This window comes from Dreissena polymorpha, chromosome 4 (genome assembly GCF_020536995.1).
Source record: "Dreissena polymorpha isolate Duluth1 chromosome 4, UMN_Dpol_1.0, whole genome shotgun sequence".
In the NCBI taxonomy this organism is placed as follows: Eukaryota; Metazoa; Mollusca; class Bivalvia; order Myida; family Dreissenidae; genus Dreissena; species Dreissena polymorpha.
Genome location: NC_068358.1, coordinates 32,749,269 through 32,888,367, shown reverse-complemented (window position 1 = coordinate 32,888,367; position 139,099 = coordinate 32,749,269). Strand labels below are relative to the sequence as shown.

Sequence of the window (139,099 nt, the reverse complement as noted above, 5' to 3'; positions counted from 1 at the left end):
TAGTTTAGATTGACCATTTTGTCATAAAAGAAGTTCAGTATTAATTTGAAGTGAATTGGTGTAGAAATGAAGAAATTATAGTAAAATGCAATTTTTGGTTTGCGTGGCCTATGTGGGCGGGGGGCCCCAGGGTTGGTAATGAGGCCATGCATAGTTGTGATTGACCGTATTGTCATAAGAGAGGTTCAGTATCGATTTGAAGACAACCGGTGTAGAAATGAAGAAATTATGGTAAAATAACCTAAAAAAATGAGTACAAATCTCTGACCCGGCCCCACCCCAACCCCAATAATTTTTGACCCAGGGGTCAGATCAAAATTCCAAATAGTGCAGGGTCACTCATATGCTCATAGCTACCATGTGTGTAAGTTTCAAGGTTCTAGTGCTAATAGTGTAGGAGATAATGGCCAGGACAGACGGACGGACAGACAGACGGCGGAGATTACCACGCGTGGGGATAATAAATTGCTATATGGGACTAATCCCTGCATTGTCGACTTTATATAGCCATATTTCAATAAATCCTGAATATTAATAACCAGGATTTTTCTAACATACATGATAATACCTCCTTTGCATACACCAAAATATATTTTAATTCAAAAATGCCTTTAAACAATTATAGAACTGGATTTACTTCCCTATCGAAATTCATCGAAATTAATTGGCAACTTCTCCTAGCACATCAACTTCTCACAGCATATCGGGTTTCCGGGGGGTGAAGGAAGGTCTTAAATTATACTTTTGTATGGGACTACAAATACGTGACATCTAAGTGGTAAATGATTAATATAACTAAAGGGAAGTAAGTCTTGTTTCCCCGACAGAATACAATACAAGGATGATCTACCTCTCTGTTCGCCTCATGTGCAATATAATTTATAAGTTCAAACTTAAACTCATTTCACATGCCCAAACAAGTGGAACAAGTTACTTTTCAAGAAATATTAAATTTAAAAAATCAAAGTCTGTATTGCATTGTTATTTTATTGAACAAATTATAATGATTTACTATATGAAATATTACACAAATGCACTGTTCAAGTGTATGCACTATATGAAATATTACACAAATGCACTCTTCAAGTGTATGCACTATATGAAATATTACACAAATGCACTGTTATAGTGTATGATACATGTATCATACTACTTGGTATTGTTAACTTAATTTATCATATCACCGAGTGGATGGAACACAATCTCATATTATCAACTTATGCATTAAACCTCTCGCTGGAACATCAAGTGCATCCCACATTCCACATTTATGGGATACATCTTACCACATTTTGTAGCTTAACGACCGCTAGTAATAATTTGTTATGGCATTTTCATTGAGCAACAACAGCACTTGTTTTTGGTTTTAATACCATGCATTGCCATATAGATAGACTTAATGGTGATCTCTGTAAGTAGTAAATAAGCCTTGTTCTGTGAAAACTGGTCGTAACGCATGTGCGTAAAGTGTCGTCCCAGATTAGCCTGTGCAGTTCGCATAGGCTAATCAAGGATAACAATTTCGGGCTTAACGTGAATTTCATATAGAAGAGACTTCCTGTAGAGAGAAATTCCATAGAAGCAGAAAATGTTGTCACTGATAAGCGTGTATGGACTGCACAGGCTGATCTGGGACGACACTTTATGCACATGCATTTAGCCCTGTTTTCCCAGAATGAGTCTCAAATAATTCAGTGACTGGTCTGTTGTGTTTGCAGGCACTACCGTCGTGAGTTGCTGAAGCAGTTAAACAAGGACCTCAGAGAGGAGTTGACCTACATCTCCAAGATCATCACACAGCATCCCAAGAACTACCAAGTCTGGTACGTACGATAGCATGTTGAGAAAAATAGCCTTCAGTTTATTTTTATGCCCCCCCTTCGAAGAAGAGGGGGTATATTGTTTGCACATGTCGGTCTGTCTGTCCGTCGGTCCGTCAGTCCGTCCACCGAATGGTTTCCGGATGATAACTCGAGAACGCTTAAGCCTAGGATCATGAAACTTCATAGGTACATTGATCATGACGCGCAGATGACCCCTATTGATTTTCAGATCACTAGGTTAAAGGTCAAGGTCACAGTGACAAAAAACGTATTCACACAATGGCTGCCACTATAATGGACAGCCCATATGGATGCATGCATGTTTTACAAACAGCCCTTGTTGACTTTGTTGTTAATAATAATATTATCTTGCCAGAGTTAAGGTTTGCACTCAACCATGGTGTTTTGTGTTCTGCATTATGTCAAGGGTATCATTTGCTACTTTTATATCTTAATATAAACAAATTTCTGATATGGGTGAGTGAATAATATTTGTTGTCACAATGCAGGATTTCCCAACACTATATTTATATACCACACTCTGCAAAATTGAGGTTTAATGCATGTGTGTAAAGTGTCATCCAAGCGTATGCGGTCTGCATATGGTTGAGTGTTCAGTATGATATATAGAGAATATTATGTGAGTTTTGGATAAAGTTCAATTTAATCTTGCGAGACTTAAAACCATGGTAGTGCGAGGCTTGCAAATTATTGTAAATTATCCTATTATTTCGTCCCTTTTGCCATTAATAATAATAAAATATTGCATTTTTTACGATTTTATCTTCCTGTAGTTGACAAAAACATATTCTCCAATTTTTGGAAAAACCCAAATCTGATCTAAAAATAGCGATAGTACAAAGCTAAAGTTTATACGATCTTTGTATTACTATCTATTAATCATCTGGTAATAGGATAAATTTGTTTTCATAATCCATGATTTCCCTACAGGCACCACAGACGTGTGATCATTGAACGTCTCCAGGACGCCTCCCAGGAGCTCGACTTCACGAGCGCCGTCCTGAAGGGGGATGCCAAGAACTACCACGCGTGGCAGCACCGTCAGTGGGTGGTGAGAGAGTTTGACCAATGGGACGGCGAGCTGGAGTACGTGGACAGACTCCTGCGGGAAGACTTCAGGAACAACTCCGCCTGGAATCAGCGATACTTTGTCATCAACCACACTAGTGGCTTTACAGATGATGTAATTGACAGAGAAATCAAGTGCGTATGCGGTTAGGATAATCTTTTCTTTCGTTTTTAATGGGTATTAATGGACTGTTGATTCAGTGATCATCGTAACATGCTTCTGTGTGATCTTTCATAGACAAAGAATAAAATTATCAGTGTTTCACTACCCAATAAACAGCATAAAGTTTTAGGTCATTATGGTTTATTTCAATGTTCCAAAACACTGTTAATGGGAAAATATAATAATGTAATTCTTAATTTATTGGAAGTCTTTTTGCATGTAGTGATGTGCATTTTTGCATCATGCATCATAGTTGAATGTCCCTTGTCACATGAACTTGGCTATAGAGACTATTTCTTATGCCAGCCCTGCTGTATACTGACAACAATGGTTTTTATTGTTTTCAATTCATGAAACATAATAGTAAAAACCTTTTTATGCTCCCCTAAAATTTATTTGGGGGGGAGCATATAGTCGCTGCTTCGTCTGTCTGTGTTTGTGTGTCTGTCCGTCCGTGCACAATTTTTGTCTGGGCTATTTCTCAGCAACTAATGACCGGAATTCAATGAAACTTTATGGGAAGCTTCACTACCAAGAGGAGATGTGCATATTATCAGCGGATTCTGGTCGGATGATTTTTCACAGAGTTATGGCCCTTTTTGAAATTTTCCATTAACTGTACATATAGTGCAATTCTTGTCTGGGCTATTTCTCAGCAACTAATGACCAGAATTCACTGAAACTTTATGGAAAGCTTCACTACCAAGAGGACATGTGCATATTATCAGCCGGGTTTGGTCGGATGATTTTTCACAGAGTTATGGCCCTTTGAAATTTTCTATTAACTGTACATATAGTGCAATTCTTGTCCGGGCTATTTATCAGCATCTAATGACCGGAATTCAATGAAACTTTATGGGAAGCTTCACTACCAAAAGGAGATGTGCATATTACATGTATCAGCCGGTTCTGGTCGGATGATTTTTCAAAGAATTATGGCCCTTTGAAATTTTCCATTAACTGTACATATAGTGCAATTCTTGTCCGGGCTATTTCTCAGCAACTAATGACCGGAATTCAATGAAACTTAATGGGAAGCTTCACTACCAAGAGGACATGTGCATATTATCAGCCGGTTCTGGTCGGATGATTTTTCACAGGGTTATGGCTCTTTGAAATTTTCCATTAACTGTACATATAGTGCAATTCTTGTCCGAGCTACTTCTCAGCAACTTATCACGGGAATTCAATGAAACTTTATGAGAAGCTTCACTACCAACAGGATATGTGCATATTATCAGCCGGTTATGGTCGGATGGTTTTTCACAGAGTTATGGCCCTTTGAAATTTTTCAAAACTGTACATATAGTGCAATTCTTGTCCGGGCTATTTCTCCCTAACTACTAATTGGACTTCAATGAAGCTATATGGGAAGCTTAACTACCTTGAAGAGATGTGCATGTTATTTGTGGGTTCTGGTTAGATGATTTATTCAGAGAGTTATGGCCCTTTGAAATTTTTAAGTTGCTAAACCATCCATCGTATTATTTTGTCCAAAGTTATGCCCCTCAAGACGTTTCCTTTTATCTGAATATATAGTGCAATATTGTGACAAAAAAAACTTTGGGGAGCATCACCCGTCTCTGACGGTTTCTTGTTTTTTATGATATTGCCATTTTCAATATTTGTTCTGAAGTTTAATTTAAGTAAAACTATTTGCCTGTCATTAAGATGGGCTGTTATCATGAACATGTCGTATATGGGACTTTTCTTTCAGATTTACTCAGGACTATATTAGGAAAGCACCCAACAATGAAAGTGCATGGAATTACCTGAAAGGGTAAAACTATATACATGTAATACACATGAATATACATGCTTTGGACTTTACAAAGTTCATAAAAAAATCTTTTCTTTTTTCTCATTAAGTACATGTTAATTTACAATGACACTTTTCAATGCAATAATTTAATACAACTTTGAATATAAAATGAAATATTGTATTTATGAAAACATTTTTTTTTGTTATGGTCATTAACTTTTACACTGTATTGTTAGCTCAAACTGAGCACAGCCTGCTCATGGTGAGCTTTTGTGATCTCAATTTGTCCCTCGTCAATTGTGCGTCAGCAATCTTTAATTTGTGAACATGCAATCATATTTCAGCCGTGTTTGAAATCATGAACTAGGTCTGTGGGTGAAATTATACATCATGTAACTTGCTCAGTATATTTGTTCTAATGATATCTTGCCCTTGTTCTTAAATGGTTCTTTAAACATTACAAAAGGTGATGGTACAGCTTAATTCCTTTGAGCCTCAGTTGAGCAAAACAACCTGGGACCTTTGGCCCTCTTATAATAATAAGAACATCAGTTTTCATGGGATATTTTCACACATTTTTAACAATTTGCATAATAGGAAAATATCATTTAAACATGGAATGATGGCGGAATGTGCAATGTTGATTTTTTTGTCATGTTCACTATTTTTGCACGTACTACTTAAAACATATTCTTTTAAGCTATTTATTCTTTGAAGTATTTGTAAAGATTAACAGCACATCAAAGTCAATGTCTCAAATACTGGGACCAAACTTGTATTCACAGGGTGTTGATGGACCGTCAGCTGCAGAACTACCCGGCAGTGTTGGCGTTCTGCCAGGGTCTGTACGATGATCGCTACCGGTCGCCGTACCTGATTGCATACATGATCGACACGTACGAGGAGATGTTAGAGCAGGGATGTGACAACCAGGCGGACACACTGAAGAAGGCGGGAGAGGTATGGGCAGAGGCTGCAGTCTTTGGTGTCCATTTAAGTACTTGATTCATGATTTGCGAAAGAGCCAAAGCCATTAATGGCAAAAATGCATATATCTATTTATCTTTTGAATCCTTTATCGGCAATGTCATAGATTCATAACTGTCCAATATCCCATATCCATTGCTGTTCACAGGCCCAAATCCATTACTGTCAAAATCCAAAATCCATTACTGTCAAAATCCCAAATCCATGATTGTCAAAATTCCAAATCCATTACTGTCAAAAGTCCCAAATTTATTACTGTGAACAACTCCAAAGCTGTTGAAAAGTCTAATATCTATTATTGTACAAAGTCCCAAATCCAATTCTAGTCCAAAATCTCATATCCATTACAGGCACAACTTCCAAATCCATTAGTGTTATACCCATTACTTTTGAAAGTTTCCAATTCATAAGTGTCAAAAGTCCCATATCTGTACATGTAGAAAGTCCCAAATCCATTACTGTCGGAAGTCCCTAATCTATTAATATAAAACATCCATAATCCGTTACTGTCAGAAGTCTCTTATATGTTAGTATCAAACGTCCCTAATCCTAAACTGTCAGAAGTCCCTAATCTATAAGTATCAAACGTCCCTAATCCTTAACTGTCAGAAGTCCTTAATCTATTAGTATCAAAAGTCCCTAAAACTTAACTGTCAGAAGTCCCTAATCTATTAGTATCAAAAGTCCCTAATCCATTTGTATAGAATGTGCCAAATGAAATGTCTGGTAATCTTTGCTAATTTCACAATTTACTAGCTAGTAGAAAAATAACCATACATGTATACTTGACCAGTATATTTCAACACACCACGAGGAATCAGATTCTGGTATTTTCCCTGGATCTTGTGCAGTTCAAAGGGCGTTATCCCAGATCTGACAGACATAGAGAAGGCAGTATTTGGCCTCAAATGGACACAGTCACAGTTGTCAGTTGTGAGGCTTTAGGAAACAAAACTTTAAAGAAGTTATTGTGGCTATTATGAAACTTAAAACATGTGTCAGTCAGCAGAAAGGGATATTTAGTTGGTTTTCAATTGATTGTTTCTTTCTTGGAGCAGTTATAAACACGTTCAGAAACACATAGCTCCCTGCCTTGAATGTTTCTTCAATTTTAAATTATGTATTTTGTATTAAATTTGTGTGTTGAATTTGAAAAATTTGATGATTGTACTGTACAATGAATTAAACTCTTGTTTTTATGTCCCCGGTAGGATGGCATATAGCAGTTGAACTGTCCGTCAGTCAGTATGTCAGTCTGTCCGTCCGTCCGCAAAAAACTTTAACATTGGCCATAAATTTTTCAATATTTAAGTTAGCAACTTGATATTTGGCATGCATGTGAATCTCATGAAGCTGCACATTTTGAGTGTTGGAAGTTCAAGGTCAATGTCATCCTTCAAGGTCAAAGGTCAAAAAGAAAAAAAATATTTTCAAAGCGGCATTCTCATGAAGCTGCACATTTTGAGTTGTGGAAGTTCAGGGTCAAGTTCATCCTTCAAGGTCAAAGGTCAACAAAAAAATCAAAGCGGCGCAATAGGGGGCATTGTGTTTCTGATGAACACATCTCTTGTCAATATCAAATATGACGAAGGTAGTGTATTTCGTATTGAATTCTTGTTTTCTTTGCAAATTTGACAATTTTAAAGTATTTTATATTCAATTTTTGTTTTCTTTTGGAAAATTAATCGCTTCCTACATTTACAGCTGTGCGAATCCCTGGCCAATGAGTACGACCAGATACGAGGCGAGTACTGGAATTACGTGTCACGCTCATTGAACTCCAGGTTCGGACTCGAAAACAAGACACAACAGGCCCAGGCTGCCTCATAACTGTCATCTTCCTACCATCTCTGTGGCAACCAGCCTCAACGCTGCGCTTTACAGTCTGATTCTTTTCGATCCGTTTTTGTGGATCATCATGTAAAATATTGAGACTGCAGACTGTTGGTTTTCGCTCTCCATGTTCAGTGAATATTGTTTTTATGGGCTTTAACAGCTGTAATCTTTTTTATTGGGATGGTAGGGATTTCAATATAAGTTATCCTTTTTGGTTTATTACAAATGTTTTAATTTGTTATATATTGTAAATGTAACAATGTTTTATTGTACCTGAGAGCTTTCTTTCTTTAAAATGTACATGTCCAAAACATAAAAAACTATTCATGTCCCCGATGTTTTTATTTCAAGTAGGTTTATTGTTTTCACACATCACATTTATACTACACTAGATCTTCAAGTGATTATTCTTAAAGTATGCATTAAAATTTACTTCATTGTCTTCATTATTGACTGATATACAAGATGTAATAATATTCTTACCCTGTAAATGGATTGTGTAAGAGATATATTGAGATGTGCTTAAAATCCCTAAATGGAAATGTTAATTTTCATTTTGAACTTGAATAGAAATATTTGATTACCTGTGGTTGCGGCTGTTCTTTGGTATCATCCTGGTACACCCCACACATGTTTGCATGTTGTTTTTGTATAAATATCCCAGCGTTTATTCAGCAATAAATTACACTGAATTACGTCTGAAGGGAGAAAGCCATTATGTGCATTTCCTAACATTGTCACAGAGTGCTAAATACTTCGAGTATTTAAATGTCACATTTCTCAGAATGTTTTTCTATTTATATTTGTGTAACTCGAAATGTTTCTGTTATCCTGTAAAATATGAGAAAATCAGCTAGAAAAACGCAGTTGTATGCGTGATATTTATTTCAAATTAAGTTATGCATTCATATTTGTATGCCTCTGGATCGAAAGATCGGGGGAATATTGTTTTTGGCCTGACTGTCCGTCATTCATTCATTCATTGTGTGTGTCCCAAAACTTTAACCTTAGTTAAAGTTTGGTTATAACTTTTTGAATATTGAAGGTAGCAACTTGATATTTGGCATGCATGTGTATCTTATGAAGCTGCACATTTTGAGTGGTGAAAGGTCAAGGTCATCCTTCAAGGTCAAAAGTCAAAATACAATCCAAGGGAAGTAATAAGCTTTAAAAGGGAGATAATTTCTAAACCTGCCAAATGATATATTGAATTTTTATTTCAAAGCGGCCCAATAGGGGGCATTGTGTTTGTAGTGGATTCGTGGTCTAGTGGTAACACACTGGCTTCACAATCCAGAGATCGCTGGTGCGATCCCACGCTGCACCTAACCTACTAACTCGTCTTTCGCATGAGACGTTAAACCGAGGTGCAGTGTACTAGGTGCTATACACCGGGCACTAAAAGACCCAGGGTCACCTCTGGAACGGGTAGTCTCCTGTAAATTGCACTATCCCCCGTAACCAACTAACACGTCTTTTTGGGGGCGATGGCCATATTGGAGACAATCCTGGTGCACTCGATAAAAAATAATGAAGAAGTAGAAGAATTGTCATTGTGTTTCTGACGAACATATCTCTTGTTTTATTTTAAAATGAAAATATTGTTAAATAGGAATATTAATAGAGAGGCAGCTATTGTTAAGAGTATATTTTGTTACATCCAACTAGATGCGTAGGGCGCTTACCCATGTTGAACATTTTGTGGTTATTCTGTTATGAAATCTGTTGTTCGATAACCAGATACATGCAGTTTTTTTTTTTTTTACATAGCTGCTACAAAAAGGGCAATTATAACACAAGTTCTATGATCTGTTTGCATTTAAATCATCAAATCTTGTGTAGCTTAAGAAATGGCATATCAATTGCCAAGGGCTCAGTTAGACTTTGTCGGTCACAGCCACGGAGAAGGCAGTTTTAGGCTCAGGTTTTTGTCCCCATCATTTTATAGGAATGGGGCCAGGGCCTATTTCGGACTGAGAATAATCACATCATGTTGACTAAAATTTCGATTCTGAAGTTGATTTTGCTTAGGAATTACATTATATTGAAAATAAAAGTGTTGTTTACAATTTATTAGCTAGGGTTCAATTCATAAGAGCTTGATAGGGATATGGAAGTATTTTTATTTTTTGTTTTACTTTGCATTGGGATTTTTGGGGAGTCTTTTTGGAAATAATGTTTACTTTTGTTGATTTGGAATGGAGTCAGATTTACGCCTAAATTTTGAAGGAAAATGACCGCTGGAGCTATATTTCAAATATGACTTTCTAGGATTCACACACAACAGTACAAATTATCGGTTTTGATGTGCTATAATATTATTTACCCTACTTTATTAACATTTGTATGAGAATTTTTTACAAAATTCATGAGTGTAATACTACATAGGATTTTGATGCTTATAATTGTGTATGTGTAAGATGATTTAGGTGAGTAATGCAATGATCAAAATTACCCTGCACAGGTTATCGTTTAACTGGGCTGTCAATGTCCAAAAGGTGCATGATACTACATCCCAGCCTCAGAATGCTGTTTGTTAAATTGCAATTGCTATACAATGGGATGTTAGGACAATGCATAATTAATAATTTGGTTATAACATTCAGGGTAACATTAGTTATTGTTATTGGCAAATATTGAAAATAAAACACATTTTTATCATGATAAAAACACCTCATTCACATTTAAAAGTATTCATAACTTATAGCTTTTTATTTTAGAGTTTTATTGGCATCAGGATATTTACTTATTCACTCTCAAATCATTCCTTACATTATTTTGAATCAATTAAATAATATGGTCAGTCTCTTTTGACCATTTGATTGACATTGCATGTGCATTAGATTAAATATCGGATTACAGGTTTCTGTTTCAAAACTTAGTGATCACTCTCAATCACTAAATGTTATTGTACTGTGCATTTCATGTAATTTATTGATTTAATCTGCCTAAAATATATCTTAAGTTCACATTGTTAATAAGTGAACTTTCTTAGAAGATATAAGCAAAATCTGCTGTATTATGTGTAAGAATATGTGTCATATACTCAAATGAAAGCATGAGAAAATTCATGTTTACATGTTTTCTCTGATAGTTTAATCATGCTTACGGGAATTTTCTTATTACAGTAGTAACTACTTGTTATTACAGGTATGAGTACTATGTTCCTAAGTTACCTTTTGTTATTTAACCACTATTTACTCCATGTTATATTACCTATAAGTGCTTTTTTGCTAAGAAAGTTTGTGTTATTTTATCATGTAAAATTTCTGGTATCAAGTTTTCATATATTAATTTTGTATTTGTACTTGTGTGCTTATCTTTTTTGTTTCAGTTGATTCACTACCTTTGTTTGAAGTTTCTATGTTTGGAAAAACAACATAAATTTGTTTCAACTTGTATAATATGTTGTGTTTGCATTGCACATTCAGGGGAAGCCCAACTTGGCAACAGTCAAGATATGGGAGCCCAACCATATTCTGACGGTTTTCGTGCATATTCTTTGAACAGTTTCTGACGAGTTTCGTGAAATCTCTCAATTGTATTTTAAATAGAGGAACTTTGTTGGTTTTTGAGGATTATCAATTATATTTCATGAGGAATCAGAGAAACTAACAGGAGATTTTTGTGAGAATAATAATGTTACGATGTCAAAAATCTATGTCATTTCAAAGCAAAACTTTTTTCTATGTTATACAATCACTGATATTTCTATATAAAACACAGAAATAACAGTTTTAAATGTTATTGAGAAATTCTTAAGTACTGGAATGTTGTACATGATGTGTGTTGAAGTAAATTTATTCAATGCAGGATATAATTGAGGCCCATATAAGGCAGGATATAATTGAGGTCCATATAAGGAATGTACATTACAAACAATTGATAAGTATACACAGTAAACAAATGTATGTCTATTTCACGTAAGCTTCCCTGAATGGTAAGCTTTTGAGATTGCCATTTGTGTATCATGAGTTGTTCGTAGCCCAATCACGTCTACCTACTTACCTTTAGAAGCCAAGTTTATTTTCCAAGTCTTCTTGCGAGTTGGTCTAAACATTTGTCCAAATGTAATCTCCGCCAAGTTAGAAACTGGGTCACGTGAGGTCAAAAACTAAGACAATAGATGAAACTTAAGAAAAAGCTTGTTTCATCTATAACATCATGTACATTGTAAGTGGAAACCTCATGAAACTCTAAACAGTTATTCTAATAATATCTTTGTTAATTTCTAATGGTTCTGTTGTTTTTAGCTCACCTGTCACGAAGTGACATGGTGAGCTTATGTGACCTTGTGATGTCCGGCGTCCGTATGTGCTAGCGTGTGTCCGTCCGTCAACAGTTTGTTTGTGTAGACAGTAGAGGTCACAGTTTTCATCCAATCTTAATGAAATTTGGTCAGAATGTTTATCTTGATGAAATCTGGGTTGGGATTGTATTTGGGTCATCTGGGGTCAAAAACTAGGTCACTAGGTCAAAAACTAGGTCAAATAATTGAAAAATCTCGTGTAGACTATAGAGGTCACAGTTTTCATCCAATCTTTATCAAATTTGGTCAGAATGTTTATCTTGATGAAATCTGGGTTGGGATTGTATTTGGGTCATCTGAGGTCAAAAACTAGGTCACTAGGTCAAAAACAAGGTCAAATAATAGAAAAACCTTGTGTAGACAGTAGAGGTCGCAGTTTTCATCCAATCTTTATGAAATTTGGTCAGAATTTTTATCTTGATGGAATCTGGGTTTGGATTGTATTTGGGTCATCTGGGGTCAAAAACTAGGTCACTAGGTCAAATAATAGAAAAACCTTGTATAGGCAATAGAGGTCACAGTTTTCATCCAATCTTTATGAAATTTGGTCAGAATCTTTATCTTGATGAAATTTGGGTTGGGATTGTATTTGGGTCATCTGGGGTCAAAAACTAGGTAAAAAACTAGGTCAAATAATAGAAAAACCTTGTGTAGACAATAGAGGTCGCAGTTTTCATCCAATCTTTATGAAATTTGGTGGGATTGTTTATCTTGATAAAATCTGGGTTGGAATTGTATTTGGGTCATCTGAGGTAAAAAACTAGGTCACTAGGTCAAATAATAGAAAAACCGTCAACAATTTGTTAGTGTAGACAGTAGAGGTCACAGTTTTCATCCAATCTTTATGAAATTTGGTCAGAATGTTTATCTTGATAAAAACTGGGTTGGGATTGTATTTGGGTCATCTGGGGTCAAAAACTAGGTCACTAGGTCAAAAACTAGGTCCCTAGGTCAAATAATAGAAAACCTTGTGTAGACAATAGAGGTCATATTTTTTGCATATAAACTATTATTGTTTACTTTTTCTTAAAGTACAACATCAGCCGTGGGATAATCTATTTATAAAACGGATTGACCTACTTGCAATCCTTAATAAGAAATTTCGTCCAATCAGCGCCATCGTTGTGCATTAAGTGCATTAACCAATAAAAACGCCGCTTTTTAACAGCGTTAGGCATTGTAAAGTACTGCGTCTTTTTAACGCTTCTTATAAAGGTTAGATATTTTTAAACCAATAGATTTTTATTAAGGCACCGCACCAACAGTTTACTATTTATATCAATGGTACAGCCCAGTAAAATCGGGCTGTCCATTTTATGGCCGTTCTCGGCTTTTTTATGCAGAGTTTTATGTTAAGCAGTGTGCTCGGGAAATGGTTTATAACCGAAGTCCCGAGGGTAAACAATCCCATTAGTCAGACAATAGAGGTCACAGTTTTCATCCAATCTTTATGACATTTGGTCACAATGTTTATCTTGATGAAATCTTGGTTGGGATTGTATTTGGTTAGTCAGGTGAGCGATTCAGGGCCATCATGGCCCTCTTGTTTTAAACATGTTTGTCTGGTTGTATGCATTTTTCCTTCTATGGCTACAGGGAATCCTTGTTGACACTGCAGAAGTCACACTATTTAGGGACCTTTGTCAGAACATTTGTTCATGATTTCTGGTCCGAGTTTGCAAATAAGACTAGTCTATTGGAGAACATGGCTGCCAAGGGCTGGGGCAGTTTTCCTTATATGGCTTTAGTGAGACCTTGTTAACACTCTTTGGTCCACATTTATCACCCAATCTTCATGAAACTTTGTCGGAACAATGATATCTCAGACATAAATCTCGACCGGTTGAAAAATAGTTCTGGTCTTTTTGTTAACACTTGTTAGAAGTCACATTTTTGGTCCAATCATCAAGAAACGTGCAAACAACATTTGTTGTCCCCTACCGGTGAAACTGGAGGGGACTTATGGTTTGTGCTCTGTCTGTCTGCCTGTCAGTCTGTCCGTCACACTTTTCTGGATCCTGCGATAACTTTAAAAGTTCTTCATATTTTTCCATGAAACTTGAAACATGGATAGATGGCAATATTGAGATTATGCTCGTCATTTCATTTTGTTCGTATGTCAAGAATCCTGGTTGCTATGGCAGCAAATAAAAAAAAATGACTGGTGGAGTTTCACCGGTAGGGGACCATATTGCTTGGCAATACTTGTTATAATAATGTTTTGGTTGTGTTTTGAAATAGTTCTTGTTCGTTGAAAACCATGGCAATCCGTTGGACGGGCCAGGTTTCCTTTTATGGCTGTAGTGAAAATTGAGTAACACTCTAGAGTTCATGTTTGCTTGATCTTTATGATACTTGCTCAAGTCAATTTATTCTAATGATATCTCGAATAAGTTTGAAAATCTTCCATTTGGATGCATCATGCCCATACAAGGAAGTTCACGTCTAAACTCCGTAATGCCAGGAGACTGTATCACTGCTTTCCCTTTTTACATGTTTATAACTTTAATGAAGTACAGCTCTAGACTCCATCATATCCAGATAATGTTACAGAGGTTGCCCCCTTCCTAGATTTATTTGTAATTTCAGCTCTAACCTCCATCAGGTCTATAGACTGTTACACAGGGTGTCATTTGAGTTTGAAGTTAACCATGTCTAGAGACTGTTACACAGGGTGTTATTTTAGTTTGAATACCACCATGTTCAGAGACTGTTACACTGGGTGTCATTTTAGTTTAACTATGTGGAAGTGCAGCTCAAAACTTCACCATCTCTAGAGACTGTTACACTGGATGTCTTTTAAGTTATACTATGTGGAAGTGCAGCTCAAAACTTCACCATGTCTAGAGACTGTTAGACAGGGTGTCATTTTAGTTATACTATGTGGAAGTGCAGCTCAAAACTCCACCATGTCCAGAGATTGTTACACTTGGTGTCATTTTAGTTATACTATGTGGAAATGCAGCTCAAAACTCCACCATGACCAGAGACTGTTACACTGGGTATCATTTAAGTTATATTATGTGGAAGTGCAGCTCAAAACTCCACCATGACCAGAGACTGTTACACTGGGTGACATTTTAGTTTAACTATGTGGAATTGCAGCTGTAAACTCCACCATGTCCAGAACCTGTTACAATGGATGTTATTTTAGTTATACTATATGGAAGTGCAGCTCAAAACTCCACCATGTCCAGAGACTGTTACACTGGGTGTCATTTTAGTAATACTATGTGGAAATGCAGCTCTAAACTCCACCATGACCAGAGACTGTTACATTGGGTGTCACTTTATTTTAACAATGTGGAAGTGCAGCTCGTAACCCCACCATGTCTAGAGACTGTTACACTGGGTGTCATTTTAGTTTAACTATGTGGAAGTGTAGCTCAAAACTCCACCATGTCCAGAGACTGTTACACTAGGTGTCATTTTAGTTTATGTGGAAGTGCAGCTCAAAACTCCCACCATGACCAGAGACTGTTGCACTGGGTGTCATTTTAGTTTAACTATGTGGAAGTGCAGCTGAATATTTCACTATGTCCAGAGACTGTTACACTGGGTGTTATTTTTAGTTTAACTATGTGGATGTGTAGCTCAAAATTCCATTATGTCCAGAGACTGTTACACTGGGTGTCATTTTAGTTTAACTATGTAGAAGTGCAGCACAAAATTCCACTATGTCCAGAGACTGTTACACTGGGTGTCATTTTAGTTAAACTATGTGGAAGTGCAAATCAAAACTTCACCATGTCCAGAGACTGTTACACTGGGTGTCATTTTAGTTTAACTATATGGAAGTGCAGCTCAAAACTCCACCATGACCAGAGACTGTTACACTGGGTGACATTTTAGTTTAACTATGTGGAAGTGCAGCTCTAAACTTCACCATGACCAGAGACTGTTACACTGGGTGACATTTTAGTTTAACTATGTTGAAGTGAAGCTCAAAACTCCACTATGTCCAGAGACTGTTACACTGGGTGTCATTTTAGTTTAACTATCTGGAAGTGTAGCTCAAAACTCCACCATGACCAGAGACTGTTACACTGGGTGACATTTTAGTTTAACTATGTGGAAGTGTAGCTCAAAACTCCACCATGACCAGAGACTGTTGCACTGGGTGACATTTTAGTTTAACTATGTGGAAGTGCAGCTCAACACTCCACCATGACCAGAGACTGTTACACTGGGTGACATTTTAGTTTAACTATGTGGAAGTGCAGCTCAAAACTCCACCATGACCAGAGACTGTTACACTGGGTGACATTTTAGTTTAACTATGTGGAAGTGCAGCTCTAAACTTCACCATGACCAGAGACTGTTACACTGGGTGACATTTTAGTTTAACTATGTTGGAAGTGAAGCTCAAAACTCCACTATGTCCAGAGACTGTTACACTGGGTGTCATTTTAGTTCAACTATCTGGAAGTGTAGCTCAAAACTCCACCATGACCAGAGACTTTTACACTGGGTGACATTTTAGTTTAACTATGTAGAAGTGCAGCTCAACACTCCACCATGACCAGAGACTGTTACACTGGGTGACATTTTAGTTTAACTATGTGGAAGTGCAGCTCAAAACTCCACCATGACCAGAGACTGTTACACTGGGTGACATTTTAGTTTAACTATGTGGAAGTGCAGCTCAAAACTACACCATGACCAGAGACTGTTACACTGGGTGTCATTTTAGTTTAACTATGTGGAAGTGTAGCTCAAAACTCCACCATGTCCAATGACTGTTACACTAGGTGTCATTTTAGTTTATGTGGAAGTGCAGCTCAACACTCCACCATGACCAGAGACTGTTACACTGGGTGACATTTTAGTTTAACTATGTGGAAGTGCAGCTCAAAACTACACCATGACCAGAGACTGTTACACTGGGTGACATTTTAGTTTAACTATGTGGAAGTGCAGCTCAAAACTACACCATGACCAGAGACTGTTACACTGGGTGACATTTTAGTTTAACTATGTGGAAGTGCAGCTCTAAACTTCATCATGACCAGAGACTGTTACACTGGGTGTCATTTTAGTTTAACTATGTGGAAGTGCAGCTCAAAACTTCACCATAACCAGAGACTGTTACACTGGGTGACATTTTAGTTTAACTATGTGGAAGTGCAGCTCAACACTCCACCATGTCCAGAGACTGTTACACTGGGTGACATATTAGTTTAACAATGTGGAAGTGTAGCTCAAAATTCCACCATGACCAGAGACTTACACTGGGTGTCATTTTAGTTTAACTATATGGAAGTGCAGCTCAAAACTTCACCATAACCAGAGACTGTTACACTGGGTGTCATTTTAGTTTAACTATGTAGAAGTGCAGCTCTAAATAACACCATGTCCAGAGACTGTTACACTGGGTGTCATTTTAGTTAAACTATGTGGAAGTGCAGCTCAAAACTTCACCATAACCAGAGACTGTTACACTGGGTGTCATTTTAGTTTATTTATGTGGAAGTGCAGCTCTAAATTCACTCATTACAAGAGACTGTTACACTTTTTGCCCTTCTATGCAAGTATATCTTATGCAACGAATTTTGCTACTTGATAGATTAAATGCAGTGAAATATCGGAACATCAAGAGCTAAAGGTACATCATTTTTCTTCATCAAATTCACCAGTTTCATGCTAACCATTGATTTTTAATTTAATCAATTATAATTAAATGGGAAAACAACATTTCAACTGTTGCGGATTTTATTAAAATCTTGAAAAGGAAAAAATATAACAAAATAACAAATAAATTATGCAAGTCTAAAATAAATTTGTTCCTAAGTTTATAATGAAATGCATAAACATTCACAAAACAGGATTGATGGAAAATCAAGCAAACATAATATAAAATAATCAACTTATATGACGAAATCAAAAGCATGATCCAATAATCACCTATGGATGCTCAGCTTTAAGTAAATCTTTGCAACTATTCTATTTACTACAAGAAGTGCCACAGGTCTTCTAATAAATCTGTACAATACTTGGTTAACATTACATTTGCACATGATTCTCTTATGTGAAATACTAAAATATCAAGACAATAACTATGTATATCATGTCAAATGGGTTTTTTCAGGAACTTTCATTGAATTTTACAGCAAATTAATGCACAGTTTGTAAATGTGGTTTCAAAACTTAAAGCAGGATCATGCAGTCTGGTAGAGGAACTAAATATATAAATAATTCACTTGATTATATGCTGAATATAACATTCCAAATAGGGAACAACATGAAATGTAAAGCACTTAATAAACTTAACCCATTTATGCCCAGCGTCTAGAAAAAAGGCCTTGGCAAACAGCGTAGACCCAGATGAGACGCCGCATAATGCGGCGTCTCATCAGGGTCTAGGCTATTTGCTAAAAGGAATTTATGTAAGAAATATTCTAAATATATAAATAAATATACTAGACATCCCAAATTTTGGAAATAAATTGATCCAATTTTAAAGGATGGGAGAGTCCACTAGGCATAAATGGGTTAAAGTCTGTAGGTATTGCTTAAGACTTTCGATCTGAAGCATAGTAGACTCATGCCTGATATTGACATCTTTAAGAGAATACATTAATGTCAACAATAACTCTTGCATTGTTCAATTTCAATAAAGGCAGCTATATCAATAAATGCTGAACAAAAGACAAAATTCATTGAAAAGTTTGACACTTAAACCCAATGTGGAAATCATTTCGATATTACAAACATAACAGGAATAATTGTTATTGTAATAATTAGCATGATTTTACTTTACATAAATAACCATTTTTAACACAGAACATGGATTACAATCTGTACTCCAGCAGCGTAGCATATCGATCCTCATCCCCGCCATAGTTTGCGGCCAGGATCACTTTCGTATCAGTACCATAAAACTTGGATAGATTTATATTCCCCTCCCACTGGACGGGACCTAGTGATTTTAACGCTATGGGATTATGGTCCAAGATGATCACAACCTGTTTGGCCTTCGGTACGTGCGTTCTGAACTTCACCTCGTCCTGTTTCATGTCAGAGTGCAGGATGAGCGGCTCAAACATGTAGCAGCCCTCCTTCCAGTGGCCGAGCTGACGTGGGTATGGATACACCTTCTCCGAGACTTTCCTGCACTCGATCAGGTAGTTGAAAAGACCCAGGGAAGTGTGGGTCTGGTCCTCAGCAATGTTGCCGTGGATCTGCAGCTTGTAGAAGCCGGTAGAGGGAATGTTCACCAGGAATGTCACGATGGAGGGCTGTGTCTGTATGAAGATAAAGTCAGAAGCGTCTTGGCCGGAATCTGCCTGCAGGAGTTGGGCGTTGAACTTCATGTCGCGGCTCGTGCCCAGCTGAATTTCTATATGGTTCTCTGATCTAAGTTCAATAAGTGGGTCGTGTTCGTTCAGGGTGCGCAGGCCAAATTCTGTGAACTTTGGTTGAGGTCCAAGAAAGCCCGGTGGAACCTTTGGTAAAGATATATTTGAAACTGTTTCATTGCATTCTATGAGGTATTGGGCCACTTGACGGAATCGCATGTCTTCAGTGTCTTGCGTGTCAGGGTCCCTAGCATAAATCTCGAGACCATATCTACCTTTTTCCGTGGCAACGACAGTGAAAGATGCCATGTTTTCTACAATCTTGTACACCACCAATGGTAAGTCTTGACTCGCTGAAACCTGGCTCAGTTTTACTTGTGACCGCAGCTGTATAGCTTTCACCATTTTGATGCGCACTTCTGCCTTTCCACCCTTGGTCTGCACAATGGCCCTACTGTTCCCAGGCGTGAGCCCAAGCTGGTAGAAACCTGGCCCAGGGCCCCACATTAGGGAGGAACAGGGTGGATAGGGGCACACTACTTTCTGGGGGTCCTTTTCCTGGTGCAATTCATACTCACACACCTGCGAGAATGAGATGTCTTTGCCACTGGGTGTGTCCTCTTTCCCAAAAATATGCAGAGCGTACAGGCCCTTTTTTGGAAGACTGACACGAACAAATGCTGAATGAGGAAGACACTCAACCATACCGAACGCGTTCAGTTTAATCCCGTTAAACTCGTCAACCTTCTGATCGGCAATAAGACTGAACACAAACTTCAGTCCGGTACGCTTCGATGGGAAGCCAAGTTGGATTTCTGTCTCATCTTTGGTGTATATAACCCCGACCTTGTGCGACATTGTTTGCAGACCAAACTGCAGGAAATGCGGCGTGATCTTTGGCTGGAAGCAGAACTCGTCCAGTGTGACCACATCATTAAGAAGCTGCCACTGAGGTTCGTCTGGGAAGTGAGTGAAAATGAGCTTCTTTGGATCTATGAGAAAGAAGTTCTCGTTAAAACTGTACTTCAGTTCCCCTGACCCAGTCTTGTTGACTAGGGGAATGGTTGCTAGGTAACTGTCCACAAAACACCACTTGCCGTACACGTACACAGCATTCCACCAGTGCTGATACTCCTCTGGAGTCATTGACTGCCCTATCTTGCAGTTAGTCCCCTTGGTCAGGCCGGATATCACTTTACAGTGAAGGCCAGCAAAACTGAAACAAAGTGTGGAAAAGATTAATCAGTTTCACACTTATTTATCACTTATTTGTCATTTTATCCAACAGCTAATCGATTTTATATAAGGCAACTCTGGGTGTCGGTTACAATTGTGATAAGATGTTATAATTTTGGTGCATTGACTTTACGAGCGAAATCGACATTGAACAGTTATTTCTTTTAAGAATAGGCCCCTAATTTGTTACTCAATCAAAAGATGTATATCCATGAGTACTTGCATGCTTAGACCAACTGTTCTAAAATGGTAAAGGAAAATGGCAGAGAACATAATGCATCTTGTGTGTGCAGATTTTCAACTCATTATGGAAGTAGAGAAAGAAAACAAAAACAAAAAAGACTTTGAGAAGAGTTGTTTATAGACAAAATTAACAATATCGGTGGCAATTTATGTTGCATCATGCTTGACCCAGGGGTACACATTTTGTACGTTGAAAATGGTAGTCATCTTGGTTTTGGTCTTTAGATTTTGTGAAATAAGAATTTAAGTTTGAACAAAACTGTCATAGTTCTCCTTAAGTGTGTTACATTTGAATTGTAGTCTATAGCAATATTTTGTCTTGTTTCTCTGCTTTTGTATGAAATTATTGAATACTTTATTCGCATTGCGTAACTGGTTAAGATCACAAATAATTTTGATATTACAATGTTACAAGGTTAGATTCAGTTGTTTCAATCAAGACTGTTTTTTCAATTGTTTTTTAACAATTAAACGCTTACATGTCGTTTATCTAGCTAAAGATTTTTTTAAAAATATAGGATAAATAAAATATTATGTAAGTGTCTTTGAATTCATCCAACTTGTGACAGAAAGGCCTATACGGTTTGGCAAGCTGTGAGTGTGGGAGGACACTACACAATTGTACTTAAGACCCTAAAATGATCACTTATGGCAGAGACGCCCATACCAGCACATGGTATAGAAGACATGAGCATGTGAGGAGCGTCCAGTCTTCAGCCAGACAAGGATCTCCTCTGGACTGTCCTTCTCCACGGACAGAAAGTTGATGTCCTCCATCTTCTTGATGGTCAGCCAGCGAAATATCAGCCTTAAAGTAACATTGAAAATATGGGCCTCGATCAGGGAAAACGGGGTATAATTCATGTCTGTTAAGTGTCATACCAGATTAGCCTGTGAGTATCGAGGCTTATCCTGGACAACACTTTCCGCTTTTATGGTATTTTTTGGTTTAATGGACGTCTCCTCTTAGCTAAACGACGTCTCTTCTTAGCTAAAATCCAGTTAAGGAAGAAAGTGTTGTCCCTGATTAGCCTGTTTGGCCTGCACAGGCTAATCTGAGACGACACTTTACACAAACTGCATTTAACTCCAATTTTCACAGCATGAGACTTAAAAACTCAACTACACGCACAAAACATGGTTGTCAGCATACCTGGCCTTGGCAAGCTCATTGGTGACATGTCTGGAGAAGATCAGATCCCACATGAGGTCCCGGAAACTGTCATGATGGCTCTGGGACACCTGCAACACACAAACCATAATTTGAAATATAGGAAAAATGGAACTCTTAAATCATCATCACAACTGAAATGTGTAAAAACTTAAAACAGGTTATATAACAAAACAAGAAACATTACAATTATTTAATTTGTTGTCACTGAGACAATAGGCACAGGCAAAACATTGAAGGTTAAAACACCAGTTTAAAGACTAGCCTAACCTCACAGCCAATACTTAATTATAAACCATATGTAGATAAGCTATCATTGATCTAAAAAAGAACTAACAAGAAATGTGTTTGTCAGAAACACAATGCCCCCTAATGCACAGCTTTTTTTTAGCCTTTGACCTTGAAGAATTACCTTGACCTTTCACCACTCAAAATGTGCAGCTCCATGAGATACACATGCATGCCAAATATCAAGTTGCTATGTTCAATATTTCAAAAGTTATTGCAAAACTTTACTGTAAGGTTAAAGTTTTGGGACAGAATGACTGAATGACAGACCGACAGGCAAAAAACAATATGCCCCTGATCATTCGATCTGGGGGCATAAAAAGTTATGAAAATTTATGTTTGTTATTTTTTTACCTTGAAGGTTGACCTTGACCTTTTACCACTCAAAATATGCAGCTCCACGAGAAGTAAGTAAGAGATTGAATGGAGAAATGAATTTTTTTTTTTTTTTTTTGACCTTTGACCTTGAAGGATGAACTTGACTTTTCACCGCTCAAAATGAGCAGCTCCACGAGATACACATGCATGCTAAATATGAAGTTGCTATGTTCAATATTAAAAAAGTTATGAAAATTTATGTTTTTTATATTTTGAACTTTGACCTTGAAGGTTGACCTTTACCTTGACCTTTCACCACTCAAAATGTGCAGCTCCACGAGAAGTAAGTACGAGATTGAATGGAGAAATGAATTTTTTAAATTATTTTTTTTACCTTTGACCTTGAAGGATGAACTTGACCTTGACCTTCACCGCTCAAAATGTGCAGCTCCACGAGATACCCATGCATGCCAAATATGAAGTTGCTTTGTTCAATATTAAAAAAGTTATGATAAAACTTTAACGAAGGTTTAAGTTTTAGGAAAGAAAAATACAATGATCTTTGACCTTGAAGGATGACCTTGACCTTGACTTTTCACCACTCAAAATGAGCAGCTCCATGAGATACACATGCATTGTAAATATCAAGTTGGTATGTTAAATTTTGCAAAAGTTATCAATTTTTAACCAAGGTTAAAGTTTTGGACAGAATGACAGACAGACAGACAGACAGGACAAAAACAATAACCCCCGATCTATCATCCAGGGGCATAAAAATGCCACACTAGAAATCTTGGTTGCATGTATTTAACATTTTTACTGAATACTTGTTCATCCAGAATGTTCAATACCGCTCCAAATGATCTCAATAATAATATTCTAAATGACTAACTATCTAGCTGTTATTATCACTAACCTTTCTTAAAAATGTTATATGCGTTTGCTGTTTGAGATTATTTAAAGAAAACAATCAGGGCTTGATGCTGTCTGAAGTCTTCAAAAATGTGAGCACTTTCTCACAAAAAACTTTTTAATCTAGTTTAATTTAACTTTTAATCTTTATTATACCTCAATTTAAATGAGATGGTCGTATTTTTTGACGCCACATGCTATTTCCTTCATAAATACAGCTTACACGCTGACGGTCTTTGCATATTGATATGAAGGAAAACGGGCAATAACTTTTCAGCTTGTGTGTACCGGTAGATAATTTTACTATTATTCTAAATCTTTAATTGACAGTGAGAATGCAAAATAAAAATCATGTCTCAAGAGACACAAAACCTGCTTCTCATTACATTAACCCTTTTCCCCATAAGAAAGAAAAGTAAAAACGGCTATGTGCAAACAGCATAAAACCAGAACAGCCTGCAAGTAACTCGCAGTCTGTTCAGGTTTTATGCTCTTTGCTGCTCATCAGTATCTAAGGGTTGGAAATGAAGCCTTTAAAACTTGAATCTAGTAAGAAAGGTCTTTCATTAAATTTAACTTTCTAAGCGACTACAAATGCATCAAAATACATATGAGCCATGCTCTGTGAAAAGGGGGTTTAATGCATGTGCGTAAAGTGTCGTCCCAGATAAGCCTGTGCAGTCTGCACAGTCTAAATAGGGACAACACTGTCCCCCCAAACTGGAATTGTGCTAAGAAGACACTTTCTTTAAACAGAAAATATCATAAAAGCGGGAAGTGTCATCACTAATTAGCCTTTGCAGATTGCACAGGCTAATCTGGGACAACAGTTTACGCACATGCATCAAACCCCCTTTTCACAGAGCAGGGCTCATGTCTAAGTGGTAAAGAATTAAATAACAAATAGTCCTTAAAAAATATCCCAGCTCATGAGCACGTGAAATGGAAAATTTTAATTTAAGCTCACTCAGCTTTTTATGTCCCCCACTATAGTAGTGGGGGACATATTGTTTTTGCCCTGTCTGTTGGTTGGTCTGTTGGTTGGTTGGTCTGTTGGTTGGTTGGTTTGCGCCAACTTTAACATTTTGCAATAACTTTTGCTATATTGAATATAGCAACTTGATATTTGGCATGCATGTGTATCTCATGGAGCTGCACATTTTGAGTGGTGAAGGGTCAAGGTCAAGGTCATCCTTCAAGGTCAAACTTCATTTAGGGGGACATTGTGTTTCACAAACGCATCTTGTTTATACTAGTAGGTGGGAATTGTAAAAATCTTTCTAAAACAAAAAAACATTTTAGGCTTGCATGGCAAATTTCACTATTGGAGCATTTTCTCAAAAAATAATACAAATAATAAAGGCTTGCATGCCCCATTTCACCAGGTATCAAACTGACCTCTTCAGCATGTGTGTCGAGTGACTCTATTACGAGTCGGTCAGTGAAGTCGAAGAACGATACCATGCTACCCAGGTTGGACGGTGTTGGCTTCGGGGCCTCGCTCATCATGGGCAGCAGTTCAAAATCTGTCGCCACCTTGGGTGGACCTCTCCGCTCCTGAATCTCTAGGGTTTCAATTGCGGGTATGTTCCATGCTGCAAGTTTCTGAAATTACAATTCACAATCACAATTGAAAATTTGAACCTTTGATAAAATTAAGATTAATTTTCCCAGAGATACTATCTGAGAATAAGAATAAACTATGGTAAATATTTTTCATCCTGCACAACTTTTAAAATACGCAGCCTTATCATTTATTGTCTTCAGTCTATATACATATACAGAGCCTGTTTCCAGTCCAACGTTACAGATGAGCTCTCCAGGTTTAAGGTGCGCAATGTGTCAACCCAGATTAGCCTGTGCAGACTGCAGGGACGACACTTTCAGCCTAAACTATACTTCTGTTAAGAACAGACTTTCTGTAAACAAAAAATACAATAAAAGCGGAAAGTGCTGTCTTTGCTTAGCTTGTTTCATCAGACACCGACTAATAAGGGAGGACACTTTCAGCTTTTATGAGTTTTTTGGTTTCAAGGACGTCTCTTATACGCAGATTCCAGTTTAGGACTTATAAGCGAAATTCCAGTTAAGGACTTATAAGTGAAATTAAAGTTAAGGACTTATAAGCGAAATTCCAGTTTAGGAATTTAGTTGAAAAATGTCTTCTTTTATTAGCACAGCCCATGACTGCACAAGCTAATCAGGTACAACATTTTACGCACATACATTAAGCCCCGTATTCCCATATCCAGGCTCAAACACACATTTACCTCTTTCTCATCACTCTCAAATATGGCTGCATCCACCTCGTCAGCGCTATGGCCTCTCGAGATCTCGCTCACAAACATCGTCTTCTCATCATCGGAGAGATATATCACGAGGTACTGGCATGCGTGTGTATACAGCCGCTTGTTGTTGGGCTGACTCACCAGTATGTTCACGCCGTATTCCCCGGGCTCCGGAAGGCTCAGTGCTATTGTGATCTAGAATTTACCCTTTGCTACTGAGATACCAATTTTTAACCATTTGTAGTTCATCATTTAATTTAATTAGGTGATCTAGAATTAAAGATGTCATATTATATAATGCTTGCCTGTGGTCATGATATTAAGAAGTGTCATTTCCAAAGTAGATATTCGTTGTTTGGATTATTGTAAAAAATTAAAGCCCTCATTTTCATAAAAATCATACTTACACAGTATTTGTAACTGATTTCGGGATTAAGCAAACCAATGGTTTCATTATTTTACTTCTCAGATTAATTTAAATTTTTACATCGGCATGCTAAAACTTTCATACAAACAAATAAGAAAGTCATCCATTTGTAATTCTGCAATAATTATGGGCCCTGACACATTCCAAGCAAGTGCTTTATAAAAAATATTTAAGCTGATAAATTTAACCCCAATGTGAAAATCACATGTTTTTATCACTGAGTCACATGTGTAAATTATCTGTTAACAAATGCAATGGTCGATCTACTCAGGTCTGCTTAATTCCAGAACAGTAAATACAACATTGACAAATTAAATCCAAATTATGAGAGGTCCATTAAAACATGTGGAGTGTTTCCTGCCACTATTTAAGAGATATATTTAAAGCCTTGATACCATCAAAATAATATGTCTTGTAGGTAATACATAGTTGTTTCAAAGTTTAGATGCATGTTATCGGTTCATGATTTAACCCCAACACATTTTAATCTTCTGGTCATGGTTTAATTTTGACAACAAACACTGACCTACAAGTATTATTTTGTGACCCTTAACCAGTTAGCAACGCACTTTGTAGCCCCTTAGAAACATTGAATTGGGATGTGCTCTGTGAAAAGGGGAGTTTTGATGCATGAGTGTAAAGTGTGGTCCCAGATTAGCCAGTGCAGTCTGCACAGGCTTCTAAGGACAACACTTTCCTCTTTTATTATATTTTCTTTTAAAGAAAATCTCTTCATTGCAAAAATCCAGTTCAGGTGGAAAGTGTTGTCCCTGATTAGCCTGTGAAGACTGCACTAGCCTGTGAGGTCTGCACTAGCCTGTAAGGACTGCACTAGCCTGTGAGGACTGCACTAGCCTGTGAGGACTGCACTAGCCTGTGTGGACTGCACTAGCCTGTGAGGACTGCACTAGCCTGTGAGGATTGCACAAGCCTGTGAGGACTGCACTAGCCTGTGAGGATTGCACTAGCCTGTGAGGACTGCACTAGCCTGTGAGGACTGCACTAGACTGTGAGGACTGCACTAGCCTGTGCGGACTTTACTAGCCTGTGAGGACTGCACTAGACTGTGAGGACTGCACTAGCCTGTGAGGACTGCACTTGCCTGTGAGGACTGCACTAGCCTGTGAGGACTGCACTAGCCTGTGAGGACTGCACTAGCCTGTGAGGATTGCACTAGCCTGTAAGGACTGCACTAGTCTGTGAGGACTGCACTAGCCTGTGAGGACTGCACTAGCCTGTGAGGACTGCACCAGCCTGTGAGGACTGCACTAGCCTGTGAGGACTGTGCTAGCCTGTGAGGACTGCACTAGCCTGTGAGGACTGCACTAGTCTGTGAGGACTGCACTAGCCTGTGAGGACTGCACTAGCCTGTGAGGACTGCGCTAGCCTGTGAGGACTGCACTAGCCTGTGAGGACTGCACAGGCTAATTTGGACGACACTTTACGAGCATGCATTAAACCCCCCTTTTTCACAGAGCACAGCTCAATTAATGTAAGCGGTTTCTTTCTAGTTTCAAGTTTTAAAGGCTTTATTTCAAACCCTAGAGAATGATAAGCGGCAAACAGCTTTAAACCTGAGCAGACTGCAAGTTATTTGAAGGCTGTTCTGGTTTAATGCTAGTTGCATATCGCCATTTTCACTTTTGCTTCTGAGCAGGAAAAGATGAAACCACATTACCTTATCATGGTTGCTGACATGGATGCACCGCTGCAGGATAGTGTCGTCCACGTCATGACGTCGCAGCTTGCACATGACTCGCATCGACCTCGTCTTCTGAAACTTCAACTCCACTTGGGGCTCAAACGACGTGACAACACCTGACTTAGTGTCCGCTTTCAAACCAAGCTGCAAAAAATATCATACAGTCTATTGAATGTCATGTCCAGTTCTGACTTTAGTGGGTTCTTTATTTGTATTTATGTGCAAAGATTTTTGTCCTTTTTTTTCAAATCTAATGTCACCTAGATGAACATGTGTTTAGTGTTCTCTGGAAGATATATTTCAGCAAATATTATGTAAGTCACATCTAAACGTATTGAAACAAAAGTATTTTCGAGTGCTGACTGTGTTAAGTTTATTGTAATAAGAACAGAACAGAATAGTATACCATAATTACTCAAGTTTTCGGACCCTCTAAGTGTTCAGACACCCTCTTTTTTAGAAAAAATAATTATTATTCGTGACTCTTAATTTTCGGACATACGGGTTTTCGTCCATAATTAATTTCTCTTAATTTTCGTACATTATATTTTACCGCGCTTTTCTACAGACTTTGGTCTTGTTTTCGCTTATCTTGTGACACTTCGATCATGGATTTTTACAACGGAATTAAGGTAATAAAGGGCAATGGACCATTACATTAGCGTAATTGGGTAAATAACCATGTAAACCAGTAGAAAATAATGGATTTACCCAAAAAGTTGTTTTGATTTGTTTAAGCAGATAAAGAAGAGTTCACAAGTAACTTATTGTACATTGATTTATTGCATTTATTTCAATATAATTATAATGTTCGGACACCTTCATTTTTGTCTCTAAATTTTCGGACACCTGTAATTTTTGAATATTTTTGGTATCTAAATTTTCGTACACAAAAAATGTTAATTATTTTAAGTGTCCGAAAACAAAGAGTAATTACGGTACATTGTATTTTGACTTTAACATAAAAGCTTATTATCATTAACACACATATACAATAGCAACATGCATTTGAAGTAAATAAACAAGAGCTGTGTTTGTGAAACACAATGCCCCCTACTGCGCCGCTTTGAAGCCATATATTTGACCTTTGACCTTGAAGGATGACTTTGACCTTGACCTTTCACCACTCAAAATGTGCAGCTCCATGAGATACACATGCATGCAAAATATCAAGTTGCTTCAAAATGTGCAGCTCCATGAGATACACATGCATGCAAAATATCAAGTTGCTATCTTCAATATTGCAAAAGTTATCGCTAAGGTTAAAGTTTTGGGACAGAATAACAGACAGACAGACAGGCCAAAAACAATATACCACCAATCATTCGATCCGGGGGCATAAAAACACACATCATTTCAAAGAAATATCAGTTAACATAAACAAGAAATAAACAAGTTTTCATGAGAATGTGACATGGATGAGGTAAATAAATAGTGACCACATAATGTCAAACAGAGTTTAATAATGGCAACAATTGATACATTATTCTGTACCTTGTTTCTTGAGTGAAAAAATATATTTTACTCACTATGAAAAAAAAGAATCAATAAGAATATGACATTCACCTTCCTGGACTTGTCCCCTGGTCCCCAAACCGTGTCACTACAGGGGGGAAGTGGGGCTGCGTCAGGCGCTGGTTCCCTCACCTCCACCAGGTACTCAACAATCTCAGTAAGATTCTTGTTGGCATCAGACGGCTCCAGGCTCTTAGCATAGATTTTAACTGTGTACAAACCAACCCTCGGGGCACGGAAAACAAACTTTGTCTCGTCCACTTTGCTTTCTTGGTACATGCAAGTTTTTAAATCGGGGCACTTATTTCTCAGACTGTTGTTGTTATTATTAGTATTGTCAAGCGTAACCTTGTAGCCGAATTTCAGAGGCTTTGGGTTTTTTAAAGTCCACGTGACCACGCCATGGGCAGACCTAATGATAGGCTTCTCAGTCCAGCCAAGCTGGACGCCGGTCTTGAAGTAGAAGGGTTTGACGAAGGGCAGCTCCTCAAACTCACTAAGAGAGTACTTCCTTGGCAGGAACTGCCACTCGGTCTGGTGGGGCCAGTGGCTATAGATGAACTGCTCTGGGTCTGTCAGGAAGTAGAAGTCATCCTCCACACTGACCTGCCAGGAAGATATTGTACATGAACCACACTCTAGCAAAAAGGAGCTTAACCATTTCCCAGCCACAAGCAAAGTGAAAATGGCTATATGCAACCAGCATAAAACCAGTAACTCAAAGTCTGCTCAGGTTTTATGCTGTTTGCTGCTCATCAGTTTCAAAGGGTTGAAACTGAAACCCTTAAAACTTTAAATTTAACCTTCTAAGAGACTAAAAATGCGTGAAAATACGTATCTAAGTGGTAAAGGGTCAATGCATTTATGCTGTTCCAGATTAGCCTGTGTAAAGCACACAGTCATGCTATTCTGGGACAACGCTTTTAGCCTTAGTGTGTTTTTTTTTCTCAAAGGAAGTTCCTTTTTTCAGAATGAAGTTTGAGTGGAAAGTGTAGTCCCATAACAAACTAATAACATTAATTGTTTGCCTACTTAATTATGATAATTTTTGTATGCTACCATAATAATATGCTATAAATAATTGAAAAGCTGTGTCCCTGACTTGCTACTTACAGTGCTGTTGTTGTTACAACGCATCATGGCGGCCCACTTGGTGTCCACGAGGTGCCAGTTGTCGTCGATGTACACTGCATTCCAGCTGTGGTTGGACTCGCCCTGGAACGAGTCACCCGGCCGGAACTCCTTCCCCTTGGCATAGCCCGTCAACACCACGCAGTACAGGCTTGCGTACCTGGGGAATAGAGGGAATGTTGTATGCATAGCCTGTCAGCGTGTACCACGCATTACAGGCTTGCGTACCTGGGGAATAGTGGGAATATTGTATACATAGCCCGTCAGCACCACACAGTACAGGCTTGCATACCTGGGGAATAGAGGGAATATGGTATGCATTTACCAGCGTACAGCTCCATTCTATACTCTGACCACTTAGTTTAAACCTATTTACCAGCGTACAGCTCCATTCTATACTCTGACCACTTAGTTTAAACCTATTTACCAGCGTACAGCTCCAGTCTATACTCTGACCACTTAGTTTAAACCTTTTTACCAGCGTACAGCTCCAGTCTATACTCTGACCACTTAGTTTAAACCTATTTACCAGCGTACAGCTCCAGTCTATACTCTGACCACTTAGTTTAAACCTATTTACCAGCGTACAGCTCCAGTCTATACTCTGACCACTTAGTTTAAACCTATTTACCAGCGTACAGCTCCAGTCTATACTCTGACCACTTAGTTTAAACCTATTTACCAGCGTACAGCTCCAGTCTATACTCTGACCACTTAGTTTAAACCTATTTACTTTAGCACAATTGTATCAAAAGCCTAAGGCTTATTAAGACACTTTCGAGTCAATTTTTTGGCTGACTTCAAAAGAATGCTCCCCTAATGGGTATTGACCCCGTGACCTCCCAGTTGCTAGGCAAAACTTCTTTCGCTTGCCATATCTCATCAGAACCATACAGTACAGGCTGGCATAGCTAGAAAATAGTGGGAATATCATGAGCATTAACCGGCATGCATTTATTTCCGTTTTTCGATAGCGAGGTTAGGATATCACATGTTAAGCAGTTAAACTATTTCATACAAAAGAGCAGGTCCATTATGTTTGTGCAATTGAAATGAGTGGGCAATTTTCGTAATTTTTGATGAATAGAAATAATCCTTTCAAAATATTTTTGGGAAGAATGTAAACGATTCATGGCACAACCCAGACACTTGTAATTCTGTTGGCCACTGAGGTTTGATAGCATTATATCACTCACAAATGCCTAACACTTTGACGTCAAAACAATATCTCTTAAAAGTAAACATAAATAATAAGCAATATTGTCTCACCCACAGATGACGGCAAACACTTTGGCGTAGGTTGTCTCCTTCTTCTGCAGGAACTTGAAGAGCTCCTCGGCGGATCCCGGTGGATACTTGTCAAACTGCAGCGTCTGAAGGTTCTTAGTGGTCATCCACTTGAATATCACTCTGAAATACAAACACACACAGATGACAGGGGGCGAGGGTTGAGTCATGAAACAAAGAATGCGTTGAGTGACAAGAAAAACATGTTATAATTTATTTTTTTTAAGGGGCCATCACTCCTGTTTTGTTGCAAACATCTGAACCAAAAAATGAAGTTCAAAAACTCACATGCAGGTTGATATGTTTGCAAAGTTTCATCCCTCTAGCACCAATAATGCTTGAGTTATGCACAAGTGAAAAATGGGACGGAATGACAGACCAGATGGACAAGGGCAAATCATATGGCCCTACCACTCATAATGTGAGGCATTGAAAATGCAATTTAAACTATTACATTTAAATAATATCAATTGTCCATTGACTGTCCTTTCAGCATGGTGTTCACATGTGTCACTTCTCAACTGACCTGTTTATTTGCGGTGTATGATGGTAAGAACTATTTTTAATTTGTTCAAACTTGTGTATTAGATGCTTCCATTAAACATTTGCAAAACCCCGCAGTATGGGGAATAGATTTAAGTAACTTTGTACAGACCCTCAATTTGTGCATCATTTACTCATTTTTAACATGCTAGTACATCAGATTTGTCATACATGCCATAAATTTTCAGACCAATTGCGCGAAATTGAGCTAAATTTTACGGGACATGTATACATTATATTGAGACATATAAAGACATGATATATGCATTTTTGGTACGCATTTTTTTCACATCATTAATTGCTAAGTTCGAAAGCCTACAGTATCCGAAATACACTAGATCAATTAACGTCAAATTAAACATTACTACTTCCGTTACAAAATACAAGCCATGTGTTTTTTGTGTTAGAAAAGAGCACCAAATTGCTATTGTCTACATATCACAGCATCTGCAGGAAGAAAAACTAAGTTAAAGGGGCCTTTTCACAGATTTTGGCATATATTGAAGCTTGTCATTAAATGCTTTATATTGATAAATTTAAACATTGGACCTAAAAATCTTCATTAAAAAAAACAAGAATACAATTAAAACAAGAGGGCCAAGATCTCCCTAGTTCACCCACCTGAGAGGAGTCGGTTCATTCAATCTTTACCAAACGTCAAACTTGACCTAGATATTGTCCAGACAAACATCCTGGTCAAGTTTCATATTATTGAACCAAAACTCTTGCATATGGAGTGTTTTTGTTTTTGTAAGATTTGACCTGGTGACCTATATTTTGAGGTGACCCCCCTTACCAAAAATCAAACTTTGCTTACAAAAATGAATATTATGACCAAAATTCATAAAATCTGAAACAAAATTGTGACCTCCAGAGTGTTTACAAGGATTTTGTATAATATAATGAAAATTTGGACAATCTAAAGGCAATAATTATGGCATTAATTATGTGATATATATAAAACCAATCTTTTCCCCAAGTTTCATGATGATTGGGCAAAAAATGTGACTTCTAGAGTGTTCACAAGCTTTTTTTATTAAATAAATATGAGAAAACTGCCCCCCATCAGCCATGTCATTCAGCTGACCGGAACCATTTTCAAACTCAACTCTAATATCAAGGAAACAAATGTTCTCACCAAATTTAATGAAAATTGGGCCAAAAATGTGACTTTTAGAGTGTTCACATGTTTTCACTATATACATATAGAGAAAAATGCCCCGCCCACTGGCAGCCATGATTTTTCACCGATCTGGACCATTTTCAAACTTGTCCGAGATATCAATCAAATCAATGTTTTGACCAACTTTCATGACGATTGGGCAAAAATTGTGACCTCTAGAGTGTTTACAAGGTTTCTCTATAGCCAAATAAGGAAAACGTCCCCGCCCACTGGCAGCCATGTTTTTCAACGGACCTGAACCACTTTTGAACTCAATTAACATATCATTAAGACAAACATATTGACAAAGTTACATGAACATTGGGCATGAAATGTGACTTCTACAGTGTTTACAATTTTTTTCTTTTTTTTGACCTAGTGACCTAGTTTTTGACCCGGCACGACCCAGTTTCGAACTCGACCGAGATTTCATTAGGACAAAGCTTCTGACCAAGTTTCATGAAGATCGGACAATTAATGTGGCCTCTAGAGTGTTTACGAACATCCGAGCCATTACTATGAGAGGATGTTTTTTTTTATTTATATGAGCAATCCTCGTAGTTTCCCAAAATATAACCACAATGAAAAGGCCCCTTTAAAAGTATAATTTTCAAAGATACATTTAGGGTGTCCGAAAAGTAAGAGCGTCCGAAAATCTATTGCAACTTCTTTGTCGGTAAAACGTGCGAACATAACCTGCTTTTAATTTTTTACTCAACAATGTTGGACTTCAGATGTGGGAACAACTCCTTTGCCCTTACGCAGAGGTAAATTATAACGTAGTATATAAAAGCCAATTAACAACCTCATTAAAAAATGCCACCTTTTCGGTTTGACTGCGGACGTGAGACAATCGATATGATAACAGGACCCCTGTTAATTGATCGATTTTGACACGTAGCATAGTCACCTTTTCGGGCAGGCATTGCCATGGAGACGCTGCGGATTAGTGGGAGCACAGATTTGCGGTGTAGTTAAGCCTAAGATAAGGTACATGTATATAATGGATTTTGTAAAATCCGGGACATTTTACAGATTTTCGGGACTGCAGGACACGTTCTACATTTCCGGGACAATCCCGGACAATCAGGGATGTATGGCATGTATGGATTTGTTTACTTATGTATTCATATCAATTTGTATACTTGAATACATAATTGGAAGACAAGGTAGACAATTTTTACTGAATAAACATTGATAATCTCACTATTTAGAGGGTTTTGAAGAAAATATCATTTATAAAGGTATCATGTTTTTATACAAATTTTACATTAATAATAATGTTCATTTAATCCACCCCAGCTTTATCTTAGGGTATGCATATTAAACCTAAAATTGTGTGTGATAATAAATTTCTAGTATAGCGGTCAGGCAATAACAGTGATGTCACACCTCTTTGAGTAGCATGGTCCTTTCAGTTTACATACAATCTGATGGAAATTTGACAGGCTGATCGAACACAGCAACATTAAAATCCAAAATAGTCAATTAGCAGGTTTCAAAAAGTACTTCAGGTGTTCCAACTTAGGCAGTTAACAAAATACTGATATATTTTTATGTGCTTGTTATTTTGAATATTCTTTCAGTCCCTTTCATTACAACATTTGAAATGCGCACAATTTACAGATATTGTTACACATAAATTTGACAGGCTGATCGAACACAGCAACATTAAAATCCAAAATAGTCCATTAGCAGGTTTCAAAAAGTACTTCATTTCAGGTGTTCCAACTTAGGCAGTTAACAAAATACTGATATATTTTTATTTGCTTGTTATTTTGAATATTCTTTCATTCCCTTTCATTACAGCATTTGAAATGCGCACAATTTACAGATATTGTTACATTTAAAAAACTTCATGAACACACAATCATAACATTTTCTATAAAATTTGACAATCTTAGATAACTCAGAGACTTTCTGATCATGCATGGGATTCATTGATGTACAAATCAATTCAGTTTAAGAAGGCTGATTTATGTTTCAATACAAAATTTTGAGAAATGCAAATATTCCCTCAAAAGTTAATCACGAGTGATGGTATGTTATTTCCAGAACTTAATCAAAACCTTTCTCACAGACCCAACCAATTTCGGTTGCATTTTAATCTACTGGAAAAGCACATCCCACATCTATCCTCAAATGTATCAGCAAATGAAGTAATTGTATGGAATGGTGGAGTAATGGCAGCCAAGTTAGTACAGTAATAACAATAACAACAACTATTTAACCCTTTGCCTCTCTGAGGCAAAGTGAAAATGGCTATGTGCAAACAGCATAAAACCTGAACAGCCTGAGAGTAACTGGCTGTCTGTTCAGGTTTTATGCTGTTTGCTGCTCATCAGTATCTAAGAGTTGGAAATGAAGCCTTTAAAACTTTAATTTAGTAAGCAAAGTGAAAATGGCTATGTGCAAACAGCATAAAACCTGAACAGCCTGAGAGTAACTGGCAGTCTGTTCAGGTCTTATGCTGTTTGTTGCTCATCAGTATCTAAGAGATGGAAATGAAGCCTTTAAAATTTTAATTTAGTAAGAAAGGCCTTTAATTAACCTTAACTTTCTAAGGAACTATATGTCCAAATATGTGTCTAAGTGGTAAACGGTTATTGAAGTAATAACAATAACAAACACTATTTCATCTAATTTATCAAAAGAATGGTTTATACCTTGTCATGATTTTGAGAGCAAATATTTCATCATAACCTTCACCATTTAAATGGTTTGCAAACAAAGGCATACTGCATTATTGGCCAAGCAAAGCCAAAGTATTCAGCAAACAAACACCATCTGTTTAAGTCCTCTGAAGAGAGTCCTGCCAATAGCTACAGTTCAGGTACCTGGCTTGGCATGCTTTGAAATCATTAGCCCTGTCTAGGATCTTTTGATCTTCCCTCGGATGTGAGAGAGACTAAGATGATATTGCTATGTCAGACACATGCATTTACATATCAAGTACTGGTGGTTTGGTTATTGGGGATGTAGAAATTATAACGTTATGATGACCATACATAAAACTTCAATAAATACATTTGAGACTCTATCTAGGAAAATGTAGTTAATTGAATGTACATAAACTGGATTTTTGTTACAAAGAGGCTTCCTTAAAGTCCTCCAAGGAAAAACACAATTAAAGTGGAAAACTTCATACCTGCTTAGCCTGAACAGAAGGCACAGGCAAATCTGGGACAACACTTTACACACATGCATAAAGCCACATTTTGCCAGAACGCAGCTGATTGACATATATATTTGGCCAGGACATGGACCAGTATTTCCATGTTTCGGTGCAGTTTGTGGAGTTGTGACCTCTGCACATCTGCACCCAATGCCAGCCTAACTGATTACAGGGCTTGTGCCTATATTGGTCTCTCATGCAATTAAAGTATTCAGTGTTTTTTTTCCAATTAAAATTAATCTTTTTTTTCCAAATGGAACCTACAAATTACCAATCAAAGGTTTCTAAAGAAATATCTAATTTTTTTTAAGATCTCAACATTTAGTTCCCATCCAGCTCTACAAGTTGAACCTAAGTAAATACAATTTTGAAAATACTTCTATTCTCAATTTAAAAGCATTTGTTAGCAAAACAACAAAAACTCTAATTTTCGAATTTTTGTCAAAATGCTGCGATTTTTACCAATCCAAAGGGACCCGACCCCATTACCAAAATGGTGAAAAAACCACTGGTATTTAAATATTCTTTGCACTTCATCATGCAATCATCATTATAAGAAAGGCTACCACATGCATGACAATCATCATCAAGTCTGCGTGCAAAATCCCTTAGGAAGGCAAGTCTGAGATTGGTATGGTAAATCTGGACACCTGAGACCGCCAGCATACAGTCACGTTGTCGTGGTGGCCTCAACAGCTTGCAGATCCTATATGTTTTAACCCTTTCAGTGCGGGAACCGAATTTTAAAGGCCTTTGCAAACAGTTTGGATCCAGATGAGACGCCACAAAACGTGGCGTCTCATCAGGATCCAAACTGTTTGCTATTCTGATAGTATTCTTTGAAAAAAAATCGAACAAAATGCTAATTTTAGAAATTCAGCAGATGACATTTTAGCATACGACAAATTTCCCAGCATACAAAGGGTTAAATGTTCCATGCCCAGAAGCAAATTGAAAATGGCTATGTGCAAACAGCATAAAACCAGAACAGCCTGAGAGTTACTCCTAGTCTGTTCAGGTTTTATGCTGTTTGCTACTCATCAGTATGGGTTGCCAATGAAGCCTCTAAAACTTGAAGCTTGTAGGAAAGGTCTTAAATTTAATTAAACGTTCTAAGGGACTACAAATGCGTAGAAATATGTATCTAAGTGGTAAATGGTTAAATGTTCCATGCTAACAATGTATGCATCATCTTCTCTTCAATGCATTTGCATATTGGCTCTGTCGCTTTGCATACTACTTTATGTTTCATGATTGCTATTGTACCAATATCTGTAAATTTTGAGACCAATGACAGAGTGACTCCAAAATACCACCCCACTGCAGGGATGGACCTTGTCAACATAAACATCAAATTAGATGTCGGACTGATATAAATGGATCAAGAATGGTAATAAGCCATAAATGTTTAAGGGTGAAAGTGTAATAAACATGTTTGGTGGTAGACAAACATTCATATCAAGTTAACCTGGCTTTACCACTCAGAAATGCACTTTGATGCATCAAAGTCCTTAAGAAAATCTAATTAAATTAAATACCTTTCTTAATAAATTCAAGTTTAAAAGGCTTCATTTCCAATCCTAAGATTCTGATGAGTAGCAAACAGCATAAAACCTTCTGGTTTTATTCTGTTTGCCATTTTCACTTTGCTACTAGTGGGAAAGGGTTAACGACATACTGACAGATGGATAGAAAGACCAATCACTGACAGATGGATAGACAGACCAATCACTGTATGACTCCAGATTATTGGGCCTCACATTCACATGGCCACATGACTATTAAATTCCTCGCCAGTAATTCAAGACATGCATGGAGAATGCAATACGATATGGCAGACTATGTATGAGTTATTTCCTTAAGAAAACATGAGGAAATAGGCAATCATGGCAAGACTTTCTATATGGTGACATTTCCAATAAGAAGTTGCCTAACAAGATTTTGTCTGGCTAAACCGATCAGAGGAAGTTTTACAGTCTGATGAAAGTGGCTGGTTATAGCTATCCCGACAATAACAAAGACAGTCAATGAGTACTAACCCTTTCCCACTTAGCAGAAAAGTGAAAATGGCTAGGTGCAAACAGCATAAACAAGAAACCGTCGGAGACGGGTGATGCTCCCCAAAGTTTTTTTTTGTCACAATATTGCAATATATATTCAGATAAAAGGAAACGTCTTGAGGGCACAGTAGTTGGGGGGACAAGAATTTTTTTATAGAAAATTTTAAAGGGCCATTACTCTGTGAAAAATCGTCCGACCAGAACCCGCTGATAATATGCACATCTCCTCTTGGTAGTGAAGCTTCCCATAAAGTTTCATTGAATTCCGGTCATTAGTTGCTGAGAAATCACCAGACAAGAATTGCACTATATGTACAGTTAATGGAAAATTTCAAAGGGCCATAACTCTGTGAAAAATCATCCGACCGGAACCAGCTGATAATATGCAAATCTCCTCTTGGTAGTAAAGCTTCCCATAAAGTTTCATTGAATTGTGGTCATTAATTGCTGAGAAATAGCCCAGACAAAAATTGTGCACGGACGGACTGACACACGGACGGACAAATGAAGCGGCGACTATATGCTCCCCCAATTTTTTTGGGGAGAGCATAATAAAACCAGAACATCCTGCGAGTGACTCGCAGTCTGTTCAGGTTTTATGCTGTTAGCTGCTTTAATATCAGTATCTAAGGATTTGAAATGAAGCCTTTAAAATGTGAATCTAGTCAGAAAGGTCTTTAATTAAATTTAACCCATTTATGCCTAGCGTCTAGAAAAAAGGCCTTGGCAAACAGCGTAGACCCAGATGAGACGCTGCATGATGCGGCGTCTCATCAGGGTCTGTGCTGTTTGCTTAAAGGAATTTCTGTAAAAAATATTCTAAATATAGAAATAAATATACTAGACATCCCTAATTTTGGAAATAAATTGATCCAATTTAGAAGGATGGGACAGTCCACTAAGCATAAATGGGTTAATTAAATTTAATTTTCTGAGGGACTACACAGGCATGAAAGTATTATCTAAGAGGTAAAGGGTTAACTTTATTGGCTGCAAGACATTATTAGGTATGCAAAAACAAGCAGGTCTGAAAGGAATTACGGGTAACAAATATTGCAGCAAACAATATTTACATTATACAGTCAAAACAAACATTTTGTCTACAAACATTTATTTTTTATCTTATTTTCTGTCATATATTTAAGTTCTTTCTGTAAATAACTTTAGGTAATTCACTTCCTGCAAGACAATAATTGGACCCTGAAATCACCACAGGCAGATTTAGAAGGGGGGGGGGGGGGGGGGGGGGGGTAGGGGGGCGGAGACAGAAAAAGGCTTACCCTACCCCCCCCCCTCCTAAAATTTGACAAGGTTATTTGATTATTTTCCATCATGTTTATTAAACAAGTGAGCAGGCAAGTACTGTTAGGCTGCTATACCATCTGTCCGTATCCGCAGCTGCATATCGCATCCGCAAAAAAAAGAACCAGTTGAAATGCACTGCGCTTATTCCATTCATCCGCATCCGTATCCGCATCAGCATCCGCAAAAGAACGCTCAAGTGAGCATTCTAATGCGGATGCGGACGAGATACGGACGGCATGTAGCACGATGAGAGTAGCTGTCATCTCAAAAATCAACCGAAAAACTTATCGAATTGGTGAAAAATTACCCGCAACTATACAATCAACGCAGTTCTTCATATCGTGACTCAGATTTTACCTCAAATGTTTGGAAAAGTATAGCAAAGGCGCTTGAAGAAGATGTTTCAGGTATTTACCATTTGTATTCTTTTACAGACAGAATGATGATTTGTACCTTACATCTACTTAAATTCACGCTTGTCCTTCACAACAAATATCTCAATTATAATTTTCAGTTTTATCCATATTATGAAAAGTGCCAAGCAGTTGTCCAAAGAAAGGCAATCATGGCTCCAGTTACAGATTTCTATAGACTTGTATAACACGGAGTCAAACGGTATTTTGTCACGGCCTACATATCCTACAGGTCTAAACAATTACAGCCAGCCTGTACATGAGCATAGATTACAACAATCGTTATTGTCATCTGTAAAGAGCATGGTTTCCATCATATGTCCACAGCAAGTTATGTGGCCTACCCTGTGGCACAGGCACAGGACAATCAGACCGGCGGACAACAAACAGGACTAAACATTTTGAGCGCTGCTATAGAAACCTTACAGTAAAACGAGAGATTGTCCACAATTTTGTGACAAATTAAAGTGACATATTTTCCTTGTTCGTTTAATGTCTCAAGTACAGTGAAACACAGGTCTTTTCGAGAACATTTTATTTCTAAATACATTATATGCATCATTTGATATTGTTTTATGCTTATGATTGTTGATTAAGTTTACGTTGCCAAAATGTAAGTACATTAAAGTTGAATAAACGTATATAAAATTCAAATTATTGACTCAAACAAAATATTTATAGTTACCGCAAGCAAATAGCTAGGCGTTGTTTGGCTCCAATGGTCTGTCTTGTAACCGATTTCTTTGAAATAAACTCTTCAACTTGAGAGAACGTATCCAAATTGTTGTTTGTTTAGTCTAAAGTAACCTTTAAACTCCTCATCAGCAAGTTCAAGTTCTTTAACTAAATGGTTGTAAGTTCCAAATGTTTGGCGATTTCTTACTATGCACGTGCCCATTACCTGTGCTTTCTTTTACGTTTACACTTCTTTGCCTGAGCAACAGCAGCACCAATTTACAAAAAATGGGAAAACTCTTTTTCTGCATAAATGTTTTCAATTCAGAAGTTTTTCCAAAAAAGAAAAATACGTTCGACGGATAAATGGAATATTGCGTCCGTATTATGATTTTGCGGATACGGATGCGGATACGGACAGATGGAATAGTAGCCTTAACCAAATAACCCTGTCCCGCTATGAAGCAAAGTGATAAGGGCTATGTGCAAACAGCATAAAACCAGAACGGAGCCTGCAACTCCACACATTATGAAGCCTTTGGCTTGAAAAGGACCTCATAAACTTCAGAATACACACACACACACACACACACACTAGGTCCAGTCATTTCAGTCTATCATTATTGTATGTAGCCAGTAATTGTTAAAAGCATAACTGTCACATAGTTGCAACTTTTCAAACCCATTCATCACCACGTTAAATGTTCTTCACCTCAGACTACTTCAGTGACATCATAATCCTGTATTAAGGCCTGAATATATTTTTTTTTAGCTTTAATTGGTAAAAGTGAATGTACCATATACCTATCATATGGGCATAGACACGGCACAGAAATTACCTTAAAACCAACTGGAAAACTGTTGGGGTCAATGCCTGATATGTTAAATATACAAGTAATCAGCTGTCAGACAGAATTATGATAAAAAGGTAAGGTCTGCTATCAATCATAGACTAGCAAAAATATTGTGGGGGTAGGGGGTCAAACTATGATATATTTGATACAGTCTGATTACAGCAAGCTTTTAGCATGATGTAGATGGAGATAAAAGGATCAGCAAAGGTGAACTAGTACAAGGGAGCAGGATGTGTGCAAGGGTGCATGCATATGTGAGTGCCTTTGGAAGTTGATGAGATCTGTCCACTTCTGAGGCTACATTATGTGAGGACCCGCAATGTGTCCTCCTACCTAATTCAAGTACTAGAATCATGAAAGTTGGGGGGAAGTAGTGGGAACAATGGTGTAGTAGTAGGAAACTGTTTGTTTTTATTGTTGTTGTTGTTTTTGATCATCGGTCTTAATCAGCTGAATTATGCTGTACAATTAAATTTGAAACAAAAATGTAAGAGCCTACTTTAAGATGCTTCTAAAGTTTTAAATGATTTGTTTTTCATGTCACTTGATACATCACATTAAAATTCCCTCAATTTGCTGCCATGTTCAGAGATGCAATTTCCTACGAGGACACAACAGGAAATAGCTCATTATTTTTCTATTAGGAGTTTGTTTGGATTTCAATGAATGTTCTGGCTGAAAATGGTTGGCAACCCACGACAATTCATCATGATCAGACTGGACAGGCATTGAGATATGAGGAAGAAACAATAGAAAGATTGAACAGAACAATGAACAAAGAGCTCATCACTAGCATACACATAACACATTTGTAAGTGAATATTCCTAATCCCAGTTTTTGTACATTAGAATAGAAGAAAATCATTTATTTGTGATTCTTTCATATTTTTGCCAGGATATTTCACATGATACTTTAAAGTTAAATTATATATTAGGTGTAACTTTAAAAATACTCACTAGAATTTGTTACATAAGAGAAGAACATCCCCAGAAGCCGCTTGTCTTAACATGAAAAATGATGTTATAGAAAATTTAAGTTGAAACAGGGGAATAACTTTGGTATCTTTTAAAGAAGGACAATAAAACAAGCATATGCACAAACCATAAGGAACAATGCCTGAAAGTAAATATGCTGTATGTTACAAAGTGTCAGAGAAAGACTGTGGACAAGTTTGTCTATACCGAAAGACAGACGGACGGAAGGCAAAATTTGAAACAATTATTGTACACCTGGATAATTTTTGCTCAAACATAACAAGAGTTCTGGAGTAGGAGACATAGTCCCCCAGGGCTTTGACCTCATGACCCCAATTTCAATAGGGGTCATACTCTGTCCAAGGCCACATGTGATGTACTATCAAGCCCATCAGTCAATGTGTTGACGAGTTATTGATCGGAAATGATTATCAAACTAATTTTGACCTTGACCATTGAAATAATTACCTCAATTTCAATTAGGGTCATCTACTGTCCAAGGCCAATGCACATGGGAAGTATCAAGCCAATGAGTCGATTTGTTGATGAGTTATTGATCAGAAACGATTTTCCCACTTATTGTTACAGTGACCATGACCTTTGACCTAGTGACCCAAATTTCAATAAGGGTCATCTACTGTCCAAGTCCAATGCACATGGGAAGTATCAAGCCAATTGGTTAATTTTTTTGACGAGTTATTGATCAGAAACCATTTTCAGCCTTATTGTGACCTTGACCTTTGACCTAGTGTCCCCAATTTCAATTGTTTCAAGCCAATCAGTGTATTCGTTGATCAGTCATGGTCGGAAACAATTTTTACACTTATTGTGATAGCGACCTTGACCTATGACCTAGTTACCCCAATTTCAATATGGGTCATCTACTGTCCAAGGACAATCCACATATGAAGTATCAATCCAATCGGTCAATTTGTTGAAGAGTTATTGATCAGAAATGATTTTCACACTTATTGTGATAGTGACCTTGACCTTTGACCTAGTGACCCCAATTTTAATAGAGGTCATCTACTGTCCAAGGCCAATGCACATATGAAGTATCAAGCCAATTGGTCATTTTGTTCACGAGTTATCGATCGGAACAAACTGGTCTACTGACAGACAGACAGGCTGTCAATCAATATAAACCCTCTTCTTCAAAGGGGGGCATAAAAATGAAGTTCAATAGTAAATGATGCAGTATTTAAGTCATATTTTTAAGGAAGCTGTCAGCTGTTGCCTTGTTTGTTTTGACAAAAAAGTTACCACAAATCAAATACAAGAGTTCCGCGGTCGGAGATGACCGCATTGAAGCCGGATTTTTAATTTAAATGACAGGAAAGTACCTTTCGTGTTTTTGTCAATACAATACTTAAATTACTGAAATATTGTTCAAAGGTCAAAATGAAATGTAAGTACTTTTCAAGGCATGAGCAAACCTTGTGTTATGTTTAGAATGCATATAAAAATTTTAACATTTTAACATTGAAGGTCACAGTGACCTTGACCTTCAAATGAATGACATTGAAATGAGCAGTGGTGATCTTCTAGTACTGGCCAACCTTTATGTCAAGTTTGAAGACTCTAGGTACAAGCATACCAAAGTTATAACATGGAATAAGAACTTTAACATTTTTACCTACCAAAGTTATAAGAACTTTAACATTTTTACATTCAAGGTCACAGTGACCTTGACCTTAGAATGAATGACCTTGAAATGACCAGTGGTCATCTAAGTGTGCTTGCAAACCTTCATGTCAAGTTTGAAGACTCTATGTCCAAGCATACCAAAGTTATAACAATTTTAACATTTTAACATTTAAGGTCACAGTGACCTTGACCTTCAAATGAATGACATTGAAATGACCAGTGGTCATCTTCTAGTACTGGCCAATCTTTATTTCAAGTTTGAAGACTCTAGGTACAAGCATACCAAAGTTATAACATGAAATAAGAACTTTAACATTTTTACATTCAAGGTCACAGTGACCTTGACCTTCAAATGAATGACCTTGAAATGTCCAGTGGTTACTTACTAGTTCTGGCCAACCTTCATGTCAAGTTTCAAGACTCTAACTCTAGGTCCACGCATACCAAAGTTATAACAACTTTAACATTTTTACATTCAAGGTCACAGTGACCTTGACCTTCAAATGAATGACCTTGAAATGTCCAGTGGTTACTTACTAGTTCTGGCCAACCTTCATGTCAAGTTTCAAGACTCTAGGTCCAAGCATACCAAAGTTATAACAACTTTAACATTTTTATATTGAAGGTCACAGTGACCTTCACCTTCAAATGAATGACCTTGAAATGACCAGTGGTCATCTGTTAATCCTGGCCAACCTTCATGTCAAGTTTGAAGACTCTAGGTCCAAGCATACCAAAGTTATACCATGAAATAAGAACTTTAACATTTTTACATTCAAGGTCACAGTGACCTTGACCTTCAAATGAATGACCTTGAAATGACCAGTGGTTACTAACTAGTTATGGCCAACCTTCATGTCAAGTTTCAAGACTCTAGGTCCAAGCATACCAAAGTTATAACAACTTTAACATTTTTTATATTGAAGGTCACAGTGACCTTGACCTTCAAATGAATGACCTTGAAATGACCAGTGGTCATCTGTTAATCCTGGCCAACCTTCATGTCAAGTTTGAAGACTCTAGGTCCAAGCATACCAAAGTTATACCATGAAATAAGAACTTTAACATTTTCGAGCACGCCGCCCGCCCCCCCCGCCCCGCCCCCCCCGCCCCCCCGCCCGCCCGACAACATCAATCTATAAGCCGAGATTTTTTCGAAAAAAATCCGGCTAAAAATTCTTAAAATTAAATGAAATGTGATAGAATCAGACAGTTACCTCAATTTGCTTGCCTATGAGTACACATTTCTGTTCACAGGGATGCTCAAGACAAATTTTTCTTTATTTGTGGTGTTTTTGCATCAACGAAACCAGGAAACTAGATTAAGTACAAAAACATCTGTTAGAGCAATAGACCTGGTTCTGATGTGTTTAGAGTGCAGATTTCTACAAAATAATCAAAACAGCTGCAACAAGAGTCTGTATTCCCCACCCCCTGCAAGCAAGGACTCTGCAGAGCTTTGCAGTTCCAATAGATAACATAGTATATACACAGGTATTGGCATATCATATGAGGCTAAGAACCTGTTCTTGACCTTACTTCAATCTCAACCAAATTAACCCTTTCCCCTATTATAAGAAGAAAAGTTAAAATGGCTTTTGCAAACAGCATAAAACCAGAACAGCCTGCGTCAGAAACATGCAATCTGTTCCGGTCCGCACAGGCTAATCAGGGACGACACTTTCGGCCTAAATTGGATTTTTGCTAAGAAGAGACCTCATTTAAACCAAAAATGTCATAAAAGCAGAAAGTGTCGTTTCTGATTAGCCTGTGCGGACAACAGAGGCTAATCTGGGACGACACTTTTTGCACATGCATTATGCCAAGTTTTCTCAGAACACAGCTCAATTTATCAACACTATCCAATTAGCATTAGCTCTTTCAGTGCTGGATTCGAATTTTGAAGGCCTTTGCAAACAGTTTGGATCCAGATGAGACGCAGAAAAGAATGTGGCGTCTCATCAGGATCCAAACTGTTTGCTATTTTTATAGCATTCTTTAAAAAAAAAATTAAAAAATGCTAATTTTAGAAATTCAGCGACATTTTAGCAGAGGACAAATTTCCCAGCATGCAAAGGGTTAGAGCCTCACTCTGGGACAATCTGGCGCAATGCACAGTGTACAGTGTTGTCTGAGTCTTTGTGTACAGTGTTGTCTGAGTCTGTGTGTACAGTGTTGTCTGAGTCTTTGTGTACAGTGTTTTCTGAGTCTTTGTGTTTAGTGTTGTCTGAGTCTTTGTGTTTAGTGTTGTCTGAGTCTTTGTGTTTAGTGTTGTCTGAGTCTTTGTGTACAGTGTTGTCTGAGTCTTTGTGTACAGTGTTGTCTGAGTCTTTGTGTACAGTGTTGTCTGAGTCTTTGTGTACAGTGTTGTCTGAGTCTTTGTGTACAGTGTTTTCTGAGTCTTTGTGTTTAGTGTTGTCTGAGTCTTTGTGTACAGTGTTGTCTGAGTCTTTGTGTACAGTGTTTTCTGAGTCTTTGTGTTTAGTGTTGTCTGAGTCTTTGTGTACAGTGTTGTCTGAGTCTTTGTGTTTAGTGTTGTCTGAGTCTTTGTGTACAGTGTTGTCTGAGCCTTTGCGTACAGTGTTGTCTGAGTCTGTGTGTACAGTGTTGTCTGAGTCTGTGTGTACAGTGTTGTCTGAGTCTTTGTGTACAGTGTTGTCTGAGTCTTTGTGTACAGTGTTGTCTGAGTCTTTGTGTACAGTGTTTTCTGAGTCTTTGTGTTTAGTGTTGTCTGAGTCTTTGTGTACAGTGTTGTCTGAGCCTTTGCGTACAGTGTTGTCTGAGTCTGTGTGTACAGTGTTGTCTGAGTATTTGTGTACAGTGTTGTCTGAGTCTTTGTGTACAGTGTTGTCTGAGTCTTTGTGTACAGTGTTGTCTGAGTCTTTGTGTACAGTGTTGTCTGAGTCTTTGTGTACAGTGTTGTCTGAGTCTTTGTGTACAGTGTTGTCTGAGTCTTTGTGTACAGTGTTGTCTGAGTCTTTGTGTACAGTGTTGTCTGAGTCTTTGTGTACAGTGTTGTCTGAGTCTTTGCACTGTGAGGCTAATCAGGGCAATGCTTTCAGCTTAAACTGGATTTTCACTAAGTGTCACTTTTTTAAACACAAAATACCATACAAGCAGAAAGTGTAGTCCCTTATTAGCCTGTGCAGACTGCACAGGCTAATCTGGGACTATGTACATAAATAAAGCCCTGTTTTTACAGAGTGAAGCTTAGAAGCAATCAATGGCTGGGATTGGATCATTATCACCTACAATGCCAAGATCTCATTTCAAACAACACGATTTTCAATTAACAGGTAAGATCAAATGCCTGGTAAAGTTGATGCAGAGTTCATTACTGGCATAAAAACACCACACAAAATTGGCATCAAGATTTGGATGTTTCTGTGATGTATCTTCAAGAGTTGGAGGTTTTCATGCATGATTGTTTCTGTATTTTTGTATTTGTATGTTTCTTATGAACCCAATAATAAAAAATACTTGAATATTATAATGCCAAATATTACAGAGCAGGCATAATCTTACTAAAGATATCCTTACATTATGTGATTAACAACTAATTGAATGAGCTCCAGAGATATCCTCTACATATCCCAGCTGCTAACCATAAGTACAAAATATCAACTTTCATTACCCCATCCACTTGGTTTCTTTAATAAACCATATATTTGCTTTAACCACTAGGTGCCATAATGAAAAACACTCATTATAGCAACCACTAGGTTTTTCAGTCGAAAACCACTATCATTGCTCCAACCAATTGGTTTCTAAAATGAAAATCACTATCATTATTTTAAACACTAGGTTTCTATGTTGAAAATCCCTCTTCATACTTCAACCACTAGGTTTCTAAAATTAAAATCACTATTGCTACTTGAACCACTAGGTTTCTACTTTGAAAATCACTATTATTACTACAACCACTAGCTTTCTAAAATTAAAACCACTATCATAACTTCAACTGCTAAGTTTCTAAGTTGAAAACTTCATACAAGGTTTCAAAGTTGAAAACCACTATCATTACTGGATAGTACCCCTTCTATCATTAGCAATGCCTCATATGTACTACAGAACTCTACATGTAAAAGAAAAAGAATACTGCTACTATAAAGATAACACAATAAACGCACAATGAAGCTTGCATTTTTGTTTTTGTTATCATATCCATCAAGACATTAGTGGATTTACTTCTAAACCCTCAAGCCTCAATTATTCAAATGAAAGCAAATAACCAATAAAATGTACCTCAAGTGTACAACAAACAACCCTAGCTTAACCCTTTGCATGCTGGGTAATTTGTCGTCTGCTAAAATGTCGTCTGCTGAATTTCTAAAATTAGCATTTTCTTTGATTTTTTTTCAAAGAATACTATCAGAATAGCAAACAGTTTGGATCCAGATGAGACGCCACGTTCTGTGGCGTCTCATCTGGATCCAAACTGTTTGCAAAGGCCTTTAAAATTCAGCTCCAGCGCTTTAAGGGTTAAACAGCATCTGGTAGATGTCTTACCTTTGGGTCTTGCCAATTAAACAGGATCATTTCAAGTAATTGTGGGGGATTATTCCTTGCCATTACAATCTGTTTTATTCCACACTGGAACAATCAGTTCCACTAGGAAATGTTTCTGTTACAAATGTGTTCAAATTGGAAGCATTCTTACTGGATGGGTGGCAGAACAATCAACAATATGAACATTTTGCTGATCTTTACCAGCGCAGGAAATTGGGAGGTTGAGGCTTTTATATGGATTATGGATTAAATCAGAAGAGAAAAATGTTTAAAACAAAACTTATGATCAAAGCTAATTTTTGAAAGAATGTGAACAAGATAACTAATCTTATTGTCCTCTGGTTAAATGAACATTTGCAACATGAAGATTGTTCTAGCCAGATAATGTTTTTGTAAATAGGACTATTTGTCAGTTCACTTTTGGTGAATAAGCAAAAATCCTTGCCCTAAAAAATAAAGCAGCAAGAATATAACAGAAAAACAAGTGTAAAATAAAACCAATAATGTACAGTAGGTTTACATGTTTCCCTAACATTGATTTACAACAGCTTTACAACTAAACCTAACAAAAATTGAGAGCAGTTTTACAACTACACCAACTAGAGCTTTGTCACAGACGTGAAGAATACCCCCACATTCCGCATTGACACAGAATATTTTGCATGTTGTCTTCACAAAAAACAACTGACATTATGCTTAATGTTTAAAACGCACTAAGTGACCCCTTGACCTAGTTTTTGACCCGGCATGGCCCATGTTCGAACTTGACCTACACATCATCTAAATACAACTTGTGACCAAGTTTGGTGAAGCTCTGATAAAAACTACTTGAATTAGAGAGCGGACACCATGCTCAATGTTTAAAACGCTCTAAGTGACCCCGTGACCTAGTTTTTGACCCAGCATGGTCCATGTTCTAACTTGACCTACACATCATCTAGATACAATTTCTGACCAAGTTTGGTGAAGCTCTGATGAAAACTACTTGAATTAGAGAGCGGACACCATGCTCAATGTTTAAAACGCAGTAAGTGACCCCGTGACCTCATTTTTGACCCGGCATGACCCATATTCCAACTTGACCTAGACATCATCTAGATACAACATCTGACCAAGTTTGGTGAAGATCGGATGAAAACAACTTGAATTAGAGAGCGGACACTTAATATGGACCGACCGACAGACTGACCGACAGACAAGCTCACTCCTATATACCCCCCTAAACTTTGTTTGTGGGGGTATAACTATGGTTCTAACCATATCTTACAACAGCTTCCTGTAGGTAATTACAATTAACATCATAAATTAAAACATGTAATTACAACATGTTCATACCTAACTAATACAAAGGTTTACATGTAATCCTTACAAGAGAATGCAGCTGAACACACAATTATAGCCCTTAAACAGGTTTACAGCTGCTCCTACCGAGGGATAACAGAAGGTTTACAGGTGACCATTGCAATAACTAATTCAAACAGAATGGGTACTTATTACATTCCCAATCCATCTATTTATTTCAGCATTTGCTGATAATTCCATCATTTCCTTACAAATGTCATTCTCGAATTCTCATTTATAACATAAATGGGCCCGCTTATCTGTCAAGAGCTTAGAAACTTAAGGAATGATTGACACTGATAAAAGGCCTTCAATGTGGTCTGTGTCATGGAAATGCATATTTTACCCAGATTTTTGTCATTTTGCTGGAAAAACAATCAGTGTCCAACAGGAGCTCTTTTGGGAAATATAAAGTTAAATAAAAGCAGACATTTGTAAGACCATCATAAAAGTGAAATAAAGAACTCAATTTGTGCCTAACAGATTTACAGAAGTCCAACAGATTTAATTAATGGGAAAATTCATTGAATAAATGACGTTGGCTTCTATTGGGAAGTCCTAGCGTTCTCATTGTGAAAAGCATGAAAACATGAAAAAAATAACATAATTATTGATGTGTTTTCCTTTGGTCTGTACCATTCCTCAGCATAAACCAAACAATATTGTATGCAATCAATACCAATCACAACCAATCACTACAAGACTTACAGGAGTGTATCACTGCTATTTCAAATTCATATTGACAAACATTTTGAAAAAAAAATAATTCCTATTTTAATCAATATTTTGTGAGATGCAACAAAATAAATTGAATAATAATGAATAATAATAATAACAAGAAATGTGTTTGTCAGAAACACTATGTCCCCTTCTGCGCCGCTTTGATTTAGTTTTTTTGACCTTTGACCTTGAAGGATGACCTTGACCTTGACCTTTTACCACTCAAAATGTGCAGCTCCATGAGATACACATGCATGCCAAATATGAAGTTGCTATCTTCAATATAGCAAAAGTTATTGCAAAATATTTAAGTTGGCGCAAACAGTCACAAACAGACCAACAGACAGGGCAAAAACAATATGTCCCCCCACTATAGTGGTGGGGGACGTAAAAATATCCCTGCCGAGTCACAATCTGCCCCTTTATTTAAAACTTTCCCACACAACGCACAGTTTTTCAATATAATCCTTGTTGTGACAGTATTTTATTTCTTATAATGTACATCATGTCTACTTAAACCTCTATATGCCCATGCATATCAAAGTATCATGAACTTCAAACAAAGTATTATTATGTCTGTCATCTGTTTGGCAAATGTAGGCCTTCCTATGTAGACAATCCTGTTTCTTTAATACTGGCTTGGAGTGAAATTATTACATGTACCTGAATTACCAACCTGCCCTTGAAGAACAAGCCCATGCAAAAGCTGGCATGAGGTGCAAGTGTCAACACTTCATTTAACTGCCAAGAAAAAACACCCTCATAGAATGTGGAATAAATAACAACCTTCCTGGACATGAAATATACTTCATTCCCAAGTTAATAAACTCAGCACTTTCATTATCACCTTTTCCACCTGAATGAGATTGAGGCATTAAGTCAGGGCAATAAAGCAACATTATATGATGTTTTCATTAGCCAATTTCCATTTGTTTTTTATGTACAGATTCCCGGGAATCACACATGTCTCTAACACAACAGAAATGCAGCCATAGAATGGTTTTGATGTCTCTTGGAAGTTTCATTACCATGTTGAGAGCAAGGCTTTGCCTGTTGATGAAAATAAATGTGTACATGCCAAGACTTTGTTGCTGGGACATACAGTTATATGATAGATGTGTCCATACCATGCACACTCACAAAAGAAATGATTTCATATCAGTACAGTACCTTACAATATTTTATAGCAACTAAAACAGGCTTATCCTTTAAATGTGATTGAATAGGGGAGTAAAATATTTGTTTTATTTGATGACGTGATATAAATACTGTGCAGCAAGTACATGTAGGGTAATGCTAAATCGGAAAAATAGCGAGGTAGCAAAACACAGAATCTGCCAACATGTCTTTCAACTATTGATAAAGAATGTACTTTGTGATTATTTTAGACAAGTATATAATAAATATAATATTAAATTGAAGGGTTCAATTTAGATTTCCTTCTTTTAATGACCAATAAAACCACGTGCTTCTATAGAATAGAGATTCTTTTAAACTGGTGGCACTTATCTTGAATAAGTTGCAAACCATTATTATGTATCCCTCTAATTCCAGATAATAAGTTATTCACATTTACCACGATATATTACTCATCATTGTAATGCATGCATTGAAAATTGTTATGAAGCATGCGGTGAGTGAAATGGAAGATATTCTGTTGAGGGCATAACTTGTGTCTAAAAACATACTGCACATTCTAGGTTTAAAAGGTAAGATAATTTGGGATGTACAATTATTATCCTATTTTTTGGCCAGTCATGAGGCATAACCATAACCCTTATGCATGTGTGCACAGTGTCAACAAGTGTAGTTGTAACCCAGCCAGAAAAACCCCAACCACCATAGGGATCGAACCCGGTACCTCCCGGTTCCAAATCAGGCAGACACTCTACCCCGGCGCTACTAAAGCTTGCTGTTATAGCAAGGCAGTATAAGTTCTTCTTATACCGAACCCTACTACATAGTCTTTATGGGATCATCCAGATCAATCAGACCCCCTTGGAAAAGAAAATGGCAGAAACACAGAATGTTCAACCCTCAACCAGACACAGAATGTTCAACCCTCAACCAGACACAGAATGTTCAACTCTCAACCAGACACAGAATGTTCAACCCTCAACCAGACAGACTTATCAGATAGACAGCACTTAAATGCATGTGCATTTATCTCAGCATTCCACACCCACCTACCGTATACATATGAGCTGTGCTCTGTGAAAAGGGGGTTTAATGCATGTGCATAAAGTGTCATCTGAGATAAGCTTGTGCAGTCTGCGCAGGCTTACTAGGGACAAAACTTTTGGCTTTCGACTGTTTTGATGTTTTTTGTTTCAAGAAAGTTTCTTCTTAGCTAAAGTTAAGTTTAGGCGGAAAGTGCTGTCCCTGATTAGCCTGTGTAAACTGCACAGGCTAATCTGGAAGGACACTTTACGCACATGCATTAAACCCCCTTTTCACAGAGCATGGTCGTTTCTTTCTTTTCTTACAATGCTCCATTTCCTTCAACATAATTTCTAGCAAAATTTCTCTGCACGCACTGTGCTCTGTTGTCCACGGACACAGCTCGCAAATTTTAACTCTTAACTGTTCTCAGTTTTTCCAGGAAAGAACACATATAGTTTTCCCCACATTGTACTGACCTGGCCTTGTCGAGGTCTGAGAAGAAGTTCCTGCTGTACACCAGGTGCCACAAGAGGTCCTTGAAGCATGTGTGATTATGGGCTGCCACCTGCATCAGGCATAAAGAACAGATCAGAATGGAAATAATTAAATAAAAAAAACTTAATAAGCTTACATTAACCCTTTCAAGCAAACAGCATAAAACCCGAACAGCCTGTGAGTAACTCACAGTCTATTCAGGTTTTATGCTGTTTGCTGCTCATTAGTATCTAAGGGTTAAAAATGAAGCTTTTAACATTTGAATCTAGTAAGAAAGGTCTTTAGTCTAACTTAACTTTCTAAGGGACTACAAATGCTTCTAAATACGTATCTAAGTGGTAAAGGGTTAACACAAACATGCAGTCTGGTCAGGAGCTACCCAGTCTGGTATAACGTCATCCAAAATTTTAAGGTATCGTTAGCAGACAGAGTAGCTCCTGACCAGACTGCTCCAATGTGCAAGCTGGTCTGGAGCTACTCTGGCCGTAAATGGCTTAAGACTCATCTTAGCATAACACGGTTCATAATATCTCATGCACATTTGGCCAAAAAATTACCAGCATTGACATTGTTGGACTTAACAAGCTTCTGAACAGCAATCAATCCAGCCGGGCAACTAAGCCTAATAAATCAAAACAGGCCAATGTCAATGTGGCACCTGTATGTTGTCAGAACACTTCCATGTAAACATGAATGTTGTCACAATACTTCCATTTCAACATCATTTCTGAGAGTGGTTTGTCCTTAACTTGTGTCTGATATTGCTTAATGTATCAATGCTGTCATGTCCATTACAGTGGTACATGTTAACATCACAATTTATGAACAACCAAGAGCCACTGACTGAATGATGAATGTCCCACACATAAGGTTATGTGACCAGACATATTTAATGTTCACAAATTTATATACACAATTTTCTTATAAACTGAATGTCCAAGTATAACATATAGTTTCATAAAACTGGAAAGCAGAACTGGTTGCAAGAGGTTTGGTAAAAACTGATATATAACAATAGGCCTATCAATTGTTTCACCTTTCTATCATATACTTTAAAAAACTCTCTATTGACTTTTGTTTATTTTCAACCACTTTGGTTTTTACCATGGTTAAAGCATAATCAACTTCACATAATGCTAAAATTAAAATTAATTAACCCTTTCCCACTCAGAAGCAAAGTGAAACTTGCTATATGAAACCAGCATAAAACCAGAACAGCATGTGAGTAACTCGAAGTCTGTTTAGGTTTTATGCTGTTTGCTGCTCATCAGAATCTAAGGGTTGGAAATGAAACCTTTAAAACTGGAATCTAGTAATAGACGTCTTCAATTAAATTTAACTTTCAAAGAGACTACGAAAGCGTCAAAATACGTACTTAAGTGGTAAAGGGTTAATTAATAAGGCTCTGCTCTTATTGGTTAGTCCACTCTTTTATTTATTAATGAATACATATTGTTTGATAGCTGCCATAGTCAATCTTTTAACCCATTTATGCCCAGTGGACTCTCCCATCCTTCTAAATTGGATCAATTAATTTCCAAAATTAGGGGTGTCAAGTATATTTATTTCTATATTTAGAATATTTCATAAAGAAATTCATTTAAGCAAACAGCGCAGACCCAGATGAGACGCCGCATTATGCGGCGTCTCATCTGGGTCTACGCTGTTTGCAATGTCCTTTTTTCAGGACGCTAGGCATAAATGGGTTAATTACATACAACAATTCAATGGCACTGACTATCTGACTTGGCTAACAAGTCTTCATTCTACAGCCAAACATCTTTTACAACTGCATTTTGAGCATTTGATTAACTTGCTCTTCAATTTTGTTTTCATAAATGCAATCAAAGGATGCATCCCATCTGAACATTTGTATCTGACATTGCACGCCATATCTTAATTAACAGCACTCTATAAACCATAAACAAACTGGCTAACTGGCTGCAAACAAATGCCTCCAGTTGTTTTTAATTGGTCCATGCTCATTTATTATCAGTTCCTAGTTATAGAAAACACAGGGACTTATTTCATCCCCATTTTTGTTAGTGGAGGTACAGCTCTGTCAATGATGGTGGTTCGGGAATTGATTTGTTTGTTTCAAACTTGTATTTGTGAATGGAAGGAAGGTTCTCTCACAGAAATAATTAATTAATGGCCACAGTTCTTTGTTTATTCAATGATGTCCTATGGGCCTATGTCCTATGTTGGTGACTGTGTTTTTTCAAAACAGGAATGTGAAATAATTACTGTCATGTAGCACAGTGTAGGCTTTCAAATAATTGTAAATAAAAGATAGAAAAATGGTTTTTATAACAGAGGCTAATATGGGACAACACTTTAAGCACATGAATAAAGCTTGGTTTTCCCAGCATTGCTTGAAAAAGGGCTAAAGATTCTTGGCAAGAAGACAATATTTCAGAAAGAATGACACAGATAATTTGTATGAACTAGTACAGGCATTGTTAAATGACAAGGGTTTTGTAATAGCATGTTAGTAAGTCATTTTCATTCAGTCCAAATTGTTGCTGCCGATTTTATCTATGTAAATTTTAACCACAATCATGAGTTTCAAGCTGATAAATACACATAAATTACTGTGAACAAACAGATTTTATCACGGCCTAAAGGGATCTAGTGTTGTGTCAACAATTGACATGTAACTTACGACACAAACATAAGTCACTCAACAGTTTTAATCGCTGAAAAGCAAATGATATATGCAACAATATTACTAACTATGGTCCTGATACCAAGGCGTGTAAATTATGCTAATGATAGTTACATGTAGCATATGATTGCATACAATAATCATGAAATAAATCGCCTGAAGGGAAAACTACAATGTAAAGTATTATTTACAATGTAAAATATAAACTACAATCTAATGCATTAAATTCAATGTATTATATGATTTATAACTAATAAATTATAATCACAAATTTACAAGTAGTAATAATTACTTTACACAATCAAAAAGACTCGTATGTTATGATATGTTGCAGAAATCTTCCAACAGATTCAAGTATCACACTATTAAAGTATAAGCACAAAAACATTTTCAATAATTAACATTTACTTAATAGGTGGTTACTTCATGATTGCTTGTTTCAAGGCATCAGTGAACAAGTAATGCAGGGATAAAAGTTATGAATGAACATGTACAGCTTGTTGAGTAAAGGTCAACATAAGTCCACCAGGTTTTGGTACATCAACTTCAAAACTTTGCTTAAAGCTCCACTAATGCATTAATAACCTTCACCCAGTTGGTGGGTTCAAATTGTCCTGAGCAAGGTCTTAAGGGTTGCCTTTTTAACCATGACTTAATTGTGTACTCTTAAAAGTTCAGTAAAATTTTATCTCAAATGCCATAAATATTCATTTAACAGGTGTTGAATTCTTCATGGCTTTTTTTCGATTTCTTCAAGATTTGTTACACAAGTCAAAGGGAATCAGTGGGGAAAATTACAGTTTAGATGATTGCAAGATTTGTTATCTACAACTAATAACCATCTGACTAAGATCACATGTGGAGGAAAGATATGTACAAGAATATGTCAAGGGATGCATGTGAAACCATTGTATCTGCTTACCATTTCTATATTAGATACAATAGTTGAACATTCAACCAATTCTCTGTTCACTCTATCAGAATCATAAGAGGGTACAGCTGATGATATATTAAAGAAGTTTGACACTTTATTTACCTGCTAAGACATATTATATAATTATAATATCGTAAAAGTGTAATTGAAGAATTGATTCAATTCAACAACAAAATGCCATAATAGATCTCAAAAATATAGTAAACTATTTTGAACCAAGCCAAATAGCACATGCGGGAAAGAAAAGTGATCATGGCTTTTCTTTTAACACTGAACAACTCCATAAAATGCGATTAAAATTTGCTACTATATTTGCACATTAACATGATTAAAGAAGGGGTCATAAACTACATAATAGCAGGTTCAGAAAAATCTTTGAACAAGGCTAATCAAAAGAAATAAGCTGCACTCTGGGAAAACCGGGCTTTAAACGCATGTGCGTAAAGTTTCATTCAAGATAAGTTAGTGATTTATGCACTGGCTAATTACAGATGACACTTTCGGACTTTATTGTAATATTCATTTAAAGGAAAACACTTCTTAGTGAAAATCCAGTTAAAAGGAAGGTGTTTTCACTAATAAGCATTTGCGGACTGCACAGGCTAATATGGGACGACAGTTTTTGCACATTCATTTAACCCTTTCAGTGCTGGAACCGAATTGTGAAGGCCTTTGCAAACAATTTGGATCCAGATGAGACGCCACAGAATGTGGCGTCTCATCAGGATCCAAACTGTTTGCTATTTTGATATTATTCTTTGAAAAAAATCAAAGAAAATGCTAATTTGAGAAATTCAGCAGACAACATTTTTGCAGACGACAAATTTCCCAGCATGCAAAGGGTTAACTTCATTTTCCCAGAGCAAGGTTCAAATAAACTTGAAATGCCATGACATGTACCTGTATGGCATGTTCATCAATGGAGTTAAGATGAGTGAGATCACCATACAGGTCAGTTTTAGTGTAGCCTAGCCTTATTGGTGGAGGGAAGCCTCGTGTGGTCTTTAGAATGTTGATGGGATGGAACGTGTCTGGGGCCTCCATTCCAGTTATGTAGTCTTACACTGCTGCTGTCCGAGAATTGACACCCTGAAACAGACATCAATGGGTTTTCTTTGGTCAAATTTGAGTTCAATTTTTCAGCAAGAGCTTGTCACAGTAGTGCCAAATCCACGCCGAGATGAGTTTGCTTGTATGACATTTGTTTTAGAGGGTAGAATAATATTTGTAAAACAAATAAAGGAAGATAATTCAAAAACTATGGCTGAAAGAGTTATGGTTCATGTTCACTGCAATTCTCCTGGTTGCCATCCTGTTTATATTTCTAGTTACAAGTAAATCCCTTCAGTAGATTTAGAGTTATGCTCCGGACAAAATTTACTTTGCAATTAAAAAAGGGAGATAATTAAAAAAAATAAGGTAGATAGTGTTATGGTTCTTAGTTGCTGCACTTCTCCTACTTGCCATCTGTTTATATTTAAAGTAAATCCCTTCAGTAGATTTAGAGTTATGCTCCGAACAAAAATTTACTTTGTAATTAAAAAAGGGAGATAATTCAAAGACTAAGGTAGATAGTGTTATGGTTCTTAGTCACTGCACTTCTCCTACTTGCCATCTGTTTATATTTAAAGTTTCAAGTAAATCCCTTCAGTAGATTTAGAGATATGCTCCGGACAAAAATTTTACTTTGAAATTATATAAAAGGGGAGATAATTAAAAAAACTAAGGTAGATAGAGTTATGGTTCTTAGTCACTCCACTTCTCCTACTTGTCATCTGTTTATATTTCAAGTTTCAAGTAAATCCCTTTAGTAGATTTTGAGTTATGCTCCTGACAAAAATGTTCTTTGAAATTATATAAAAGTGAAGATACTTCAAAAACTAAGGTAGATAGAGTTATGGCTCTTGGTCACTGCACTTCTCCTAATTGCCATCTGTTTATATTTCAAGTTTCAAGCAAATCCCTTCAGTAGATTTAGAGTTATACTCCGGAAAAAAAATAACTTTAAAGTTATATAAAAGGGGAGATAATTCAAAAACTAAGGTAGATAGAGTTATGGTTTTTGGTCACTGCATTTCTCCTAGTTGCCATCTGTTTATATTCTAAGTTTAAAGAAAATCCATTTAATAGATCTGGAGTTATGCTCCAGACAAAGTTTCGGACGGATGGACAGACGGACCGGACCAATTACTATATAATAAAAAAAATCAATATCTTCCCCAAAATTGACTGCCTAAAATCCCAATTGAATATTTAATTTAATTTATTTTTTTTTTTATAAAAAAATCATTTTCATATTCAGCTCTGTAAGGCAAATGCACCTAAGAAAAACATTTTTGTTCTAAATTTATAACAACACCCATTTCGTGTTCTAAAGTGACGCAATTTTTCCAAATCCTAAAGGGCACCGGCCCCATTCCCAAAACTGTGCAAAGATACACTGGACACACAGGTGGAAGTAACGTTCCCTGGATAGTATATTCAAATAAATATATAAAATCATGTTTAATGAGAGAAAAAATGAAAAAAAAAACGAAAAAAAAATCCCCATCCTCATATGCAACCAATTACCCCTAAAACTAATTCCAAAAGTTTATATTTTACTTGCAATAACTGTTTTAAGTCTAAATTTGATTTACTTGAAAACGAAAGTAGCCATCGCTCTTGAACCCGGCTTACCAGTGAATTACACTGACAGAGCCAGGCACAGAAATATCCAATCAACAACAACAACGACGTTTTAATAAATGTAAATAAATTAAAAATACTTATCATTCTAATTGTATTGGAATAAGTTTTTAGGGGTAAGTGGTTGCATATGCATGCATTATGTGACATGCCTCCTTGTTTGAAAGGAATAGGACGCGAACTATCAATTAAAACTCAAAAATATTGTGTGAACGTCTGTCCCACATTTATTCTTGTAGACCGTTTGGCTTGAAATATTGCGTGGTTATCGACCGACTGTGAGTAAACGGCTGGACGGATTTCTTTGAAGTAAACTTCTTTTGAAAGGTTGTCCAATTGCCCATAAGAGGACCAAGGGATGCTTTGGATTATTATTATTATTTGACATTTTTGCGGCCCGCTAAGAAAGGCCTATGAAAATTCTAGATAATAACCTTTTTATGATTTTAATATCAGAGGGTGGGGATTTTTTTTTCGCTTTTTTTCCATTTTTTCTGTCATTAAACATGATTTTATATATTTATTTGAATATACTATCCAGGGTACGTTACTTCCACCTGTGACTGGACATTGAAAACTTGTAAAGATACATGTACATGTAGTCACATCTTTTCATCACACACACAGAAAACAAAGAAAAGCATGTGAATGCGTTACTGTTGAGCACAAAATGTCAGAGGAGCACATTTTTGTATTATTTAAGGAAATCTAAAATACAGTAAAAATCTGTCAACCACTAAAATAGCAATTTAATAACAGTGATCGAGTTATACAGTGTCCTATTATTTTATTGCAGCCAAAAAAACACTGTTTCTTTGATTAATTATTTTCCCATTACAAGCTATGACTTTCCAAAGCATCTTACTTATCACTATCAATTTATCAAAAATTTTATTCAGATTTTCTTTCTTTAAAAAAACAAGTCCATAAAATATACTACATGTATTCTTATTTTTGACATAAAAGTCTTGAATGGTTAGAATAATGGCTAATCATCCAACCCATTTAGTACATTGCCTTCTTTTTATACTGTGATTTACATATTTTATCAACAATTTTATATTAATGTTTTCTTGTTAAATAAAGTTTTTTAATAATGTAATAGTTCCATTTTCTTATAATGTGGTTTAATAAAGACTAAAATAATTTTAAATTACTTAAAACTGTTTACGGATCTTCTACATGGAAGTGTTATGTATGTATTTTTTTTCCAATAAAATGACAAAAAGTTAAAACAACATATCATAAACTTCAAACTATCTATACAATTAATATTATACAATTAACAAGAACTAATATTGACTTACAAAGCATTAATATACATGCAAATCTTCCAAATGCAAAACATTTTACCTGATAGCAAAAATCCTTCCTACCACATTTCCCGAGTACTACTCACACAGTTATGTAATGAAGTAAGAAGCCGAGGAAACCACTAGTTTGCTCACAGTGTGTGCAGCCCTATCCCTTGCCCAGATTAACTGTAGCTGATTTGTCAGTCCCAGTGCTAATGCTGCTTTGACAGCAAGATTGGGCCACAAAATCATTTTCGAAGATAGAAGATATTTTGGTAGAAAAGTGTATTGGATGATTGTGCCTAGAATATATTGTAAGATCGAGCCCGTCCGAGTTGCTAAACTCAGACTGTATATCCAATGTCAATTCCAGATTTTCCCCCAATTTGTGTTGCTTGCTTGCCAACAATAACAGCGATTTTTTTTGTCCAATTGGGAAAAGTACCTGAACCGGTCCAATTGGGAAAAATTGAGTCGTGAAAACCTGAAAATTGGGAAAAATTGAGTCGTGAAAACCTCAAATTGGGAAATTGATGTATTTGATTTTATGCTCCCAAATACTTTAAAATTGATAACTAAGTGTTTTCAAGCTGTCAATATTATATTTACCTAGGTTAAAGCCATAGGGCTGCATAGGGAAACTAACTAAATGTTGCATTTTTTGTTTAGCTTAAATTGGGAATTTTTTGGACAGCAATTGGGAAATTTGTAGTTTTTTTTGGGAAAGTGCTGTTTACCAGTACTTTATAAAGAAGGAAAAAAATCACTGAATAAATAATATTACTGCCAAAGTTGGAGCTTCAAAGTACTACAAAACAATAGTTTTCACACTTACCAGCTTTCACAAAGGTAGCTCCTTGCCTTTGTGAGTAAAACTCCTTTAAAGGAATTAGTTAAAAAAACTAAATAAAGTTTGAACAATATGTTTTAATAGCAAAATGAACACAAACATTAAAAAAATTCTGGGTTTTACAAAAATTATCTGACATCTATTTCTGCAAGTTTCTAAACCCTCTTTTCACATTAGAAATCCTTTCTATACACACAAAATGCATTATATCAACAACGGAGTCCAAGATTTGATTGAAGTGCAATAAACAGACTGGCAGATAGATCACCATGACATGTGGTCACTAACTTTGTCTTTGACATGTTCACAATAATAATTATTGTTTTCATTAACTAAGTTTAGCATGACTGAAATATAAAAAGCATTTATTAAAACAAGGAGATGATCTATAAGTCTGTGACCAACCATGTCATTTCAAGGTCATTACTCAATGTAAGTTTTAAAACAGGTACATTATGGTCTGCATGCTTGTTTCTTAAGGTGAAAATAAATAACAAAACTATATACAAGAGGGCCTGAAAGGCCCAAAGTCGCTCACCTGAAATAACAAGATATTATTGGGACAAATCTTCTGTCCAAGTTTCACGAAGATCGAAAAATAAATGTGGCCTCTAGAGTGATAACAAGGTTTTACTATAGCCATATAAGGAAAAATGCCCCGCCCCCTGGCAGCCATGTTTTTCAACCAACCGGCATCATTTTTGAAATCATTCAAGATATTATCGGGATGAATCTTCTGACCAAGTTTCATGAAGATCGGACAGTAAATGTGGCCTCTAGAGTGTTAACAAGATTTTACTATAGCCATATAAGGAAAAATGCCCCTCCCCTTGGAAGCCATTTTTTTCAAGCTGAAACACAATTATTTTCAACTCATCCAAGATATCATTGAGACCAATCTTCTGACCAAATTTCATGAAGATTGGACAATAAATGTGGCCTCGAGAGTGTTAACAAGGTTTTACTATAGCCATATATAGCCATATAAGGAAACATGCCCCGACCCTGGTGGCCATGTTTTTAAAGCAACCAAAACCATTCTCGAACTCAACCAAGATATCATTGGGACAAATCTTCTGACCAAGTTTAATGATGAGCGGAAAATAAATGCGACCTCTAGAGTGTTAACAAGGTTTTTCTATAGCCATATAAGGAAAATAGCCCCGCCCCCGTGGTGGCCATGTTTTTCAACCAACCGGCATCATTTTTGAACTCATCAAAGATATTATTGGGATGAATCTTCTGACCGTTTCATGAAGATCGGACTATAAATGTGGCCTCTATAGTGTTAACAAGATTATACTCTAGCCGTACATTACATGTATATAGCCATATACGGAAAAATGCCTCGCCCCTTGGCGGCCATGTTATTCAAGCAAACGTTACCATTTTCGAACTAATCCAAGATATCATTGAGACCAATCTTCTGACCAAATTTCATCAAGATTGGACAATAAAATGTGGCCTCTAGAGTGTTAACAAGGTTTTACTATAGCCATAAAAGAAAAAATGCGCCGCCCCATGGGCCATGTTTTTCAACCAACCGGCATCATTTTCGATCTCGTCCAAGATATTATTGGGATGAATCTTCTGACCAAGGTTCATTAAGATTGGACAATAAATGTGGCCTCTAGAGTGTTAACAAGATTTTACTATAGCCATATAAGGAAGAATGCCCCGCCCCTTGGCAGCCATGCTTTTCAAGCAAAGGTTACCATTTTTGATCTCATTAAAGATATCAGTGGGACAAATCTTCTGAGCAAGTTTCATGAAGATCGGAAAATAAATGTGGCCTCTAGAGTGTTAACAAGGTTTTACTATAGCCATATAAGGAAAAATGCCCCGCCCCCTGGCGGCACTGTTTTTCAACCAACCGGCATCATTTTCGAACTCATCCTAGATATTATTGGGATGAATCTTCTGACCAAGTTTCATAAAGATCAGACAATAAATGTGGCCTCAAGAGTGTAAACAAGATTTTACTATAGCCATATATAACCATATAAGGAAAAATGCCCCGCCCCTTGGCAGCCATGTATTTCAAGCAAACGTAACCATTTTCGAACTCAACCAAGATATCATTGCAACCAATCTTCTGACCAGATTTCATGAAGATCAGACAATAAATGTTGCCTCTAGAGAGTGAACAAGGCAAATGTTGAAGTCGCACAACGGACAACACACGACGGACGACGGACAAAAGGTGATCACAAAAGCTCACCATGAGCACAACACATGAGCACGTTGTGCTCAGGTGAGCTAAAAATTAAGGAGAAAATCCCACCATGTGAAACAACATTTCCATGTTTTTCAAACGACTGGAACCATTTTCTAACCCTGTGAAGATATCAATAGAAAAATATTCTAAGATAGTTCCGTGATGATAAAAAGGAAATTCTATACTGATCACACGGTTTCACTTCATATATAGCCATATTAGGCAGACTGCCCGACTTCTTGCAGCCATGTTTTTGAATGGAACCATTTTTCAAATTCAGCAGATCATTGGGACAAACAGTCTTAGCAAGTTTTATTCAGATTAGGCAATCAATGTGACCTCTTGACTGTTCACCTTGGACATACTCGAGCCATTTAAGGAAAACTTCCCAGCCATGAAATATACACCCTCACCGCCATGTTTCCCGACAGACTGGAACCATTTTCGAACTCGGACAACCCTGGATTACAAAAAAATGTTCAGAGTGAGTTTCATGATGATTGGGCAAAACATGCAAATACTTGAGTTGTCAAAAGCTTTTTCTTCAAGCTAACCTAATGACCTAAATACCCCCAGGTGAACCGTTTTCAAAATCCTTCGAGATATCATTGGCAATTGTCCTGGCAAAGGTAAATGAAGATTGGGCAGTAAATTAATCCTCTGCAATTGTCACAAGCTAACATTTGAAGATAAATGACACACAAGGACATTTTTACAGACTACTGAACCACAAACAACAGACTTCTGAAACAACAGATTACTGAACAACAAACAACAGATTACTGAACAACAAACAATAGACTTCTGAACAACAGACTACTGAACAACAAACAACAGACTACTGAACAACATACTATTGAACAACAAGCAACAGACTACAGAACAACAGACTGCTGAACAAGAAACCGTCTGAGACGGGTGATGCTCCCCAAAAGGTTTTTTTTGTCACAATATTGCACTATATTTCAGATAAAAGGAAACGTCTTGAGGGCACAGTAGTTGGGGCGACAAGAATTTTTTATAGAAAATTTCAAAGGGCCATAACTCTGTGAAAAATCATCCGACCAGAACCCGCTGATAATATGCACATCTGCTCTTGGTAGTGAAGCTTCCCATAAAGTTTCATTGATTTCCGGTAATTAGTTGCTGAGAAATAGCACGGACAAAAATTGTGCTTGGACGGACGGACCAAGCGGCGACTATATGCTCCCCCCAAAATAAATTTTGGGGGAGCATAACAACAGACTACTGAACAACAAACAGGAGACTACTGAACAACAAACAATAGACTACAGAACAACAGACTGCTGAACAACAAACAACAGACTACATAATAACAGACTGCTGAACAACAAACAGCAGACTACTGAACAACAGACTACTGAACAGCAAACAACAGACTACTGAACAACAAACAATAAACTACAGAACAACAGACTGTTGAACAACAAACAACAGACTACATAATAACAGACTGCTGAACAACAAACAACAGACTACAAGCTCAAAATGAGATGATCAGGTTGTGCTAAAGTGAGCTTAAAGTCCAAACTTGCTCAAACAAGTGGAGTTACTGTTACATAACAGAAACAGTTACAATTAGTGCAAATGTGGTGAATCCAGATATTGGATCCAAATAGCCACCACTGGAACAGTTAATGGTGGCAGAGAGGTAATGAGTTCTTAATGATAACTACATGCCCCCTCACCAACACATCATCAAGTTCTCATCAGGTTTTGACAGCTATTTGATCTATGAGCATACAAAATCTGATTATTATTCTGATAATAAATCATTTGCATAATGTTGGGAGGGTCTGCAGAAAAGTCGTTATTGTTATATGATTGCTTAAAGTTTAAATCTGTAAGCACCAAATAACTCTCCGTCAAGTGAAATTTTCACTAACAACTTGAGTTAATTTTTTTGAAATCAGAAATGCTATTTGATAATTCTTTATATGTCTTTCATTTTGCTGTAGAAGGTAGAATTGATGATATTGCCATGACATATCTGTCTATTTACACCGGAGAGAAGTTACACAACAAAAAGCATGAAAAAGCATCATACAATACCAGATTAATAAAGTTTTCTGATATTTAAAGGGATCTTTTCACGCTTTGGTAAATTGACAAAATTGAAAAAAGTTGTTTCAGATTCGTAAGTTTTCGTTTTAGTTATGATATTTGTGAGGAAACAGTAATACTGAACATTAACCATGCTCTAATATAGCCATTATATGCATCTTTTGACGATTTTAAAACCTAAAAATTATAAAGCGTTGCAACGCGAAACGATTGAATAATTTGGAGAGTTCTGTTTTTGTCGTTAAATTTTGTGAAACTACGAAGATTGCTTATATAAGGTATAAAATACGTCATGAATGTGTACTCGGCGGAATAGCTCAGTAGGCTAAAGCGTTTTTACTTCAGGACTCTGGCAGGACTCCAGGGGTCACTGGTTCGAAACCTGCTCCGGGCAATGTTCTTTTCCTTTTTTAATTTTTTTTCTTGATTTTTTACTGGAGCTTTTACGATCCAATGTTAACATTTATCAATATAAAGCATTTAATGAATAAGTTAAAAAAATGCCAAAATCTGTGAAAAGGCCCCTTTAAATACCACACCAGTCTTAACTAATATTTTAATAAAAATGTTTGATTAAGAGGTTCCGAAACAAAAGTAAGCATTATGCTGCAAATAACAAAGCATTTTACCCTGTTATCCATAGAATGTTACAGTAGATTTGTGACCCAATTAAAATTGGTTCGACATAAAAAAAAAATTACCAAATGGACAGTTCCAAGGTGGTGACCCCAGACATGGCCATTTTCTGTGTTTCATAGGGTTTGTTTTCCACGATGTAAGCTGTGTTCATTTGCCATTTATTTCAGTAAATAATTCTGCTCATTGTGCAAATATGGTTTAATGCCTCATATGTATTGAATTGACGTTAAATTGGAAGGCAGTGACCCAAGTTTTATGGATCACAATGACACTTGCAGGGTTTTCTTACCCTTAAGTTTTATGCATAGCATGGACCCTTGTAAGGTGGTGACCCAAGTTTTATGCCTTGCATTGACACTTGCAAGGTAGTCAGATCCCAGTTTTATGCATTGCAATGATTTTAAGGCAGTGACCTTTGCTGACCCTTGCAAGGTGGTGACCTAAGTTGTATGCAATTCCTTGACCCTTTTAAGGCAATGACCCAAGTTTTATGCATGGCAATAAAACTTGCATTGAAATGACAATTAAAATGCAGTGAACTTAATTTATTATATTGAATGCGAGTTACTCGCAGGCTGTTCTGGTTTTATACTGTTTGCACATATCCATTTTCACTTTGCTTCTAAGTGGGAAAGGGTTAAAACACAGAATTTAGTAACTTAAAATTCTGTAGTGCAAAAAAAGACAAAGGGCCATAATTTCATCGTGCTGAATCCAAAATTCCTCATCTACACATTAAGTTCATTCAACTGTGATAGTGATCAAGATCAACCCAGTACCGGTACCTAAAGAGGACTGCTGCAAACGCAAGCTTTGGATCCTACGGACATATTAACAAACAGACAGAGGGATTATATGCCTCCCATTCCATGGGGGCATAAAACATAATTAATACATTCCCATAAAATGTAAATAATATTGTAGCTTATAAGCTCATTAAATTGACATGTTGTGATATATCAGTTATACTTTTGAATAAGACACAAAAGAATAATTAATAAAAACTGTTGCTTAATAAAACTCCATAAATTGTTAAGGAAGATAATGTGCACAATGGTAAATTACCTGTATAAAATATTAGATAACACAGCTTTTACGAGGGTTACTGTACATGTAATATGATGGCAGAAACCTAATTATGTGGTAAAATATTAGATGGCACATAAATCATGGCCAAACCAGAAGGCTTCTTTAAAATCTACGAATGCCTACCTGATTTAAAAATTGAATACTTAAAAAATTGGATATTTACACAAATATGTCTCTTATGTCCTACTCTGTACCTGCTCACAGTTTTGGTATATAATGCATGATTCATACCATGCCATGTTTTATGCAATGAATGGTAATTTAACAGGGGGGACTTCTTGTTGATAGACCTTGGTTATTGAGACCTAAAATCTGTGGAAAGATGCATTCAATCTATATACTTGTTTATTGTCTTTATGTCCTTTATACTGACCTCAGTACTTACAGATTGCTGAGCTACCCAATAACTAATTATAAAAGCTGTCTTCACCAAAAATGGGAATGCCATTGTGTCAATATTAAAAACATTGCAGCACAGGCCAACAACAATTTAAGGGGGGATAGACGGAATTGGCGGGTGGAGGGGGGAGGGGTTACCAGCTAATGCTGAGTGCCTGTGGTTTAATGGGCATATTGAAGCTTTTGGCCTTGTCCTTTAAGGGACCTATTGACAAAATGGAAAAAATGTTTCAGATTTGCAAATTTTTGTTCAAGTTATGTTTTTTGCTAGGAAGCATTAACTATACTGAACATTAACCATGCTCAGTTAAAATATCCATCATTGGACGTTTTGAAAACCTTTACATTGTAAAGCGTTTCCAAATGCGAAATAATTGTATAATTTGGAGAGTTATGTTGTTATTGTTATAATTTATTTTGTGACATTACGAGGATTGTTTAAATAAGGAATAAAATACATAAAGTTTTGGTGCACTCAGTGTCAGCACGGATGGCCGAGTGGTTTGAGCACTAGACTTAAACTACTACAAGGGTCAGTGGTTCAAGCCCAGTTGTGGATTCCTTTTTTTTTAGTTTTGTTTTATACTGGAACTTTTAAGTACATGTACCAATGTTTACATTTATCAATTTAAAGCATTTAATGAAAATCATCAAAAATCTTCAAAACATTCCAAATTCTGTGAAAAGGTCCCTTTGAAATTTAATATAGACATTTTTCTCAAGTTTTTCTTAATTTTGTACACACACAAATCAAACAAATTTATTCTAATAGCTTAAATACAAACTGTACTACATGTATTACCATATATAAAGATATCTATGGAAACTTTAAGAACATTAAAGGGATCTTTTCACGGTTTGGTAAATTGACAAAATTGAAAAAAGTTGTTTCAGATTCGCAAATTTTCATTTTAGTTATGATATTTGTGAGGAAATAGTATTACTGAACATTTACCATTGTCCAATATAGCCATTATATGCATCTTTTGGCAATTTGAAAACCTAAAAATTATAAAGCGTTGCAACGCGAAACGATTGAATAATTTGGAGAGTTCTGTTGTTGTCGTTTACATTTACGAAACTACGAAGATTGCTTATATAAGGTATAAAATACTTATTCTGTGTATACTCGGCGGAATAGCCAAGAGGGCTAATGCGTTTTTACTTCAGACTAACTCCAGGACTCCGGGGGTCACTGGTTCGAGCCCTGGTACCAGCTACTTTTTTTTCCTTGTTTTAATTTTATTCTTGATTTTTTACTGGAGCTTTTAAGATCCAATGTTTACATTTATCAATATAAAGCATTTAATGACAAACTTCAAAATATGCCAAAATCTGTGAAAAAGCCCCTTTAAATAAAAATACCATGACAATAATTGTTTCATATGTGGTTCAAACCTGATTTTTGAGCTCTAAACAGACTGCTTTAATCCAGCACTTATAATGATATACATGTACTAAGGTAACAGTACTCTAATTACTCATCAATTAAGTCTGGGTTGATAACTGCATTAATGTGACCCTTTAGCTGATAACATAATTTACTTCACTTGAAGGGGCATATGGAAAATTTTAATTAGTAAAATATTTCCAAAAATAAGATTATCTTGTTAAAAGTATTTTATTAATGAATGTCTGCAGAGACATAATTATCATATTTATAAATGCTTAATCAGTGATTTTTTTTGCTTTTATTTGTTACAGCCTGTGCCATTTGAATTGGGAAAATTAGCGCGATAGACCATGAAATTGGGAAAAAAAGCGCGATAAACCATGAATTTGGGAAAAACTAAGCATTATAAACAGGGTTTTTTTTTGGCCCGATTTTATAGCCGAAATTGGCTATGTTCCCAATCCCAAAAAGTATACTTTTTTCCCAAAATGTGGCAAAAAATTCCCAATTTCCAAAAAAAAAAAAAAAAAAAATTTTTTTTTTTTTTTTTTTAAAGATGTCTTATGTGTATTTTATCTCAATTTTAATTCAATTACATCTAACAAAGTATTATATGATTTTGTTCTTTTAATTTGAATGATTATAAAGGGTTTTATCAAATTTAGTATTTCCCTAATCAGTGGACTTTTCGTGTGGAAAAAAAGGCTAATGAATTTATTTTCCCAATTTCATGAAAATGCCGATAAAATTCCCAATTCCAAAGCCATGGGCTATCTTCCCAAAAAGTGGAAAAAAACCCTGATAAATATGATTATAAGTAACAAAATTCATATTGTTTTTAAGTGCATTTTCAGGGGTTTTTCTAGCCATTTTGGGAAAAGGAGTCTCAGGTCTAATTGGGATTTTTTTTTATCAGTAAAAATGGCAAATTTGGAAATTATTTATCGTCAAAAAGGACTAAATTTAAGATATATATTTTGTAGGATGTTTAACAAATAAAGTTGAGATCTAGAGTTAAGAAATCATAATTAAGTCAAAGAGACTTCTTTCTTAAAACAAATTTTTTTTATTTTTTTTTTGGAAATTGGTCTTTTTTTGGGAAATTTTGGTCAGATTTTTGGGAAAAAACATGGAATTTTGCGATTGGGAAGCAGCCGAAAATCGGCGGTAATTTTGACAAAAAAATCACTGTTAATGAATATGAATTTTATAATTATAAGAAGATGTAGCAGTGGGAATTTTAACCCATTTATGCCTAGTGGACTCTCCCATCCTTCTACATGTAAATTGGATCCATTTTTTTTCCAAAATTAGGGATGTCTAGTACATTTATTTCTATATTTAGAATATTTCTTATAGAAATTCCTTTAAGCAAACAGTGAAGACCCTGATGAGAAGCCGCATCATGCGGCATCTCATCTGGGTCTACGCTGTTTGCGAAGGCCTTTTTTCTAGATGCTTAAAGCATAAATGGCTTAAGCGGGAGCAAAAAATATCAGTAGTATCAGATGTAAACTATTTATGACTTAAATGAACCTGAAGTACCCCTACGCCCCTGTGCACCATCGGTCAGAAGACATGGAAGTCAGCGATTTGTGTTGCATTCAAAACTCACTATATGGAACATAAAATGGTGTTGCAAAGTATACATTTTTTTCTAAATGATTTATCAGTTTAAAATTGTTGCAAGATTTATATTAAACATTTAAATTAAATGTCAATATTTAGGTGGAAATATGGTGGATATGACCCTTTCATGGTTAACCTTAAGTTAGTTCTTGTATAAACAGGGCATTAGCCATTACATTAATTATATGCTATAATTGTCTATTCTGTGTACAGTACAATTCTTTTCTTGTATCATTTATTGTTATTTTCTTTAAAAAAAATAGTGTATGAACCTTGTTTTATTAGATGTGTGATGTAAATTCACAGAAATTCCAGACTTATTTGGATAACTTATGTTCAATATTCAATCATATATTTAGTCAGAATGAGAATGCATACCTTACCACACTCAACAATTTACTGCAATTTACTGCCAGTTGGTGATGATGTTTTGGGGATCTTACAATCATATAGACAATCCCAGAAATTGATAACTCCCGGATTACCGCCCCTGAATACTCGCGCGCGCCTCCAAAACAGTACTGAAGAAAAACACAGGGACATCCCCGGCGAAATGTTGTTCATGATTTCATGAACACTACAAGCCAATCAAGAACTGTTCATGAACGGTTCTGAAAAAGTTCCTGAGCTTGGTTCATGAACTTTTGGACATGAACTGTTCTTAAGATATGTTCATGAAATGTTTATGAATTATTGTTGAACATTTCAAAGTTCATGAACAGTTCTTCATCTAACCATAAATACTTAGTGATGAACATTTCATGCACAAGTATTTCTAATGACTTTTCTGAGACAGACTTTAAGGATCCATCATGAATAATTCATGAATTCCTTTGTGCTAGATGTTTCATACATATTTTTGAAAGTAATATTGAAATGTCTAGCATACAAATCTTGTAGATTTGTGAAACCTGTGAAGTTAGTATGAATATGCATAGTACTTTCACCACTGTAAGTTAGAGTTCTTGACCTGTTCTAGAGAATTTTAAGAACATTTGTACAAGAACTGTTCAAGAACTGCCTTCAGGAACACTTCAATAACTTTTTAAGGACCTTTCCTGTTCTTGAATTATTCTTAAACTATTATTGAACACTTTAAGAACTTTTTTGAACAACATGTTTCCTTCTGATGTTCTTAAACAGGTCTACACAATGTTTTTGAACGAATGATGGACTTTTTAAGAATCCAATATGTTCTTAAAAGGATCTGTCATTGTTCTTGGAAGACTTAAAAGACAAGTTAAAGAACGTTTTAAGGACATCTTATTTCAAGAACAGTTTAAGATGATATCAAGAACTCAATGTACATTGCATTGCTGTTTTTACAAAGAAAGAATATTGTGTGCACAGGAAGTTGAAACAGAAGGCACATGGTTTATGTTATATTTGAAAATGTAAGTCTTTAATAAATTACCGGCTGAACTGATCAGCCATTGGTTCCATTTCAAGTTCTTTGGCACTGTAAGTGTAACCATTTCAGGGAAACCATTGATTAGTAAATGATTCTTGAACTGAAAATGAGACTATTCATAATCTTTTCAATACATGAATTATTCATGAACATATAGTGCAAAGTTGTATTATGAAATTTAAAGAGTATTATCAAACCACTTGTATTTCAGTTATTAGTGTTATATTTAAATTATTGTTATATGTTGCTATCAATATGTTAAGTGCTAATTCAAGACTTGTTTCTTCTTACCCTGACCTGTTTGTTGAGCTTTGATAACCTTTGCATAAATTGACAAATTCTTGTTCATGAATAGTTCATGAACACTTCATGCCACCTCAGTTCATGAACTCTTGAAGCACTATGGTTCATGAACTATTCACTTACAGTTCTTGAACAGAAAATGAGCCATTGAAAAATAGAAGGAAAATGTTCATGAACTGTTCATGAACAGCAAAACCCTGAAGAATTTTCAAGAATTGCGTGTTTATGAACTGTTCAAGAACACTTCATGCCATTGATGTTCATGAATAGTTCATGAACATTTCATGCCATAATGGTTCAAGAATAGTTCATGAACACTTCATGCCACACGGGTTCAAGAATAGTTCATGAACACTTCATGCCATAAGGTTTCAAGAATAGTTCATGAACACTTCATGCCATTAGGTTTCAAGAATATTTCATGAACACTTCATGCCATTAGTGTTCATGAACAGTTCATGAACTAAAATTTCAAGAACTTTTCACAGACGTGGCTCATTTTCTGTTCATGAACTATTCATGAACAATTCATGAACTCAGTTCACTAACAGTTCATGAACTGTTCACAAATTATGCGTGAACTGCAGAACAACATTTCGCAGGGGATATAATGTTTGTATAGGTCCCTGAACAAAACAAGAAGGCGAAACGATTTTATCAAATATTTGAAGATTTAAATAGTCTCTGTTATAGATCTGATAATCAAATAATAGTTTGTTTTTTTTTAAGATAAGTTATTACGTAATTAGTAAAATAAGGTTTGTCTGCATTCGTTTTAGAGTAATACAACTCAGCATGAACAGGGACCTATTTGTAAAGGTCCCTGGCAAGAATAAGGTCTTGATTGTCATTTAACATGTTATTTAAAGGCGACACGTGATATGTTATCTTAATTAGGGTATATACACATGTGCAGACATGTGGTGTCACGGGCATACCCATTAACGCTTTAAATCCGCACTTGGGACATCGCCTCCCATTTAGCGGATTCGTTCGCTCTTTTATCGCTAATGTGTTGTTTTTTTCAAGACCTTTATCTTACTGAAACTAATCATCTGTTATAAACGAAGCAAAATCACTTCCTTTTTTTTCGTGTTTTTTTTTATATCGTTAGTTTAGACTTTATTATGAAAATTAAATAAAGACCCAAGTTTAGGAAATCTACAGAACACAATTGGAACTATTCAAGTTTATTTAAGGCTCCATATTTGACATGCTGAACATGTTTATCGTGAATTTAGATGTTATTAAATTTATAAGAAATAATACAGGCTTAAACAAAGGCAGATATCTACCTTTCAATAAATTGTTCTACCTTGGTCTGAAATCTTTCAAAGTTTCGCCAACTAATATTTTCAGCACTATTTACGCTAAGATCACAGAGTTTACTTCAGACTTTAAATATTTCTATAAACTTTATAATTTTCATTGAATAATTTTATTCCATTAAGAAATCATTAAATTTAATACAAAGGCATTACTGAAAGGTATGCTTAAAAAAGCAAACTTGGCATTAAACATTATGTGTTGTCACTGAATACTGTTGCAGAGACACATATTTTATAAATCTATCGTGTATATTTCTTATTTAACTTATATTGATAAACGATGTTTAACAAATCGACACTTGGTTTCATGTTTCAATTGTTTTCAATCCTACTGTGCGAAGTCATTAAGTACTGTTTATTGGAATAAAGCGGGTGTACACTATGATTAGGCTGTAATCTGCCAAATTCTTCAGTACCATTTTCAGAAGCGGGTCACGTGAAAGCCAATATATGGCGGCGGTCAATTTATCGATTCTGGGATTGTCTATACTGAACAGGTTAACCCTTTCCCCCATAAGAAGCAAAGTGAAAATGGCTTTTGCAAACAGCATAAAACCAAAACAGCCAGCAGGTAACTCCCAGTCTGTTCAGGTTTTATGCTGTTTGTGGCTCATCCGTATCTAAGGGTTGGAAATGAAACCTTTAAAACTAAGGATTTAGTAAGAAAGGTCTCTAACAAAAATTTAACTTTCTACAAATACATACAATTAATTACTTATCTTAGTGGCAAAGGGTTAATAGAACAGCTACCTCAGGATTTAATTAAATAAACACTGAGCTGAGAAGGGTTAATAGAACAGCTACCTCAGGATTTAATTAAATAAACACTGAGCTGAGAAGGGTTAATAGAACAGCTACCTCAGGATTTAATTAAATAAACACTGAGCTGAGAAGGGTTAATAGAACAGCTACCTCAGGATTTAATTAAATAAACACTGAGCTGAGAAGGGTTAATAGAACAGCTACCTCAGGATTTAATTAAATAAACACTGAGCTGAGAAGGGTTAATAGAACAGCTACCTCAGGATTTAATTAAATAAACACTGAGCTGAGAAGGGTTAATAGAACAGCTACCTCAGGATTTAATTAAATAAACACTGAGCTGAGAAGGGTTAATAGAACAGCTACCTCAGGATTTAATTAAATAAACACTGAGCTGAGAAGGGTTAATAGAACAGCTACCTCAGGATTTAATTAAATAAACACTGAGCTGAGAAGGGTTAATAGAACAGCTACCTCAGGATTTAATTAAATAAACACTGAGCTGAGAAGGGTTAATAGAACAGCTACCTCAGGATTTAATTAAATAAACACTGAGCTGAGAAGGGTTAATAGAACAGCTACCTCAGGATTTAATTAAATAAACACTGAGCTGAGAAGGGTTAATAGAACAGCTACCTCAGGATTTAATTAAATAAACACTGAGCTGAGAAGGGTTAATAGAACAGCTACCTCAGGATTTAATTAAATAAACACTGAGCTGAGAAGGGTTAATAGAACAGCTACCTCAGGATTTAATTAAATAAACACTGAGCTGAGAAGGGTTAATAGAACAGCTACCTCAGGATTTAATTAAATAAACACTGAGCTGAGAAGGGTTAATAGAACAGTTACCTCAGGATTTAATTAAATAAACACTGAGCTGAGAAGGGTTAATAGAACAGCTACCTCAGGATTTAATTAAATAAACACTGAGCTGAGAAGGGTTAATAGAACAGCTACCTCAGGATTTAATTAAATAAACACTGAGCTGAGAAGGGTTAATAGAACAGCTACCTCAGGATTTAATTAAATAAACACTGAGCTGAGAGGGGTTAATAGAACAGCTACCTCAGGATTTAATTAAATAAACACTGAGCTGAGAAGGGTTAATAGAACAGCTACCTCAGGATTTAATTAAATAAACACTGAGCTGAGAAGGGTTAATAGAACAGCTACCTCAGGATTTAATTAAATAAACACTGAGCTGAGAAGGGTTAATAGAACAGCTACCTCAGGATTTAATTAAATAAACACTGAGCTGAGAAGGGTTGATAGAACAGCTACCTCAGGATTTAATTAAATAAACACTGAGCTGAGAAGGGTTAATAGAACAGCTACCTCAGGATTTAATTAAATAAACACTGAGCTGAGAAGGGTTAATAGAACAGCTACCTCAGGATTTAATTAAATAAACACTGAGCTGAGAAGGGTTAATAGAACAGCTACCTCAGGATTTAATTAAATAAACACTGAGCTGAGAAGGGTTAATAGAACAGCTACCTCAGGATTTAATTAAATAAACACTGAGCTGAGAAGGGTTAATAGAACAGCTACCTCAGGATTTAATTAAATAAACACTGAGCTGAGAAGGGTTAATAGAACAGCTACCTCAGGATTTAATTAAACAAACACTGAGCTGAGAAGGGTTAATAGAACAGCTACCTCAGGATTTAATTAAATAAACACTGAGCTGAGAAGGGCCACTATAATAAACACTGAGCTGAGAAGGGCCACTATAATAAACACTGAGCTGAGAATGGCCACTTTAATAAACACTGAGCTGAGAAGGGCCACTTAAATAAACACTGAGCTGAGAAGGGCCACTATAATAAACACTGAGCTGAGAAGGGCCACTATAATAAACACTGAGCTGAGAAGGGCCACTATAATAAACACTGAGCTGAGAAGGGCCACTATAATAAACACTGAGCTGAGAAGGGCCACTATAATAAACACTGAGCTGAGAAGGGCCACTTAAATAAACACTGAGCTGAGAAGGGCCACTATAATAAACACTGAGCTGAGAAGGGCCACTATAATAAACACTGAGCTGAGAAGGGCCACTATAATAAACACTGAGCTGAGAAGGGCCACTATAATAAACACTGAGCTGAGAAGGGCCACTATAATAAACACTGAGCTGAGAAGGGCCACTATGATACACACTGAGCTGAGAAGGGCCACTATAATAAACACTGAGCTGAGAAGGGCCACTATAATAAACACTGAGCTGAGAAGGGCCACTATAATAAACACTGAGCTGAGAAGGGCCACTATGATACACACTGAGCTGAGAAGGGCCACTATAATAAACACTGAGCTGAGAAGGGCCACTTAAATAAACACTGAGCTGAGAAGGGCCACTATAATAAACACTGAGCTGAGAAGGGCCACTATGATACACACTGAGCTGAGAAGGGCCACTATAATAAACACTGAGCTGAGAAGGGCCACTATAATAAACACTGAGCTGAGAAGGGCCACTATAATAAACACTGAGCTGAGAAGGGCCACTATGATACACACTGAGCTGAGAAGGGCCACTATAATAAACACTGAGCTGAGAAGGGCCACTATAATAAACACTGAGCTGAGAAGGGCCACTATGATACACACTGAGCTGAGAAGGGCCACTATGATATACCAAAATGTTGTTCATAATAAAATTCTTATGATTAATGTATGGTGAAAAAAAGGCAATATTCCTTCCAACCAAGTTTATAAATGTGGTCAGATCGATGACTCCAATTCTACATCAACCATTGAAATATATTTACACATATTATTGATTACAATGATGAACAAGTATATAACTTTCCAGGAGTTTTTTTAAAGAGGGGTCAGACTCATCTTTTAACCCTTTGCATGCTGGGAAATTTGTCGTCTGCTAAAATGTCATCTGCAGAATTTCTAAAATTAGCATTTTCTTCTATTTTTTTCAAAGAATACTATCAGAAAAGCAAACAGTTTGGATCCTGATGAGACACCACGTTCTGTGGCATCTCATCTGGATCCAAACTGTTTGCAAAGGCCTTCAAAATTCGGTTCCAGCACTGAAAGAGTTAACAATATTATACCTTAATATGATATGCTTAGTAATATCAGAAAAACGTTCTAATATTGAGGATTGACAGTGAGTTTTTTCACCAAATTTGGAGCCGTTATAATATTATGTCCCAATGCCCCAAAAGTAAAAAGGTATGTATTTTCCACAAATCAGAATTTAAATTTCCCTATTGAAGATTTCCATAAAGTAAGCAAATCTGAACATTAAGTTTATCTCCCATCCAGCTCTATAAGTCGAACCTTGGTAAAGGTAATAAATGTAATCACAAAAACCATCAACACTAATTTCACAAATTAAGCCAAAACTAGCTGTTTTTTTCCAACCCAAAGGGACCCAGCTCCATTCTCATAAGGTGAAAAACCAACACAGATGTATCATTAAGCACTGCACCAGTAAGGTACACATGACACATGACTTCTGATTCAAACCCTCAAACTGTCTTACCCACCCATCTTGATTACATCCATGAACCCAGCTCAAAAGTAGAAATTTGCAGAGCTCATGTTAATAAAATCAATGTATTTGTAGAAAATTTGTTGATAAGAAATCTCTGAGAAATCTCAACCCAAAATTGCCAATATAGATAATACTGTACTTATCTTCAAGATAAAGGCTATATGAAAATAATTCCCAAAGTAATAACATATAATATACCAAGAGCACTCACACTTTCAAATCATCAAAACACAGGATATATCCAACAATAGTTCACGGTAAACGATCACTGTCTCAAAGAATCAGCAGGCAGCAAAAAAACAAAAACACAGATCGCATGTTGCACGACAGATTAAAACACATGTATTCCGTGCCAATGCACGTAAAAAATGAACGGTGAAGCGCTCAGCCTGACTCCCTAGTTATAACAAAATTATTACCCTAATATAATGCACATACCAGTTCGATGTAAATCAGGGATGTACACAATGATAATACTATATCAGCTACATCAATCCCACTTTACACACACGTTAGTGTCTCACTGACTGATCCCGAACACTGCGTCTATGATTAACGCTGTGGTTTTACTCGACTAAACTTCTATCTACTGCACATTGCTGTCTGGAACGTCCGTGTTTTGTGTAACACTTATCTATGTTCACAGTTCACAAAACTTTCATTTGTCGTTTTAAAACAATTATTGGAGACAGATGGTGTAAAGCGAAGATTTGTACAGAATGTGTTGTTGATTTTTATCGAGAAAAACGGTAATTTAGGCGATGCTTTATGATTGGATTATATTACTCAAATTAACTTGAAACCACAGGTGGTTATCGCGTGGCTATGATCTTAATTAGTAAAAACATCATTTTGATTGAACAATTAACAAATTATAACGAAAAATGAACTTCTCTTTTAAAAAAAATTCACTAGAAATATAATTATATAGAACAATAAACTCACTAAAAATGACACGAAAACAGGGTGCATCGATTTGAACAGCCATTACTACATCAATTGTGCAGCGATTTAGCCACATGCTAAGTTGTGCTTGAAATATGTGATCCTTAATATTTAGAATACGTGTTCATATTTTATTGGGTTCTATTCTGGTTGATTTTAACTACGTAAGTTTGTACAAAACAAGTTACCGGTACCTTTTGGCAATATATCGTACCTTTTCTTAACCGCGATCGAGAGCATGCAAATACTCGATTGTTTATACCATCCATCTTTCTTTTATATCTTTCGGTAAGTCTTCCATCGTACGCTATCATAGTGCCTATTCGCAGATTTGTCGAGTTTTGTTGAATGTTAAAATTTAGACAGTGTGACAAATGCCATTAAACAAACATGCAATGGCTACATCCCTGATAATATTTCTTATTTATATTTCAGAGGGATTTATGAAACCTATAATGTATTTATATACAGTCAGTGTACGGTACCGGTATATATTTTTTAATTTAAATTTAAATTTCGAGTTAACTAAGAGTGTTTGTGGGAGCAAACGATGTTCAGCGTGGCAAGTCCCTGGATAAGGGGAACTATTTCTTTCTTTGCACCAAACGAGTAAGAAAATATTAATCATAAAGGATCCATTTTAAAAACAGTCAAATACAATCGGGTATTGGAAACAACTGATTTTTCACTGTTAAATTTGATTGGGTCTCTTTCACCCAGACATGTTCAATCATAGAGAGAGCAAGAAGTTCGGAACAGTACGGAATTTTAGCATTTACGTAATGTTACCCACCCAGCGCAATGCGGCCTTGGCGAAGAAATGCATGTAGCAAATAAACTGTGACGGAAATGGGCAAAAATGAGAACGATTACAGCAAAGATTACTGTTGTTGAGGAACAGCGGTTAAGTGGAATCTGATTAGTTTGTTTACCCAATACCATAACTCAGCCTTTCTAATGTATCGGTTTATGAGAAGACACGCCAAATAAAATATAATGTAGACTTGCGACTCGCTCTTTGCAGACACGAAATCCTGCTAAATGATGGCGATCAGAGAAAGAATCGGCGATCGGATTAAGAAAGATGCAAAATGTAATGTTAAATAATTGTCAAAACTGCCCTCATTATTATATAAGCAACTGTATTGTGTGTTTGTTTGTAAGTACCTTAATAAATGACCGACAACATGTGACCTCATCTTTTACGGTGGAGATTTTTTTCATACTTACAGATGAATTGTATAAAATACTATTAAATAAATCTATCACGAGGTTGTTGAATAGGCTCAGAATAAAATCCCAATCCCTGTGCATCTCCGCTGAGATATCGGACAAACTATTAATAGCGGACAGTGACACTTAGTCACAAGAGATGATTAGATTCCAGCCGATGTTCTGAATGACCAGTGGTCAGACTGACCCATCGCGCATCAATCCGATACTAAAACGTCTATGACACGCCACCATCTGAACTGGATAAATGGGTCATAACAAGGGACTTCCAAAATCAATTGATGAAGTGTTTCGCACATCGATACGTGCTTCCACGCCATACTCGTCGTCTTTTCTTTGGTGATTGAATGATAGCTGGATGTATTGATTGGTGAATAAACTATATGTGAAATATACAAGTATGCACAAATCATGTAACACGAATTATGGCAACGAAAAAAACTGCTTTTAATCCTTAAATTATTTGACTTTTATTTAAGTCATTGTGCACTCTCTAGCTAGGTCTGAATGTAAGCTACATACACATGAAATGTCAGTACATTCCTTTATCAAATGTTAAGTTATTGAGTGGAAACAGTTGTTGCTATTTTGATGACCTTGAGCTTGGTCCGTATAGCCGAAATAGGAACAAGAAGCTTCGCCTGTTAGTAACTTACACCACTCAGTTTAGGATAATGTTTGTCCTCATGCAAACATATGAGACGCGCTCTGTGAAAAGGGGGTTGAATGCATGTGCTTAAAGTGTCGTCCTAGATTAGCCTGTGTAGTCCGCACAGGCTAATAAGGGACAACACTTTCCGCCTTAACTAGAAGAGACTTTCTTTAAACGAAAAATACCATAAAAGCGGAAAGTGTCGTCCCTGATTAGCCTGTGCGGACTACACAGGCTAATCTTTGAAGACGCTTTACGCACATGTATCAAACCCCCTTTTCACAGAGCACGGCTCGTATGTTATTAAGTGGAAGCCGTTTTTTATTTTTAGAAAAAGTGACTTTAACTTGATCTAATTGGTCCGAAATGGAATACCAGGCTAGGTGTTCATATTACCTAACAATGCGTGACCTTTTCCTACTTTTTGACTAAGAGCCAATAGCACCAAAAATAATAATCCCAAGAATGATATCCATTCAAAGATCATAGATGCTATAACCAAAGTTTCACCAAGACTGGCCATTGGAAACGAAAGTTATACAACAGAAACCATATGTTTGCCGGTTGTATGCAAACCTAAGATATGTTTAATTTAAATCTACGTTACCTACGCTATAAATTTCAGTTCACTACCTCTATTCAAACTCAAATTATTGACCGAAACCATGTTATAGATTTTAGTAAAAGTGACCTTGGCCCGACAAACACTTAATCCCAAGCTTTTTCTCCGTGCCAGCTTGTTATTTGTAAAGTTGTTGACCGAATATATGTTTATTTGATACATGTACGCTCGCCCGGGGTACGTGTATGTATTCGGGAGTGTACGAGATCCTTCACCGCGTTAGGCTGCTTGTGTGTGGTCCCGGCATGTGTCCCAGCACTCCCACATAAGTAATTTACTAGATTTACGAAAGTTTGGACGAATTATTAATTAGCCAGAGTACCCGGTGGAACCCTCATCTGTCCAGTATGGTGACCGATAACCAAGCTCACATGCGTGGAAACCAGTGATTGAACCCGGGTGGCCGATGTGAGAAGCGCGTGTACCAACTACTGTGCTTACTGGACAGCCCACCCGCCCAAAGTCACTGTAATATACAACCTTACACTTGAAAACCTGGTTAAACTTATGCATGTCGTATCGTGACAAGATAGTTATATAATTATTTTTAATTGTATTGTATACAAAGCTAAAATGCGTTAATATTACAGTTGATTCAGTTTGCATTTGTTTAAGTTTGAAAAGTTGGTCATAAAACAAAGAACCAGTTTCAAATTAAGTGTGTCACAAGTTTATATAATATTTTACATTATTGGATTTGTTTTCAGTCAACTATGAAAACAAGGATGGAAAACCACCATAATTAAAAACTTCACTCTAATTGCTGATTATCACGCGTTGTTTTATGACGTTTACAATGATGACACAGTTCACGTGCATTATATGTGTATTTAAATTGGCAAAAGGACATTAAGTTTTTTCCGCATGTGAAAGGTTCTTTCGTCATAACATGGCATCAGTTGCTCCGAATAGCAGTACATCATGCACGCAGGTAGTCAGTGCTGAAAATGTTCACATATTAGCCAAACTATTTGAATAAGAAATACTCTTGGATATCGCGTTTAAAGGGGCCGTCCATCAGATTGGTACATTGACAAATTAAAAAAAAAGTTGTTTCAGATTCTAAAATTTTCGGTTTTGTTATGATATTTTTGAGGAAATAGTAATACTGACCATTTAACACGCTCTTAAATATCTATTATATGCATCTTTTGACGATTTGAAATCCTGAAAATTATAAAGCGTCGTGCGACGCGAAACGATTGAATAATTTGGAAAGTTATGTTGTCGTTTTATTTTGGGATACTACGAGGATTGCGTATACAGGTAAATCAAAGCGCTCGGGCAATGTATTTGTTCGCTGTTGTATAATCTTAGACGCAACTCAGTTTTCAAAATTATGTTATAGCTTTTTTATATCGCAAGTTTGAAATGACCACAACCAATTCAAATTTATAAAGAGTGTGTCTTAAAGCACAGGTTGAGATGTGTTGTTTCTTTTTCAAATGATTGATACAGCTAATCAGTGTGCACAGGCTAATCTTATTTGACATGCATTAAGCCCCGTTTTCTCTGAAAGCGGCCAATATGTACAGATTTCAATGTTAAACACTAGACTGGCCAACGTTGTCTTACAAGCTGTTAAATACTTTTGAATACATACACACTACGTAGTGTACCTGTGGGAACTATAAACAGGCAGATGCGGTGGTTAGAGCAGACGCTTTTAGCATTCGTCGTCTGCTTAATTTTACTGCAGTTATCCACAGAGGCAGTCATGGGTTACGGTTACTAGCGTAGTTAAGCCCATACTGATTTGCAAAATTTTCTCTACATTATTATTTTGTGAGCTAACGCTCACAAATAAAAATACATCCGCTCTAAGCATGATAATGGATGGTCGAGTTGTCTAGGCGGGAGACCTTTTACTCCAGGACTCCTTGGATCTGTGGTTCGAGCCCTTTTGAGGGTAACTTTTTTCCTTTTTTAAAATTGTATTTCTTAACTGGAGATTTTTAGTTCAAATGTTTTAATTTATCAATATAAAGCATTTAATGGCAAGCTTCAATACGTGCCAAAATCTGTTAGACGGCCCCTTTAAATGCTTGTATGTGAAATTGTGATATGATTGCGTTACAAATACTTGTAACTCGGTCTGACCAACCGTCCCACCACACATCCATCCCCAAATCGCTGATTGCCATCAGCCCTGAATACACATCGAATATCTCGTGGTTACAAGTTTGGGGATAAGGGAGAGATAGCGGCAACATGCCTCAAACCAACGAATGAAGAGGTTTGTATTGCAGGAGTTTTAAACTTTCAATACTTATGTTATCACGGTTGCGTATCACTTGCTATTGAAGTGGTTCGCGGTGTTTAGACAAGATTAGGTTATCAAATAAAAAGAATCGTAATTACCCAGTTCGAAAGAAGAAATTTTGCTATTGAATATAACATTTTATGTATTTGGCTCACAGCTGCATATGGCGCATATTTTTATTACAATTATACCCTAAGATTTTACGCTTGTTTTCGCTTCACTATAATGTAAAAGTTGGGCAGAAGAGACCTACGCGTTTTTTAAGTACAGTATATCATTATATTTTCCACATACTGTACATTTGTCTTGAAATCAATAAATAGTTAAAACAATTTAAATGTAACATTTTAACCAACGCGCATGAGATGTCGAAACCGCTGTCTTTGTTTAACTTACTAATATCAGGAGGTATCGTTTTATCTCTTATTATTTATATACACTATTCATATTTATTATTATTATTATTATAATTATTATTATTATTATTATTATTATTATTATTATTTATAAATCAATGCTGGTGATGGCGGTTGAAAATTTAGTTATACTTTATTTATCATATTTTAAAGGCTATTAAAAATGAGTATTAAAGCACTACTTTGTCTGTGTTTTAATCAATTAAAACAACGAATAAATGACACTTTTGATGGCCTTTATGCAGTAGCGGTATAAGCAATGTGTATTTCAGAGTATGAACCAGCATTAGGCTGAACAATGAACATGGTTAAAAAATAAGTTTTCTGCAAAATGACTTACAGCAATAAATCCTTCAAAATCTCAGTTTCCTGTTGGCATATCCCGTTTATAACACATACAGTGCACAGACTTAATTGTCAAAATTGCACATACTTAAAAGTTCCGTCGATGAATTTCCCCAAATATATCAATACAATACACATTCTGTACACGCTCCCACTTTCTAAACATCACACACATATCACCCGATAGCCGAATATAGGAGGTTTTCCTTATCTGGTTCAGTGAACTCGTAAATTATCTCTGCACCATCGAACGGCGATTAATAAATGTATGATTGCCGTTAACCTTTATATGATTTAATAGCCTACTAGATTACGCTTCGTTGATCATCTCTGTATAACCTATTTATGCCTAGTGGACTCTCCCATCCTACGCAATTGGATCAATTCATTTTCAAAATTAGGGATGTCTGGTATATTTATTTCTATTCTTAGAATATTTCATGTGGCGTCTCATCTGGGTCTACGCTGTTTGCCAAGGCCTTTTTGGTAGACCTTAGGCATAAATGGGTTAACCGATGTGAAACGCATAGAATTCTACATTAGACTTACACTTAAGTTATATCTGTATCTTTGAATATACCAATATTTGAACATGTAATTTATTGTAACCACTCTCATGTTCCTATAACCAAGCACAGGAGAAGTACCAAGTTATCATTGTCATACGTTAAACGCTTTATACCTCCACCGCTGTTCAAGAGTTTTTCTACAACTTGATTTACTTGATATGATGTAAATCATATGCAAAGTCATTAATTATAAAACTGACGGTAGCTATCTCACTTTTTATAAACATTATGTTGGAAAACTGAGGAAGATATACGAGCTCATTTTTAAGTCATCCATCTGGCGCTTAAATAATTAATCTGAAATAATGTTTTTCGTCTCAATTGGACTTTTTCAACAGTTTGAAAACATCTGTTCTGTTTATATACAGAAAATAAGTGTTGTATAACTTACTTCGTGTAGCGACCCCATTATATGGGCCGTGCTCTGTGAAAAAAGGGTTTAATGCATGTGCGTAAATTGTCGTCCCAGATTAGCCTGTGCAGTCCGCTTTTATGATATTTTTCGTTTCAAGAAAGTCTCAAAAATCAAGTTTACGCGGAAAGTACAGTCTCTGATTAGCCTGTGCGGACTGCACTGTCTGCACAGGCTAATCTGGGACGACACTTTACGCACATGCATTAAAATCCCTTTTCACAGAGCGCGGCTCATATATCATTACATGCAGTTTTGCTTCTGCATGTTCGGCGTGTTATACAATCAGTCAGTCGTATTGGGTTAGGCCGGGTTTCCATGCATCCGTGTCCGCGCTCCGCGTCCGCGTTCCGTATCCGCGTTCCGTATTCGGACACGGAGTATCGTTTCCATGCATCCGCTTATTATTTGAGCCTTTCCGTGTAAAAAAACTCATTCCAAACGTGTTTGAAATATATACTGTGTCTTTTGAAAAGCGATTATAGAGTGTACAATATGCAGACGATATATATTCGCATATTACTATTCTCACTTACCTGAAACGCCATCAATTGACATTTCGTTGGCTATGCTTTTCCAGATGTTTGATGCAATTTCTTTGTCTGTGTATTCTTTTATACGTTGGTTGTATATTTCAGGGTGATCCATTGCTAAATTTATTATTTTTTTCACTAATATCTATGCTTGAAAGTCGGCCTTTCATGTTGACTGAGTCCGCGTCCGTGAAAAATCGCTCACTGAGCGATTTTTCACGGACGCAATACGCGGACGAAAAATGCGGACACGGAACGCGGATACATGGAATCGCTCCAACAGATTTCAACCAGTTTGTTTTTTCGCGGACACGGACACACGGACACGGAACGCGGACGCGGAGACATGGAAACCCGGCCTTAGTCATCTAGTTTAATCATTATTATGCTATACAAAATCATGTATAGACGCATCCTTTCTTGCAACAAGATACTTGTAATCCTGACTTTCCTAACATAACATAATCCGTCTTCAAATGGGCCTTATCACAGATTGTTGCATGTATTGAAGTTTGTGATTAAATGCTTTATATTGATAAATTTAAACATCAGATATAAAAAGCTCCATTGAAAATAAACAAGAATAGAATTAAAGAAAGAAACAAAAGTAACCCACAAATGGGCTCGAACCACTGACCCCTGGAGTAAAAGTCTTTCGCTTAGACCACTCGGCCATCCGTTCTAATACAATTAGATATTAAATTTATACTTCATAGAAGCTATCTATCGTAGTATCACAAAATATAACGACAACAAAACTCTCCAAGTAATTCAATCGTTTCGCGTTGCAACGCTTTATAATTTTCAGGTTTTTAAATCGTCAAAAGATGCATATTATGGCTATTTTAGAGCATTGTAAATATTCAGCATAACTGTATCCCACAAATCAGTCCTACTTGGTTACTCCTTTCTCCATAGATTCAACAAGATCAGGGCTAATCTATTTAACATTTCAAGGGTCATTATCAAAGTGGTGTGAAGCGCTGAACACTGTTTGACGTGATAACATGAGGGGATTTATTGGCCATATCTAATTACAAGATACTGGTGCAGAATGCTGAGAATTCAGAGGGTTTTAAACATTGCTCACACACTAAATGAATAATTTGATTGTAGAAAAATACAGGGGCATGCATTTTAATAGGTATCAAAGAGTTAATTAATATTAATTAACTCAAGCACATTTTAATAAAGAGCATCGTGCTTGTATTTGAATGATGGATTAAAATATAAAAAACAGATCAAAACTTGTACATTGTTTATTATTGAATTGAACACCATATTAATTAAACTATGTTATGGAAAGTATATAAATATGCGAAGAGTATGTAATGATCTCAGAGCATAATTATAATTATGTTATATAAAATTATAATGCAGATATTTTTTATTACACATTATTATCAAATTCAGAAGTAAGCAATTGAATATTCCTTATTTTTTCAATGTAAATTTATTAATGTTCATATAAACAAGTTGAAATAGCATTAATAGTATGCCACAGAAACTTTATAGAATTCTTGTCAATTTATAATAATAGAATGATAAGCTGATGTATACAGTTATATTAAGTACTGTCATGATTGTAACCCAAACTTTTCTAGCAAGAACATTTCATGGAAAAAAAACATTAATTTATACACCAAATACCAACTTCACCTTAGTAATTCACATAACAAATGTTCACATAATATACATAACGGGTAACCATGTTACTAATCAGTAAGTTAAAAAACAAATTTCTTAATAAACAACTTTACAGGACTATCAACATGAGTATCCAGCATGATATTTGCTAGTGGAGTGTTGAACTTAAATTATATAATTAAATGAATTAATTAGATGTAGTCTCCTGTGGTTGATAAATATTAAATACCAAAATGTCCCAACTTAAAGTCTTATCAACATGAATTTTGCATTGATCTACTTCAAACATATTTTCCATATGTGCACTGGTTCATCAAACATCATGTTTCTTTCTGAAAAACAAGAACAATGATTTATTGTTTGAAATTCTTCTCTGTAAAATAACAGCATGCTTGTATTTGTGTACACTTATTCTTTTAATATGTAACCACTTACACACATAAATTGTACATCTATTCAGATTCAAGACATAAATTCCAACACTATGTAGGCAAGCTACATTAAGTCAGTTGAAAGGTTGCGCCGTTACGGTACCTAATCGATAAGATTTTAATAATGATTAATACTAACGATAACTAACATTATGTATAAACTTATTCATATCATGTGTTCGAACCCTTACAATTTCCTACACAATCAAAATAAAACATTATGTATTCAGAATTAAAGTAAAATGTAATTATGCGGCATAAGGCTACACAATTTGAAAGCAACATTTTTGCTATTGTCGGCATATATGGTATCTCCTTTTCTCATAAAATGCATTTCAAAGAAACATATTTTCCTTCAGCTTTCTTCAGTAAACTCATTTTTGTAAAATGAATTTAATGTTGTAATGCCACTTTCCTCAATTTTAAGTTCCGACAAAAAGACTTTAGATAGAAAATCAGCATTAACTATATGTTTGTATATCTCTTTTGTAGATGTAATGGGGGTTTCCTCTGACTGTTTAACTAATATCCCCTTAATTCCGTCGTAACCTGTCTACACACTTCATGTGTGTCGCGATATGACATACCGTATTTCACTATTTGCTCTCCAGTTTAAATAAAGGTTTTCCTTCAACACTTTTTACACTGTGATCTTTTCCTTTCAACCAACTGAAAATGTTGCCACTTTTAATTGCTGGTTCATCTCCACACTTATTGTTTTTTAGAAATGTTTTGAACTCATCAGGATAATATATTCTGAATCAGTTTCGTCAAAAACTATTCTAAGTTACCTCAGTGATGGAATATGAAAAGTCATTTTGGTTGTCAATCTGAAAGAGTAAAGAAAACTATGTTTTAAAATCATATAACTTCTATTAGTTTTAATTTCAATCATTTCATATTACATGTTCGGTGCTTGTTACATGTCAAATTTAAAATCTAACAAAGGTGAACATAAAATTATTTTACTAACAAGTTTCAAGCTTACCTGTTTTATAAATATAAAAAATCAAAATAAATGTTGTATTGGCTATGAATATTTGGCACAACTGATAATAACACTGGTCGATAACTCTCTGAAATATGTTGCAGATTTGGCCAGATATAACACCTGGGTTCATTTATTATGGCCAAGCAGGCTGTTGTCAGCCTGACATGGGAGTGTGCTTTATGACCACAGAACAGTTAACACTAATTAGTTCTGCTGATAAGCCGATGGCTAAAATCTAGCCGTCCTGGGAGTAACTGAGTAGGACTGAAATATCATCACTTCCACGAAAATTTGCAAAACGTTTTTTTTAATTTTGTCAATTTACCAAAACGTGAAAGGCCCCTTTAACAAATATGTATTGATTTAGGTTTTATTTATGCAGACCAGGCTGTTGTCAGATTTACCTTACACTCCGATTACGAAAAATTCGAAATTTAATATGTAAGACCCTGATGTAATTGATTGCGTTCCAAGAACCTCGGTCTGACACAACCGCCCCACTATACATTCGTTCCCAAATCGCTGATGAGGGACATGGTTGCAATCAGCCCTGAATAAACAACGAAGGTCTCGTACTAAGTTGTAAGTTCAGGGATAACATCAAGATAATTTCAAGAGGGTCTAAATCCATCGACTGAAGAGGTTTGCATGGCATGACTTTCAAACTGATCATATAACGGTTTAGTATCGCTTGCTTTTGAAGTGTTTTGCGGTTTTTAACCCATTTATGCCTAGTGGACACTCCCATCCTTCTAAATTGGATCAATTAATTTCCAAAATTAGGGATGTCTAGTATTTTTTTTTCTTTATTTAGAATATTTCTTACAGAAATTCCTTTAAGGAAACAGCGCAGACCCTGATGAGACGCCGAATCATGCGGCGTCTCATCTGGGTCTACGCTGTTTGCCAATGCCTTTTTTCTAGACGCTAGGCATAAATGGGTACAAGATGGTCTGCACCAATTTATCAACATGAAAGGACGTAAGTGGTCCTGATCAAATATGAGGTTTAGTGAAAGTATTCTATTGAACAAAATATTATGTATGACTCTCTATTACATTCGGCTTTGAAAAAATATACCCTATAACTATACGTTACGTTGTGTTGCCCGTGAATGCAAATGCTGGGCAGATGAGATCTACTCGAATTTCAACTGCAGTATATAATTACAAACATTTCATTAACATCAATTAATAATAGAATGCGCTCACACGGATTGTAACCAACGCGCATCAACTGTTGGAACAGCTGTCTTCGCCAAACTCGCTCAACCTATTGATTTCACGAGATATCTTGTTTGAATACAATATGCAAGTCACCAAAGTTACTGATGTACGCGAATATTAAAATAAAGAAAGCCCTTACATATAAGCCACTCAAAATGTACCATTCCTAAAAAAAGCGTTTCCTATCTACATGTTGTGATTAGATATTTTTTTATTGGTAAAAATGTTTAAGGCCAATGAAATACAATAAATAAAACGTGAATTAATCGAAGTAGTGATTATAGGTTAGTAATAGCGGTAAATATTAGATATAATATTAGTAGCTGTTGGATTCCATATCACAACCATACTGCTTAACGTAGTTTAAAGAAAAAGCTTTTCTGCCAAATGACTTACAGCAATAAATCCTTCTAAATCTCAGCTCTTCTTGTCAGTATATCCAGTTTATAACACAAACAGTGCACATACTAAATTGAAATCCACCCGATGTATTTCCCAACTGGTATATCTACAAAATACATCCTGTTAAACACTTAGTGAAGACCTGTGTATACATAGCACCGGTTATTAACGCCGAAGGAAGGGCGAGTTCTTTCTCCTTTATAGTTCAGTGAACACGTGAAAAGCTGTTAAATAATGAATTAACCCTGTTCCATTGAACGGCGATTTATAAACTTGTAAAGCTGTGTACCTTGATATGATTGTAAAGCCGCCTAATTTCACTGCTTGATCAAATCAGTATAACTGATAGCTCAAAACTGTCATTATTATCACAGGCAGCAGTATCATAAATTTGACCCCCCGGGACCCTACCCCCCCCCCCCCCGAGCTTACCCAAGGGGTTTCAGATTGTCAAATGTACACCTATTGTGTATGGTTTGACTTTTCAACAACGAATATTGACAAAAATACGCAGTTTGAAAAAATAACCCTCGTATAGGTATTATATATTATAATATTGGGGTAGGGTCCCGGGGGGGGGGGGCAAATTTATGATGCTGCTGCCTGTGATTCTTATACGATGTTTTGATCGCTAAACATACTTAAATGTATAACTCTGCGTGTAAAACAATGAAATATTAGTATGATATCCATGCAGGACGCGTTTTTTATCAATATGTATAGCTAGTCAAACCTTTACTTTGAAAAAGAAACGTAGTACTTTTTTCCAATGAACACCATGGGATCGTATTCCAGAAGCATCTTAAGTTAAATGTTATTCTTATCCTTAAATTGGGAAATTTTCTTAGGTGTTTCAAATCATATTGCAATAGATTGGCATCAAGATACACATTTAAATAACATCATTATGCAAATGTTATTTTAGGAATACCAAAAACATGTGTTTCCTTATTTAATAAAGAAATACAAAACATTGTAATTTTAAACTTAAGTTAAACTATTTAAGAAATGGCTTAAGATGTTTCTGGAATACCAAGACACGTGTTTCAGTGACAAACCACCGCGTTAATGACGTGTGATCTAACCTTTGAGGTGTAAATGATAAACAAGCTCACTGGAAAGTTTATCTGTTAAGCAGTTATTTTCACGAAGTTGTTTCAGTGATTATGTTTTTAAGCTTATCTTAATAGATGCTGTCAGTTTGTTTGTTTCCTTGTTTATTTTATTTTCGCGGTTTTCTGCAGCAGTACAATAATAACATGGCGGACAGTTAAATGGACATTCTACTAGATTGACGAAAAAAAGAAAAGTTCTAAAATACCGTATTATTAGTTTGTATTGACTAAAATATTACGACTGGTATATTTCATTACTTGAAAAAGTTGCTAAGTTTTCATACTTTTTATAGTGTGTATATCGTTATGTCACCTATTTTCTGGAAGTACTTTCACATCGCGAAATTTTATTACCGAATATACTGAAAATTTCAACTTTTTTCAAGTAATGTAATAATCCAGTCGTGATATCTTAATCAATATAAACTAATAATTGTTAAACAATACGGTATTTTAGAACTTTTCTTTCTTTTTGTCAATCTGGTTGACGGTCCCTTTAAACACACACTTTCCTGGGAATGCTTGTTCACCAGTACCAAGTGGATATAACCGTCATGCATGAATCCGACATATAGGGGAGAATATTTTACTTTACTAACTTATTCTGTTAAGCTGACTAAAGCACCGGGTACACTATCGCGCTCAGAATGGTTGTGATGGCAAACAGTGCGGGTGTTATTAATTTATTAATTTATGTGAAAGTGAACGGTTCATTGTGATGACTCGAGTTGCATCGGGGCATTGTTCTGGGAAGACTGGGATTCGTGCATGTGCGTTGTCACCCCCGTCTACGGAGGCTAATCAGGGACGGCACTTTCCGTTTCTATACACAGGCAGATATGAAACGACACTTAACGCACATTTAAATTATTAAGGCCAGATTTCCCAGAATCAGTCATATTGCATATTTTGCATATGCATACGGTTGTTGTAATGCGGAGCTACGGACACAAACGGTTCATTTTTTATATAAAGTTCTGTCTTTCATTCCAACATTATGTTCATAATATTTCAGTTTCGAATATGTTTTCTTTTCCTATTGAAACTAATGTATTACTCGTTCAATTATGAAAACCTAGTAATTACATTACTTATTGACAATAAAACATACAATTTCACCTCTTCTTGTTCTATATTTCTTATTTGTTAATACAGTAAAATATATTATCTTATTATCACTCACTACCATCATTAAAATATATGGTCGCTCTATTTCATCTCCTTTCACTGGTCGCAAACATTACAACATCAACGCCGTATATCTTTTTAAAGATATTTCTTGTTTAAACTGTACATATAGGCAACCGGTAAAACTCACTAAAATTGCGGTAAGTAAACGTTATACAGAAATCAACGCTCTTTGACATTATTGAAATCATTTGCGTAGAGAACTGTTGACACACAGCAATTACGTTCATGCCGCTTAGCAATCACATTTGGTATTTCATTGATATTTGACACTGTCGTCAAGAATTATGTGTAACTTTTGAGACATTATTGATTAAGGAAATTAATTCAGACTTAAACAAGGTGCCTGTGCCACGTGACTTTTTCGGCTATGTGTCGGATGTCAACAAAACATCGCTTCAGGTAACGTTTTTGATAATTTCTTCATTGATTCAAAACCATAAACAAAACAACAAAGACGAGTGCCCGGTAATTGTCAAAATACACAACTTTGTTAATTCTACGACTACGACGACGACGACGACGACGACGACGACTACGACGACGACGACGACTACGACTACGGCTACGACTACGACTACTACTACTACTACTACTACTACTACTACTACTACTACTACTACTACTACTACTACTACTACTACTACTACTACTACTACTTCCACTACTACTACTACTACTACTGATACAAACGGAAAGGTTCATCTCATCAACTATTGTATAATAATATTATTATATTATATAGAAAATACAACAAATATTTCCCTCACTAGATCGAAACGCATTTCCACGAATTTGTAATTACCTGTAAGTGATTTTTTCGTAACTGCGTATGCATGATTCATAATTAATTAATTTTCGACAATCATCAATAAACCAACGTCAGCACCATAGACAGTCACATTACCATGGTAATCGCAATTAAATGATCATAATCCTCAATTGCAGCAGCAGAAGCAGCGACAAACATGCGCCTTTTTCATCCCCAATCTTATAATGATTTTTATTTAATACATAGACTACGATCTCAACAAACAATTGTGTCTTGTTCTGAGAAAACTGGGCATAATGCATGTTCATAAAGGGCCGTCTCAGATTCAGGGACGACAGTTTCCGCTTAAACTAGATTTTCGGTAAAAAGGGACTTCCTTGAAACAAAAAATACCATTAAAGCGGAAAGTGTCGTCCCTGATTAGCCTGTGCACAGAACAAGACACAATTTTAAGTGCAATTGAAATGATAAGTATTGTTATCATAGACGTTGATATATATTACGAAGGAAAAATGAAGCCACTTACTAAAAACTCAAGTTTAATATGGCATTGACCACCTAACTAACCGAATGAAAATATATCCCGTCATAAAATTCAGCACATTCTTTATATAAAGTTATCAATGTTTTAAACCGCATTTGCATATTGTCATTGCAAAATCTTGAAATGTCATATTCAAAATGACATTAAGGGAGTGGAAATAGAGCAAGAATTTGTATTCAAAATAGTTAACGTAGCACATTCATATCATATTTTAATAAACGCGGTTAACTGATCGCGAATGACTGCATTACGATGTCATCGGGGAGGGGGCGGGGGGGGGGGGGGGGGGAGAGAGTGGGGGGGGGGGGGGGGGGGGGGGGGCTTAGGCTTTTTAATGTAAATATTATGTTAATTAATTACGTTAATACTGACTACGACAAACACGGTGACATTCGAACACGATATAATTGTTGAAGTGTGTTTCAGAGTTTTCATAAAAACATCTTTTAATACTTGTCAATAAAAGGTCTACATATATTATAAACAAATTACATCAACTGATTCAAGAGCAAATGATCTTTGCTCAATCCAACGGCGATTTATTCATGTTTTATTGCTGTTTACATTTTATGATCTTATAGCCTATCTAGCATCCGTTGCGTTGATCAAATCACTGAATAACTGATGTGAAACATTTGGAAAGCTACACAAATGTTATTCTATATTACTTTTTTTTCAATATAATTATATTTGAACATGTTCGAAATTGTAACAAAAATCAAGTTCTTATAACTCAGCACAGGGGAACTATATGGTTGACATATTCATAAGTTAAACGCTTTTTATATTTGATATTAATGGACACGTTGAATAACTCTACAATAGTTCATGAGTTTTACCGCATCATCAGACGTGCATTATCGAAATAAACCACTGTGGAATTAACTTTCCTCTATATCGGCAGTGCTGAAATATAGCTGCCACGCGCGGCGGAGAATGGTCATATTACTCGGTTTCAACTATAAAGTAATCATTTTTAATAAACTCGAATAAGATTACAAAACAAATAATGCAACTCAAAAAAGCAAAAAAAAACATAATTTAGAAATATTAAGTGCGCGTACTCGTGACATCTTTATTAAAACGTCATACGACACAATGCATGTTCTTTCATGCTAAAGCTGCAGTTGTTTAGTGTTTTTTTTTCATTATTTCTTACAAATCGGGGACGTAGAGGTATGATAAACAGAAAAACAGGTTAGTTACTGATCTTTTGTAATGTATTAGGCTCGGCACGATTAAAATAATGAAACAATGTTTGCTTAAAATAATTTTGGGATTTTCCGTGTAGTTCGATTTTCCTGTTCTATTTTTAAAGAAATAATTTACGACTAAGAAAATTGATGGTATAAATCGAATACTAGGTCGGTGCCGAATAAAGCAAAGTTTACATTGCTCGGCACGAAAATCTGAACCACTCGCCAAGGCTCGTAGTTCAGATTTTCTAAGCCTCGCAAAATAAACTTTGCTTCATTCGGCACCGACCTAGTATTCACTATATCAACACCTTGAGGCATAAAACAAAAGAAGTAAATAAGGCACACACAACAGAAATACAAAACGTACGTACAAGCAGTACTGTCTGTACGTATGTATATTTTGTAAATCATGGATGATCGTGGCCAAATTCGTGGCTGAGTGACCGGTTCTGAACAAATTTCGTGTATAGTTTTATGGCACGACAAATACAAGAGAACCTAGTCCTTTAACTTCACTAAGAAATGTTTACGTCCAGTAATTTTAATGGACCTTTTTCATGTTTTGGTAAATTGACAAAATAAAAAAATAGTTGTTTCAGATTCACAAATTTTCGTTTGTGTCATAACATTTGTAAGGAAATAGTACTACTGAACATTTACCATACCCTAAAATATCCACTATATGCATCGTTTGACGATTTAAAAACCTGAAAAGTATTAAGCGCTGCAACGCGAAACGATTGAAGAATTTGGAGAGTTCTGTTGTTGTCGTTATATTTTGTGATACTACGAGGATTGCATTTATAAAGTATAAAATACTGCCCTCATTGTATGATCACGGATGGCCGAGTAGTCTAAAGCGATATAAGTTTACCCAGAACTCCTGGGGTCAGAGGTTCGAGCCAAGTTGTGGGTTACTTTTTTTAAAATTGTATTATAGTTTCTTTATTGGATCTTTTAGGTCAAATGTCAAGACTTTTAAAAGCCACTCAAAATGTACCACTCCTATAAGCAGCGTTTCACATCTACATGTGTTTTTATAATAATTTTTATTTTAGTTGGTTTTTAAGAAGTGAAAATGTTGAAGGCCAATAAAATGCAATAAATAAAAAATCTATTAATTACAAAAGCGATTGTGATTTAGAAGAAGCGGTGTAAATATTACTAATTAGTAGCCGTTTTGTTCTCTATCACAAACATAATGAATGCTCAACATGGTATACACACTTTTTCTGCCAAATGACTTACAGCAATAAATCCTTTAAAGTCTCAACTTGTCAGTATATCCAGTCTATAACACACACAGCATCATACTAAGTTGAAATCCACTCTTTGTATTTTCCAGCAGGTATAACTACAAAATACATCCTGTTATACACTTTGTGAAGACCTGTGTTTACATACCGCCGGTTAGCCGAATGAAGGACGAGTTTTGTCTCCTCTATAGTTCATTGAACACGTGAAAAGCTGTGAATGAACTAACCCTGTTCCAGTGAACGGTGATTTATAAATTCAAACATTGGATCTAAAAAGATCCATTAAAAAACAAGAACAAAATTATAGAAAGAAAAAAAGTAACCCTCAACATGGCTCAAACCACTGACCCCTGGAGTGAAAGTCTATCGCTTAGACCACTCGACCATCCGTTCTAATACAATTAGAGAGGAATTTTATACTTTATAGAAGCTATCGCAGTAGTATCACAAAATATATCGACAACATAATTCTTGCTTTTGCGTTTCAACGCTTTATAACTTTCAGGTTTTCAAATCGTCAAAAGATGCATATAATTGATATTTTAGATCATGGTAAATATTCAGTATAACTGTTTCCTCACAATTATCATCACTTCCACGAAAATTTGCGCACCTTTTTTATTTTGTCAATTTACCAAAACGCGAAAGGCCCCTTTAACGGATATGTTTGTATTTAGGTTTTATTTATACATACCAGGCTGTTGTCAGATTCACCTTTCACTCCGATTACGAAAAAATCGAAATTCAATATGTTAGACCGTGATGTAATTTATTGCGTTCCAAGAACCTCGGTCTGACACTACCGCCCATCTAAACATTGTACATTCGTTCCCAAATCGCTCACGAGGGACATGGTTGCAATCAGCCCTGAATACACAACGAAGGTCTCGTACTAAGTTGTAAGTTCATGGATAACATCTAGATAATTTTAAGAGGCTCCAAATCCATCGACTGAAATGGTTTGCATAGCATGACTTTCAAACTGATCATATCACGGTTTAGTATCGCTTGCTATTGAAGTGTTTTGCTGTTTTAAACAGGATGATGTGTACCAATTTATCAACATGAAAGGGCGTAAGTGGTCCTGATCAAATATAAGGTTTAGTGAAAGTATTCTATTGAACAAAAACGTTTATGTATAACTCTCTATTACATGCGGCTATTTCTTTTTTACAAATATTGCCCGTTAATTATACGCTTCGTTGAATTGCACGTGCATGCAAATGCTGGCAGGTAAGATATACTCGAATTTCATCTGCAGTATATAATAACAGACATTTCATTAAAATCAATTAATAATAAAATTCGCTCACAAGGATTGTAACAAAAGCGCATTAACTGTTGGAACCGCTATCTTCGTCAAACTCGCTCAACCTATTTATATAGAGAATAATAGGTTGGTGACGTGGATGGAGAATTGTTATCTGGCAAGTCGGAGGAATTTCGGCTCAATCGACAAAATACTCCGACGAGCCAGATACCCATTCTCCATCCACGTCACCAACCTAATATTCTATTTATTATGTCATTCCACCTAATCCAACAAATTTTCTTTTTATTTTATGCATTTTTTTCACCGTTCATTTACATTGTAAAAGACTATAACCGGTGAATTTCGCGGGTATAATGACGTCATTTATAAAAAATGACGTCATTTCACAGAAAAATAGAGCGACTGACGGATATTCGAGGTCACGTGGCAAACTAGCCTAATAACTTTGGGGTTATTAGGTTACCTGGTTACAGAGACGTAGATAATCTGTTATCTACGTCTCTGCTGGTTATCAGGCTGATTATATAAAGGCATCTGACAGGATAACACGAGATATCTTGTTTAAAAAACAGTATGCAAATCTGATGTACGCGAATATTGAAATAAAGTAAGCCCTTACATATAAGTCACTCAAATGTACCATTACTAAAAAGCGTTTCCTATCTGCACGTTGTGATTAGATTTTTTATTATGAGTAAAAATGTTTAAAGACAATGAAATACAAAAAAATAAATCGTGTATTAATCACAGTAGTGATAATAGGTTAGTGGTAGCGGTAAATATTACATAGTGATAATAGGTTAGTGGTAGCGGTAAATATTACATAGTGATAATAGGCTAGTGGTAGCGGTAAATATTACATAGTGATAATAGGTTAGTGGTAGCGGTAAATATTACATAGTGATAATAGGTTAGTGGTAGCGGTAAATATTACATAGTGATAATAGGTTAGTGGTAGCGGTAAATATTACATAGTGATAATAGGCTAGTGGTAGCGGTAAATATTACATAGTGATAATAGGTTAGTGGTAGCGGTAAATATTACATAGTGATAATAGGTTAGTGGTAGCGGTAAATATTACATAGTGATAATAGGTTAGTGGTAGCGGTAAATATTACATAGTGATAATAGGTTAGTGGTAGCGGTAAATATTACATAGTGATAATAGGTTAGTGGTAGCGGTAAATATTACATAGTGATAATAGGTTAGTGGTAGCGGTAAATATTACATAGTGATAATCGGTTAGTGGTAGCGGTAAATATTACATAAAATATTAGTACTTAGCAGTTGGATCTCATATCACAACCATACTGCTTAACGTAGTTTAAAGAAAACGGTTTTCTGCCAAATGACTTACAGCAATAAATCCTTCTAAATCTCAGCACTTTTTGTCAGTATATCCAGTTTATACCACAAACAGTGCACATACTAAATTGAAATCCACTCGATGTATTTCCCAACTGGTATATCTACAAAATACATCCTGTTAAACAAGTAGTGAAGACCTGTGTATACATAACACCGGTTATTAACGCCGAAGGAAGGGCCAGTTCGTTCTCCTTTATAGTTCAGTGAACATGTGAAAGGTTGTTTATTAATGAATTAACCCTGTTCGATTGAACGGCGTTTTATAAACTTGTAAAAGCTGTGTACCTTGATATGATTGTAAAGCCACCTAATATCACTGCTTGATCAAATCAGTATAACTGATAGCTCAAAACTGTCATTCTGATACGATATTTTGAGCGTTTTACACACTTAATTTTATGATTCTGCGTGTAAAAAAATAAACTATTAGTATGATTTTCATGAAGGACAAGTTGTTTCTCGATTATTGATAGCTAGTCAAACCTTTACTTTGCGCAAGAAACATAGTACTTATTTTCAAATGAATCAGTAAAAGACACGTGTTTCTCTGACACGCGACCGGTCAATGACGTGTGATCTTACCTTTGAGTTGTAAATGATAAATAATTTAACTGGAGATTTTTTCTGTTAAGCAGTTATTTTTACGAAGTTGTTTCAGTGAGTTTGTTTTTAAGCTTATCTTAATAGATTCTGTCAGTTTGTTTGTTTGATTGATTATTTAATTGTTTATTCCCCTTTTTAAGCAGGTGCAGTGGATATGGTGTCCGCCTAGCGACCGGGAGGTCACGGGTTCGATCCCCACGATGGCAGCGTTCTTTAAATGTCCCACAGAGACACCAAGTACTAGTTCGAGGCCCTGGAAACGGACTCGAGAGCGTTTCGAAAAAGCCTTACCCCCCGTTCACACATAGCTGCGACTTTACGACGATCATCCCGATCAAGCCACGATCTGAAAAAAGTATCGAGGCCGATCGGAGTCTTAATCGAGCATTTTGAAAATTATGGTCTTCATTTCGACCGTTCTACGATGCCCCTACGTCAAACGCTTACTGCATTTACTGCCGCGAATTTCAAGATCATACTACGACGCTACTCAGAGCTTTTACTGCGCTTTTACTACGATCATGAAGATCTCTCCACGATGCTTTCGAGCTGCCTGTTCGATTACGGCGCTTCTACTACGCTCTTTTTTCGACTCTACACCGATTCTTGTTGGCCACGATCCCGTCACAGGTGGTTAGCGTGTGGCTATGATATTAATTAGTGAAAACATCATTTTGAATGATAAATAATCATATTATAACGAAAAATTAACTTTTCTGAAAAAAAATATTTCACTATCAAATATATATATAACAAGGTATGCAACTCAAAATCAGCCCAAAACGGGGTGCATCGCTTTGAACAGCCATATCTTCATCAATTGTGCAGCGATTTTCACGATCTCGGTCTTATTCAACGCAGAAATGAATTTCCTTTCTGGAAATGTATATGTCTTGCAATATTTTTACAAATGCTGGGTCAACTTTTAAGAAATAACACGATACACAACACGCATGACCCAGTTGACAGTGATCATGCTGTCTTTAAGACTGAAATCTTCACGGAGTAAAGGGCAACTTCCCTACAAAGTTCATGTAGTTCGATACCATAATTCAATAAAACGTATGAAAAAACTTTATTACCGTTCTTGTCGTTACATTCTGCATCAAGACAAACTGTCCAGCGCCGTTTGAAACCTTTGTTTACATACATTTCAACTAACTGACATTTTAAACATACGAGTGATTTCATTGGTCCAATGCGGAGGTGTGTCTTTACAACTGGAGATTTCATTCATAAAGAATACATGATCACTGTCAACTGGGTCATGCGTGTTGTGTATCGTGTTATTTCTTAAAAGTTGACCCAGCATTTGTAAAAATATTGCAAGACATATACATTTCCAGAAAGGAAATTCATTTCTGCGTTGAATAAGACCGAGATCGTGAAAATCGCTGCAAAATTGATGAAGATATGGCTGTTCAAAGCGATGCACCCCGTGTTGGGCTGATTTTGAGTTGCATACCTTGTTATATATATATTTGATAGTGAAATATTTTTTTTCAGAAAAGTTAATTTTTCGTTATAATATGATTATTTATCATTCAAAATGATGTTTTCACTAATTAATATCATAGCCACACGCTAACCACCTGTGGATCCCGTTACGCTTGTTTGGAGCATGTTCAAAATAAGCGTGGCGAGAGCGTAGAGCTCTCCGATCATGAAGACTCTACCGCGATCATACTGCGCTTATGAAGACTCTACTACGTTTCTCCTGCGATTTGCCATGATTGGCCACGTTTTCGGCCACACTAGATCGTAGTAGAAGCGGCGTCTATCTGTGATCGGGGGGGGGGGGGGGGGGGGGGTAAGGCTTTCTATGCAATCGAGCTAAAATAATTAGGTTTTAACTACTTCAGACTTAACGTTAATCAATTTCATGAATGTCATTTTCTTCGTCGCCTTTGTCATCATACTTCTCGTCATTATGATAATCCTCATCTGCATCATGATCATGGTTGTCGTAATAATAATATTATTAAAACTAATAATACTAATGACGATGATGGTAAATTTACTATTTAAGATTACTTTTAAGGACCAATCTTTAAGTCACAAACAAAAAACTTAAGTTTGACATAACATTTGATAGAGACCAAAACGTGCATATCATCAACTCTAGAAGTATTAAAAGAAAATGCAACAAATATGTCACTCGCTAGATCGAAACGAATACCCACGATTTCGTAATTACCGGTAAGTGATTTTTCGTAACTGCGCATGCATGATTAATTATTTATTAAATTTAATGTTTACGAGAATCATCAATAAAACAACGTCAGCATCATAGACAGCCACATTACCATGGTAATCGCGATTAAATGATCACAATCATCAATTGCAGCAGCAGCAGAGACCAACGTGTGACTTTTTCATCACCACACGAATAATGATCTTTATTTAATACATACGCTCTCAACAAACAATTGTGTCATGTTTTGAGAAAACTGGGCATAATGCATGTGCGTAAAGTGTCGTCCCAGATTAGCATGTGCAGTCCAAGCGCAAAGTGTCGTCCCTGATTAGCCTGTGCGGACTGCACAGGCTAATCTGGGACGACACTTTACGCACATGCATTTTGCCCAATTTTCACAGAACAAGACACAATTTTTCAGTGCAATTGAAATGATAAGTATTGTTATCAAAGACGTTGATATACATTATAAACAAAAAATCAAGCCACTTATCAAAAACTCAAGTTTTATATGGAATAGACCACCTTACTCACCGAAGAAGTTATATCCCGTTATGAAATTTAGCACATTCTTTATGTAAAGTTATCAATTTTTTAAACCGTATTTGCATTTTGTCGCTGCAATATATTGAAATGACATTCAGAGAGTGGAAATAGAGCAAGAATTTGTATGCAAAATAGTTAATGTAGCACATTGATATCATATTTTAATAAACATGGTTAACTGATCGCGAATGTCTGCATTATGATGTCATTGGGGGTGCAGGAGGCTTAAAAGAACTATAAAGATAATTTAAATTAATTTTTAAGTCGTAAATACTGACTACTACAAATACGGTGACATTTGTTCACGATTTAATTGTTGGACTTTGTTTTAGAGTTTTCTTTAAAACATCGTTTAATACTTTTCAATAAAAGGTCTACATATATTATAACAAATTACATCAAATGATTTAAGAGAAAATGATATTTGCTAAATTGAACGGCGATTTAAAAATGTCTTATAGCTGTTTACTTTGATATGATCTTATAGCATAGATTCCGTTGCGTTTATCAAATCACTGAAATCAGAATATCTGATAAGAAACACTTAGAAGGCTAAACAAATGTTATACTATTATCTTTTTCTGTTCAATAAAGTTTTATTTGAACATGTTCACAATTGTAACAAAAATCAAGTTCTAATAATCCAATAAAGGGGAGATATTTAGTTGACAAATTCATAAGTTAAACGCTTTTTATGTTTGATATTAATGGACACGTTGAATACCTCTACAATAGTTCATGAGTTTATCAACACCTTGAGGCATAAAACAAATGAAGTAAATGAGACACAAACAACATAAATACAAAACGTACGTACAAGCAGTACCGTCTGTACGTATGTATATTTTATAAATCATGGATGATCGTGGCCAAATTCGTGGCTGAGTGACCGGTTCTGAACATATTTCGTGTTAAGTTTTATGGCATCGACTAATACAAGAGAGACCGGTTCTGAACATATTTCGTGTTAAGTTTTATGGCATCGACTAATACAAGAGAGCCTAGTCATTTTAACTTCACTTCCATCAACTAGTTACAAGACAGTAATTTTAAGGGACCTTTTAACGCTTTTGGTATATTGACAAAATTAAAAAAAGTTGTTTCAGATTCGCAAATTTACGTTAATGTTATAACACTGGTGAGGAAACAGTAATACTGAACATTTACCATGCTCTAAAATATGCATTATATGCATCGTTTGACGATTTAAAAACCTGAAAAGTATTAAGCACTGCAACGCGAAACGATTGAAGAATTTGGATAGTTCTGTTGTTGTCGTTATATTTTGTGATACTACGAGAATTGCTTTTATAAAGTTTAAAATACATCGTTCATTGTATGAGCACTGATGGCCGAGTGGTCTAAAGCGATAGACGTTTACCCCAGGGGTCAGTGGTTCGAGCACAGAGGTGGATTGCTTTAAAAAAAATTGTATTCTTGGTTCTTCATTGGAGCTTTTTAGATCCAATGTTAACATTCATAAATATAAAGCATTTAATTACAAACTTCAATACATGCCAACATATGTGACAAGGCCCCTTTAAGTTCTGTCAATCAGCATTGGTAACCCTTTACCACTTAGATACGTATGTTGGCGCATGTGTAGTCCCTTAGAAAGTTAATTTAAAGAAAGACCTTTCTTACTAGGTTCAAGTTTTAAAGGCTTAATTTCCAAACCTTAGATACTGGTGAGCAGCAAACAGCATTAAACCTGAACACCTGAAACCTCATTCGTACTTGGACTGCATATCGCCTCATTGGTGTAAAAAAGGTACTATGTTGCTATTAATTTCAATGGTATCTTCTTGCACTAAGTGGGCGATATTTTCCAAATAAACGTTCTGAGCAAGCTTCATCAAGATAATGAAAAATGTGACCGCTAGTGCGATAAGGACGACGGACGCTTGACCACAAAAGCTCAACAATATGTAAGACATTAAACGAGCTCAGGAATTTTGTTATTAAGCGAGCCTTTGGCGAGCTTACTAAAGAATTTTCTGGACGAGTTTAATACAAAATGGTATGATATGACCAACGAGTGTCAGATCTTTTTTATCACATGCTTTTAAATGAGCAAATTAAATAAAAATTTACACAAACATAATGATAAATCCGGAATGTTGTTTACATTTCGTGACGTCATTTGACGTTGCAACGTCATTTCAGCAAAATAACAAAATGCGATTGGTCGTTAAACGAAAACTAAGCCAATGAAAACGCTTTAAAATGTTGTATTGCACCTGTGTAATGAAAAAAAAAATGCAATTGTTGTATATACATGGGAAACAGGTTATAGCATGTGATAAAATAATTCATTGCATTATTAGGAACTCGGTCTGACAAGACCGTCCCACCATACATCCTTTCCCACGGCGGTGATACTGGGACAGGATTACCATCAGCCCTGAATACACACCGACAAGCTTTAAGTTTTGGGAATACAAGAGAGATAATGTCAACAGACTCAAAATCTGACTAAAGAAGTTTGAATTGCATGAGAATCAAACTTTCAATACTGATGATATCGCGGTTGAGTATCGCTTGCTATTGAAGTGTTTCGTGGTGTTTAAAAGATTATGTGCGCCAGTTTATCAAAGTATAATACCATAATTGGCCCTGATCAATTATGTAGTTTAGTGAAATTGAGCAGTTGAGTATAAACGTTATTTTATGACCCTCAGTTTCACAATACTATCTTCTTACAAATTGTACCCCATGATTATACGCTTCTTTTCCTGCACGCAAATGCAAAGGCTGGGCAGAAGATATCTACTCGAATATCACTTGCAGTACCCGTATATAATTACAAGCATTTTATTGAAATTAGTTAATACTGAAAAGAATTAAAATGTTATATACTAACCAACGCGCATGACATGTTGAAAAATACTGTCTCTATAGACACTTGCTCAACTTATTGATATCACGATATATTTTGTTATCTTATTTTAAATACAATAGGCGACTCACCAAAGTAATTAATGAACGATTATAAAATAAAGTAAGGTCTTATTCATAAGAATTTTAAAAGCCACTCAAAATGTGCCACTCCGATAAGCAGTGTTCCATATCTGCATTCTGTGTTTAGATAATAATTTTAATTTGTGTTGTTCTTTAGTTGTACAAATGTTTAAGGCTAATGGAAATTATGGAATACAATAAATAAAACACCTATTTATTACAATAGCGATTGTAATTTACAAGAAGCGGTGTATATATTACTAATAATATTAGTAGCCTTGTTGTTCTCTATCACAAACATAATGCTCAACATTATAACGACACATTTTCTGCCAAATGACTTACAGCAATAAATCCTTCGAAGTCTCAACGTGTCAGTATATCCAGTCTTTAACACACAGCATACATACTAAGTTGAAATCCACTCTATGTATTTTCCAGCAGGTATAACTACAAAATACATCCTGTTAAACACTTTGTGAAGACCTGTGTATATACCGCTGGTTAGCCGAATGAAGGGCGAGTTTTTCTCCTCTATAGTTCAATGAACACGTGAAAAGCTGTGATGAAGTACCCCTGTTCCAGTGTACGGCGATTTATAAAATTGTTAAAGCTGTGTACCTTGATATAATTATGTACGTTCCCTTAATTCCGCAGCTTGATCCAACCAGTTTGACTTTAAGGTGAAACAAATAGAACGCTGTTGAAATGTCAAATAATATGTTGAACTTAGAAAATGGAAGTGTTTAAATGTGTTCTTAATTTTGACCAAAAAATCACTTTCCTATGACAATAAGTCATAATTTAAACGCGTTTGTATTTTTGACATAAATGGCCGCTTCAAGTACCTCAACAGTATCTCAAACGTTTCTCAAGGCCGTTTGATTTACTTGATATGATGTAAAGCATACGCTGGGGAATCATTTATCAAAATGAACGTCGCTTTCACAATGTTTATAAACATGCTGTCAAAAATACACGAAGATATACATGCTAATATATAAAGTTTCCATCTGGCGCTTGAAAAAAGATGATCAGATTCTTTCTTTTAAATGGCACTTTTCGGATTGGACAGAATTAAATAGATGTGAAGTCCAAAAACTACTATAATTATGGTACCACCTGTTACGAATGATAGTGTTTATGTAAACACTACGATACGAAATAGAAACAATACAGCGTCCCCTTATGTTGCAGTTAGATAATAATGAATCCACACGATACAAATACAAACAAAACAATAAGTCTCATGCTTCACCACGAGTGAATACGAATGAGACAAGGCGGTGATTAGTAATCACGACAGTTTGGCCGGTACTTATGCTACGTACCCATTATCACGATTGGCACGACGATGAAGTTCTCATTCATGAACTCATCGTTGTGTTCTTATAAGATATGATCGGGTATTATCAGATCTTGAAATCAACCATGTCAATCATGTTAAAGGGATCTTTTCACGCTTTGGTAAATTGACAAAATTGAAAAAAGTTGTTTCAGATTCGCAAATTTTCGTTTTAGTTATGATATTTGTGAGGAAACCGTAATATTGAACATTTACCATGGTCTTATATAGCCATTATATGCATCTTTTGACGATTTTAAAACCTAAAAATTATAAAGCGTTGCAACGCGAAACGATTGAATAATTTGGAGAGTTCTGTTTTTGTCGTTAAATTTTGTGAAACTACGAAGATTGCTTATATAACGTATAAAATACGTCAAAAATTATACTCGGCGGAATAGCTCAGTAGGCTAGAGCGTTTTTACTTCAGGATTCTGGCAGGACTCCAGGGGTCACAAGTTCGAAACCTGGTCCGGGCAATGTTTTTTTCCTTTATTTAATTTTATTCTTGATTTTTTACTGGAGCTTTTACGATCCAATGCTTACATTTATCGATATAAAGCATTTAATTAATAAGTTGAAAAATGCCAAAATCTGTGAAAAGGCCCCTTTAACTATAGAAATGTTTTGAATGATTAATCAATGATAGGTTGAACACTTTCAACTTCGATATCTTATTTTGTTGGAGGCATTTTATTAAATCCTATTGCAACGTAACATGAAGCTTTCAATAATACCGTGTTTTGTTGTCCCGGTGAAACCGGAGGGGACTTATGGTTTGCGCTCCGTCTGCCAGTCTGTCAGTCTGTCTGTCTGTCCGTCACACTTTTCTGGATCCTGCGATAACTTTAAAAGTTCTTCATTTTTTTCATGAAACTTGAAACATGAATAGATGGCAATATGGAGATTATGCACGTCATTTCCTTTTTGTTCATACGTCAAGAATTCTGGTTGCTATGTCAACAAATATATATATATATATATATATATATATATATATATATATATATATATATATATATATATATATATATATATATATATATATATATATATATATAATTTTTGTTACTGACAATGGTGTAGTTTCACCGGTGGGGGACAATATTGCTTGGCAAACTCTTGTTCATGCCCTATTTTAACTTCCGTATACATTCGTAAATACGACACAATTGACTACAAGTAATTGACCGTGGTCTTACTATGTTATCTTTACGATAAGATACGATACAATATCCGATACACTTCTTTGCACACAATTCATTTCTGTTCACGGTTTGATAATGAAACATGCCACGATCTGACAGGTATGAACTCCAGTTCAAATAGGGTTACATATTGTTTTGTAGGAGTATTTCAAACGAGTCGTCACTCAACTCTAGATTCGACACGAATATCACGATCGTGTTCCCCGAATCAGAAAGTTTTTGGGAGAAGGTGATACTATTATGTTATAATATATATTCATTTAATAACTCGTGCATTGTGGTTGTGGTTGCGATAGTTTTGACGTTACTGATCGATATGCTCATCTACGATTGAACCCGAATTATATTTTGCACGAGTACGACTACGATTTCAATCCTTGCGCAAACCGTGAAATAGCATCGCAGCATTACATCTGCTATATTCGTAATTGTGCTATCCGCCACTAATGCCACAATTTGTCACAAGTTACTGGCCAATGCCCTTCTCTTAAGGTTTGATGTTTAGATACCGTGCGATGCGTGCCCATAGGTTATGATACGCTCTTTCGGTTGTTGCTTCAATCTGTTCACAATTTGACAATTTCCAAGAGCTAAACTTTAATTCGGTGTGAACAAACCATCACTACGTTTTGTCTTTATCATAAATGTGTGGTTCTTTAAGACGATATATTGTAAACTTTTTTCTATACATCTTTGCCAGACTTGCGTTCTTTATCCAAGCACCTAGACAGAAATAATCGGAATAAACCATGCAAACAATAACTACAAGGCGCTCTATAACAAAATAATTCTTTCGAGATGAACACTGTTGATTCACAGCCAATGCGTTCTATCCGCTTCGCAATCACGTGATGATGATGATGAAGATGATGAAGATGATGATGATGATGGTGGTGGTGATGAGGATGATGATTATTATGATGATTATGATGATGATGATATTGATACTGTTGCTGATTATGCTGATGCGGAAGCTGCTGTTGCTGCTGCTGCTGATGATGATGATGATGATAATAATATTGTTGTTGATGATGATGATGATGAAACAAAATCCAGTTTAATATCGAGGTGACAACCTGACAAGCGGAATGAAATTATATCCCGTTATTACTTGCAACACATTATTTGTGTAAAGTTTACAATGTACATTCGCCCTCGCAAAATCTTAAAATGTCAGATTCTAGATGACATTCAGGGAGTGGGCATAGAACTAGAATGCGTATTTTAAAGTGTAAACGTAGAATGTTCATATAATATGTTATACATTTTATCAAAGTGGTGACTGGACTATGTATGTAAGCATTACGATGTCATAGGGGCGGGGGTGGCTTGGGTTGTTGGGCTTAGAATTTGTATTGAATGATAAATTTATTCTACATGTCATAAACATTGAGCACCACCAACACAGTTTTCTTAATTCACGAATAAGTTAAAACATATCTTTGAAAACTTGTTTATAAACAGTATACTTATATTCTCAACCTATGATATCGAATAATACAGACGTAGAGTTGTTACTATCGCAATGGTTCGACCACTCATGGTTAGACGTGTATGAAACTGTTAACAGCTGAACTATGTATGAAACGTCCATGTAAATGATAAGATTATCTGTTTTAACCCTAATCTATATGTTACATATGTTTAAGAAACGAAAACATATTATTGTACTTAACATTGATTAAACATGTATTATATGATAAAGGTCAGCTCCTTTGTATCCTCACAAAAAAGTAGTTGCATCATACAGGCTAGTATATCATACATGTGTGTATAAAGATGGTTTCATTTAATCAGCAAAAATGCAATTTATATAAGCACATGTATAGTCACTGTTTCCGTAATTAATTACATTAATAAACATTCTGTTCACGTTTGATAACATGCCATTGATGTACATGTGTATAGTCAATCACTTATATGGTGAGATCGAATCGAGTGACAAAAATGTATTGATCGTAATAACCAGCCATCTAATTAGATCGCGCCTTGCGGGATATCGTCTAAACTAGATGCTATGTAAATATTTGCCACAGTAATTACGATGAGTTCACTAAGCCTGGTGTCTACGCCGGCCCCGTTGTGAAATAAAGTATGGAGAAACGTTTGGGTTCTATTGCTGTGCTGTCCTATACTTTTGACAAATGAAGTTATACAAGCCTTAGCACCAGAATTGAAATGGTTTCGGAAGTTTTCTAAATCAATATGCTGAAAAGAAGATTTGAAGCAAATTTTAATCGTCAAAACTACTCGATTAGTTATTGATAGAGGATAAAATAAATGCGCGTTCGTAAGAATCATGCATTGCATTAACCAATCAAAGACGGTCTTGTCAATATCAGTGGATGCTTCGTTGACGTTGATACAAATGCAAGGTTTGGGTTATACATTTGATACTAAAACATATTTGAAATTGGCAATAACCAAATGAGAATTCTATCAATGAAACAACATGTAGCTCCATATAATATGTTGTCAAAACTGTAATCGAGATTGACACATACGCGTCATTCGTTGATGGCAATCTGTTATCGACTCGACAATTGCATGTTGCACGATCTGACTCGTTCTGAACTTAGCCTCTATCAGAGACGTACATAACGTCTATCTCTGCTTCTATTTGATACAATCAACACGATCGGGTTTCCCAAAGGGGTTAGCCCTTGTACGCGCTACGCTTATTACAAAGCGATGCGCCAAGTTACTATTCCGTGCGACTATGGTTGCGATATATTTTTCGACTCAACTGATTGTTTTTACGATGAGTCCCTCGGCATGACTTATTGACAACCGACTTCATGTGTTCTTCAGATCGCAAAATGTCACAACAAAACATGACGTTTTTCGTTACAAATGATCGTTTGCAATCACCACTATGCGGAAATATGCAAATGCAAGATTTGTCTCGCTTTGTTTAGATACTGTACGATTAGATACGATGACAAGTAATCGCAGTTGATAGTGTTAATCGTAGTTCTTGTTTATCGTTCAATTGATTTTCACGATTTAGTCAGTTTGATAAGATCTCATAGGGTCATCACGGTAATTAAGATCACGAGTTAAATCGTGGTATCAATAGTGTGAGTGGGAACGTACCATAAAGCTCCCTAGTTTCTGTCAGCGAGTCTACTTAATTGTGATCGAACATGTCAAACTAAAGTCCCGGTCACACTGTCATGCATTTGGTTACCAAAGCCTAAATCGAGGTCGAAGACTTTGTTATCATGAAGGGTAGAGATCCACACTGCATGTTCTTACTGTTGTTGCAAGATTATGCTAAGAATACCAAACCAATGATCTCGGTGGGTTTCAACAACCGATACACCAGGTTTCACAACTATGTGCAACAGTTTTAATAAGGTCAGGTTAACCGTTCCACGGCACGATAGAAGCCGATTACTGGCAATTATATCGCTAATTTTGCCCTATGAATAATCATCACAATACACCTATGCATAGCAAATAAGTCTCCATGTTCACTTTGATTGACGAGGTTTTGTACATTACAAACGAAGCTAGCGCGCGGGATAATCGCGATGCATCTTTCAGGCAACGCGACCCGGTCGTCACGTTACTTGATCCATCGTTTATATTCGTGAAAATTCAAAATAATATATAGTAGCTAAAAGATCTTACTTGAGTCATTATTAAATGCGTATCTCAAGCGCAGCTATCCAAACCATGAGCAGAGCTAAATATGGTATTACAGTTTGAAATACATATAATGTAATTATTTTTTAATCGCGATTTATTCAATTTAAAAACGAAGGCATCGCATGCCTCTATATGATTGTCTTATGAATAATCAAGAATTGCTCTAAACGTGAACATCCCTTTAGGAAAATCGTGACGTAGTAACGACAAGCGCTTCGAGATCGATGCGGATCCTCCAAGAATCTCTCGGAATCACAACGAAAACCTGCAGGAGGGGGGCCTTATTATGTGTGCAATGCGGTCCTGTATATATCATAAGGTACCCATTGCCAAACACATATATTTAACAATCGATTATTCATCCTCGCACATAGAACAGATAAGCTTATTTTAAGACAAACTAATATTAAAGGTCGAATAATTGCGAGATACGATTTACTTAACTAGCGCAGGTTGTTTAATACTGATAAAGCTTTACTTTTTAACAATGTGCAAACTAATTCTCATACATTTTACAATCTCGTAGCGGAACAGTGGTTAAGTGGAATCTGATTAGTTTGTTTACCCAATACCATTACTATGCCTTTCTACCGTCTCAGCTTAGGAGGAGACACGCCAAATAAAAATGTTATCATAGAGTTTGGTCTCGAAATTTGCGAACCCTAAATCATGTCAAATGATGACGAGAAGGTTAAAATGATTCGGTAAGTATGAATATGGTTAGACCAAGCCCAATAATAAATAATGGTCTCCCTTCTCTATGTGAGTGTAGGTATTTTTACGAATGGCATTCATGTATGACAGCATCAAAGAGTTTTTTGACAAAATGTGTTATGTGATATATTTGAATTATGTGTATCAATATAAAATGTGATGATATAATAACAAGTACTTAATTGTAATAAACGAATTATCTTTCTAATTAGCAATATAAAATGAAATCAAACTATTTTGTTCAAGGTTGTTGAAAAAGCACAGAGTAACAACATCATCATTCTATCAAAAACAATATAAGTACCGGGAACATAGATATAAGGGGTGATTAGCGTTCAGCTTATGTTCTAAATGATAAGGGGTAAGATTGGCCGATCATGCTTCGTACTGAGCAAGTTTCAGCACGATGGATGAAACATGTGGCCTATAGTGCGATAACGAGGACGGACGCTGTCTACACACGCTTAGCATGAGAATTTCGTGCTAAGGTGAGCTAAAACATCTTCATTGAAATTCAAAATGACACAGAAAGAGAGAGGCAATGCCAAATACCAACCGCATGCATTGCGCGAGCGAGACTGAACATGCGGTATATCCAGACGACAAGACACTTTTAATTCGTCCTTACAAGACTCTGTGCTGTATGTGTACCATATTAAGCAAGCATGACATTAACAGTTCAGTGATACTGTGGTCATGTACAAACATTTTGTCTTTGATACCTTTTGTGGTAACTTTATTGGCGTCGCACTGAAGTGCGGCGACTAGTATGTAATACATTTTTTTCCGCTTATGGGGGGAGAAGTTATTTTACGGATCAATGCATATATTTTTGTTGTCAGAATATCTTGCATAGTGGTGATTTTTTGTGTAAATTAGTGTAAATAAGTACTGATTTTGTGCCTATTACATTTACTCCAACATTTATTGCAAATAATGCAAAGCTAATTCTTTTAATTAATAACTGATCACAGGGACTGGGTAATAATAAAAGATCACACTGACTGGGCAAATACGCGAACCGGTGAAACTTTCTGGCCTTGTATGAAAACAAAACTTCTTTGTTCCACTATCCTAGCAACCACCTAGTTACTAATAAAGGCGCTATAGAGCGCGAAGCGCGAAACGTATTATTAATTGTAATAATGAGTCTTGATAAAGGAAGCAGCCGCTTATCAATGAGGAGCACCATCACAGCACCCCAGTCTCATTACTATCAAGTCCTTCTACAGGTTTTTTTAAGAACAACATATAGAAGGCCGCAGGCCTGACCCGTATCTTGCCAGTGGTATGGACCCTTTGGTGTGGACCTTTAACCCCGCTCACTTTCCAGCGTTTAAACTTCCGGATTTACATTTAAACCGACTATTAATAGCTTATTTATATCTTAGTTAGAAGGTGATTTTTCAACCACTCCCGTAGTGTAGTGGTTACACGCTCGCTTCACATGTGAGAGACCCAAGGTTAGAGCCCCAGTAGAATCAAATTATTTTATTTGTGTTCTATGTTAACTTTTTGTTTTGATGTAGACATTTTAGTTTAAATAAATATGCTGTTTTATTGTAACCATTTTTTGTTTTTATTATGCCCATGAAATATATGTGTGAGAGGGTGGGGGGTGTCGTAAACACATTAAAACTGTGTTTTCATATCAATGAGTACTCAACCCCTATCGTAAATGAGCAACGTAAGAATAAGTTCAGAATCATCTCCCCTTGAAGTTGAGAAAAATATGAAATTACGCTTACAAGATGAAGCAGATTTTTTAAAACCTACACAGTTCTGTTCCATTAATGAAAACTGCACACGGATGCCAGTAAAAAAAGGAAACCAATATAAATAAAATGAACTATGAAATATTCTGGGGTAACAACACAAAATCATAGATAAAGGTTATTTGGGGGTTATAACACAACATCATAGATGATGGTTATTTGGGGGTTATAACACAAAATCATAGAAAATGGTTATACCAGTATCTTTTTCTATTTTGTTTAAAATAATCGGCCAATATATTTGTGTTTACAGTAGAAAAAAAATCGTCCCATGTAACTTCATTTAGTGCCTTTTACACTGAAATTCCCGAGGCCCTTTGATGCTTTGCATCAATACTTATCTTGTTATATATTGTCACAAGCAGATTGTCCTATGCATGTTCAGCGTTTTATAAAGTATGTCAGTCTTTGTCGTGGTTCAGTTATCTGTTCATATGCTTTATGATAAAGACACGCAGTGTGAACGGTTGTTTCTTATCACAAAACAGTAGTAGTTCTGATTTTCATTAAATAAACCGTCGCTAATGTAACGGATAACTTTTTTGTCAAGGTTAAGTAGGTCCAGAATAAGCTGTTTTAGGATTTAACATTCAACCCGATTACCAAAACCTCGTTTTTAAATATGTTTGCCCGTAATGTTATTGATTGGGTCACAAGAAACTCTATCCCAACAACCCACCATACATCTTTCCCGAGGGCGTAAATATAAGGACATGATTAGCATCAGCCCAGAATAAACAGCCAATATCTTTAACTAAGGTATAACTTTTGGATAAAATACACATAGTGTCAACATGCTCCACCGACCGAAAAGGTTTGTGCTGCATGAGATTTAAACTTTCAAGAACGATCGTATTAGAGTTGAGTAGCACTTGCTATTGAAGTGTTTCGTGGTGTTTAGACAAGATTATGTGCGCCAGTTTATCAAAATGAAATAGCGTAAGTGGCCCTGATCAATTATACGGTTAAGTAAAATTAAACCATTCAACATAAACATGACACTCAATTGCACACGGCTAATTTTGTTTACAAATGTTCCATATGATTTTGCGCCTTTTTTCTGTCAATCTTGGGAGGAAGAGGTCTACTCGAATTTCAAGTTCAGTGTATAATTACGAACATTTTATCGACATCAATTAATTATGAAATACATTAGAATGTTATATTGCAACCAACACGCATGACATGTTGGAACCGCAGTCGTTGTCGAAAATCACGATATATCCTGCTGTTTTTTAAACAAAAGTTACTGATGCACGTGAATATTAAAATAAAGTAATGTCTTATAAATAAGCGTTTAAAAAGCCATTTAAAATGCACCATTCCGGAGAAAAGCAATTCGTTCCCTATAAACATCTCGTTTTAAATTTATCTTTATATTTTTCAGTAGTATAAACGTTAAAAGCCGATGACATACAATAAATAAAACATATGCTTAGTACAAAAAGTGATAATAATATAGAACTGGTGGTATATATTACTAATAACATTAAGATCAGTTTTGTGCCCTGTCACAAGCATAACGCTCAACGTACTTTAGAGAAAAAGCTTTTGTACCAAGTGACTTACAGCAATATATCTTTCTAATTCTCAGCTCTGTTCGTCAGTATATCCATTGTAAAACACCAACAATGAACACACTAAATTGAAATCCACTCGAGGTATTTTCCAGCAGGTATAACTACAAAATACATCCTGTTAAACACTTTGTGAAGACCTGTGTATACATAACGCCGGTTAGCCGAATGAAGGACGAGATTTTCTTCATCCATAGTTTAGTGAATACGTGAAAAGCTGTTAATGAATTATTAATGTTCCATTGAACGGCGATTTATAAAAATGTAAAAGCTTTTTACCTTGATACGATTGTATAGCCGCCTAAATTCCGCTGCTTGATCAAATCAGTATAATTTTTAGAGTACAATTTAGAACCTTAAGAAATGTCATAATATAGTATTATGTTTAACTCAGAATATGACACTCTTTTAACATGTTCTGCATGTTTACTTAAAATAATTTTCGTATGACCCAGCCCAGAATAAATATAAAATGCCATAGCCATAAATTGAACACGTTTTTATGGCAATTATGGCAACTTGTTATACCTCTACTATTGCTTAACAGTTTGTTTACACCGTATGATTAACTAGAAATGGTGTAAAACATACGCAAGGTCATTATGTATCAACATAAACGTCGCTATCACAATGTTTATAAACATATTATTGAAAAACTATACGTCTTCATCTAGAAATCTTCCATCTGGCGCTCAGAAATAGATGATCAGCTTGTTCTATTTCAATGAAACTTTTCCACAGCTGTTGATTGGAAAAATATTTCTTTAAAATGGATTTTAATACCAGGGAATTTAAACTATTGCTCAAAATGATCCTGCTAATGCGTTGTTTCAATTGTTTAACTATTTACATACACATATTTTATGTAAGCTTCGTTATTAGGACATAAATAGGTTGTCGCCAAATGATGCAAAAGAAGCTTAACAATGTTCTCCCTAAAACTTTGAAATAGCACAATATTAAAATTAATGATAGAAAAAGAAGAAAATAATGTTACACCGTGAAACACACATACAGATATTAAGATATTATCAGATCTTGAAATTAATCATGAGATGATCAATCCTATTAATGAAGTTTTGTGGACGGTAAAATAATTAGGATAAACGCGATCAACTGCGATTCATTGTTAATTGGAAGCATCTTAATATATAATAATTTAATCGTAACCTATAGCATTACATTAAGACCACGTTAGGTGCATGCTATGTTCCCAATGCCGTGCATTCGTCCACGAACGCCGCCTACTGACCTTACGTAATTATTTATTATAGTCTTCCTCTGATATTTTTTACGTAGATTCGATATAATGCGTGTTCCTACTGTATGATACGCTGCTTTGAGCTAAGTTTCAATTTGTTAAAGGTTTTCCAAAATCACATACAACGATCTGATGCGGTATGATCTACAGATAAAGTTGGATTTTATACAGTCCGTTGGGAGTATGTCACATAGTATAGCTTATGTCTGTCAAGGTATCACAAATTCGTGAAACAGTTCACTTGTATTAACCACTTTGTCAGACATGCGATTTTTTTTATCCAAGCAGCAAGAAAGAGATGTGTGTGTATCAGAGTTTATTTACAGGTCCTACCGGCCTCTTCACGAGGTCTTTGAGGTCCGACCTGCAAGCAAGAAAGAGATAAGCTTATTTGGTGATAATAATGGTTTACGATCGATGACGTGGGAGAAACAATTTAACAAATAAGCGATTGTTGTTCTAACCTGTACACACCTTAATTTACAAGTTTTACATGTGAAAAGCTAATTAATATATATTTAAACACCATTTCAGCGGAGCCTCTTTTTTACAAACGAGAGATGACGACCTAGTGGTGCATGGCCACAACCCGTTGGCTTTTTGTGTGAAATTATCATTTTGAAAAAAGGTTCAACGGGCAGAAGGAACCCTAGTAACTGATGTAAATACTTAAGTATGTCGAAATTAATTCATTCGTTTATTAATTATTCTCCCGACATAGTTTTACATCTCTTGAGCAGTTGACATTGAACTTTGATCTCGTGACCATCCAAGCATATCGAGGGGTTAAAGCCAGAACGTGATAACTCCATTTTTCAAATAGTGGAGAAAAACGCAAAATTAAGGTTTGACAGACTACAACTTTTAAATGAATATGAATATCAGCATAATATTTGGTTATAAGATAGGTAATAGTATTGTTATGACATTTTAAACATATTATATGATTGCATAAAATATTTTAATGCTTTTGTATTCAAAATAGCACTTACTTCATTCTGGCATAAACGTAAAACATATATTTTCAGAGTACAACTGTGTTAAGTGCACTTGGTGCTCTTTTGCATAAGAATTGAACGCTGCTTTTCCTATGCCATACAGGACTTAATGCCATTAAAGCAAAACAGCCTTGTGCTATGCATCTATTTTACGAGACTAAACGAAACATGTGCACTTAAAACAAGTTTATTTTAATAATCATAATGGTAATTCTTTTTGTAGAAGTACATACTTATTTTCTTTTGCATTCTAGATTTGAACAGGACGTGCAAATGTGTCTCCAACCTTAACAATGGAAGAAAGTTAAGATTCAGATATTCTATTCCACATCTGCATCTTATCTATCTTCTATTGTATCTGGGTCTGGAATATTCTTGAAATACTGGTGATATTCTGAAGGAATTATCCCTTCAGAGCAAAGTGATTGCAGGTCTTTCTTCTTTGTTGCTGTAATTGGAAGTTTGGAATCTACAAGTGTTTTATGTCACATTTTATAGAAGGTCCTTTGATAGAGGATTTGATTTGATTTTATAGAGGATATGAGTTTACCACACTGAAAACTGGTGTCATCAAAACTGCAATTAAAAAAACACATACCCGGATCACAATTGTAGTTTTATCAATTTTATTTTTGTCCATATAACCTTTTGTCCACTTACATTTACAATATTTGGCGGCATTACAGTTAAAGCTACATGCTTGATATAAAAAGCGTCATAGTATATTTCATAGGCACTACAACATACGGAGTTCTCTTTGGTGTAACCCTCACAATTGGTTCCCATTAGTAAATATACAAATGTAAATTTCTTTGCTCATTCTATGGAAGCAGGTACACTATCACACTCCATCTGGGTATGTCCACTTTCTAAATACTTTTGTTCAATGGTGTCTATGTTTTTACATTTTTCAATGCAACAGTAATAACCTATTTTCGATTTTGACCACTACAACAGTCAGAATAAAAACAGACATTCTTTTCTGTCATGGGAAGAGATTTCATGTAAGTCAAAAGACAGGTTCCCACTTCACAGCCGCATTTTCCTTCAGTTTCGTTCCACAATAAACATGTCAAACTTGTGTTTTGTAAACAGTAAAAGAAAATATTGAAACTTTTTCTTTTTCTTTTATAATAAACTTGGCTCACACGAGAACATGGAATCGGTAAAACAGCCTCTAGATAAAATCTTATTTTACCATCTTAGTGGGAGAATAATGTCTTTTAGATAAGCACCAATAAAGGCATATTCTCCCTATCTAATTACAAATTAGCACAATAGTTTGTGTATTCCTGTTTAAATAAACAAGATGCTATAATTCCTTAACAAGGTAAGGGCTTCATATTTTGTTTTTACCTTAAATTATATGCACAAATGGCTTATTTTTAAATGATTTAAGTGCACTTAAATCCTTTTGGCACATGTTTTTACTCTCAATATGTATGAAAACTTATTGTGCCAAAATGACTTAAGTGCACTTGAAGCATTCTGGCATACACCAGATTTGTCGATAAGCACTTAGTGCACCTTGGTTCTTTCTATGGAGTATTCATGATGTGATTCCAGGGAATAGTGCATATTGTAGAGCGTTGGAATAACTTTATGAAAGTGCAAAAAAGTGATTTTTGATAAAAAGTGCACTTATCACGTTCTGGCTTTAGCCCCTCGATATGTCAAAGCTCATGAACCATTGACGAACTGAAGAACCGTTTTCTCGGACACTGATCGTGCGATGCTACCGATATCGAGCTTGGCATTTGCATTTTGTGGTTCTGATAATCACAATAGAAATGATTATTTCCATTCTTAACTATTATCAAATAAAATTTACAACAGCTATTCTAATATCAGAAACATTAAAATTTGGACAAAGAAGCAACCAGTATGACTGACAAGAATTGCAGTAAAGGGAGCACTATAAATTCACATCCACTGGGTTCATGCTGCTTCGCTATCACGTGTTGTAATTCATTGATATTTAAACAGTCATAAAAGTGTCACTTCAGAAACATTATTGTTAAGTCAATTTATTACAATTTTACATCAATTCTCAATTATATCATTTGTTTTGTCGCGGTCATACTTCTGGTCATCCGTATCATGATATTAATCATTTTCATTATGATCATGGTCATCGTCGTCGTTATAATTATAATATTAATAAAATATGCGTTCACAAAAAAATAAAAGTATTAATATGATAGATTGACCAATATAAACTTACTTCTTAACCATTAATGTTAATGTCACAAATAGCAAATAACATACCAAGTAAATAATAACATGATTTACCAGTATCATTAATAAAACAGATTCACAATCACAGTCAGCCAATCACAATGATTGTCACCATTAAATCATCACCTATTTCAGCAGCTGCAACCAACATTTGCCTTATTCATCCCCACATTAATAATGATTAGTATTTAATACAAACTCATGTTCTATGCAATCGAAATGTTTATTATTGTCAACATAGACGTCAATATTTGTTGCACGGAAAATAAAACCACTTACCAAAAAACTCTAGTGTTACATCGAGCCGACCTCTAAATAGCTGATTGAAATTGTATCCTTATAATTTATGAAATGAAGCATATTCCTTGTTCGAAGTAAGCAATATACATTTAACTGGATGTATATAATGTCGCTTCAAAAGCTCGAAATGTCATATTTTAAATGACATTCAGGGAGTGGGCAAAGAGCAAGAACTTGTGTTTTAATATAGTTTACGTAGCACATTCATATCATATTTGTTATCAATTTTGTTCACTGAACTGAGTATGGAAGTAGTTGGATGTCAACGGGAGGGGGGTGGGGGTGGGGGGGATGAGAGCTTATATTTTAATGACTTATACAGATTATGTAAATTCATGTTTTATGTCATAAATATTGAGTACTTCAAACACATAAAAATTCATTCGGTCATGTTGTTTTTAAACATGTCAAATATATATTTAAAACATTTGCTTATATACGGTGTACTTTTACTTTAAATTTTTGGTATCAAAGGATTAAGGACAATCATATGAAAGACATATATTTTTTACTATTGCATTTACTCGACCACTCATGGGTACACTTTTATTAACCTAATAAAAGCTGACCAATAATGTGATAAATTAATCTGAATGAAGCGAGTATTCGTTTTAACCCTAAGCTATATGTTACATTTGCTTAAAAAACGCAAACATTATTGCACATTAAAATCCTCTAACATGGATTGCATGCTGCTGGTCTGCTTATTCGAATCCTCACAAAACAGAAAAAAGTCAGATGCACCAGACATACTTGTATATCATACACGTGTGCAAAATGACAGTTGAATTCCATCAGTGAAAACAACAAACAATTATTGTGCATTTTATTTACTGTTCCAGTAATTAATTGTATTCATGAACACTTTGTTCTTTTTTGATAACATTTACTTGATGTGCATGTGTATAATCAATCAGTTATATGATGAGATCGACTCAAGTGACAAAAATGTATTGATCGTAATAACTAACCATCTAATTAGCTCGTGCCTTGCGGGATATCGTCTCAACTATGTAAATATTTGCTACAATAAATAAGATGAGTTAACAAAACACAGACTTGATGTCTACGGCTGCCCATTTGTTAACTATGGAGTAACTTTTGGGTCGTTATGAAGTGATGCCATCTATTTCGGGAATAAAAAGATTATATATATATATATATATAATATATATATATAAATATATATATATAGATATATATATATATATATATATATATATATATATATATATATATATATATATATATAGATATAAATATATATATATATATATATATATATATATATATATATATATATAATATATATATATATATATATATATATATATATATATATATATATATATATATATATATATATATATGTATATGTGATTGTCTCAAGGCGGTCGATCACTCCAATATCATTTGATGCAACGTTTATGTTGAATAGAATGCAAGGGCATAGGTTGTGATTTTGAAACTAAAATACCGTATTTTTAATTCGCAATAACCTAATGAGAATGATATCAAAAAACATTAATTGAAGCTCCATTAAATATGCTGTCAAGACTGTGCTTGAGGTTGACACATAAATGCCATTCATTGATGCAAATACTCATAAACTCAACCGAAGCATCGACATTCTGACAGCATTCCCTTTAACAAACAGAACCAGTTGTTATATAAGGGAGACAACTTAACATTGGAGACAGCCGACGCAGCATCGCAGTGAATCGATCAGTTTGTTTCAGAATATCTTGAGTGATGACATTTGTGTATATTTCTTGATTGAATATCATTATACTGTAGAGAAAAAATTGCACAGTAAAACGAACCTGTCAAATTATTTTAAGTAAGTTAAAATCCATTTTGTGAGTTTATTGACCCTTTCTGTTTGGTTTCGTTTCCTGCGTTCATCAACGTTTGTTCGTTGGTAGCTGACGCCTGCGTTTGTTCGTTGGTAGCTGACGCCTGCTCGATTTGGCCTTCTGTGTCAACCAGTAAAGGCGTATTTTCATTAGCTATTGCTGCGTTCGCTTCAACGGGGACTGCCCTGCATCGCCACATTTTTCGGCGCACAGTTTCGTCACAAAAACAAAACAGGACACAGTTCCAAAACGCCTGTCCGCTAGCACCATAACTCTGAAGGATCAGCAGGATTCCCATAAATTTCTGAGTTGTGTTTTTATTTAATGTCGTGGGATCCAAGTACAATGTCAGGTAAAAGCGAATGACTCCCCACAGTTTCAAGGCGTACAACACGAACCAGACAAGGAGGTAGTTCCTGTCTTCCTTGCGTAACTGGCTGTTGGATGCGTCTTGCAGGGAACGTTTATGTAGGAACTGCAAAGATACGTAAAACGACAACCACAAAATATGACGGTCATGTGCTATATTTATTTTATGGTACATGCACGTTTACTGGTATCTTTATGCCAAAAAGAATTATCAATAAAAATGATTAAGGTGGGGATAAAGTCAGATTGTATAGTTGCTCAAACTCGCGATTGTTAAACCGCACATGAAACTGTTTAAAGTAATTCTCAATGCTGACAAAGTGATTAGGTGGATTCGTTGAGATCAATGTCTCCATTCAGGTAGCGCCACTGTAATGGGCACCTTTCCAAATATAATCGAATGTATTATTTTCTTAATCAGCATCATTTCACTGAACTACATGCACATTTTTAGCTTGGCTTTTTAAAAACACCCCCACGCTCGGCTTTTGTCCAGTTTATTTGCACCCCTGGGATATATGAAAGTTCCATAATATATCCAGATTTCCAAATATGGGCATGTACTTGGTGTGTACAGATGCAGTTAAGGTGTTTAAAGTTTATTTTTTTTATAACTTGTTATCTATGGAAGAGCGCCATGAAATGTAAGTGGTTTCAGACAAGTAGAAAAAATTTGGTTAAAAATAAAGTGTCATACAATTCAAAATTGTATGATTTTAGTAATATTCTGAACTAAGACTTTATAGATAAACTATATACAGCAAAAATACCAAGAAATAGACAGATTTACCGTTTACTTTTTGAAATAAAAGTAAAAATGCAACATGCATGATTCGTATTTTCAGCAGTAAATCACCTAATTTAGCCCTAACGTTGTTTTAATTTCAAAAATTAAAGAATGTGCATAAACATTGCATCATATTTAACAATAAACATAGCGTATATGCTATATTAAATCAAAATACGTTAGAAAAGATATAAAAAGCGTCGCAAAACGTATGCGTTGTCTGCAGGATTCGGGAAGATCCCAAAAGATTTCTAGGAAATCGCCTTAACCACTCGGGCACGACAACTTCACATTATTACCTGCTTAAATTACATATCTATAAGTAAACAGGTAAAAAGTATTTGAAGAAATCGCGGGAAATCATTACAGTGGCGCTGCCTTAAAAAGATTACGCTTGCGTATACAGTCAAACCTGACTTAAAGGTCACCTATTGACAACGGTCGGTCTGGGTACCCCCCCCCCCCGACAAAAATCCTTCTATATTACACATGAGAATAACGGTCACCTGTCTACAACGGCCATGTTTGCAAAAATTAAATCATTTAAAACTGAGTTGTTGATGTTTCTTAATACTGACGTCATATTGTCTATTGTGCGTCTATTTCGCGGTTAACGAATGTGTTTGCGGTAACTACCTTTGATGTGATAAATTCGAATGTGATACATGTGAACTATTGCACGCGAACCGGAAAATTTTCGGTTGATCTATTAGGCTATACAGAACTTTCCGCCTCATAAACTAATGGCATCGCAAAGAACTCAAAATCAAGAATCATCGCCGGTTATTAATCCACAAAATGCATTATATAATTATAACAATTTACGATAGAGCCACTACGCCAATACAATTCTTACCAGGAAGAAAATGATGTGCAGGTAGAAGAAACAGGAAGTGACGTAGGAGGTGAGCTGCCAGCCGACGTCTGCGCGATACATGAGCTGCTTGAGCTTATGCGTATCTCCGTCACTCTTGAGGCCGCACCAGACGCCCGTTCCGTAACAATAGTCCTCTCCTAGGTTAGAGACTACCGAGCACACAATCGCAACTGGAACGACGACAGTGCAGCTTTGTTAACCAATCAATCTAATTAAATAAGTTACGTTTTGTAACACATAATAACTTTTTTATTACATACAGCGGATATATATCACATTTTTTGTTAGGCTCAGCAAATTGCGAAATTAATAATCAGTAGGGTCAATCAGTGGGGTCTTAGTCATCCAATATAATATCCAACATCATTTATTTTTCCGTTCTTTTTATGCTATATAAATTATACTTATACTTATACATCCGTCAAATCTTATTTGTGTTTGAAAAAAAGCAACTATTTGTACTTTTGAGATATTTTTCAGTAATTTCTTATATTAATACCTTTACTAACTTTCACCGAAGGTAAAGTATTTCTTCAGAACATGCTACTTAAGATATTGTTAATGTGCATTTTAAATTCTCCCGCTTATAAAAGGGCCAAAAGAAATAAAGGTATTTGAATCAGTGCACATTATAACTGTACCGTATGTTTGAAAATTCATCGGTCAACAGTTATAATACATAAAGGCCAAACGCTATCAATATTATTACAAAATGATAAAGCTTACAAAAACTAACGAATTTGATAATGATATCTTAATTTTGATTACGTATAAATACATTACACCATGTGATGATGATTTATAATTTATATATCAAGTTGTTAGCAATATTTCTGGAGTGGACCTTAAAATGTCACCTAGAATTATGTCTTTGTAATGATTTATCTTTGTCTTAACAGTGATTCTTTTTGTCTTGATATTTTCAAACGATAATCTTGTAAAATATTTTTACTTTGCGAATTTGACTTGACTTCTATTCGCAAACACTCGTTCCGTGACGTTCATTTACTGTTTTGATTTCTATTTATGTATTATTTATATCTCAAACCTATTTTTCATTGTTAAATGACATGCGCGAGTCATTAATCTCTACTCACTAAAAGATGTCCGTCATAAATATGATTGTTATTTGTCATTTCGCCGAGAAACATAATTTCGTATCTCTATTGTCCGCCATCTTGGAATAATAACGTATGCGACAGGTGTGCATTGCAACCTAAAATCATATATGTCCAACTAAATTCGCGGACCAATAGATAAGAATGTTGTCGTTCGGCCACACTGGAAATGCTCCGTTGACAACCCAGAGAGGGTAATAACGTTATAGTCAAGATGTCGACATCCATGCCGAGGCAGGTATTTTTCGCCGTTTTTACCCTTTATAACTTAAATTAATGTTGTAAATGCCACTAAGTTTCCAGCCATATCGGCAAAAAAGTAACTAGCGTTTATTTCGTATTAATATCCGCTCTATATCTCGACTTTACTCGCTGCAAAATTTCTTAGCGGGATGACCTAATTACATCTCCGCTAAGAAAATTTGCGGGGAGTATGGCCGAGATATCATGCGAAATAAACGCGTATCACCTTTTCTTTTTAATGATTTAACTGGAAAGTGAGCGTCATTTAAAAGTTTAACAAAAGTAATAAAGGGTTACAACGGCGAAAAATAGCTGTCTCTGCAAGGACGGCGCCATCTTGACTATCACGTGATTACCCCATCTGCAATCGTGCTGTATAATATTTCCAATAATTTTGAGCTTATTGAAATAACTTGACAATCCTTTCGGAAAATTTTAGTCAGATATTTGGGATATGTAACTTGTTGACATTGGGAAACAGCTGTAAATCGGGGGTAATTTTGAGCGTACAAATCAATGATGAATAAATATGATCAGGCCAATACCTGAATACGATTTGAAATCTATTCCGACGGTTTATCTGACAGACTTACTTGGAATGCCCCAGCAAACCACATGGTAGATCACATGAGCGATTCTACGTGACGTCAGAGTTATTTTTAGAATGACCGTCGCCCAAAGATGAAAGGCGATGACGAACGTCCACAGGAAGGAAGCCAAGTTGGAGGCAGTGGTGAAGAAACTCTGGACGCTACACAGAGCTGGAAGGCTATTGTCCGGGTTGGAGTCTGTGACATTGGTCAAGCAGTTCCGGTAAAACTGGAAACCGAAGACAACTTAAGCAAATATTTCGCGTTTCCAGAGTCTTATTTTTGCTAACTGCAGTCTCGGGGACCCATCGCTGATGGTTGGCTTTAGTAAGAATTAAGAACTTATAGCTTTGGAGCAATGATGTTATCACTAGAATCGATGACATACGCGATACTGCTTTAAAACGTACATAGATCTAAGCGAGTTTTCACTTTAAAGGGACTTATACACAAATTTTCGAATTTTAAAAATATGTCATTAGATGAATTTACAGCCAATACTGTGATATTCGGAATAGTTAAAAACAAGTACCAAGGAAAATTTATAATATAAACGTGCCTGTCCTGTTGTTTGAATTCTAGTTATTATACTAGTTTTAATATAGGCTTTTTGCATATATTCTCTTTTTATCTGGCCATTTTGCAAAACTGCAAACAAGTCACTTTAAAATAATATATACATTTTCAGTATGGCACTTTAATTCCAAGCAAAATTACTTTAAATGCATAGGCAAACATTTATTTGCTTTATTGTAAATATTATTAACTTTAGTAGTGTTTCCTTTAATGGAAGTATATTAAAGCTCACCGTTTTTGTCCAATAAACATACACATATCTTGACACTCCGACCAGATTGCCAACTGCCGTTATGAAATCTGCAATCGTTAAGTAAACAAGTAACTTCCGCGTGAAATTATACTCCTTGGGTACGAATCTGTAGGTTGCGAATATGATTATGGCGCCCGCGATGGACAGGACGCTACTCGTACCCGTCAAGACGATTTCCGGAGTTCCGATTTGACTTGTCACTGACGGTGCTTTGTCGGAAATCACCTCGAAATCATCGATCTTCATGTTGATTTAAAGTTAAAATTATTTATGTCGCTGATGAAGGATTGCAGTAAACGAAATCAGCGTAGACACTTTAAATTCAGTTCAATGTTAATTGTACATCAAAATGTTATAGCAAACTTTCGTTTTCACTGTCCAATATATACTACCTACCAAAGTTAAGTGCAGTATTTTACGAGCACATAAGAAGTTATTATAGTTAATTATTACATTAAAATCGCATACTAAAATATGTTACACAGAACCATAACACATTTATTTTCACTGTTCCGTTTTGTAACTGAATACCAGAAAACAAAACCCCTTGCTGCAGTGCGTGTCGCGTAGTTTTAATACACTGCACCAACGAGATAACGCGCATACAGCAACACCAATTCAATGAAAAGTTATCGGATGAATAACCGCACAGCCATTAATGCTTGCATGAGTTTATCTTAAATGTACTCAACCATGAAACGAACGATATTTTTCATTATACCAACCGAGTAACTGTAAGATCTTTTTACGTCAGAATTTTAAATAATGAGAAATCTTTAAATGTACCGCAAAAGTGTATACCGGTAACGTGGTGTATGAAGAATAGACGAGACATTAATTTCAATGCCATTTTACGTACGATTGTTACAAAACGCTAGTTTTTTATTGCGCAAAATTAACTTAAAATTTATGTTGACTGAAACTGTACAATAGGCGTTAAAATCCGATCTCGTATGGTGTAAAACGATGTTTATGTTTGCTATTGTCCGACCGACACACATTTCTTGCCCGACCCTAAAATTGTTCGTTTTTAAGGGTGTATAATCGAAAAGATTCCAATTAGTTTTGCTAGATTCGATAATTTTCACTCAATAATTGTTTTTAATAAATACAATTTACATAGAAAATATGGTTGAAAAAAGAATTGGGTGATCTCTTTATGTCATAATCAAATTAATGTGCGAGTCGTTAAAAAAAAATCACGAAACATCTTAAATACTCGTACCTATCCAACTTTTGTGGAAGATATTAGTGGAAACAAATGACACTATTTACCTTAGAAAAACTGAAACATCGAAGTCAAAATTTATGGACGACTATATCGCAATCGCTTTAGAAAATTGGTATGTGGGTTCCTTTTTTGGTCGATTTTTAAGTAAACCCACGCTATTTAAAATACTGTGAAGCAGGTATTATATGTTAACGTTTATAACGCTTAACCGTTTTTTTTTCAAGTCACGAATCACGTATGGTAAAGGTAGAAATCGTTTTACTCAAAAGGTATGTGACTAACTGAAGTTTCATGTTTTCGTTAGAAAATTGTAAGACGTTTACTCAAATTGTAACAAGACTATTGCAAAGCAGTATAAGTCCCCTACCGGCTCCACAATTGTCAGAATTTATTTTTATTTGTTGTCATAGCAACCATAATTTTTGACGTAGGAACAAAATGAAATGACGTACATAATGTCCTTATTGCCATCAATCCATGTTTCATGTTTCATGAAAAAATATTAAGAACTTTTAAAGTTATCGCAGGATCCAGAAAAGTGTGACAGGCAGACTGACAGACTGACGGACACACAGAGCGCAAACCATAAGTCGCATCCGGTGAAACCGGTAGGGTACCAATAAAAAGAGAAATATTAAAATTAATTTTATTGCAAAGTATAGAAGATCGAATTATTTCGCCTTCATCAGATAAACAATATAATAAGTGCAATCGTTTTCAGTGATTTCTCAATTATAACAAATTGATTTATCAGTCGTTCGTGACTGTATTCAATCTGTTATCGGCATTGCCTACTTCCTTCTTTTGTAAAGATAAACGTTTAATGACTGGGTATGTTAATTGTTGGTGTGTTATCACACTTTCAAGGTCTTGAGGTCGTAATCGCAAGTGTTTATCAGTGTAAAATATATCCAACTAAATCCGGCATAACTTTCCGTATCGGTCATCGTTTCCCTAGCGTACTGTAACTATGTTGTAACCCACGATACATTTAGGAGATGTACATCATATGTATTATGCTGCACTGTATAAATGACAGTGTCTTTAGGCTTTCGCTAATTGTAAACATGATACGTTCATAAAATATATATTTGCATTTGCATACCAATGCTTTCTCTAAACGTTTTAATAAATCATAGAATATGTAATGTAATTTCAATGAACTATACAAAGCTAACTTGTTTTAGTAAGTTTTGGGTGCAGTGAGAAGTTACTTTCAAAATATTGATATGTCTTCTAAAAATAACTCAAACCTTTATCATTTAACATGACACGTGATCATACCTCAGACAGTTTACATTTTATTTTGAAATATCCCACAAATGTGTAAAGGTTTGAGCCAAGACACATTTGTTAACATGTTTTGCGGCGAATTATTGTAACATTGACCGATGGCTGCTTCAATGCGCGTTATCAAGTACCGCTAAGCGGAATGCGAAAAGCAGGGCTTTTGGGGGACATATCTTTAATAAGCATAACAATGAAAATTTGATCATTGGCAACAACCAATTTATTACAATTATTTACGGACAAGTTACATGTAATTCACAACGACCAGACCGGTTTCATTAAAGGGAGATAGATAGGGGAAAATACAGATTAATTCATGACATGTTGAGCTACACTGACGAAAATGAGATCCCGGGTTTCCTTTTCTTATAGACTTCGAAAAAGCATTTGATTCATTGGTGTTGTCTCTTATACAGAATACACTTTCCTTCTTTAATGTTTGTCCAGACATGAAGCGTTGGTTTCACATGTTATGTAAAGATTCATAATCAGATGTTTCTCAGTGCGGATACTTATCTTATTGAATCCCCTTTCGTGATTTATTTTAATCCCCTGCGCTCAAGTTTTTTCACTGGTAATGAGATATAACACAAATATAAAATGTATTACAATTAATGAAATAAAACATCAATTATCACAGTTTGTGGACGATACTACTATGAGAATTCAATTTGATTCAACACAACTGTAACATGCTTGGAGTTAATGTTCATGTTGACCTGTCAACAATAATTAAAATTTATTACGCTGAGTGATGGACAAATTGTTATAATGTAACATATTCTGAAAAATTCGAAGAATTGTAACACCAATTTGAAAGATTGTTATTGTGAATACACTTATTGTGTCGTTATTCAATCCCTTGTTCAGTGAATTGCCTAATCCACCCGATAAATCATTCATTCAATAAAAACAATTTTTCTAAGTTTGATTTAAGACGGTTATAACAAAATCAATCAAGTTATCAACAATTTTAAAAGAAAAAAGAACAGGAGGGTTGAAAATGATCGATTTTGATGATATTTATTCAAGCACTGAATTGCAAGGTTGCACAAAATCAATCAATGATTATGATATAAATATATATTACAGGATTCCAAACCCTTTATTAACCCAAAAAGTTTTGTAAAGCTTCAATCTGTATTGTCGTAAATGAATAAAACATAAGAGTTATTGTTTAATCCACTTTTTTATAATCCAAATATATTAATAGGAAATAAAGAAAATTAAGTCATGGTTCGATGCTGGAATTGATTGTATATGAAATTATACAAATTATCAAACCCTTTTACCCTTATTACTGCAACTTATACTGAGAAAAGAATCTGGAGCAAAATATTATACATCGTTTTAAATATAAATAATAAACAACCATCAGTAAAAGCAAAATGATGTACAAAACTCAATGCCATAATTACTGAAAAATAAAGGAAATGCATATTTGAGCTTCCCTTTTTAATATTCAATGATGTTAAAGGCAGTGCATTCAATGTACAGGATATTGGAACAATACGTTTTTTTAATAAAATAAAAATTACTAATGTTTTATTATGTTCTTTTTGAAAACAATATGAGAAAAATATAGAGCATTTATTCTGGAAATGTCAGAAATCTAAAGCAACTATTGATGTGATGTTACCAAGGCTAATCTTTTCCTTTCATTAGTGTGCCAATTTTAATCATAAGATATTTAACAAAATCTGCTAGAACCATAAATAATGTTATTAAGTTTTATATAGCTATATTTATACAATTGTAAAATGAATAAATACATTCCAAGCACAAAAGGAGCCAAGAAATACGCATAGTTGAGAAAAATGTGAATTTTAAAAACTGTTTAGAATCCTTTGACAGTGAACGGGAACTATGTAATACCATTGTCTCACAAAATGTTACTTGGACAATATTATATGAAGGAGATTTGTGTCAAACATTTTAATTATTTACACCAAATATTGTTTTCTATGCAATTTCATCTGTTATTACGTTCTATACATTCTTGTTCGTCTGTACACAATGGAGAATAGCTTCGTTTTGATATTTTCTTTCAAAAAAAATCCACAAGAAATAACATGTAATTGTAAAGGTAGAGATACTTTACTAACCTCTTTCCTTTGCATGTCATCAACCTCCATCATAAAGATAACCTTAGACGTGTAGCACATGTTGTGTTTTCATCTCTGATTGCATTACACGATTGTGCTTTTGTACAAATTTTATATGTACTGTTTTGCAATCTTGGAATACCATGTTTTGAAAACTAATAAAAACAAAACAAAAATTAACATTGTTTCTCAAATATAATCAATGTCATTTTTAGTGCAAACACGAAGAGGTTTAGTTTTTCTCTAGTAATGATTCTGCCAAATGCGCGTTTTCCGGAAATTTATCAACTGCTTTCTGTACAACAGAATGCCAATGTTATTTACTGTACAACATAATGCCAATTTTATTAAATCATTAAAAACTGCGACAAAGCTTAGCTAAGTGTTTTTTTCTAAATAAAATGTATATTAAATATAAAGTTAAAGTCGTATTTCTTCGCATACCTGCGCATGTCAACAATAACACAATCGTGTAATGTAGTCAGAGATGAAAACACAACATGTGCTACACTTCTAAGGTTATCTATATGATGGAGGTGGATGGCATGCAAATGATAGAGGTCAATAGTCATTTAAATTTCAAGCTAAAGATTTTATCCGGAAAAGTGGGCAGAGGATAATATTATTCATATGCACAATACAGTGCTTTTGACGTGAATGACTACCGGGTACATGGGGTATTACACGTCTTAGCCTCGTATCTACGTGTTGTTCAACAGTTGTTAATACTCGCATTTACACATTATATTGTTACTTTAATACTGTTTCAGAAGCTCAATTTGGTTTTAGAAAAAGGCGGTACACTGTAAATGCAATATTTATATAATTGCCTTAAGTAAAAAAATGTTTATTAAAACACGATTATATGAGATATATTTTGATATGATAAAATGTTTTGATACTATCTATAAAGATGCACTGTGGTTTATAATATATGAATGTGACCTAGAAGGTATATTGGTATTTCGAAAACATGGTTAAATGGTACCGAAAATTAAACGTATGCTGGCCAATAGAAGTAGTCATTGATTTCAATTATCTCGAAACGGTTGTTAGTTATATTTGAAATTGTTAAATTATAACTTTACTTTGAATCAATAATATATATCTGATACAGAACTTAAATCAGTGGATGTTGTATATTCAACAAATGTTAGTAATTTGATTAAAAACCAAAGACATTTGCCAATTGTTTGACAATTATTCACGTGAACAGTTTTATTATTTAAAGCGGTATAGTAAGAACTTCCAAATAAATATTGTTTCAAATATTAAAGAATGTTTGGACAATGAATGGTTTTCTTATTTATTTGATATTGAACAGTAGACGATGGCCCTGTGATAACCAAGTATCGTTAACTTGAGCCTGTGTATGAATGTTCATGGTTTGAGACAGTGTTTCCATTTTTCTTATAAGTCGATATGCTACTCGTTCATAGAAACGAAAAATATTGTCTCTATTTCAGAGAAACAGATATTGAATACGAATTAAATTTTATTGGTAAATGCTTAAAGTTTGCTTGTCGATGTTAGGAAAAAAACTAAACAATTTGATTGCCTGTTCACACATTTCCCCAATATTAAAAAAGTGATTCTAAACACGCACTTATAATGCTAGCAAATGATATTAAAGAAGCGCTAAAATTAAGAATTACTTTCCTGAATACTCATGTGTAATATACACAGAGTTGGTCTTCCTTACTCTGAAAAGAAGTTAATTTATGTTAATTTATGGAAATGACATAATCATCGTTTTTTGTTTTCCGCACAACTATCTCTGTATTTATTGTGTTTATGCGCATCTGTGATTACAATTTGTTTATTAGTATAATGAAATGTTAAAATGATTTAATGTGACAAAAAGCATATCATATTTTGATGTGTTTAAATTATGTACTGTTTTGTCATGTCTTTTCTATGATTGCCATGTAACTCCAGCAATAATGGCATATTTTCACTAGCTTCAGCTGCTTCCGCTTGAACGGGGACTTTATTGCATCGCCACATCTTACAGCGCACAGTTGCGTCACAAAAACAGAACAGGACACAGTTCCAAAACGCCTGTCCGCTAGCGCCATAACTCTGTACGATCAACAGAACTTCCAACCATTTCTTAGTGAGTGTGCGTTGTAACATATCATCTGGCAAGTACGCCGTAAGGAAAAAGCGAATGACTCCCCACAGTTTGAGGGCGTACAACACGAACCAGACTAGCAGGTAGTTCCTGTCTTCCTTGCGTAGTTGATCTTGGGATTCGTCTTGCAAGGAACGCTTATGAAGAAACTGAAATGATACATACAAACGACAAACCCTATATTTTTCTACATACATATATCGGCTTAAATAGGTAAAAACATGGAAAAATAATTCCGTTATATACGTCATACCCGGTATACGGATTTTAATGGGAGAAAATCGCAAACCGATAATTTGAAATTTTATTTCCGATATATCTCATTGTATGGTAACAATTAAGAATTACAGTTTCATTGCAAATATTCCAGAATATCAATTGATCAATAATGAGTAAACGCGGGAAATATAGGCCTATAAGCTATTGCATGATTAACTGCAAATACTATGTTTAGACATATATTCATTTCCCGCTCACTAAATACTTACCACCCTACCACCGCGGAATTCGAAATCATATATAACAGAGATGGTAATCACGTGATAGCCAAGAAGGGTAAAAATTATCTGCCTCGGTATATACGTCGCCATCTTGACTATCACGAGATAGACCCCTGTGTATAATGGCTTGTATTTTAAACAAAATTCACAAAACTTGTATGACTATCAAAGTCACAACAAAGCTTACCAAATAGAAAATGATGTGCATGTAGAAAAAGCAGGAAATAACGTAAGAGGGGAGCTGCCAGCCGACGTCTGCGAGAAACATGAGCCGCCTGAGCTCCGTCATGTCTCCGTTACTCTTGAGGCCGCACCAGACGCCTGTGCCATAACAATAGTCTTCGCCTAGGTGTGATACCATAGTACTCACAATGACAACTGGAACGACAGCATGTTGCTTTTATAAAACACACCGATAACATTTGTTAACAATTATGATACTTTCCTAAGTGTCGAACATGTGTTTAAGTAAACAATCATGTAAACGTTAAGAAAATACTATAAGCCATGTTAGTTTTTTTAAATTTTCATTCTCTAAAATTCATTCTGCCGATAACAAAATCTATAAATCACAGCACAGTAAACATATTTTACCGAACTTGTGACATTTAATTGGTCAACAAATTCTTTTACAGACCAAACGTGCTCTTACTCAGCTTCCACAAATAAGAACAATTTAAAGAAATGTAGTACATCAACAGAGATTGAAGACAAACTAATGTTATTTTAATTATATCTACTCCAAAGTTAATTACTCGGAATGCCCCAGCAGAGGACATGGTAGATCACGTGAGCGATTCTACGTGACGTCACCGTTATTTTTAAAATGACCGTAGCCCATATATGTAAGGCGATGACGAACGTCCAAAGGAAGGAGGACAAATTGGAGGCAGTAGTGAAGAAACTCTGGATGCGACACAGATCTTGAAGGCTGTTGTCCGGGATGTAGTCTTTGTCATCGGTCGATCCTGTGCCATTCGTGCAGTCCTGGTCATGCTGGAAAACGAAGAAATTGTTTGCAAAAATTGATCGAACTCCCAAAGAAGGAGCTGTCCGACTTTCAACTAATAATTAAGAGATATGCATTATGATTCAAAATGTTCATGTAGGTTTTCACTTTAAACGGATCAATATTCACACAATAACAGTTGTAAGGTTAAAAATATGTTTTAATAAATAACACTCTATTTAAATTGGTATTATTAACTCTTAGCCGTACACATTGCATTAATGTAATGTAATAAACATATATTTAAATATGTGACTCAGAAAGCTTTGTATGGTCCAAAAATGCGAATGTGCAAGGGAGAAATTTATCATAGATAAGGATACATAAACACCGAGCAGCATTTTATCTGTTTTATAAGCATTATGTGTCAGCTTGAGGTGGGGGAGTTTTAAATTGCATGTTTATTTAATCCGAAAAACAGCCTAGTGTAAAGCTAGAGAATGTGTAATACCACAGCGCATTAGAACATAAGCATTCCTAGCTCTGAAATGATATCAGTATATTTAATAAGGCCTCATATCTCTGGAATGTATTGACAAATCTCAATGGTCGATCCTTGTTTGTTCAGTTGAAATCTATTATCTGTTAAGTTACGCAGCAATATTTCATGTGCTCAATTAGAATGGTTCATTGACGTTGAATTGCCCTTATAATGGTCTGGAAAACTTGCGAAATTTGAACCTAATGTAAATGTACAACGCCTGTTGAAATTATAGTGAAACTGTGAAAATAACTGATTTGCCTATATATTGTGCAACACAGCCACAATCATTCTGGAATGCTTTTTTCATGTGTTGCCGTTATCGGTGAATGAAAGCCGGTTCGAACCCAGATCTCACAATATAGCCAAAAAGTGTCCCCTTAACTTACACATGTGTGCACATATTCGTGTATTTATAAAAGAAATAAGAAATAAGAAATAAATAAAAATTAAACTCACCGTGTTAGCCCCATAAACATAAACATATCTTGACACTCCGACCAGATTTCCAACTGCCGTTATAAAATCCGCAATCGTCAAATAAACAAGTAACTTCCTCGTAAAATTATACTGCTTGGGTACGAATCTGTAGGTAGCGAATATAATGAAAGCGCCTATGATAGAAAGAACGCTACTCGTACCCGTCAATACGATTTCCGGAGTTGCGATACGGCTAGTCACTGGTTTTGCCTTGTCGGAAATCATAAAGAAATCACCCGGCGTCGTGTTTGTTTTGTAGTCCATTTATTAATATTAAAGTTTAGCTTACACGATCAATGAACTCAGTTCTATACAGTTTAAGAAAATCTACTGTAAAGTTACACGTTTATTTAATTTTCACAGGCGCAATACTATCCACCATTATAAGTTTCATATTTTACCAGTTATATTAAAATCACATGATTAAAAAAAATTATACATAACGGATGTCTCATTCGGCTGCAGAGTGCACAAAACCATTGTCTTAGCTGCAGTGAAAGTCTTAATACCGCACACTTACGTTCGTTAAAGTAATCTGTGCCTAAAAATACCGCTGATCAATCTGTGTTTAGTCGACTCAAAGTCCACACATCAAGTTTATTTACAATTCTTCTACGCTCATGTGACCTTGCGTGCTTTCTTGTTTGTTGTTATATGTGGTTAAGTAATATAAGTGTACAGGAAACGTTGAATATTGGGACGTTATAATTTGCATGTATTTAACGGATACAGATTAGACATGGCCACGATTTAATTAAATTATATTCTTATATATTGTTTCTTCCTTTAGAATAACCCACCGAAGACATAGGGATATAATTTTGGTCTTGTCCGTCCTTACGTCCGTTCGTAAAACTGTCGTGCCCTTGGCCATATCTTATTAATGCGTGTTCAGAATTAATTGAAAGTTGGTGTGGGTGTATACATGGATAAAGATTATCTATGTGAAAATCCATTTGCAAAAAACGGAGTAATAGCCATGGTCGAATTGAAAATAACCACATCTTAGACCTGCTCGTCAAATTGAGACGTAAAAATTAAAACTTGACAATACCGTTTTACGTAGAATTTTGTCTATCTTGAGCTTTATCTCCAATAATATATTAGTAACGGCCATGATATTTACCAAAATTGTTCTCAATTATCCGGGGCTGGGTCACATGCGAGACTCATAAACCTAAAGGGAAGGTCAATGTCACAAAATGAGCTCAAAGTTCACACAATTGGTAAGGGTTTATAATAAAGCCTTTACTTTACTATGAATTAATGGATTATGCAATATATTTCTTCTTTATCTTGTTCAGCGTCTCAAGTAAGACTAAGATCTCTAGGTTCATGGTCATACAATGTTGACAAATGTTACAATTTTGATTTAATATGCCT

General features: G+C 35.6%; 3 protein-coding genes across 14 annotated transcripts in view; 1 reads left to right on the top strand and 2 right to left on the bottom strand.

Moving 5' to 3' along the window:
* The window catches only part of LOC127876729 (protein farnesyltransferase/geranylgeranyltransferase type-1 subunit alpha-like), a 41,690-nt gene extending 33,331 nt beyond the window's left edge, over positions 1 to 8,359 (top strand). Inside the window, exons 3-7 of one of the 2 annotated variants that reach the window (XM_052422159.1) lie at positions 1,719 to 1,823; positions 2,775 to 3,047; positions 4,793 to 4,855; positions 5,623 to 5,797; positions 7,529 to 8,359. In XM_052422159.1, coding sequence (XP_052278119.1) covers positions 1,719 to 1,823; positions 2,775 to 3,047; positions 4,793 to 4,855; positions 5,623 to 5,797; positions 7,529 to 7,654 — 742 coding nt within the window. In that variant the 3' untranslated portion in view covers positions 7,655 to 8,359. The remainder of the gene's footprint in view (positions 1 to 1,718; positions 1,824 to 2,774; positions 3,048 to 4,792; positions 4,856 to 5,622; positions 5,798 to 7,528) is intronic. The other variant, XM_052422160.1, reaches the window with a different exon arrangement.
* A 9,304-nt stretch (positions 8,360 to 17,663) lies between these two features.
* Positions 17,664 to 107,336, bottom strand: LOC127876719 (uncharacterized). Of its 11 annotated transcripts, none has more exons than XM_052422139.1 (12): positions 107,093 to 107,336; positions 58,325 to 58,513; positions 53,804 to 53,892; positions 31,768 to 31,908; positions 30,481 to 30,658; positions 29,419 to 29,973; positions 27,829 to 27,996; positions 25,706 to 25,918; positions 24,834 to 25,040; positions 21,900 to 21,988; positions 21,414 to 21,554; positions 17,664 to 20,483 (listed from the first exon to the last, which is right to left on the bottom strand). In XM_052422139.1, exons 2-12 carry the CDS (start codon positions 58,466 to 58,468, stop codon positions 18,761 to 18,763), a joined length of 3,648 nt encoding a protein of 1,215 aa, XP_052278099.1. In that variant the 5' UTR covers positions 58,469 to 58,513; positions 107,093 to 107,336; the 3' UTR covers positions 17,664 to 18,760. The 11 variants fall into 11 exon arrangements, with proteins under 11 accessions (XP_052278099.1, XP_052278100.1, XP_052278105.1 ...); XM_052422140.1 differs by lacking the exon at positions 107,093 to 107,336 and adding an exon at positions 100,430 to 100,644; XM_052422145.1 differs by lacking the exon at positions 107,093 to 107,336 and adding an exon at positions 97,790 to 97,802.
* A 15,834-nt stretch (positions 107,337 to 123,170) lies between these two features.
* Positions 123,171 to 127,912, bottom strand: LOC127876736 (uncharacterized). Its single transcript, XM_052422168.1, has 3 exons — positions 127,661 to 127,912; positions 125,686 to 125,876; positions 123,171 to 124,148 (listed from the first exon to the last, which is right to left on the bottom strand). The coding sequence occupies exons 2-3, from the start codon at positions 125,764 to 125,766 to the stop codon at positions 123,663 to 123,665; spliced, it is 567 nt and encodes a 188-aa protein (XP_052278128.1). The 5' UTR covers positions 125,767 to 125,876; positions 127,661 to 127,912; the 3' UTR covers positions 123,171 to 123,662.
* Between the last annotated feature and the right edge of the window lie 11,187 nt (positions 127,913 to 139,099).

Excerpts from the sequence above, each read along its gene's own strand:
- LOC127876719 (XM_052422139.1), bottom strand. The coding sequence starts at position 58,468 with ATGGAGGCCCCAGACACGTTCCATCCCATCAACATTCTAAAGACCACA. Across the intron at positions 30,659-31,767 it reads GTGTTTGCCGTCATCTGTGG|GTACGCAAGCCTGTACTGCG; the intron begins GTGAGACAATAT and ends TCTATTCCCCAG. Across the intron at positions 29,974-30,480 it reads GTTGTAACAACAACAGCACT|GTCAGTGTGGAGGATGACTT; the intron begins GTAAGTAGCAAG and ends TCTTCCTGGCAG.
- LOC127876736 (XM_052422168.1), bottom strand. The coding sequence starts at position 125,766 with ATGTATCGCGCAGACGTCGGCTGGCAGCTCACCTCCTACGTCACTTCC. Across the intron at positions 124,149-125,685 it reads TGCACATCATTTTCTTCCTG|TTCCTACATAAACGTTCCCT; the intron begins GTAAGAATTGTA and ends GTATCTTTGCAG.